Source organism: Aquarana catesbeiana, linkage group LG02 (genome assembly GCF_042186555.1).
Source record: "Aquarana catesbeiana isolate 2022-GZ linkage group LG02, ASM4218655v1, whole genome shotgun sequence".
Lineage (NCBI taxonomy): Eukaryota > Metazoa > Chordata > Amphibia > Anura > Ranidae > Aquarana > Aquarana catesbeiana.
In genome coordinates this window covers 191,765,515-191,909,693 of record NC_133325.1, presented here as the reverse complement: position 1 = coordinate 191,909,693, position 144,179 = coordinate 191,765,515, and the positions used below count along the sequence as shown (strand labels likewise).

The following is a 144,179-nucleotide window of genomic DNA, read 5'->3' as shown; positions in this document are numbered from 1 at the left end:
AGGGCTCATGGTGTGAACCAGGGCTAAAAGCTCATTCACCCCAGCCTGCACGCTAAAACAGGTGGGGGCTGATATCCGTTGCATAGGGGCGGCACTTTTCATTATTACAAAGGCACTTTTAAAAATAACTTTATTAAAATGTCACAAAATGAACTTTCATTCATTTTTGTGTACCACAGCAAAGCTGCGCTGCAGTGACATGCAGCAGTTTGAGGTGAGGTACAGTGCGTTATGAACATATGCAACATGTCTGCATTTTTAAACAATGCACCGCAACCCAACACAGTGATATGATAAGATTAGAAAACAACTGTTTTCTATGTGCCCTGGAGTTGAGACTGTGTTGGTCTGCATAGATTAATGCAGACTCAGCTGCAGGGCACATAGAAAACAACGGATGCTCAACTTATGTGTTGTGAATGAGCTCTAAGACTACATTCACACTGTAGCCGTGTTAGGGATAAAGTGCCGCTCGTTTTAGCGGCGCTTTAGCGCTGTTTGTATCGCTTTGCGGCCGCTAGTGGGGCGCTTTTAACCCCCAATAGCACCCCCAATAGCAGCCGAAGAAGGGGTTAAAAGTGACTGTGTTGGGGCGCTTTCCGAATCGCTTTTCAGGCGCTTCAGAAGCACTGCCCATGCATTACAGCTCTACTACACCACCCCAAAGATGCTTTTTTTTCCCATCCCGCAAGCGCACCACCCCAGTGTGAAAGCACTCCGGCTTTCACACTCAGGAGGCATGGGAGGCAGTTTTCAGGCACTTTACAGTCGCTATTTCTTTCGCTGAAATGTCTGAAAACTGCCTTCAGTGTGAAAGGGGCTTTAGTGTATTGGGGGTTTCATTGAAATGGAACTGCAACACTCCTTTCCCACTTGTGTGACTTGAAAGTCGCGCGATTTTGCCACGATATTTACCGCGATTTTTGCTGCGACTTTGACACAATTTTGATGGGACTTGAAGCAATGTCTATGTAATCTTAAGGTCTATGGACCTCAAGTCGCATCAAAGTCAAACCAAAGTCACACCAAAGTAGTGTAGGGACTACTTTGAATTTGCTGCGACTTGAAGACGCGCTGCTATGAATGGTACTCATTGGAAATCATGGGGTATGTGTAAGTGTGAAAGAGACCTTATATGGTGTGTTGAGGTTATTCATGTGTTGCTGCAACCCATGGGTGTGAACTCATCAAGCTTCTAATTTTTTAACTCTTTTCCTGGTGCCTTCTTGGCAGCATACACATGGGCAGAGCAACCAATCATGTATATTCTGCCATGGATAGGCAGCAAGAAAGGAAAATTACAGAAAGGTAAGTACTCAACTTTACATTTTCATCTGCATGACTACTAAAGGAATAAGTGCTGTGTAGAGCATTTGAGCTATGCATAGTGGTCAGTTTATACACAAACAGGGCTTATCTTAGTTCATGTGACAAGAGCCTGCAGTCCTGAGCAAAGGCCCTGTGTGAAGGCTGAGAAAATCTAAGCAGAGTTTACGACTGAAGTGTGGCAGCATTGTTTTCTGGATATCGGTTGTCCTTCACAAACTACCTAGTTTCTGTTTATATGTTTTATAGAGCAGCATGCCTTGCTTGACCCATGAGGAAAAGATCAATGTGCTAAGTGTAGTAACTGGTCATAGTCAATAATGAATAAGGATATCTAATTGTTTGCTTAAAGAGGAAGTAAAGCCTCTGAAAAAAAAAAATACACCCTGCAAGGCATAATGAGCTAGTATGCATAGCATGAATTACTTACCTGAGATCGAAGCCCCTGCATCGGCCCTCGTTCGCCTCCTCCGATGCCGCCATCTGTCCTGGAGTGACTTCCTGGTATCGCGGCTCCGGCGCTGTGACTGGCAGGAGCCACGATGACATCACTCCCGCGCTGGTGCCGCCACTAACGGAAAGATCGCCGTTAGAAATGGCATGCTCAGTGCGCCTGCGCCTGATGTCTACAGCACATGCGCCGTAGACATCGGTGCCACTATTTCTGCAAATATCTCCTAAACCTTTTAGGTTTAGGAGATATTACTTGCACCTACAGGTAAACCTTAATCTAGGCTTACCTGTAGGTTAAAGTGGTTGTAATGGGTTTACAATCACTTTAAGGCTGGGTTCACACTATCTTCGCATGCGGCTCACAGCAGGGGTCCGGTGCATCTCCGTTCACCGTTTCAGGTCTGATTTCAGCTGAAATGTTTGGCTGAATTCAGACCTGAAACGGACCAATAGATGCAAATTCGCACAAAGGCCACAGCAGAGATATGTGAACCGACCCCATAGAGAGTCGGTCAAAATCTACTGCTATTGCGAATTAAATACGAGGAACCAATAGTGTGAACCCAGGCTTAAGCAAATCTGTGCTGCACCCATACAGCATAAAGAAGTAGGTTTGCTTTAATGGTGGTTCTAAAGGAGGAAGGTTGTTAACTTAAAGTAGAACTATAGGCAAAACTTTTTTTTTCATTTTGGATAGAGTACGGGAGGGTTTAAAACCCCTGTCAGATTTTTTTTATTTGGCCATCTGTGTCCCATTGTAGAGATCTCCCTTCACTTCCTGTGTCATAGCCAAACAGGAAGTATGGAGAAATCCCTGCAAATTAAGGGAATTCCGTGGGGACCCCCAGGTCACCAGAACTAGTGTCCCCATTGGAAAATTTCCCCCCTATTACTTTTCTGGGGAAAAAAACAAAATTTGGGATTTTCTTTTACTTTCACTTTCAACAATGATCATGGTACACATGACAAATAGAGAGGGTGAAACTCCCCAACGGGGACACAGACAGCAATAAAAACTGACAAACGTTCTAATCCCTCCCCCCTCTAGCCAAAACTAAAGAAAAAGTTTTGCTCTTAGTTCTACTTTAATCAATCCTATGCATTAAGGTAAATAACCTTGTGCAGCTCTGACCCAGCTCCTCCTTATACTTATAGTTACATAGTTACATAGTAGGTGAGGTTGAAAAAAGACACAAGTCCATCAAGTCCAACCTATGTGTGTGATTATGTGTCAGTATTACATTACATATCCCTGTATATTGCGGTCATTCAGGTGATTATCTAATAGTTTCTTGAAGCTATCAATGCTCCCCGCTGAGACCACCGCCTGTGGAAGGGAATTCCACATCCTTGCCGCTCTTACAGTAAAGAACCCTCTACGTAGTTTAAGGTTAAACCTCTTTTCTTCTAATTGTAATGAGTGGCCACGAGTCTTATTAAACTCTCTTCTGCGAAAAAGTTTTATCCCTATTGTGGGGTCACCAGTACAGTATTTGTAAATTGAAATCATATCCCCTCTCAAGCGTCTCTTCTCCAGAGAGAATAAGTTCAGTGCAACCTTTCCTCATAACTAAGATCCTCCAGACCCTTTATTAGCTTTGTTGCCCTTCTTTGTACTCGCTCCATTTCCAGTACGTCCCTCCTGAGGACTGGTGCCCAGAACTGGACAGCATACTCCAGGTGCAGGCGGACCAGAGTCTTGTAGAGCGGGAGAATTATCGTTTTATCTCTGCAGTTGATCCCCCTTTTAATGCATGCCAATATTCGGTTTGCTTTATTAGCAGCAGCTTGGCATTGCATGCCATTGCTGAGCCTATCATCCACTAGGACCCCCAAGTCCTTTTCCATCCTAGATTCCCCCAGAGGTTCTCCCCCCAGTGTATAGATTGCATTCATATTTTTGCCACCCAAATGCATTATTTTACATTTTTCTACATTGAACCTCATTTGCCATGTAGTCGCCCACCCTATTAATTTGTTCAGGTCTTTTTGCAAGATTTCCACATCCTGCGGAGAAGTTATTGCCCTGCTTAGCTTAGTATCGTCTGCAAATACAGAGATTGAACTGTTTATCCCATCCTCCAGGTCGTTTATGAACAAATTAAATAGGATTGGTCCCAGCACAGAACCCTGGGGAACCCCACTACCCACCCCTGACCATTCTGAGTACTCCCCATTTATCACCACCCTCTGAACACGCCCTTGTAGCCAGTTTTCAATCCATGTACTCACCCTATGGTCCATGCCAACGCACCTTATTTTGTACAGTAAACGTTTATGGGGAACTGTGTCAAATGCTTTTGCAAAATCCAGATACACCACGTCTACGGGCCTTCCTTTATCTAGATGGCAACTCACCTCCTCATAGAAGGTTAATAGATTGGTTTGGCAAGAACGATTCTTCATGAATCCATGCTGATTACTGCTAATGATATCATTCTTATTACTAAAATCTTGTATATAGTCCCTTATCATCCCCTCCAAGAGTTTACATACTATTGATGTTAGGCTAACTGGTCTGTAATTCCCAGGGATGTTTTTTGGGCCCTTTTTAAATATTGGTGCTACATTGGCTTTTCTCCAATCAGCTGGTACCATTCCAGTCAATAGACTGTCTGTAAAAATTAGGAACAACGGTCTGGCAATCACCTGACTGAGTTCCCTAAGTACCCTCGTATGCATGCCATCTGGTCCCGGTGATTTATTAATGTTAAGTTTCTCAAGTCTAATTTTAATTCCGTCCTCTGTTAACCATGTAGGTGCTTCCTGTGTTGTGTCATGAGGATAAACACTGCAGTTTTGGTTACTGAAGCCCCCCGATTCACTCGTGAAGACTGAGGAGAAGAATAAATTCAATACCTTTGCCATCTCCCCATCCTTTGTAACCAGATGTCCTTCCTCATTCTTTATGGGGCCAATATGGTCTGTCCTCCCTTTTTTACTGTTTACTTACCTGAGCTAAATCTCGATCCAGCAATGTGCATGAGAGCATCGGCTCTTCCATGTCTCTTTTCCCTTATTGGCTCACACATTGCTGTCTCACAGCCAGTGAGCCAATGAGGAGACAGCGGGGGACAGGGCCAAGCCGCACCAAGCCACGCTCCATAAGCTTGCTGTGCATATTTTTTATTAGAACTTCCTGTGAAGGAGCCTTAGCTACAAGATACTATGGACATTGGTGTCAATAGCGGGGACCTATGGATGTTCCTGCCAGTTTAGTGCTCAGCTAATACATGTAGCCGAAAGAATGATATTGTACATAATGCACACCAACACTAAAGAAAAGCTTTTTTTTTGCCTTACATTGTGTCTAAAGTGGCTTCTCTGAACAGGGCCCCAGTTAGCAAACATCAAAAAGATGAGGGCAAATGCACTGTGAAGGTCATGCTCACCTGTCCTCATTCTGCTGAGATCATGGCCACCCTAGCACCACACAACTTCTCAAAATCCTCTCCAACAAACAAAAAAGAAATTAGTGCATACTCACAAAAGCCTGAGGCTAATAAGCAATGTAACCAGACCCAAGTGGCAGGATGTCCCCCATAAGGTGAAGGTGAAGCATCAATATACCCTGGCGTCACTGAGACTCAGCAGCTAATGCTTTTCCAGGGACGAACCCTCTTCATCAGACACACAGATTGATAACGCTGTCCTCTGTCTAGTTACCAGTCTGTCTCTGGCTTCACTGAGCACAATTGTGTTGATCTGCTGACCTCTACTGTCTGTATTTGTAAATGCCTAGGCTGCTGTAATGTTATGTATGCATTTCCTGTCTCTGGGTTGTTGGGCTGAAAACCCCAGCAGGATAAAGTGGAGAGAGAGAGAAAGTCTGAGACCATGTACTATATGTTCTGTCCATGAAAAAGCTGCTGCTAAATCCAAGCCAGAAAGGACTGAGGCCGTGTTCACATATGTGCAGCCGCGGGTTTGTGCCCTGGGTCCGGTGCGTTCTTGTTCACTGGTTCAGGTGCGATTCAGGTCTGAATTTTTGCCTAAATTCGCACCTGAACCAGACCCAAACATGCACCGGACCCTTTTTCAATCCAGACTGCAGCCACCCTCGGACATGTGTGAACCAGCTCCATTGAGAGCTGGTCACACTCGTATGTCATGCGAATCGGATGCAAGGAAACCCGACATGTGTGAACCCGGCCTAATAGGCGAGTGCTCCTATGTTTAATAGTTTACTATTTCTGCCCATATCTTATGGGTGTATATATATATATATATATATATATATATATATATATATATATATATACCCTCCTACATATGCACTAGGATTAGGTCAATTTAGTTCTGTCTCACTGTAGCCAGTGCAGTTTGTTGCTAGGTAATATTAGTTTTGGTTCATTGTAACCAGTGTGGCTGTTGTTTGGTCTGTTATGTTTCAGTAGTTACAGGATTAACTGCTTCTCCCTGATTAGTCCAGAAAGCTCTGGAAATTAGTGGGCAAGAAGAGACTAATCAGCAGCTAAATATTCATACAGCTCTGGCCAATCCCTGGGGAGAGTTGCTCAGATGGTAGCTGAGAACCTGTATACACACCTTGGGACAGAGAGCAGCTGGAGCTTTTTCCTTAGAAAGAGATCACAGCCTAAGGGGGGCTGCTTGCCCCCTTAGGCCATCCTGCCATGTGCCTGTGGGGTGTCCAAGCCTTAGGTGGGCTACCTGACTGAGGGATCGTCTTCTGAGGAATTAGTCTGGTATCACTGGGTGAAAATGTTGCAAGGATATTGGAAGGAAGCAACCAATTTTCCAAGGACATTTGTGAGTACAGACTGGAGGGAGAGAAATCCTAGAGACTTTGGACTGAGGTCATCCCTCATGTGCTAGAGTCAGCATAAAAGTGACATAGTGGAGTTGATTTACTAAAACTGGGTGCAAAATCTAGTGCAAATCTACATAGAAACCAATCAGCTTCCAGGTTGTTTATTTCAAGGTTTGATTGAACAAGCTGAAGTTAGAAGCTGACTGGCTACCCTGCACAACTGCACTAGATTTTGCACTCTCCAGTTTTAGTAAATCAACCCCGATGTCCAGTGTCCTGAAGAGTTTAGTCAATTTAATTCCTCGGGAAAGGACTTTGTTTGGACTGTTCACCAGAGGAAGATCAAGCTCCTCAGGTTTTCTACATGCTCATAGTTCTATAGAAGATAAGTGTCATCTTATTTGTACATTGTTTTGGAGTATCCCACTAATTTCCTTAAAGTGGACCTTCAGTCATTTTTTCAACATTCCATCTATTAAATCTTCTGCCCTTGTTGTTTTAACTTTGAGTAGTAAAACATTTTTTTTTCTGCCAGTAAATACCTTATACAGCTCACTTCCTGTTTCTTGTCTGGAAAAAAGCCTAGGCTTATGACATCATGCACAGCTCCCTCTCTCACTCTAGTGAGAGTTTGCCAGGAAGGGAGAGGGTGAGTAAGAAGAGGGCCAATCAGAGCTGCAGGGCTGCAGAGCTGGAGGTGTGCCTCTGTGTGTCTGTGTAAATCCAGGAAGTGAACAGGCAGCAGCTTCAGCTGCCCACAGTTTATATTTGCAGCCAGACTCAGTGGAGGGAGATTTCTGCAGCATATTTGACAAGTACAGAATCACAGTATATATAAAATAATATGCAAAGTGGTTGGAGGGAAGCTTCAGAATGGCAAAGATATTTTTATTACAAATTATGTGAGCAGACTGCAGTTCCTCTTCTTTAATCACATTCAAGTTACCCAAAAATAAAAACACCAAAAAGAAAACCCCTGGACTGTTCATTGAGTCAAAGAGTGACCGTGCGCCTGGCTGCAGAGCAACTATTGGGGAAATGATTCTGGGCAATCTACTTCGACGGGGGCAGTGCTACATATACATATCTCTAAAAACTGGTGACAAAAAGTCTCCTTGTTGTTATCTTACATGCACTATACCAGATGATTAAAGTGACCGTAAACAATCACCTTGTAAAACAACCCATTCAATTTCAAATGGAAATTAAAGGCAAAACATTTGTGTATAGATATAAATAACATTATAAATACTTTATCCCCTTTTTTATACGTGATCACATAACCTCTATTCTCAGCTGCATAAGAGCTGGGGAAAGAGAAACAGCAGAACACTGATCTTCCCCGTGAAAGGCTGTGCAGGGGGGTGTCAGGACAAGTCTGATCATTGGAGAAGAGCACACTGTTTTCATGGCACAGCTAGAGAACTGACCATGCTGTGTTATCCTGCCTAGTGTGGTCCATTTTTATTAGGAAATCAGAGGGACTGGCAGGATTACCAGGGGTCTCACACGGGTTACTTTTTTATACAAGTACATTGTACAGCAGGCACATATAAGGAATATGAAATGTTGGGTTTACACATGCTTTCAGTCTGCGATATTGTGTGCATATGTAGTTGGCACCTTGCTGTATGTTAGTAGGTGAACCTATTTATTGCAATAGGGTTTATGGCAATAGTGCACAGGCAAATAGACTGTGCACTTTACAAAGTGATGTTGCACTCTGCTCGTGCAGTTGCTCCAGAACTTAGTAAATGAGCAGAAGCTCTGCTGAGTACCATCATCCAATCACGTGCAAGCAAACATGCAGGTTTTTTCTTTAAATTTCCCTTGCATGTGGTCGGGTACTCTTTGCAAAGTGAAGCTTTAGCTCATTTACTAATCTCTGGAGCAACTGCACTTGCAGAGTGCAACTACACTTTGCAAAGTGCACAGTCTATTTGCCTTTAGTAACTCAACCCCTGTCTCTTCTGCACTTGGATTCTATAGCTAGTTTTAACTTAGAGCTCAACAACCAGCATAGGCTAGAGCCAGGATAGGCATCCAACTGCCACTTCTGGTAGTTAGAGCTCGGGTTGCATGTCAGATTAGACACTACTAGGAATTTAGGGGCAGGGTAGATAGATAGGCTGACTCTGAGTTCCAGTGCCACATGGATGCTGCATCATGATCATTCTCAGGGGCCCCTGTAACTGAACTTTGCTGCAACATTCATCTGGATGTATCTCTAATTTCAACTATATATATATATATATATATATATATATATATATATATATATATATATAGTGGGGCAAAAAAGTATTTAGTCAGCCACCAATTGTGCAAGTTCTCCCACTTAAAAAGATGAGAGAGGCCTGTAATTGTCATCATAGGTATACCTCAACTATGAGAGACAAAATGTGGAAACAAATCCAGACAGTCACATTGTCTGATTTTTGAAAGAATTTATTTGCAGATTATGGTGGAAAATAAGTATTTGATTACCTACAAACAAGCAAGATTTCTGGCTCTCACAGACCTGTATCTTCTTCTTTAAGCAGCTCTTCTGTCCTCCACTCATTACCTGTATTAATGGCAACTGTTTGAACTTGTTATCAGTATAAAAGACACCTGTCCACAACCTCAAACAGTCACACTCTAAACTCCACCATGGTGAAGACCAAAGAGCTGTCGAAGGACACCAGAAACAAAATTGTAGCCCTGCACCAGGTTGGGAAGACTGAATCTGCAATAGGCAAGCAGCTTGGTGTGAAGAAATCAACTGTAGGAGCAATAATTAGAAAATGGAAGACATACAAGACCACTGCTAATCTCCCTCGATCTGGGGCTCCACGCAAAGTCTCACCCCATGGGGTCAAAATGATCACAAGAACGGTGAGCAAAAATCCCAGAACCACACGAGTGAATGACCTGCAGAGAGCTGGGACCAACGTAACAAAGGCTACCATCAGTAACACACTACGCCGCCAGGGACTCAGATCCTGCAGTGCCAGACGTGTCCCCCTGCTTAAGCCAGTACATGTCCGGGCCGTCTGAGGTTTGCTAGAGAGCATTTGGATGATCCAGAAGAGGACTGGGAGAATGTCATATGGTTATATGGTCAGATGAAACCAAAGTAGAACTGTTTGGTAGAAACACAACTCGTCGTGTTTGGAGGAGAGAGAATGCCGAGTTGCAACCAAAGAACACCATACCTACTGTGAAGCATGGGGGTGGCAACATCATGCTTTGGGGCTGTTTCTCTGTAAAGGGAACAGGACGACTGATCCGTGTACATGAAAGAATGAATGGGGCCATGTATCGTGAGTAGAGGTCGACCGATATATCGGCCGATATTTGGTGTTTTTTACTTAATTGGCATCAGCCGATTGTGCTGATAAAAATGGCTGATATCAGCGGACTTGCAAATGACTTCTGTAATAGAAGTCAATACAAGTTGCCTGAAAACTTCTATGAAGAGACTTCTCCCCTCCTCTGGGCAGCCTGCCAAATCTGATAAAAAGAACCTGAAGGATACAATGTTTACACTTATGAATGAACTGAGCTTGTGTGTAGAAGCTCTCAGTTTAACCATTTAAAGACTAAATCTTTTCTGACATTTGTTGCTTACAAGTAAAAATCCTGTATTTTCTGCTAGAAAATCACTTAGAACCCCCAAACATTATATATATATTTTTTTTAGCAGAGACCCTAGGGAATAAAATAGCGGTTGTTGCAATATTTTATGTCACACTGTATTTGCGCAGCGGTCTTTCAAACGCAATATTTTTTGAAAAAATACACTAATAAATTAAAAAAAAAACTAAGCAGTAAAGTTAGCCCATTTTTTTTCATCCAAAAGTTTTGATTACCTGTTTTTGTGTATTTAATATTTAAGATATAGTTTTTTTAAATTTCTTTTTATCTAAATTCTACATACAAGTGAACTGATTGGAGGTTTGTTTTGTTTAATAAATGTTTTAATGTAAAAAATTTTCTGTATCATTTAAGGTTGCTTTCACACTGAAGCAGGCATGCGTTGACAGTAAAACGCTGCTAGTTTTAGCGGCGCTTTACCGTCATTTTAGCGACGCTATTTGGCTGCTAGCAGGGCGCTTATAACCCAGCTAGCAGCCGAGGAAGGGGTTAAATGCGCCGCTTTCCCGAAACGCTTTGCAGGCGCTTCGGCAGCGGTGCGCATTCATTTCAATGGGCAGGAGTGGTGGAGGAGCGGTATACACCGCTCCAAAGATGCCGCTTGCAGGACTTTTTTTTAACATCCTGCCAGCGCATCGCCTCAGTGTGAAAGCACTCGGGCTTTCACACTGAGACTGCAGGGGAGCCGTTTTACAGGCACTTTACAGGCGCTATTTTTAGCCCAAAAGCGCCTGAAAAACGCCCCAGTGTGAAAGGGGTCTAACTGTTAGATTTTATGAGATGAAGGGAAAAAAAAAAAATCGGCCTAATATATCGGCCCAAAAAAATCGGCATCACATATCGGCCATCGGCCACCACGATTTCTAAATATCGGCATCGGCCAGAGAAAAACCCATATCGGTCGACCTCTAATCGTGAGATTTTGAGTGCAAACCTCCTCCCATCAGCAAGGGCATAGAGGATGAAACGTGGCTGGGTCTTTCAGCATGACAATGATCCCAAACACACCGCCCGGGCAACGAAGAAGTGGTTTCGTAAGAAGCATTTCAAGGTCCTGGAGTGGCCTAGCCAGTCTCCAGATCTCAACCCCATAGAAAACCTTTGGATGGAGTTGAAAGTCTGTGCCCAGCGACAGCCCCAAAACATCACTGCTCTAGAGGAGATCTGCATGGAGGTATGGGCCAACATACCATCAACAGTGTGTGACAACCTTGTGAAGACTTACAGAAAACGTTTGACCTCTGTCATTGCCAACAAAGGATATATAACAAAGTATTGAGATGAACTTTTGATATTGACCAAATACTTATTTTCCACCACAGTTTGCAAATAAATTCTTTCAAAAATCAGACAATGTGATTGTCTGGATTTGTTTCCACATTTTGTCTCTCATAGTTGAGGTTTACCTATGATGACAATTACAGGCCTCTCTCATCTTTTTGAGTGGGAGAACTTGCACAATTGGTGGCTGACTAAATACCTTTTTGCCCCACTGTATATATATATATATATATATATATATATATATATATATATAGTTGAAATTAGAGATACATCCAGATGAATGTTGCAGCAAAGTCCAGAGATACCTCCAGATGTGCACAATTCGTTCGGAACTCCTGTTGGGCCCTTTGCTGATAATACCTGTTTGTACATTGGATTCATGTACTTTTAATAATCTTTTCTTATATAAGGCTTGTATTATTTCTTTCATTTATATACGTATGGCTAATTTTATATGCTGGTTGCAGTAGCTCTTTTGCTCCCAATTACTTTGATTAGATCACTGGTAATTTCCCAGGAAAGGAATCCCCTCTGTTCACAAAGGCCCTGCCCTGTGTGGAGTCACTGCCAACTTTATTATCAAACTCAGGGCTGATCCTAGGGTCACAGGCGCCTGGGTGCAGAACTATTTCTGGCGCCCCCACATAGGCGTGCTCATCTTACTAACTCCTCGCTTCAGCAGCCCTGCCCATTAATTTCAATGGCAGGGGCGCTTTAGGAGTGGTGTATACACCGCTCCTCTGTGGCGGTGCGTCCATTAAGGGCGCAAGGGTGCCGCCCCCTCTCTCCAGCCACCCCCCTCTGTGTATAATGGATAGAGTCATAAAAAAGGTAACCCCCTTGCTTGGGACTTTTAAGGCAACAACAACACAAGTATAGAGTAAAAAAGCATTTATTATTACACATAAAATTTGATCATACAAACATGTAATGATCAGTTAAAAACAGGACATAACAAAAAAACAAAGAACAAAAAGGTAACAAAAGTATAACAAAATTGCATAGCAAGCATAGAGTTGTATCATAAATACTCTCTGATTATTGAAAATCTCCGGTACCCGACGCGTTTCTGGTTCAAGCCCTTCGTCAGGGGTATTGGATAGGAGAATATGTAATCATAGCTTGTCATAAGATAAGCAGAAGCTGATTTGAAGGAGTATACTGTACTATGTGAACAGAAAAAGTTGATAAGACACTGCAGAAGAAGGCGTCACTGGAAGCCTATTGACACTGCCCTACGCAATCGAGTATCTTGTGGGAGCTCTCCATGAACTGGTTGCTCACAAATCAAGGTTGTATATGAAGTGCAGCGGAGGAGTTGTAAAACAGTATTCAATCTGATGATTGTTGAGTGATGCTATCCAAGCCTCAAATATTATTTATTTTTTCAGGTACTTATATAGCGCTGTCAATTTACGCAGCGCTTTACATATACATTGTACATTCACATCAGTCCCTACCCTCAAGGAGCTTACAATCTAAGGTCCCTAACTCACATTCATACATACTAGGGACAATTTAGACAGGATCCAATTAACCTACCAGCATGTCTTTGGAGTATTTGAAATATAGCCTTTCTTGGTTGGTTTGTAGCACACTCAGGGTCACTTGAAAAACCCCTCCCTGTAGTTAATGCTGCTTATCCGCATCCGACATTCATCTCTCCCAGCAGCATCTCTCAACAATCATCAGATTGAATACTGTTTTACAACTCCTCCACTGCACTTCATATACCACTAAGGATGAGCTTTCTGTTCGAGTTGAACATGAGTTCAACTCGAATATCGGCTGTTCGATCGTTCAATGAAAATCGAACATTATGGGGCATTCGCGCCAAATTCGAGAGGTGCGTCACGCCCTATATATATATATATATATATATATATATATATATATACTGTATCCAGTTTAGCTAGATCTCACTGCAGTCCGTTCCTGGCGTACTGTTTCTAATCTACTTCAGGCAGGTAGGTGATTCAGTTAGCAGTGTATTATATATATGTGTATATATATATATATATATATATATATATATATATATTTATATATCCACTGTATCCAGTTTAGCTAGTTCTCACTGCAGACCGTTCCTGGTGTACTGTTTCTAATACTTCAAGCAGGCAGTTGATTCAGTTAGCTGCAGTGTATTTAGTATATATATATATATATATATATATATATATATATATATATATATATATATATACATCCCGGCTTTATGTATATATAGATATATATATATATATCTATATATATATATATATATATCTATATATACACTGTATCCAGTTTAGCTAGATTTCACTGCAGACCGTTCCTGCTGTACTAATTCTAATATACTTCAGGAAGGCAGTTGATTCAGTTAGCTGTATATAGTATATATATATATATATATATATCCCGGCTTTGTGTATATATATATATATATATATACACTTTCAGGCAGGCAGGCAAGTGATTCAGTGATCTGCAGTGCATTAAATATATATACAGTCTCCAACATATATATCCACTGCATTCCAGTCTAGCCAAGCCTATATCTGACTGCAGGCCATTGCTGGTGTACGTTTTCAAATACACTTTCAGGCAGGCAAGTGATTCAGTGATCTGCAGTGCATTAAATATATACAGTCTCCAACATATATATATCCACTGCATTCCAGTCTAGCCAAGCCTATATCTGACTGCAGGATATTGCTGGTGTACATTTTCAAATACACTTTCAGGCAGGCAGGCAGGCAAGTGATTCAGTGATCTGCAGTGCATTAAATATATATACATACTCCAACATATATATCCACTGCATTCTAGTCTAGCCAAGCCTAAACCTGACTGCAGGCCATTGCTGGTGTACATTTTCAAATACACTTTCAGGCAGGCTGGCAAGTGATTCAGTGATCTGCAGTGCATTATATATACAGTCTCCAACATATATCCACTGCATTCCAGTCTAGCCAAGCCTATATCTGACTGCAGGCCATTGCTGGTGTACGTTTTCAAATACACTTTCAGGCAGGCAGGCAGGCAAGTGATTCAGTGATCTGCAGTGCATTAAATATATATACAGTCTCCAACATATATATATCCACTGCATTCCAGTCTAGCCAAGCCTATATCTGACTGCAGGCCATTGCTGGTGTACATTTTCAAATACACTTTCAGGCAGGCTGGCAAGTGATTCAGTGATCTGCAGTGCATTAAATATATATACACTCTCCAACATATATCCACTGCATTCCAGTCTAGCCAAGCCTATATCTGACTGCAGGCCATTGCTGGTGTACGTTTTCAAATACACTTTCAGGCAGGCAGGCAGGCAAGTGATTCAGTGATCTGCACTGCATTAAATATATATACTGTCTCCTACATATATATCCACTGCATTCTAATCTAGCCAAGCCTATACCTGACTGCAGGCCATTGCTGGTGTACATTTTAAAATACACTTTCAGGCAGGCTGGCAAGTGATTCAGTGATCTGCAGTGCATTAAATATATATACAGTCTCCAACATATATCCACTGCATTACAGTCTAGCCAAGCCTATATCTGACTGCAGGCCATTGCTGGTGTACATTTTCAAATACACTTTCAGGCAGGCAAGTGATTCAGTGATCTGCAGTGCATAAAGATATATATACAGTCTCCTACATATATATCCACTGCATTCTAGTCTAGCCAGCCTATACCTGACTACAGGCTATTCCTGGTGTACGTTTTCAATGACACATTCAGGCAGGCAGGTGATTTAGTGATTTGCAGTGCATAAAGATATATATATTCAGTCTCCTACATATATATCCACTGCATTCTAGTCTAGCAAGTCTATACCTGACTGCAGGCCATTCCTGGTGTACAGCGTTTTGAAGGCTCCAATGATGGTACCCAGGTTGAGGATGAAGGCAGTAACATGAGCTCAGAGAGAGGGGGAGCCCAAGAAGGACAAGAAACTGGCAGTCATGTTCCCCCAGCTGCAGCATACTGCCAGGTTTGCTCCAGTGGCGAGGAGGGAGGGGATGATGAGGTCACTGACTCTATGTGGGTGCCTGATAGAAGCGAGGAGGAGGTACATCTCCAACAAGGCAGGATGCCCTCGAGGGGCCAGCTTAAGGACAGCCAACCGACTGCATCACACAGCAGAGCTCCGCATGTGCAGGGTGCTGCTGACTCCATGCGCTTTTTTAAAAGCTCTTTGGTGTGTGCCTTTTTTGGGACGTACGCAGCAGATCATACCATTGCTGTTTGCAACATATGTCTGAAGCATATCAAGCGTGGCCAAAACAGCAGCTGCTTGGGCACCACATGCTTGACCAGACATATGTCGAGCTCCCATGCAGTCCGTTGGCAACAGTACTTAAAAGAACCACACCAAAGAACAAGGCGGACCACTCCTTGCTCCTCATCAGCTGGGATATTCAACCCCACTATACCTTCAGTCCCCTCAGAGACCTGAGCTGAGAGGAATGAAGGTGTACAATTAGGTGTCCCAAGCACTTGTGGGCAATCTGCTAGTGGAACACCTAAATCCAATTGTAGCAGGCAAATTTCCCTACCCCAGTTGCTAAACTGTCAAAAGAAATTCGGTTCCAGCCATCCACACGCTCAACGGCTGAATGCTAGTTTGGCTAAATTGCTAGCACTCCAACTGCTGCCTTTTCAGCTGGTAGACTCTGCCCCCTTTGGAGAATTTGTGGAATGTGCGGTACCTCAGTGGCAGGTTCCCAAGCGACATTTTTTTTCTCGGAAGGCCATTCCGGCTCTCTACCGGCATGTGGAAGGCAATGTCTTTGCCTCGTTGGACAGGGAGGTGCGGTAAAGTGCATACTACCGCTGACTCATGGTCCAGCAGGCATGGATAGGGACGTTAGTTTTCTTTCATGGCACACTGGGTAACCCTGCTGGCAGCTGGGAAGGATGCAGGACAGGGTTCAGTAATGTTGGAGCTTGTTCTGCCACCATGCCTCCAAAATGCTGGTAGTGGTGATTCTGCCACACCTCTCTCCTCCACCCCCTCCTCTTCTTCTTCCTCTATGACCTCTTCCTGTGCAGATTTGTCCTCAGAACCAGTGATGCTCCGTAGGCGTTCTAGGGGCTACGCAAGCACTCAGGCAAAAAGATGCCATGCGGTGCTTGAGTTGGTCTGCTTAGGGGACAGGAGCCACACTGGGGCAGAGATTCTGGCAGCTCTGCAGGGGGCAGGTTCAGAGGTGGTTGACGCCACGCCAGCTTCAGCCAGGAATGGTGGTTTGCGACAATGGCACCAAAGTCCTCTCTGCCCCCCGACAGGGACCTTTGACCTATGTTCCCTGTTTGGCTCACGTCCTTAATTTGGTGGCGCAGCGGTTCCTGTGCAGGTACCCGGGCTTACAGGATCTCCTGAGGCAGGCCAGGAAAGTCTGTGGGAATTTCCAACGGTCATATAATGCTAGTGCTTGGCTGGCTGACCTTCAAAAAGGAATGCAACCTGCCCAAGAACCGTGTCATCTGTGACATGCCCACCAGGTGGAACTCAACGTTGGCAATGCTGCAGTGGCTACAGCAGAGGGCCATCAATGAGTAACTGGGTGAGTATGGCACCAGAACAGGGTCAGGGGAGGTTGGCTTTTTTTCGCCACGCCAGTGGCTAATGACCAAGGATGCATGCACTGTCCTGTCACCATTTGAGGAGGCCACGAGGATGGTGAGCAGTGACAGTGCATGCATCAGTGATACTGTCCCTCTTGTCTTCCTGTTGGAGCACAAGTTGCGTGGAATAATGGACAGGGCACTTGAGGCAGAACAGAGGGAGGAGGAGGAGGACTTCCTCTCCTCTCAAGGCCCCCTTTATCCAGATAGTATTCCTGCAGACCCGCCTATCACACAGGAAGAGGAGGAGTAGGAGGAGGAGGAGGAATGTGTCAGCATGGAGGTGGAGCCTGGCACTCAACATCAGCAGCAGTCTTCAAGGGATCATTTTCAGTCCCCAGAAACCCATGGACTTGTACGTGGCTGGGAGGAGGTGGCTGCGATCATGTCGTCCTTATGACCCAGAGGACTCCGGACCGATTGCCTCAGCAAACCTACGCTGCATGGCCTCCCTGATCCTGCAAAGCCTGAGAAAGGACCATCGGATTCGTGGTATCAAGGAGAGGGATCAGTACTGGCTGGCAACCCTTCTTGATCCACGTTACAAGGGTAAGGTTGCGGAACTTATCCAGCCTTCGAAGAGGGAGCAGAGGATAAAACATTTTTGGGAGGCCTTGCAGAAAGGTTTGTGCAATGCGTTTCCAGAGCCTGGGAGGATGCAATTTCCTGGTCTTCCTGGACAACGTGTTGCTGAGGCTTTGGAAAGTCACAGAGGGAACGGTGCAGAAGGTAGCCATCTGACCGATGCGTTTAGACAATTTTTTAGTCCGCAGCCCCAAGGTCTGATTGGTTCCAGCAACCATCGCCAGCGTCTGATTTACATGGTGCAGGAATACCTTGGGGCAAGATCAGACTTGGAGACCTTTCCAACCGAAAATCCACTGGGTTACTGGGTCTTGAGGATGTATCACTGGCCAGAGCTTGCACAGTATGCAATTGAGCTACTGGCCTGTCCTGCATCCAGCGTTCTATCTGAATGCACATTCAGTGCTGCTGGAGGCTTTGTAACCGATCACAGAGTGCGCCTGTCCACAGACTCGGTTGATCGGCTCACCTTCAAAAAAATGAATCAGTCTTGGATCACCAGCTGCCAAGCACCTGATGCTGATGTAACCTATTAATTTTTTTATGAATGTGAGATCCCTTGAAGACTGCCTATGCTGATGCTGAGTGACTATCCTGTTATGCTAAGTGACTATCCTATTCCTCCTCAATGTTCATGTTGATAGCTTCTAAGAACATTTTTGGTTCTGGGAACCACCACCAGTGCCTAAAGCCCAATTTTTCCGCCCCTGCTTAACAGGGGCATGTAAGTACAATTTTTGCTGTAATATTTTACAGCAGGGCTCATTCCTGCGCTCATCTAGAGTATCTGTGAGGGGTTGCAGTGTTGTGGCACCAGCACTAGTTCCTAAGGCCCAATTTTTCTGCCCCTGTTTAACAGGGGCGTGTAATTACAATTTTTGCTGTAATATTTTGCAGCAGGGCTCATTCCTGCGCTCATCTAGAGTATCTGTGAGGGGTTGCAGTGTTGTGGCACCAGCACCAGTGCCTAAGACCCAATTTTTCTGCCCCTGTTTAACAGGGGCACGTAATTACAATTTTTGCTGTAATATTTTGCAGCAGGGCTCATTCCTGCGCTCAACTAGAGCATCTGTGAGGGGTTGCAGTGTTGTGGCACCCCCACCGCTGCCTAAGGCCCAATTTTTCTGCCCCTGTTTAACAGGGGCATGTACGTACAATTTTGCTGTTATATTTTGCAGCATGGCACGTTCCTGCACTCAACTAGAGCATCTGTGAGGGCTTACAGTGTTGTGGCACCACCACCACCAAAGGCCCAATTCATCTGCCCCTGTTCAACAGGGGCATGTAATTACAATTCTCGATATAATATTTCACAGCAGGGCCTGTTCCAGCGCTCACCAAGAGTAACTGTGAGGGCTTATAGTGTTCTGGTACCACCAACACCTAAGGCCCAAATTTCTGCAGAGTATATAGGGCAGGCCGTATAGCATATACAGGCGGTCCCCTACTTTCAAACATCTGACTTACAAACAACTCCTGCTTACAAACGGAGGGAGACAACAGGAAGTGAGAGGAAATCTACCCCTAGGAAGGGAAATTCTCTCCTGTAAGAGTTAATATGGGAAAAAGGTGTCTCCACTGATGCTTTATTATCACCAATCCTTGTTTCCCTAAAACCCCCAAATTTTCAAAATCCAATTGTCATTGGGACAGTAAGTGAGGTGAAATCTTCTGAACAGGGGCACAGACAGCAAAACATGTTACAGGGGTGATGGTAACCCTTCGCTATGTTATCCAAAAAGCTTAAAAATAGATTTTTTGGCTGGAGCTACACTTAAAAAATGTACCTGTTCCAAATTACAAACAGATTCAACTTAAGAACAAACCTACAGTCCCCCTCTTGTTTGGACCGCCTGTATACTGCCGTTCAGAGTAAACAGGGCCTGGGGGCCCCACGCCTTTTCTTTTTTTAATTTGGGTGCGGGGTTCCCCTTAATATCCATACAGAACCCAAAGGGCCTGGTAATGGGCTGGGGGGTTACCCATGCCGTTTTTCTCAATAATTTTCATTCATATTGCCAGGACCCGACATTACATTACAGCCGCAAGCAGTTTTAAATGACTTTTATTCCTTTAGAAATCTCATTTTGTGCAGGGATTGTTCTAAACATGGGAAAAGCGTGCCACTTTACAGGAATACTATAGACACCCCCCAGGTACGATATTTAAAGTAATATTTCACTTTTATTTTTTCACTTTAACCACTTCAGCCCCGGAAGGATTTACCCCCTTCCTGACCAGAGCACTTTTTCCAATTTGGCACTGCGTCGCTTTAACTGCTAATTGCGCGGTCATGCAATGCTGTACCCAAACTAAATTTGCGTCCTTTTCTTCCCACAAATAGAGCTTTCTTTTGATGGTATTTGATCACCTCTGCCGTTTTTATTTTTTGCGCTATACACGGAAAAAGACCGAAAATTTTGAAAAAAAATGATATTTTCTACTTTTTGTTCTAAAAAAAATCCAATAAACTCAATTTTAGTCATACATTTAGGCCAAAATGTATTTGGCCACATGTCTTTGGTAAAAAAATGTCAATAAGTGTATATTTATTGGTTTGCGCAAAAGTTATAGCGCCTACAAACTAGGGTACATTTTCTGGAATTTACACAGCCTTTAATTTATGACTGCCTATGTCGTTTCTTGAGGTGCTAAAATGGCAGGGCAGTACAAAACCCCCACAAATGACCCCATTTTGGAAAGTAGACACCCCAAGGAAATTTCTGAGAGGCATGTTGAGCCCATTGAATATTCATTTTTTTTGTCCCAAGTGATTGAATAATGAAAAAAAGAAAAAAAAAAAAAAATTACAAAAAGTTGTCACTAAATGATATATTGCTCACACAGGCCATGGGCATATGTGGAATTGCACCCCAAAATACATTTAGCTGCTTCTCCTGAGTATGGGGATACCACATGTGTGGGACTTTTTGGGAGCCTAGCCGCATACGGGGCCCCGAAAACCAATCACTGCCTTCAGGATTTCTAAGGGCGTACATTTTTGATTTTACTCCTCACTACCTATCACAGTTTTGAAGGCCATAAAATGCCCAGATGGCACAAACCCCCCCAAATGACCCCATTTTTGAAAGTAGACACCCCAAGCTATTTGCTGAGAGGCATGTTGAGTCCATGGAATATTTTATATTTTGACACAAGTTGCGGGAAAGTGACAATTTATTTATTTTTTTTTTTTTTTTTGCACAAAGTTGTCACTAAATGATATATTGCTCACACAGGTCATGGGCATATGTGGAATTGCACCCCAAAATACATTCTGCTGCTTCTCTTGAGTACGGGGATACCACATGTGTGGGACTTTTTAGGAGCCTAGCCGCGTACGGGGCCCCGAAAACCAATCACCGCCTTCAGGATTTCTAAGGGTGTACATTTTTGATTTCACTCTTCACTGCCTATCACAGTTTCGGAGGTCATGGATTGCCCAGGTGGCACAAACCCCCCCCAAATGACCCCATTTTGGAAAGTAGACACCCCAAGCTATTTGCTGAGAGGCATGGTGAGTATTTTGCAGCTCTCATTTGTTTTTGAAAATGAAGAAAGACAAAAAAAAAATTTTTTTTTTTCTTTTTTTAATTTTCAAAACTTTGTGACAAAAAGTGAGGTCTGCAAAATACTCACTATACCGCTCAGCAAATAGCTTTGGGTGTCTACTTTCCAAAATGGGGTCATTTGGGGGGGTTTTGTGCCACCTGGGCATTCCATGGCCTCCGAGACTGTGATAGGCAGTGAAGAGTGAAATCAAAAATTTACGCCCTTAGAAAGCCTGAAGGCTTGGTTTTTGGGGTCCCATACGCGGCTAGGCTCCCAAAAAGTCTCACACATGTGGTATCCCCGTACTCAGGAGAAGCAACAGAATGTATTTTGGGGTGTAATTTCACATATTCCCATGGCATGTTTGAGCAATATATCATTTAGTGACAACTTTGTGCAAAAAAAAAAAAAAAAATTTGTCTCTTTCCCGCAACTTGTGTCACAATATAAAATATTCCATGGACTCGACATGCCTCTCAGCAAATAGCTTGGGGTGTCTACTTTCCAAAATGGGGTCATTTGGGGGGGGTTTGAACTGTCCTGGCATTTTATGCACAACATTTAGAAGCTTATGTCACACATCACCCACTCTTCTAACCACTTGAAGACAAAGCCCTTTCTGACACTTTTTGATTACATGAAAAAATTATTTTTTTTTGCAAGAAAATTACTTTGAACCCCCACACATTATATATTTTTTTAAAGCAAATGCCCTACAGATTAAAATGGTGGGTGTTTCATTTTTTTTTTCACACAGTATTTGCGCAGCGATTTTTCAAACGCATTTTTTGGGGAAAAAACACACTTTTTTACATTTTAATGAACTAAAACACACTATATTGCCCAAATGTTTGATGAAATAAAAAAGATGATCTTAGGCCGAGTACATGGATACCAAACATGACATGCTTTACAATTGCACACAAACGTGCAGTGGCAACAAAATAAATACATTTTTAAAAGCCTTTAAAAGCCTTTACAGGTTACCACTTTAGATTTACTGAGGAGGTCTACTGCTAAAATTACTGCCCTCGATCTGACCGTCGCGGTGATACCTCACATGCATGGTGCAATTGCTGTTTACATTTGAAATAGCGCGAGAGCAGGGGGGACAGGGGTGCTTTCTTTTTTTTTTTTTTTTTTTTTCTTTATTATTTTTTTGCTTTTTTATCTTATTTTAAAACTGTTCCTTTCATTTTTTTTTTTTAAATCATTTTTATTGTTATCTCAGGGAATGTAAATATCCCCTATGATAGCAATAGGTAGTGACAGGTACTCTTTTTTGAAAAAATTGGGGTCTATTAGACCCTAGATTTCTCCTCTGCCCTCAAAGCATCTGACCACACCAAGATCGGTGTGATAAAATGCTTCCCCAATTTCCCAATGGCGCTATTTACATCCGGCGAAATCTAAGTCATAAAATGCTCGTAGCTTCCGGTTTCTTAGGCCATAGAGATGTTTGGAGCCACTCTGGTCTCTGATCAGCTCTATGGTCAGCTGGCTGAATCACCGGCTGCATTCTCAGGTTCCCTGTTGAGACAGGAGAGCCAGAGAAAAACACGGAAGACGGTGGGGGGGGGCATTCTCTCCCACTGCTTGTAAAAGCAGTCTAGAGGCTAATTAGCCGCTAGGATTGCTTTTACATGAAAGCCGACCGCTGGCTGAAAAGAATGATACCAAGATGATACCTAAACCTGCAAGCATCATTCTGGTATAACCACTCAAAGTCGTGAATGGTGTACCTGAAGACAAAAAAATGGTTAACAATAAAGCACAGTAAACGGTAAAGTATAAAAAATTGCATACCTGAAAAGCAAACATGATAAAACATAATAACAATAAAACATTGCAGAATAGAATACAGTAAAAAAGAGCAGAACAATAGAGAGAGAGAATAGAGAGAGAACAATAAAACGACAACTATTATATTTTATTTTATATTTTTGTTTGTGTTTTTTTTTTTACACTTTTTTTGTAACTGTAACTTTTATAACTGTAACCGGTTCCAGGTTCGGGTCTCTCAAAATGCGATGGCATCTTGGGAGACCCTGTGAAAGTGTGCCTAGTCTGTGCAATGCTGTACCCTACGCTAATACTCAACTAGTGAATGGTAGCGTTCAAAACATTCACCAATGCAAAGACCAGGATTGTCAGGACAGGAGGGACAATAATAGCGGGTGTCACGCCTATATCCGCGCTTGCTGCAGACACAACATCTTTTTTGGGGGGGTTCGTTGGGTAGGGGTACTCGGGAGGACATAAAAATGCCTCTCATGCAGCCGACTGCATTTGGTTGGGGATGTGAATGGGGGAAGTACGGGCGCTGCAGAAGTGGTGGGTTCCCAATTAGGATTGGCGAATGCAGCAGGAAGGGCATTATGGGCACGACGGGCCTGTGTTTGTCTTCCTTTTTGGTGGCAGCGGGACACTATTTGTGCTTGCCACCTCACCAGCTTGAACTGCACTTATGGGACTCGCCACGTCACCAAGTGTTACTGCAGTGCTGGTTTGACTACGACCGGGGTGTACTAGGCCGCTGGCGCTTGCCAGTTCACCAAAACGCTACCAAAAAAACTGTTAACGATCGCAGGGATCAGGCCTGACTCTGCGAACGCTGCAGTTATGCGTTTAGTGTTTTGTAAGTGACAGTGATCGATCGATACTGCACTTGGGTGGGCTGGGCTGGGCCGGGTGGAGGGGCAAAACGCAGGTGCTAGCAGGTATCTGGGCTGATCCCACTAACACTGCGTTTTTGGGAACCCTAAACTGCTGGGGACGCCAGTATAGATCTGATCGGATCAGATCAGATATTGATCAGTTCAGATACTATACCACTAAGGGAGGTATACGGTGCGTGCGTGGGTGTTAGCGCTACTGGCACTAACCTGACGCTGCCTGGGGCTGGTGCTTGCCAGTTCACCAAAACGCCTCCAAAAAAACTGTTAGCGATCGCAGGGATCAGGCCTGACTCTGCGAACGCTGCAGTTATGTGTTTAGTGTTTTGTAAGTGACAGTGATCGATCGATACTGCACTTGGGTGGGCTGGGCTGGGCCGGGCAGAGGGGCAAAACGCAGGTGATAGCAGGTATCTGGGCTGATCCCGCTAACACTGCGTTTTTGGGAACCCTAAACTGCTGGGGACGCTAGTATAGATCTGATCGGATCAGATATTGATCTGTTCAGATACTATACCACTAAGGGAGGCGTATGCTGCGTGCGTGGGTGTTAGCAGTACTGGCGCTAATCTGACGCTGCCTGGGGCGACGCATATCACCGCCGGGCAAACAGGGGGCTAAACCTTTATTCGGTAATAAACGGCGGGTGCCCTGACACTATAAAAAATAAACGAACTAACCAGCGTCACCCGTAACAGTTATACGGTGATCAGTGGTGAAAGGGTTAACTAGGGGGCAATCAAGGGGTTAAAACATTTATTAGGTAGTATATGGGGGTCCCTGTCGCTATAAAACGCTGACGGCGAACCTAAATATTTACGTCCCTAACTAGCGTCACCAGCGACACTAATACAGCGATCAGAAAAATGATCGCTTAGCGACACTGGTGACGGAGGGTGATCAAGGGGTTAAAACTTTATTAGGGGGGGTTAGGGGGGTATCCTAGACCTAAAGGGGGCTACCACTCACTGCCCTAACACTGTAACTGTCACAAACTGACACCAATACAGTAATCAGAAAAAAAAAAAAAAAACCTGCTTGGTGTCAGTTTGTGACGGGGGGGGGGGTGATTGGGGGGGGATTGGGGAGCGATCGGGGTGTTTTGTGTGCCTGGCATGTTCTACTGTGTGTGTGTGTTTGGTGCACTCACATTACAGTCTTCTCTCCTCGGCCCGGAACGGAAAATACCGAGCCGAGGAGAGATGACATCATTTCCTCTGCCTCTGTGTACAATACAGAGGCAGGGAAATGATCCCATTGGCTGAGAGCGTTCGCGAGGGGGGGGCCACGAATGGATGGCCTCCCCCTCACCACCGATCGCCGGGGGAGATTTGCCGACCGCCGCAGGCACCGGGGGGGGGGTCCGATCGGACCCCCCACCCGCGGGCAGGCAAGGACGTACATGTAAGTCCTTTTGCCTGCCCGTGCCGCTCTGTCGACGTACATCGTCGTGCGGCGGTCGGCAACTGGTTAAGCATCATTAAAATCACTGCTCCGAAAAAACGTCCATTTTTAAAACTTTATTTTGCATTGATACGTGTCCCCTGGGGCAGGACCCGGGTCCCCAATCCCTTTTTAGGACAATAACTTGCATAATAAGTCCCAAGCAAGGGGGTTTCCTTTTTTCCTATACAACAGGGATGTGGCAACAACACACCAATCTCTGATATGGTGAAGACTTATCTATATATAGTAGATAGATTCATGCATGAATCTATCCATAGCCACTGTAGCCAACCCCTGTTCAGGCGTTTGGTCCCTTTTCGGATGCCGGGCACCTGAATTCCAGCAAGGGGGGGTTGTTTTTAAAGCACCTGATTATTATTATTATTATTATTATTATACAGTATTTATATAGCGCCAACAGTTTACGTAGCGCTTTACAACTTGAGGGTAGACAGTACAAATACAATACAATTTGATACAGTAGGAATCAGAGGGCCCTGCTCCTTAGAGCTTACAATCTAAGAGGGAAGGTCAAGAGATACAAGAGGTAATAACTGTGGGTGATGTGCTGATTGAGAAGATAAATGTACAGTTGTTAGGTGGGGGCCAGATAGGCTTCTCTGAAGAGATGAGTTTTCAGGGATCGTCTGAAAGTGGATAAAGTAGGAGAAAATCGGACGGATTGGGGTAGAGCATTCCAGAGGATGGGGGAGGCTCTGGAGAAGTCCTGAAGGCGAGCATGGGATGAGGTGACAAGGGAGTTTGAGAGCAGGAGGTCTTGGGAGGAGCGAAGAGAACGATTAGGTTGGTATTTTGTGACTAGGTTAGAGATGTAGCTAGGGGCCAGGTTGTGGATGGCTTTGTAGGTTATAGTTAGTATCTTGAATTTAATTCGGTGACTGAGTGGCAGCCAATGGAGGGATTGGCAGAGGGGTGTAGCAGACGCTGAGCGGTTTGTGTGGTGGATGAGCCTGGCCGCAGCGTTCATGATGGACTGAAGTGGGGATAGCCTATTTAGAGGTAAACCAATGAGGAGGGAGTTGCAGTAGTCAAGGCGGGAGATGACCAAGGAGTGGATTAGAAGCTTTGTGGTGTCATTGGTTAGGAAGGGGCGTATCTTGGAGATGTTGCGAAGACAGAGGCGGCAAGCTTTGGATAGTGATAGAATGTGGGGTCGAAAGGTTAGTTCAGAGTCCAGGATTACACCTAGGACCTTGGCGTGGGGAGATGGGTTGATAGTTGAGCCGTTGATCTTGACAGGGAGATCAGGGGAAGTGGCACCTGAGGGAGGAAATATCATGAGCTCGGTTTTGGATAGGTTGAGTTTGAGAAAGTGATGTGACATCCAGGCTGATATGTCTGCTAGTAAGTTGGTAATGCGTGAGGAGACAGATGGAGAGAGCTGGGGGGTGGAGAGATAGATTTGGGTGTCATCAGTGTAGAGATGATATTTAAAGCCGTGGGAGGCAATCAACTGACCCAAGGAGGTGGTGTAGATTGAGAAAAGGAGAGGTCCGAGAACAGAACCTTGGGGGACCCCAACGGAAAAAGGAAGAGGAGAGGAGGAAGTAGAGTTGTAAGTGACACTGAAGGAGCGGTGGGATAGGTAGGATGAGAACCAGCGAAGAGTACAGTCACGGAGACCAAAGGAGTGGAGTTTTTTGAGGAGGAGGGGGTGGTCCACTGTGTCAAAGGCAGCAGAGAGATCCAGGAGAAGTAGTACAGAATAGTGTCCATTGGCTTTAGCCATTAGTAGGTCATTTGAGAGTTTAAGGAGAGCAGTTTCCGTGGAGTGTTGAGGGCGAAAACCGGACTGAAGGGGATCAAGAAGTTTATTCATGGTCAGATGGTTGCTTAGTCGGTTGTAGACCAGTCTTTCAAGAAGTTTGGAGGAGAAGGAGAGTAAGGAGATGGGACGGTTAGAGCCATAGGTTCCAATAGGCTTCAAAAAAGGTGAACTGTGAGCGCAAAGCATTGCACTCGCAGTTCACCCAGGTGTGTTAGAAAAGCTAATGAATATTCTCTTTCCTAACACTGAACCGCCTCTCAGCCAATCAGGTGCCTGGATCTGTTACCCGTCACCTGATTGGCTGAAATGACAGGTGCTACGATTGGACACCTATCGAGAGAAGGGAAGGAGATCACGGAGGACACAGGAGTCGCTGTGTGACCCGCTGCAAGGTCCCACCGCTCACCACCGTCACCCGTCACTATCGAGACAGGGTAAGTGCTGGGCAGACAGCGAGCAGCCAGGGGGGTCACAGTGGCACTATTTGATGAGCACAGTGACAGCATTTGATGTGACACTATTTGATGGGCACAGTGTCAGCATTTGATGGGCACAGTGGCAGCGTTTAATGGGGCACAGTGGCAGCGTTTGATGGGCACAGTGGTTGCATTTGATGGGCACAGTGGCTGTGTTTGATGGGCACAGTGGCTGCATTTGATGGCACAGTGGCTGCATTTGATGGGCACAGTGGCTGAGTTTTATGGCACAGTGGCTGAGTTTTATGGCACAGTGGCTGCGTTTGATGGCACAACTCACTTACAGGGTGAGGCCGAGGGTCAATTCTGAGCCTCCAGAACAGACACAGTGTCAGGCAGTGGCAGCCAGCAGGTGCTATGCTGGTGCAGTGCAGGTGGACAGCTGCTCAGCTCAGTCACTCACAGGCAGGTTCAGGCAGCTCTCTTCAGATGTGCTCCGCTCCCCTCCTTCTGGCTCTGAGCCACGCTGTCTGAAGAACATGGAACAGGTGGGTGGAGCTAGTTTACTAGGCGTGGAAGCGGCGTGCTCTGAAAGTTGGGGCGCCCACAGTGCGCTCTGAATGCTGGGGCGGCCGCAGCCTCTGACATCACTGGATGCTAGACACCGGGCGGCAGGCGATCCTAGCAACCAGTGCAGCGCGCAGAAGAGGCGGCCAGCCAGGGCAGGCATTGGAGTGTCAGTGTGGACAGGACGACTGGGTCTCGGGGCAGCGCCACTGCTGCTGCTAGGTCAAGTGAGTGCCACAGCTTTGGCGCCCCTCCTCTGCAGCAGCTTGCAGCCACCCAGGATCGGCCCTGATCAAACTCACTCTTCCACTAAGGCTCCGTTCACACCTTTGCCAGAATCGCAGCAAAATACGGAACGTGTTTGCGATGCCACTATCTCTTAATGGCACCCCAAACATGGGCCGATTTTTTTTTACTTGTAAAATTCTGTTTATTGAACAAATAAAGGAGATTACATACAGTATAAAGTCTTGACGTATATTACATTCAATATATAGAACTGAATATAAAAAGAAACTTTTCCCCTATTTTAGTATTTTTATGTAAGACATTCACATTGGTATCTTATACATTCTGCTATATTATATTTGACTCCATTTATCTATCATGAGCACATTTTGTAATATGATGTGGGAGAGGGACCCCGGCCGAGAACAGGAACACCGCGAGTGCATGGCCCTTAAGCCAGGGTGATTTAGATCTTGTCGATGCAGGTGTCTGGGGAACTGAGCCACCTCTCCCACACTTTTTCATACTTGGTGGGGCATCCTCTGTGGGAGTAAATTATTTTTTTATATGGCAAAGAATTATTTATTTCTAACACCCATTGTGAAAATTCTGGTGGTGTGGGTCTCATCCATACTTTGGCTATTACCTTGCGAGCCGAGAAAAGAGATTCATGTAAAAATATTTTGATAAATTCCTAAAAAGCACGATTTTGGTTGTAGCGTGATGGGTGAACCCATGGTATCGTACAAAAATGTTATAACCTGGGACCAGAACTGTTGGATCTTAGGGCAATGCCAGATTAAGTGGAAGAAGGTGCCCACGGCTTGGTTACACATTAGACAGGTAGCAGATTGGTTACTTTTGTATCTTGAAATCCTAAGTGGCGTAAGGTAGGATTTGTGTGTGATGAAAATCTGTGTGAGCCGGTCTGATATTTTAGGGGATACTAATTTACATGTATCTAGTGCATCACTCCATTCATCATCCTCAATAGGACCCACTTCATTCTCCCATCTAGTTTTCAAAGCGTAGGCTTGAACAGTTGCCTGTGGAATTGTTAACATGGCATAGAATTGAGAGATCATTTTTTTGGGGTCTGGGAATTTTATAGCAGCCATTAATGGGTTATCTTTTAGGGTAAGATCATCTGCGGGGTATTGTGTATGGAAAGCATGCCTTAGTTGTATGTACCTAAAAAACATGGAGTTAGGTAATGCAAATTCAGATTTTAGAGTTTCAAATGTTTTCAATTTTCCATTGTTTGTTATGTGCGTCAAGTATATTATTCCTCTAGAACTCCACACCTCGATGTCCTGCATGCGTCTAAACTCAGGGAGGGACTCATTATGCCATATGGGAGTATAAATGTTTGGTGATTCAATGTGAAGTTTTTTGGATGCTATATCCCAGATTTTCTTATATTGATATAGTAAAGACCTGCGGTCTGTCCCCAAGCCCCCTCCATCTCTCCCCCCCATCATTGATAGTAATGGGTCTAGAGTCTGTTGTATCCATTTTGGGCATACAAGAAATAAAAATCTTTTCCGGTCTGTTTTGTCAATATGAAAAATTTGTGAAAGTTGGGATGCGAGATAGTACATATTGAAGTCAGGGAGTGCCAGTCCAGCAAGGTCGGTGGGGTTCTTCAACTTATGCCAAGGGAGTTTGTGCCTAGTATTACCCCAGACAAATGGCTTAAGTAGAGTTTCCATTATTTTAAAGTGTCTGAGTATCAGGTATACAGGTGAGTGCCAAATCATGTACAAAATTTTTGGTAGTAGGACCATTTTTATTAGATTAATGCAGCCCGTCACTCCAAGTGGAAGGCACGCCCATATCTGGGTTTTCTGTTTAATCATATCGATCAGTGGTGTTATATTGAGTGTGATGTATTCTGATGAATCCCGAGTCGTTTGTACTCCTAGGTATTTTATTTTGTCTACTCTCTGCAAAGCGAGTGTGGCCCTATCTCTGTTTAGTGGGAAGTTGTCTAAAGGAAGTATTTGGGATTTATCCCAATTGATCCTTAGACCAGAGAATACTCCAAAGCGTTTTATTAGGTTCAAAGCTATTGGCAAGGATTCCCGTGAGTCATCTAGGTACAGCAGAGTATCGTCTGCATATGTGCTGATTTTTTCCACTACCTCACCCCTTCGAAGTCCCACTATACCCGGGTGTGCCCGTATCGCAATTGCCAATGGCTCCGCTGCCAGGGCATATAACAAAGGCGACAGAGGACACCCCTGTCGCGTACCTCTAGATAGGGGAAATTGATCAGATGGCCAGCCGTTTGCCACTACTCTTGCAACTGGGTTTTGATAGAGGAGTTGGACCCATTTTATAAATCTGGGACCAAGTCCAAATCGAGCTAGGCAGGTCCAGAGATATTTCCATTTGACAGAGTCGAACGCCTTGGCTGTATCCAAGGCCACAACTATTCTGGATCCTGGATTGTCATGTGTTGCTTGCAAATTGATAAACAGTCTACGGGGATTAAAAGATGTATTTCGCCCTGGCATAAAACCAGCCTGGTCTTCATGTATTAAAGACAAGATGATTGCATTTAGACGCATGGCTAGAATTTTTGCTATTATTTTTACATCCACCTGTAACAAAGAGATGGGGCGGTAGGACTCCGGAAGATGTGGGTCCTTACCAGGTTTGGGAATTAGTACTATTGTAGCCTCACGCATAGAAGCTGGCAATTCAGAGTCAGTAAAGATGGAGTTGTACAGTTTTAGTAGTCTAGGAGTAAATATTTCTAAGTGGGAGGAGTAGAACTCTACTGGTAGTCCATCGGAACCAGGGGCCTTAGCTTTGGGGAATTCCGCAATGGCTTTAGTGATTTCTTCTGCTGTCAATGGGGCCTCTTGGGTCTCTATTTGAGCTTCCGTTAGGTGGGGGATAGTAATATCGTCTAAGAAAGCTTCCATTAAAGTATTATCAGTTGGGGCCTTGGAAGTATATAGTGTAGTAAAGAAGTCTCGAAACATTGTTGTAACTTGGGCCGGTTCCGTCGTCAGAGTACCGTCAGAGGAGTAAAGCGAAATTACAACTGGGGGTCTGTCTTCGCTATCTAAAAGATAGGCTAGTAGTTTACCTGCTCTTTCCCCTTGCTCAAATAACCTTTGTTTTTGGAAAAAAAGTTTTCTTTTAGATTTTTCGTACAAGAGTTGATCAGTGGCCCTAGAACAAAGTTTGAGATTGTTTGCCTTCTCTGGAGTGGGGTCTTCTGTAAATGCCTTTTCTGCTGAAAGCAGACTCTCGGTGGCAGCAGTAATAGCTGCCCCAGAGGAACGCTTTAGTTTGTTGATGTGTGTGGTAAGTGTCATACGAGCGTGTTTCTTGAATGCTTCCCAGACTATCTGAGGGGACGCTGAGCCCTCATTGGTCTCAAAGAATTGTGTCCAATGTGAGGAGAGGTCATCCTCTGCTGGAAAAAGAGTCAGCCAAAAAGGGTTTAGTCTCCAAGTGAATGGTGGTCTATTATGATGGATGGAGAGTTTGACCCAATATGGGCAATGGTCAGATAATGATCTAGGAGAAAAACCTGCATCAATTAATCTGGGGAGGAGTGTTTTAGAGATTAATATTAAATCAATACGAGACATAGATTGGTGGGACGTAGAGAAACATGAATACACCCGAAGCGAGGGATTCCTGCATCTCCACGTGTCAACCAGATTAAAATCTAGCAACAGTCTTGCAAATCTTGTTTGATGTTGAGGGGCATTAGATAGGGAGGAGCTGGTCATTCTGTCTAGTGTGGGGTCCAAAACATTGTTGAAATCACCCAACCACATCGCTGGCACATTAGGGTGTAAGGCCATAAAATTAAACCCCTCTATTAGACTGGAAGTCTGAAATGGTGGAGGTACATAGAATGCCATTAATAAAATCATTTCACCATGCAGCTTTGCTTTTAAAAAAACATATCGACCTTGTGGATCTGATACGAAGCCATGGAGCTCAAACTGAGTGTGTTTGGCAATAAAAATTGAAACTCCTCTAAAATGTATGGTGTGCACAGAATGGTATGCCCACCCCAACCAAGGGCGTTTGAGCGCTCTTTGAACTGAGCCCTCTGCATGTGTCTCTACCAAAACCATTACGTCTGCTTGTTGCTGCTTAAGTAAAGTAAATACCGCCGACCTCTTAATTGGATCCCTCACTCCACGTACGTTCCACGTGAGAAATGTTAGAGCAGTCATGGGGTGAGGTATTTGGAATGTAGAGCTCCATGACTTCCACCCGCCACTAAATATTTTCTGAGAGTCAACATGGTCAAATAAACAATTGGGTGTATCATTGCATCTCCGACATCTTGATACCAAGTAATATTAGCATACTGAGCCAAATATAGGGATTTCGTCTTACAATATGATGTATGTTACATCCCCCCCTCCCTGCCCAACACAATTCCCAACCGGTGCGGGCTTTCCCCTGTAACTGCCAACGTGGCATGAACATCGTCCAACCTGCAAAAAGAGAATGGTGAACAAAAAAAGTAAGAAAAATTACTAGTGTTGCCAGGGCAGAGAGAGTAAACCTCATCTCCATGATGGCAACAGCTACACGCTGTATGTCGTCAAGTGCTGTAATCCATCTTGGGTTGGATATAATAGGGCGAAACTTCGCTGCGTAACAAAGCATAGTGTAGAACTGAGCCCACTTGCTGTAGTGAGCCCATTAGCCAATTGCTTCCCTCCGCCGGAAGGTATAGCTAAGAAGCGTGTAAGATCAGGTTTTCACACCAGACGTACTTTTTGTGGATCATGGCGGCCTACAAACTTCCTGTCCAGTTATGTCTCCGCAAAAAGGGAGTAGCATGTAGGCTTAACTGACCCTGGTCGCACCAATATCCATCCAAGCGGCGCACATACACAAAGGGCCTTACCGACACCTGATGTTCATGAATCGTGTGCTAAGTTTTAACCGCTCAGGGGCAAGTATAACAGAGAGCAATGTCTATATGCAGTCAATTACCCCATCTCGCTGACAAGAATTAGGCAGGGTCATCCTCCAAGTAAATGTGAGCAAAAACCATGACAACCAAAACGGAGAAAAAATAATAAAAGAAAAATGTGGGAGATTGAGTTTGGTATTTGAAAGTTAAGGGACTTATCTCTATGCATCTCTCCTCTCCAGCCACACAATGGCCGCTTCAGGATCCTCAAAGAAGTAAGCTCTGTCTTCTCCTTCCACTCGCAGGCGGGCTGGAAAAAGCATTGCATATTTGATATTTTTAATGCGTAGGCGACGCTTCGCTTCCGTGAAGGTCTTGCGCTTTCTTTGTACATCTGCAGAAAAATCTGGGAAGACAGCTATCATTTTATTGCCAAAGGGGATATTGCCTTTTTCACGGCTGAGACGTAGTATGGTGTCCCTGTCCCTGTAATTAAGGAATTTGGCGATGAAGGTACGAGGCGGTGCACCCACCGGTGGGGGTCTGCCTGACATTCGGTGTGCTCCTTCAACTGTAAATGTAGAGGAGAATGCTGCTCTGCCGTATGTGTCACATAATAAAGTTTCCAGGAACTCTGGGGGGTCCCTTCCCTCTCCCCCCTCTGGAAGGCCTATGAATCTGAGGTTGCACCTCCGAATTCTATTTTCCAGGTCATCTTGCTTTTGTAGGAGCTGGTTCACCTGTGCCTGCATGGCCTCGCTAGAATGGTGAAGAGGGGGGAGGGAGTCCTCCATCATGCTGATTCTAGTTTCTGTTTCTGTGACCCTCTCCCTAAGCTTCTGGAAGTCCTGCCTCACCAGTGAGATATCCACTTTAATCTCCTCTATTCTGGCTGTGAGGGTGGATTGGCACGCAGCAATAGCTTCCTGACAAGCAGTGATCGCTTCTAATACCTTAGTGGTGTCTGCATTTGCAGCCGTCTCCCCTCTCCTTGTGGCTCCGCCATCTTGGCCTGGGGAGTCCCGCTCCTGATGGCGATACTGGTCGAGCTTGGCTGTCGTGGTGGCCGTTTTTTTTGGCGGCGACATGATGCTAGCGATTGCCCTGTGTAGGGTGGTGTTTTTGGGGCGTCTGGAAGCAGTGATGCCGGCAGGATATGCAGGAAAGGATAGATGTCCGGCGGAGCTCAGCGTCTCAGCGTCCTATTCCATGCCGCTCCAGGCCACGCCCCCAACATGGGCCGATTTTACCACGATTATCGAGCGACAAATCATGACTGCAAACGCTCCTGACTCTGTGCCAAGATTTGATACATGAGCTTCTTTTTGATTTTTTTTTTTGGAGTAGAGGGAGGCCCATTCAAATGAATGGTGCTGCCCCAAAAACGCTCAGGTAAAAAACAAAAAAAAGCTAAAAAAATTGAGCGGCTGCAGCTATTGCTGCAGATCACTCAGGTGTGAACAGAGCCCTTAGGCCCATACACACGATCCGAAAATCAGACTAGTCTCATATAGAAAAGAGAGTTTACTAAAGTTATGAAAATTCTCAGTATAAATGTAACATGTGAATGTATCTAATTCTCTTAAATAAAAAAAACTTGTATCAACAAGTGTTCATAAATAAGTGTCCAAATAACAAGGTTCACTCAAGATAAAACAAAGTGTCCATATCTTCTTACAAACAAAAATAAACAAAGGTGCACTACTCCCACTATGTAGTGATAAACAAATTTGTAAAGCATCCGTGCTCCACCAGTGCTTATAAAAAAATGTGCCTCTTACCGGATCATCATAATCTCTATATTCTAGGAGATCATGAATAGCATCAGATCAAAGGGTTCCTTCTTTCACCTGAATCTCACAGACACGGCAGCACAAATCAGAAATGGATCATAGATCAACGATGGATGACCCAACCTCCACATATGTATGTCGGACCTCGCTGCAGAATTAAAAATGGGAAGTGATGTAATGAGCAGTGGTGGCTGGTGCTTAATAATTTTGGGGGGCGGCAGCGGCGGCAAACAAACCTGCCACACACCCCCCCCCGGGAGGAGACGGATGGGGGCGATCAGTTCCCCCCGCGGGAGACAGACAGTGGCGATCAGTGTCCGTTCCCCCCCCGGGGGAGGGACAGGGAGGTGATCAGTGGCCTTACCTTAGGAGGTCGATGTTGATGCTGCTCTTTGCTCCAGGGACCGTTGCTTCTCCTCCCGGCCAAATAGGAAGTGGGTCCTCCTGAGACACAACTGGCCAATCGGGTCTCAGAACCTGCTTCATGATTGACTGGGAGGAGAATCAAGAAGACAATACCGAATATGAATTTGCTATTGTCACACAACTGGGTGGGCACAGGGTGCAGTACTCTTCCCACCCTTTTTTAAGCAAATTAGAGCCTTAGGCTCTAATCAAGTGCTTAAAAAAAAACCCTATTGAAATCTATGCATATGGTGTCCTGCATGTAGATTAGGGGCCATGCGCATGGATTGGGGGGGGGGGTGTCATTGCGCCCCGTATGGACGGGCCACCACTGGTAACGAGCAGTGCCCTCTGATTCCTCCTGTATTGAATTGTATTGTAACTGTACTGTCTACCCTCATTTCCCATCGCCCCCCCCCCCCCCCCAAAATAGGGCTACACCGGCATGCAGCCAGTGATGTGAGAGGTTCCATCTGCTTAGTTCCTCCCAGCCAGTGACTTCCCATGACAGACAGACAGGAGAAGAAGTCAGACAGACAGGAGGAGAGTTCAGACAGACAGAAGAGGTCAGACAGACAGGAGAAGAGGCCAGACAGACAGACAGACAGACAGGAGGAGAGGTCAGACAGAGAGACAGGGGGAGAAGTCAGACAGACAGACAGGAGGAGAGGTCAGACAGACAGGAGGTGAGGTCAGACAGACAGGAGGTGAGGTCAGACAGACAGGAGGTGAGGTCAGACAGACATACAGAAGGAGAGGTCAGACAGACAGGAGAAGAGGCCAGACAGACAAACATGAGGAGAGGTCAGACAGACAGACAGGAGGAGAGGTCAGACAGACAGGAGGAGAGGTCAGACGGGAGGCGAGGCCAGACAGATAGGAGGAGAGCTCAGATAGATAGACAGACAGACAGGAGGAGAGGTCAGACAGAGAGACAGGAGAAGAGGTCAGACAGGAGGAGAGGTCAGACAGACAGGAGAAGAGGTCAGACAGACAGACAGGAGGAGAGGTCAGACAGACAGACAGAAGGAAAGGTCAGACAGACAGGAGGAGAGGTCACACAGACAGCAAAAGAGGTCAGACAGGAGGAGAGGTCAGACAGACAGACAGACAGGAGAAGAGGTCAGACAGACAGACAGGAGGAGAGGTCAGATAGATAGACAGACAGGAGGAGAGGTCAGATAGATAGACAGACAGACAGGAGGAGAGGTCAGACAGAGAGGCAGGAGAAGAGGTCAGACAGGAGGAGAGGTCAGACAGACAGGAGAAGAGGTCAGACAGACAGGCAGGAGGAGAGGTCAGACAGACAGACAGAAGGAGAGGTCACACAGACAGGAGGAGAGATCAGACAGACAGGAAAAGAGGTCAGACAGGAGGAGAGGTCAGACAGACAGACAGGAGAAGAGGTCAGACAGACAGGAGGAGAGGTCAGACAGACAGGAGGAAAGGTCAGACAGACAGACCGACAGGAGGAGAGGTCAGACAGACAGGAGGAGGAGAGGTCAGACAGACAGGAGGAGAGGTCAGACAGACAGACAGGAGAAGAGGTCATAAAGACAGGAGGAGAGGTCAGACAGACAGACAGGAGAAGAGGTCAGACAGACAGACAGGCAGGAGAATAGGTCAGACAGACAGACAGGAGGAGAGGTCAGACAGACAGACAGACAGGAGGAGAGGTCAGACAGACAGGAGGAGAGGTCAGACAGACAGACAGGAGAAGAGGTCAGACAGACAGGAGGAGAGGTCAGACAGACAGGAGAAGAGGTCAGACAGACAGACAGGAGAAGAGGTCAGACAGACAGACAGGCAGGAGAAGAGGTCAGACAGACAGGAGGAGAGGTCAGACAGATAGACAGGAGGAGAGGCCAGACAGACAGACAGGAGGAGAGGTCAGACAGACAGACAGGAGGAGAGGTCAGACAGACAGACAGGAGAGGTCAGACAGACAGACAGAAGAGGTCAGATAGACAGGAAGAGAGGTCAGACAGACAGACAGGAAGAGAGGTCAGATAGACAGACAGACATGAGGAGAGGTCAGATAGACAGACAGACAGACAGACAGAAGGAGAGGTCAGACAGACAGACAGGAGGAGAGGTCAGACAGACAGACAGGAGGAGAGGTCAGACAGACAGACAGGAGGAGAGGTCAGACAGACAGACAGACAGACAGGAGAATAGGTCAGACAGACAGACAGACAGGAGGAGAGGTCAGACAGACAGACAGGAGGAGAGGTCAGACAGACAGACAGGAGAAGAGGTCAGACAGACAGACAAGAGGAGAGGTCAGACAGACAGACAGACAGGAGAAGAGGTCAGACAGACAGACAGGAGGAGAGGTCAGACAGACAGACAGGAGGAGAGGTCAGATAGACAGACAGACAGGAGAAGAGGTCAGACAGACAGACAGGAGAAGAGGTCAGTCAGACAGACAGGAGGAGAGGTCAGACAGACAGACAAGAGAAGAGGTCAGACAGACAGACAGGAAGAGAGGTCAGACAGACAGACAGGAAGAGAGGTCAGATAGACAGACAGACATGAGGAGAGGTCAGATAGACAGACAGACAGACAGAAGGAGAGGTCAGACAGACAGACAGGAGGAGAGGTCAGACAGACAGACAGACAGGAGGAGAGGTCAGACAGACAGACAGGAGGAGAGGTCAGACAGACAGACAGGAGGAGAGGTCAGACAGACAGACAGGAGAGGTCAGACAGACAGACAGAAGAGGTCAGATAGACAGGAAGAGAGGTCAGACAGACAGACAGGAAGAGAGGTCAGATAGACAGACAGACATGAGGAGAGGTCAGATAGACAGACAGACAGACAGACAGAAGGAGAGGTCAGACAGACAGACAGGAGGAGAGGTCAGACAGACAGACAGGAGGAGAGGTCAGACAGACAGACAGGAGGAGAGGTCAGACAGACAGACAGACAGACAGGAGAATAGGTCAGACAGACAGACAGACAGGAGGAGAGGTCAGACAGACAGACAGGAGGAGAGGTCAGACAGACAGACAGGAGAAGAGGTCAGACAGACAGACAAGAGGAGAGGTCAGACAGACAGACAGACAGGAGAAGAGGTCAGACAGACAGACAGGAGGAGAGGTCAGACAGACAGACAGGAGGAGAGGTCAGATAGACAGACAGACAGGAGAAGAGGTCAGACAGACAGACAGGAGAAGAGGTCAGTCAGACAGACAGGAGGAGAGGTCAGACAGACAGACAAGAGAAGAGGTCAGACAGACAGACAGGAAGAGAGGTCAGACAGACAGACAGGAAGAGAGGTCAGATAGACAGACAGACATGAGGAGAGGTCAGATAGACAGACAGACAGACAGAAGGAGAGGTCAGACAGACAGACAGGAGGAGAGGTCAGACAGACAGACAGACAGGAGGAGAGGTCAGACAGACAGACAGGAGGAGAGGTCAGACAGACAGGAGGAGAGGTCAGACAGACAGACAGACAGGAGGAGAGGTCAGACAGACAGACAGACAGACAGGAGAATAGGTCAGACAGACAGACAGACAGGAGGAGAGGTCAGACAGACAGACAGGAGGAGAGGTCAGACAGACAGACAGGAGAAGAGGTCAGACAGACAGACAGGATGAGAGGTCAGACAGACAGGAGAAGAGGTCAGACAGACAGACAGGAGGAGAGGTCAGACAGACAGACAAGAGAAGAGGTCAGACAGACAGACAGGAGGAGAGGTCAGACAGACAGACAGGAGGAGAGGTCAGACAGACAGACAGGAGAAGAGGTCAGACAGACAGACAGGAGGAGAGGTCAGACAGACAGACAGACGGGAGGAGAGGTCAGACAGACAGACGGGAGGAGAGGTCAGACAGACAGACAGGAGGAGAGGTCAGACAGACAGACAGGATAAGAGGTCAGACAGACAGACAGGATAAGAGGTCAGACAGACAGACAGACAGAAGGAGAGGTCAGACAGACAGACAGACAGAAGGAGAGGTCAGACAGACAGACAGGAGGAGAGGTCAGACAGACAGACAGGAGGAGAGGTCAGACAGACAGACAGACAGACAGGAGAATAGGTCAGACAGACAGACAGACAGGAGGAGAGGTCAGACAGACAGACAGGAGGAGAGGTCAGACAGACAGACAGGAGAAGAGGTCAGACAGACAGACAGGAGGAGAGGTCAGACAGACAGGAGAAGAGGTCAGACAGACAGACAGGAGGAGAGGTCAGACAGACAGACAGGAGAAGAGGTCAGACAGACAGACAGGAGGAGAGGTCAGACAGACAGACAGGAGGAGAGGTCAGATAGACAGACAGACAGGAGAAGAGGTCAGACAGACAGACAGGAGAAGAGGTCAGTCAGACAGACAGGAGGAGAGGTCAGACAGACAGACAAGAGAAGAGGTAAGACAGACAGACAGGAAGAGAGGTCATACAGACAGACAGGAAGAGAGGTCAGATAGACAGACAGACATGAGGAGAGGTCAGATAGACAGACAGACAGACAGAAGGAGAGGTCAGACAGACAGACAGGAGGAGAGGTCAGACAGACAGACAGACAGGAGGAGAGGTCAGACAGACAGACAGGAGGAGAGGTCAGACAGACAGGAGGAGAGGTCAGACAGACAGACAGGAGGAGAGGTCAGACAGACAGACAGACAGACAGACAGGAGAATAGGTCAGACAGACAGACAGACAGGAGGAGAGGTCAGACAGACAGACAGGAGGAGAGGTCAGACAGACAGACAGGAGAAGAGGTCAGACAGACAGACAGGAGGAGAGGTCAGACAGACAGGAGAAGAGGTCAGACAGACAGACAGGAGGAGAGGTCAGACAGACAGACAAGAGAAGAGGTCAGACAGACAGACAGGAGGAGAGGTCAGACAGACAGACAGGAGGAGAGGTCAGACAGACAGACAGGAGAAGAGGTCAGACAGACAGACAGGAGGAGAGGTCAGACAGACAGACAGACAGGAGAAGAGGTCAGACAGACAGACGGGAGGAGAGGTCAGACAGACAGACAGGAGGAGAGGTCAGACAGACAGACAGGAGGAGAGGTCAGACAGACAGACAGAAGGAGAGGTCAGACAGACAGACAGAAGGAGAGGTCAGACAGACAGACAGACAGGAGGAGAGGTCAGACAGACAGACAGGAGAAGAGGTCAGACAGACAGACAGGAGGAGAGGTCAGACAGACAGACAGGAGAAGAGGTCAGACAGACAGACAGGAGAAGAGGTCAGACAGACAGACAGGAGGAGAGGTCAGACAGACAGACGGGAGGAGAGGTCAGACAGACAGACAGACAGGAGAAGAGGTCAGACAGACAGACGGGAGGAGAGGTCAGACAGACAGACAGACAGGAGAAGAGGTCAGACAGACAGACGGGAGGAGAGGTCAGACAGACAGACAGACAGGAGAAGAGGTCAGACAGACAGACGGGAGGAGAGGTCAGACAGACAGACAGGAGGAGAGGTCAGACAGACAGACAGGAGGAGAGGTCAGACAGACAGACAGAAGGAGAGGTCAGACAGACAGACAGGAGGAGAGGTCAGACAGACAGACAGGAGGAGAGGTCAGACAGACAGACAGACAGAAGGAGAGGTCAGACAGACAGACAGAAAGAGAGGTCAGACAGACAGGAGGAGAGGTCACACAGACAGCAAAAGAGGTCAGACAGGAGGAGAGGTCAGACAGACAGACAGACAGGAGAAGAGGTCAGACAGACAGACAGGAGGAGAGGTCAGATAGATAGACAGACAGACAGGAGGAGAGGTCAGATAGATAGACAGACAGACAGGAGGAGAGGTCAGACAGAGAGGCAGGAGAAGAGGTCAGACAGGAGGAGAGGTCAGACAGACAGTAGAAGAGGTCAGACAGACAGGCAGGAGGAGAGGTCAGACAGACAGACAGAAGGAGAGGTCACACAGACAGGAGGAGAGATCAGACAGACAGGAAAAGAGGTCAGACAGGAGGAGAGGTCAGACAGACAGACAGGAGAAGAGGTCAGACAGACAGGAGGAGAGGTCAGACAGACAGGAGGAAAGGTCAGACAGACAGACCGACAGGAGGAGAGGTCAGACAGACAGGAGGAGGAGAGGTCAGACAGACAGGAGGAGAGGTCAGACAGACAGACAGGAGAAGAGGTCATAAAGACAGGAGGAGAGGTCAGACAGACAGACAGGAGAAGAGGTCAGACAGACAGACAGGCAGGAGAATAGGTCAGACAGACAGACAGGAGGAGAGGTCAGACAGACAGACAGACAGGAGGAGAGGTCAGACAGACAGGAGGAGAGGTCAGACAGACAGACAGGAGAAGAGGTCAGACAGACAGGAGGAGAGGTCAGACAGACAGGAGAAGAGGTCAGACAGACAGACAGGAGAAGAGGTCAGACAGACAGACAGGCAGGAGAAGAGGTCAGACAGACAGGAGGAGAGGTCAGACAGATAGACAGGAGGAGAGGCCAGACAGACAGACAGGAGGAGAGGTCAGACAGACAGACAGGAGGAGAGGTCAGACAGACAGACAGGAGAGGTCAGACAGACAGACAGAAGAGGTCAGATAGACAGGAAGAGAGGTCAGACAGACAGACAGGAAGAGAGGTCAGATAGACAGACAGACATGAGGAGAGGTCAGATAGACAGACAGACAGACAGACAGAAGGAGAGGTCAGACAGACAGACAGGAGGAGAGGTCAGACAGACAGACAGGAGGAGAGGTCAGACAGACAGACAGGAGGAGAGGTCAGACAGACAGACAGACAGACAGGAGAATAGGTCAGACAGACAGACAGACAGGAGGAGAGGTCAGACAGACAGACAGGAGGAGAGGTCAGACAGACAGACAGGAGAAGAGGTCAGACAGACAGACAGGAGGAGAGGTCAGACAGACAGACAGGAGAAGAGGTCAGACAGACAGACAGGAGGAGAGGTCAGACAGACAGACAGGAGGAGAGGTCAGATAGACAGACAGACAGGAGAAGAGGTCAGACAGACAGACAGGAGAAGAGGTCAGTCAGACAGACAGGAGGAGAGGTCAGACAGACAGACAAGAGAAGAGGTCAGACAGACAGACAGGAAGAGAGGTCAGACAGACAGACAGGAAGAGAGGTCAGATAGACAGACAGACATGAGGAGAGGTCAGATAGACAGACAGACAGACAGAAGGAGAGGTCAGACAGACAGACAGGAGGAGAGGTCAGACAGACAGACAGACAGGAGGAGAGGTCAGACAGACAGACAGGAGGAGAGGTCAGACAGACAGGAGGAGAGGTCAGACAGACAGACAGACAGGAGGAGAGGTCAGACAGACAGACAGACAGACAGGAGAATAGGTCAGACAGACAGACAGGAGGAGAGGTCAGACAGACAGACAGGAGGAGAGGTCAGACAGACAGACAGGAGAAGAGGTCAGACAGACAGACAGGAGGAGAGGTCAGACAGACAGGAGAAGAGGTCAGACAGACAGACAGGAGGAGAGGTCAGACAGACAGACAAGAGAAGAGGTCAGACAGACAGACAGGAGGAGAGGTCAGACAGACAGACAGGAGGAGAGGTCAGACAGACAGACAGGAGAAGAGGTCAGACAGACAGACAGGAGGAGAGGTCAGACAGACAGACAGACAGGAGAAGAGGTCAGACAGACAGACGGGAGGAGAGGTCAGACAGACAGACAGGAGGAGAGGTCAGACAGACAGACAGGATAAGAGGTCAGACAGACAGACAGGATAAGAGGTCAGACAGACAGACAGAAGGAGAGGTCAGACAGACAGACAGAAGGAGAGGTCAGACAGACAGACAGGAGGAGAGGTCAGACAGACAGACAGGAGGAGAGGTCAGACAGACAGACAGGAGGAGAGGTCAGACAGACAGACAGACAGACAGGAGAATAGGTCAGACAGACAGACAGACAGGAGGAGAGGTCAGACAGACAGACAGGAGGAGAGGTCAGACAGACAGACAGGAGAAGAGGTCAGACAGACAGACAGGAGGAGAGGTCAGACAGACAGGAGAAGAGGTCAGACAGACAGACAGGAGGAGAGGTCAGACAGACAGACAGGAGAAGAGGTCAGACAGACAGACAGGAGGAGAGGTCAGACAGACAGACAGGAGGAGAGGTCAGATAGACAGACAGACAGGAGAAGAGGTCAGACAGACAGACAGGAGGAGAGGTCAGACAGACAGACAGAAGGAGAGGTCAGACAGACAGACAGGAGGAGAGGTCAGACAGACAGACAGGAGGAGAGGTCAGACAGACAGACAGGAGGAGAGGTCAGACAGACAGACAGACAGACAGGAGAATAGGTCAGACAGACAGACAGACAGGAGGAGAGGTCAGACAGACAGACAGGAGGAGAGGTCAGACAGACAGACAGGAGAAGAGGTCAGACAGACAGACAGGAGGAGAGGTCAGACAGACAGGAGAAGAGGTCAGACAGACAGACAGGAGGAGAGGTCAGACAGACAGACAGGAGAAGAGGTCAGACAGACAGACAGGAGGAGAGGTCAGACAGACAGACAGGAGGAGAGGTCAGATAGACAGACAGACAGGAGAAGAGGTCAGACAGACAGACAGGAGAAGAGGTCAGTCAGACAGACAGGAGGAGAGGTCAGACAGACAGACAGAAGGAGAGGTCACACAGACAGGAGGAGAGATCAGACAGACAGGAAAAGAGGTCAGACAGGAGGAGAGGTCAGACAGACAGACAGGAGAAGAGGTCAGACAGACAGGAGGAGAGGTCAGACAGACAGGAGGAAAGGTCAGACAGACAGACAGGAGGAGAGGTCAGACAGACAGACAGACAGAAGGAGAGGTCAGACAGACAGACAGGAGGAGAGGTCAGACAGACAGGAGGAGAGGTCAGACAGACAGACAGGAGGAGAGGTCAGACAGACAGACAGACAGACAGGAGAATAGGTCAGACAGACAGACAGACAGGAGGAGAGGTCAGACAGACAGACAGGAGGAGAGGTCAGACAGACAGACAGGAGAAGAGGTCAGACAGACAGACAGGAGGAGAGGTCAGACAGACAGGAGAAGAGGTCAGACAGACAGACAGGAGGAGAGGTCAGACAGACAGACAAGAGAAGAGGTCAGACAGACAGACAGGAGGAGAGGTCAGACAGACAGACAGGAGGAGAGGTCAGACAGACAGACAGGAGAAGAGGTCAGACAGACAGACAGGAGGAGAGGTCAGACAGACAGACAGACAGACAGGAGAAGAGGTCAGACAGACAGACGGGAGGAGAGGTCAGACAGACAGACAGGAGGAGAGGTCAGACAGACAGACAGGATAAGAGGTCAGACAGACAGACAGAAGGAGAGGTCAGACAGACAGAAGGAGCGGTCAGACAGACAGACAGGAGGAGAGGTCAGACAGACAGACAGGAGAAGAGGTCAGACAGACAGACAGGAGGAGAGGTCAGACAGACAGACAGGAGAAGAGGTCAGACAGACAGACAGGAGAAGAGGTCAGACAGACAGACAGGAGGAGAGGTCAGACAGACAGACGGGAGGAGAGGTCAGACAGACAGACAGACAGGAGAAGAGGTCAGACAGACAGACGGGAGGAGAGGTCAGACAGACAGACAGACAGGAGAAGAGGTCAGACAGACAGACGGGAGGAGAGGTCAGACAGACAGACAGACAGGAGAAGAGGTCAGACAGACAGACGGGAGGAGAGGTCAGACAGACAGACAGGAGGAGAGGTCAGACAGACAGACAGGAGGAGAGGTCAGACAGACAGACAGAAGGAGAGGTCAGACAGACAGACAGGAGGAGAGGTCAGACAGACAGACAGGAGGAGAGGTCAGACAGACAGAAGGAGAGGTCAGACAGACAGACAGAAGGAGAGGTCAGACAGACAGACAGGAGGAGAGGTCAGACAGACAGACAAGAGAAGAGGTAAGACAGACAGACAGGAAGAGAGGTCAGACAGACAGACAGGAAGAGAGGTCAGATAGACAGACAGACATGAGGAGAGGTCAGATAGACAGACAGACAGACAGAAGGAGAGGTCAGACAGACAGACAGGAGGAGAGGTCAGACAGACAGACAGACAGGAGGAGAGGTCAGACAGACAGACAGGAGGAGAGGTCAGACAGACAGGAGGAGAGGTCAGACAGACAGACAGGAGGAGAGGTCAGACAGACAGACAGACAGACAGGAGAATAGGTCAGACAGACAGACAGACAGGAGGAGAGGTCAGACAGACAGACAGGAGGAGAGGTCAGACAGACAGACAGGAGAAGAGGTCAGACAGACAGACAGGAGGAGAGGTCAGACAGACAGGAGAAGAGGTCAGACAGACAGACAGGAGGAGAGGTCAGACAGACAGACAAGAGAAGAGGTCAGACAGACAGACAGGAGGAGAGGTCAGACAGACAGACAGGAGGAGAGGTCAGACAGACAGACAGGAGAAGAGGTCAGACAGACAGACAGGAGGAGAGGTCAGACAGACAGACAGACAGACAGGAGAAGAGGTCAGACAGACAGACGGGAGGAGAGGTCAGACAGACAGACAGGAGGAGAGGTCAGACAGACAGACAGGATAAGAGGTCAGACAGACAGACAGAAGGAGAGGTCAGACAGACAGACAGAAGGAGCGGTCAGACAGACAGACAGGAGGAGAGGTCAGACAGACAGACAGGAGAAGAGGTCAGACAGACAGACAGGAGGAGAGGTCAGACAGACAGACAGGAGAAGAGGTCAGACAGACAGACAGGAGAAGAGGTCAGACAGACAGACAGGAGGAGAGGTCAGACAGACAGACGGGAGGAGAGGTCAGACAGACAGACAGACAGGAGAAGAGGTCAGACAGACAGACGGGAGGAGAGGTCAGACAGACAGACAGACAGGAGAAGAGGTCAGACAGACAGACGGGAGGAGAGGTCAGACAGACAGACAGACAGGAGAAGAGGTCAGACAGACAGACGGGAGGAGAGGTCAGACAGACAGACAGGAGGAGAGGTCAGACAGACAGACAGAAGGAGAGGTCAGACAGACAGACAGGAGGAGAGGTCAGACAGACAGACAGGAGGAGAGGTCAGACAGACAGAAGGAGAGGTCAGACAGACAGACAGAAGGAGAGGTCAGACAGACAGACAGGAGGAGAGGTCAGACAGACAGACAGGAGGAGAGGTCAGACAGACAGACAGGATAAGAGGTCAGACAGACAGACAGGATAAGAGGTCAGACAGACAGACAGAAGGAGAGGTCAGACAGACAGGAGAGGTCAGGCTTCCTATGTGATGATCTCCCCAGGCTCTCTATATGGAGTAGATCTGCCCTGTACTGTCACTTCCAATGTGATCGGTGACATGAGATCAGATTGGGGGCCGATCTTCCTGTGTGGGGGCTGTTGGGTTCAGGAAAGGAAAACATATCGGGCTGCTCTGTATTTAGCTGTGTTCGTGCTGGGCGATCCTATAAATACTATGTGCCCCCATTGTTGTCTATGGAGCGTGTGACACAAAAGGCATGAGAGCTATTTTGGTCTTTTCTTGTGTGCGGCTAATTTTAGCTCATTGATGCAGATAGAGGGATTCCACTGACGTCAATGGGACTGGGTGCTGACGTCACGGGCCCTCCTCCCCCGGCCAGCAGAGGGAAGAAGCTGGCAGAGAGAATGCGAGCGGAGCTCAGACACGCCGAGGAGTCAGGTTTCCCTGTCTGTCTCCCCCGGCCCGGGCTATGGGCTGCCTTCTACAGAGGAGGAGGAGGAGGAGGAGGAGGAGGGCTGCCAGTGACCTCGGGATCCCAGCTCATCACACACAGCAGGTGGAGGGAACCTGATCACAGCACTGAGGACTCCACACAGTGCCCCATGTGTAAGTACACAGACTGCTCTTCTGCATGGCTTTCCTCTCACCCTCTCTACTCCATTTTACTGATTTACTTCTTACTCTCATTTCCCAAAAATCTTCTGTGTGTCACATGCCTTGTCCTGACCTTTATATTAGACCCATGATTGTCTATAGAGAGGTGGCTTCATCCCATCATAGAGCTACAGCTGGGGTCATAGCATTTCACAAGGGTGGGCAACTTTCTTCATATAAGGGGCCCCTCACAACTCCAAAGGGCCACCAATAACAGGCAGTGAATAAAATAGTACAGAAAGCTGCCAGGCATTACAGATATGGAGCAGGAGATGGTCAGATACTGCAGGTTTGCTACAGGTTACATAGTTACATAGTTACATAGTAGGTGAGGTTGAAAAAAGACACAAGTCCATCAAGTCCAACCTATGTGTGTGATTATGTGTCAGTATTACATTATATATCCCTGTATGTTGCGGTCATTCAGGTGATTATCTAATAGTTTCTTGAAGCTATCAATGCTCCCCGCTGAGACCACCGCCTGTGGAAGGGAATTCCACATCCTTGCCGCTCTTACAGTAAAGAACCCTCTACGTAGTTTAAGGTTAAACTTCTTTTCTTCTAATTGTAATGTGTGGCCACGAGTCTTATTAAACTCTCTTCTGCAAAAAAGTTTTATCCCTATTGTGGGGTCACCAGTACGGTATTTGTAAATTGAAATCATATCCCCTCTCAAGCGTCTCTTCTCCAGAGAGAATAAGTTCAGTGCTCGCAACCTTTCCTCATAACTAAGATCCTCCAGACCCTTTATTAGCTTTGTTGCCCTTCTTTGTACTCGCTCCATTTCCAGTACGTCCCTCCTGAGGACTGGTGCCCAGAACTGGACAGCATACTCCAGGTGCGGCCAGACCGGAGTCTTGTAGAGCGGGAGAATTATCGTTTTATCTCTGCATTTGATCCCCCTTTTAATGCATGCTAATATTCTGTTTGCTTTATTAGCAGCAGCTTGGCATTGCATGCCATTGCTGAGCCTATCATCTACTAGGACCCCCAGGTCCTTTTCCATCCTAGATTCCCCCAGAGGTTCTCCCCCCAGTGTATAGATTGCATTCATATTTTTGCCACCCAAATGCATTATTTTACATTTTTCTACATTGAACCTCATTTGCCATGTAGTTGCCCACCCCATTAATTTGTTCAGATCTTTTTGCAAGGTTTCCACATCCTGCGGAGAAGTTATTGCCCTGCTTAGCTTAGTATCGTCTGCAAATACAGAGATTGAACTGTTTATCCCATCCTCCAGATCGTTTATAAACAAATTAAATAGGATTGGTCCCAGCACAGAACCCTGGGGGACCCCACTACCCACCCCTGACCATTCTGAGTACTCCCCATTTATCACCACCCTCTGAACTCGCCCTTGTAGCCAGTTTTCAATCCATGTACTCACCCTATGGTCCATGCCAATGGACCTTATTTTGAACAGTAAACGTTTATGGGGAACTGTGTCAAATGCTTCTGCAAAATCCAGATATACCACGTCTACGGGCCTTCCTTTATCTAGATGGCAACTCACCTCCTCATAGAAGCTTAATAGATTGGTTTGGCAAGAACGATTCTTCATGAATCCATGCTGATTACTGCTAATGATACCGTTCTTATTACTAAAATCTTGTATATAGTCCCTTATCATCCCCTCCAAGAGTTTACAACTGAGGGTTGATGACTACGGGCATGCTACAAGTAGGGTTGCCACCTCATCCCTTTAGGCTGGATTCACATCTATGCATTTTTTGTGCATTTTGCAGATTTGCACCACAGAACGTGTTCCATAGGAAACCATGTTATATGGACTGTAGTGCAAATCTGCAAAATGCACTAAAAGTGCATAGGTGTGAATCCAGTCTTAAACCCGAACACATATGAATTACACAGGTTCTGAGGATAATTAAATGCAGATAAGGCAACAAGTGAGTTTAATTACCACCTTAATAAGCCACATAACCTGTGTAATTAATATCTGTTCAGGTTTAAAGGGATGAGGTGGCAACTCTAGCTACAAGTGAGGGTCAGAGACTGTGGGTTTGCTACAGGTGAGGGTCGGTGACTATGGGCATGCTACAGGTGAGGGTCAGTGACTACGGGCATGCTACAGGTGAGGGTCGGTGACTACAGGCATGCTACAGGTGAGGGTCGGTGACTACAGGCATGCTACAGGTGAGGGTCGGTGACTACGGGCATGCTACAGGTGAGGGTCGGTGACTACGGGCATGCTACAGGTGAGGGTCGGTGACTACGGGCATGCTACAGGTGAGGGTCGGTGACTACGGGCATGCTACAGGTGAGGGTCGGTGACTACGGGCATGCTACAGGTGAGGGTCGGTGACTACGGGCATGCTACAGGTGAGGGTCGGTGACTACGGGCATGCTACAGGTGAGGGTCGGTGACTACGGGCATGCTACAGGTGAGGGTCGGTGACTACGGGCATGCTACAGGTGAGGGGCGGTGACTACGGGCATGCTACAGGTGAGGGGCGGTGACTACGGGCATGCTACAGGTGAGGGTCGGTGACCACGGGCATGCTACAGGTGAGGGTCGGTGACCACGGACATGCTACAGGTGAGGGTCGGTGACCACGGGCATGCTACAGGTGAGGGTCGGTGACCACGGGCATGCTACAGGTGAGGGTCGGTGACCACGGGCATGCTACAGGTGAGGGTCGGTGACCACGGGCATGCTACAGGTGAGGGTCGGTGACCACGGGCATGCTACAGGTGAGGGTCGGTGACCACGGGCATGCTACAGGTGAGGGTCGGTGACCACGGGCATGCTACAGGTGAGGGTCGGTGGCCACGGGCATGCTACAGGTGAGGGTCGGTGGCCACGGGCATGCTACAGGTGAGGGTCGGTGGCCACGGGCATGCTACAGGTGAGGGTCGGTGGCCACGGGCATGCTACAGGTGAGGGTCGGTGGCCACGGGCATGCTACAGGTGAGGGTCGGTGGCCACGGGCATGCTACAGGTGAAGGTCGGTGGCCACGGGCATGCTACAGGTAAAGTTTCAAAGAAGGTCAGAGACAACTGGCATGGCACACTTGTAGCATGCCCTTAGTCTCTGACCATGACATGGATCATGACTGTAGTTTCTAAACATCACAATTAATGGTCAGAGACTATGGGCATGCTACAAGTGTTGGTCAGAGACTGGTGATACACAGAGACAAAACAAATCCTCCTACATAAGTTGTACCTGTTTATCTGCAGCTGTTTCTTTAACCTATTATAAAAGGTAGGACAATAGAATGGAACTAAAGTCTCAAATTAAAAAACTGTGAGCAGGCAGCGCTTTATTGCAGAAGAGACCCGCACCCAAACCTACCCTCCTGCTGTGTCTTCTTTAAATTGTACATTGAGCTGCGCATGCGCTTTACATTCCGGCACAGTGCCAGTGTGTTGGGATGATTGAACTCCTGTACGTGCGCAGGAGTGACGTCATCCCGCGCTGGCCAATCAAGATGGCTGCAGCCTGGCACCTGGAAGAAGCCAGGTAGAAGATGCTGGTGAGCAACCTCAGACCTCTGAAGCAGAGGTAAGTATTGCAGACTTTAAGTCTGGTTTTAATGACACTGAAAAGTTTTAGCGCACCAATAAACCCAAGTTTTACCAATGTATTCAGGATTTGCCAATGAGTAATGCTATAAAGCTCTTCTATAGGATAATATATATTTATATTAAGTATCTCTTTTGATAATATGCTTGGGCTTTGAGAGCGATAGACGCACGCAAGCTGCACTTTACTTGCAGAGAGATTACTAATGGGTGATCTCATCTCTAAAGAAAAGAGGGAAGTCTTTTCCCTGTACATGGGCCAGTGTTTAGACAGATGGGTTGTAACAGGGGAAAAGAGTTGGACCCCTTTCACAAGGGGCAGACTCCGATTAGATTAGCAGGGGATCTGAGCGGGGTGGATGGCAAGTCCGTGTCCGCTCAGTTTATGTAGAGTGGATACAGACGAAGCCTGCTCTATGGACCAGTGAGTACACACATACCGCTGTCCGTTTACACCCAACTGCCCTCTGATCCAACCTGCCAAGATGAAGGGGGTGGATCCCCTTCCATTTTTCTTTTTTTTTTGGACCGGCGGGTATAAATGGATCAGTGAGTGTACACGCATACCGCTGTCCGTTTACACCCAACTTCCCTCTGATCCACCTATACGGAGGGGGACGGATCCCTTGAACCGCATCAGATTGGAGGTAGGCAGGTGTAAATGGACACAAGTCAGATTACACCCGTCTGTCCATAGGGGTGAATGGAGGGTCTGATCTGGTCCGCCTGAAAAAATTGACCCTTGATGTGAAAGGGGACTTATGTCATCCATAGACATGCAGATCTCATAGGTTGCAACATGTCCTGAAAGATTGCAGAGTACCGTGCCCTGTCAGTTCTCTGCATCTGATTGGATGCAGCCGTTTTTAAACCAACAAGTTTTTAAATGATTTTTCAGTCGAAAGATGTCAGGCTGGAGAATGGTGTTCGGGCCACCCACAGAGCAAAATCCCATTATCGTATGGCCAGCTTTATTCTCTAACAATTGAAGCAGAGATACAGTAGAGCTTGTAATGTGAAAGAGCCACAGTGTTTGTCCTTAAATTGGTTGTAAACTATCTTTAGCATTTTCAGGCAATCATCTGTGTTAGATAATGCTATGTCTCCACTGTATGTGCTTTATTAAAAAAAATGCCTCTGTATACAGCACCTTATTTCCTCAGCGCTCACGTGACCGACCGACGTTCCCTCTCCCGATCTGATAGCCACAGCGGGAGGGGCTGAGAATCCCCCACTGACGTCATTAAGAAGGAGGAGAGAGGCGGCCGGTCATGTGACTGCCGAGTGGCGCTCGGAAATAAGGTACTGTATACAGGGGCATTTTTTTAAAGAAAGCACATACAGTGGACATTGCATCTAACACAGGGGAATGCATGAAAATGCTAAAGTTATTTCAGCAGCAGGAGGGAGCGGCAGGAGGCACAAGCTGACAGGCAGGGAGGGAGGGGGGGGGGTGGACACAGGAGAGCTGCAAATGACGGAGGCATGTAAACTGACCATGGTGTCGGGGTTAAGCAGCCATGATAAACCATGGTCAGTTTACAGGGGGGGGTGGGCAGCACCAGGCAGGATCAGCCAGGTATTTTAGGTGATAGAGGGCGTCAAATCACAAAGCACAATTCATGCTTTAAAGGGACAGGATCAATTTTTTTTTTTTTTTGTAGGGTAACAAACACTTTAAACCGGCCATACGTGGATCGAAATTTGTCCCGTTAAGCAGGGACCAGCTGAGATTTGATCCATGTATGGGCAAGCTGATTGTACCAAAGTCAATTGAGGGATTGAAAAGAAAAAGCCTCTCAGATTTTTTTATATTCGATTGCAGTAGGGGCTATAGTCGCTAGCAGTAATCATTGTGTTCTGCCAGCTAGGAAGGCTCCTCGCACCCCCCCTACTGACAGAACACAGGGGAGGGATTCCCTCATCGACACTGTGACTGTGTTGATAGGGCAATCAAGTGTTTCTCTTTCTATCCACCAGTGGTGGAGGAAAGAAAATGTAATCATCTATTCCTGGAGTCTCCAAACTATGGCCCTCCAGTTGTTCAGGAACTACAATTCCCATCATGACATGCCTAGTCATGTCTGTAAATGTCAGAGTTTTACAATGCCTCATGGGATATGCGGTGCCGCAACAGCTGGAGGGCTGTAGTTTGGAGATCCCTGATATGGGCTGCCCTACAGTTTTTTTTGATGACATGTATATTACTTGACCAGTTTCATGACACCGGTATAGTTAAAATTTTGGGGGAATTCATAAAGGGTGCCAATAGGCGGTAATTCTTTAAGAAGCTGTAGCTGTCATAGTGACAGGTTCTTAAAGTGACAGTAGTAAGAACTGCCTGAATTTGTCACGTCTGTCGGTAATGTTACCAAAACTGGCACAAATGCTTGTCTGAATTTGGTGAAGGTAGTGCCATCAAAGCTGAACACAAAAACTTTCATTTTATTATATCACTCAATAGCCACAAAAGGATGTAAATCCACTTTGTGTGCACCAAATGACTTTGCAAACCCAGATATTACCTTGTAAAAGTAGCAGTGACATCATCATTGTGCGCTACATGGCCTGTGCAGAGAGGTGAGCCATGGGTGGGCCCAGCAGCTCTGCTCATCATAGGCTGAGTGTAAACTATTACAGGAAGTGGCGGAGACGAGACCAGTTACCCTGCACAAGGAGGGAGAACAGCAGTGACTGGTCTTTGTTAAAGGAAGCACCTGCACAGACAAAAATTTTCACACTGGATTACTGCACATTTGGATCTGGAAGAACTACACAAGGCACAAAAAGATTTAACTAAGAATACACAACTCTTGTATGGTTTTTATTTTACATATACTTACTGTTCCATGGAGTCCAGCGTTTGTTTTGCCTCCAACCCAAAGCTCTCCTTTGCCCATCTTGTGTCTCTATCATAGAGGGACAGGGACAGCCACAGTGCATCCTCAATGCTTGGGCAGGCACACCACTGGTCTCTGCCAGTCTATGTGGTGGTCCGCACATGCACAGGAGAACTTGTACTGAAATACTACCTCCTGGAATGTGACAACGACATCCCAGGAGGTAGCGGGTGGATGAACCATGGGCATCATGGGCAAGGACACAGGAAGTGAATCAATCCCCAAAAAAAAGTTTTTTTAAAGCAGAACTAAACCCCCAAAATACACACCTCCACCTTTCAACAATGTTTACATTGCGCATAGCTCAGTGTACATTCAGTAGAAAACTTTGGGCAGTCAGGTAAGTTTCTGTTGAGTAGGTCTCCTGTGCAATAAAAATTTGCCTGCTTGCAGTTTTCGAAAATTTAGGTTTAGTTCCAGTTTAAAAAAAAAAAAACTTCAATTTTTGGGAACAGGGAGGATGAGAGAGGAACTGGTCGTTTGGTTTTCTCTCCTGAAAGCCTTTTACTCATGGTAGGAAAAAGTGCCTAAAGGCATGCAAAGCGTTTGAGCGTTTATGGATTCTATTGGCCTGAATATTGATTTATTCTGGCCATTGGAATAAATGAACGCTCAAACTTTAAAACGCATCTAGCTTTTAGGTTCATTTAGACAATTCTTCATGCGTCAAGTATTTTTTCTGCCCAAATGCTCCTCCCCTGGATATGCTGGTGATGGGGTTTTTTTCAGTTAGTAAACGTTCCTCTTCTAATACAATTCTAAACTCCTATGTGTGCATGGACACATAAGGGTGGATTTACTAAAGGCAGTAATGATATGCATGAGAGCAGTGGCTCTCCCAGGTCTCTCGCTCCTCATTGACTCAGCTATTGAATGGACACACAGAGCATAGCTAAATTGCCCCCACAGAAAGAGGCTTGCTTTTGGGGACACTCGGCAGGGGGGAGGAGCAAGGACCGCCTGCAGAGGATCCAAAATGAAGAGGATTGGAGCTGCTGTGTGCAAAACAATTCCACAGAGCAGGTACGTATAACATGTTTGTGTTTTTTTTTTTTTTTTTTTTTTTTAATGTGGTAAAGCTCTGCTGATGTCCATCATACAAACATGTGCAAGCAAAAAATTTTTTTTTTTTTTTTTTTTTCTTGAACCTCATTGGGTATTCTTTAAAAAGTGATGCTTTACCACATTTACTAAGCTCTGGGGGGAGTTATTGCAATTGCAAAGTACACAGTCTATTTGACTTTAGTAAATCCTTCCCAATGGCTAACATAGAGGTGCTTTTAATCTCCCTGGTGGTTTTCCCGAGTGTGGCTCGGGGTTAAATTTCAGTACCATTAGCGGTAATCCCGAGCCACACTCGGGATTGCATTGCAGGATCCTGGTGCTGTGTACTTACCTTGTCCCCAGGATCCTGTGATGTTCTCCTGCTGTGTCTGCGGGCTCTGTCCTCTGCCTCTGTGTGCCGGGCTACGTTCCCTGCGAGCGTCGTGACGCATGGGGGTGGAGCCCGGCGGCAAATTAAAAAAAAAGAAAATTCATAACACATACAGTACACTGTAAACTTACAGAATACATTACTGTATGAAATCATTTCACATCCCTTTTGTCCCCATTGCCTTGCCCAATGCCCTGCATGCAGTTTTATATTATATATACTGTTCTTTCTGCCTGGAAACTTGAGATTGTCCATAGCAACCAAAAAGTGTCCCTTTATGTCAAAAGTGTTTTTAGACCAGCTAGAAAACAGCAATAGTAAATTAGAACACTTGCAGAATTGAGCGATAGTGAATTGTGGGGAAATTCATTTTATTATTATATTATTATTTTTTATAATTAGTTATTTATTATATTATAATTTATGATTTCGTGTTTCAAACTTTATCATACCTTTGATATCTACTAGACTCTTGTTTGGACAGATTTAGTGTGTTATTGCTAAGAATTACAGGCCTACAATATAAAACGCCAAATTTCTATGCAGAAAAATTGTACCGCTTTGAGACGCAAAAATCTGACATAATCATACCGCCAGGGAGGCTACAGACTGAAAAAAAAGTCAAACACCCACGAAAGAGGAGTTTTTTTTGTTTTTTGTTTTTTTTTTTGTTAAGCCTTGTGCGTATGAGCTTTTTAATTTGCTTGTTATGCCTGGTACACACAGGACGAGATTATCAGTCGTATGATCGAAAAATCTCGTACGACAGAATAAAAATTCAGAAGTGATGTAATGTGTTGTAGTGTATTTGCATTGTATTTTTTTCGAATGACAGCTGTACTGATTAACCACTTCCCGTCCGCCATATATTAAAATGACAGAGGGCAGGATTCACTCTTGTTCTGGGACAGTGACATATGCCGGTGCCCCAGAAGCGCTGCTCTCATGCACCTGTGGCGCGACCCTGATCTTGATAAAGAGCCCATGACATGGCTCTTTACCCATGTGATCGGCTGTGTCCATTCACAGCCGATCACATGTTACCCATGTGACCGGCTGTGTCCATTCACAGCCGATCACATGTAAACACGGACGTGCCGTTTATCGTCTCTCCTCGACTCACATTGACAGAGTGCGAGGGGAAGAGGAGCCAATCAGCGGCACCTCCTCGCAGGGGAGACCTGTACAGGTAATCAGGGCACTGATCATCAGTGCCCTGATTACAGTACAGCCCCATCAGTGCCCATCAGTGACACCAATCGGTGCCCATTAGTAGAGCTCATCAGTGCCTGCTCATCAGTGCCACCTATCAGTGTGACATATTAGTGCCACCTCATCAGTGCAGCCAATTAATGCCCATCAGTGCTGCCTCATCAGCACACACTAGTGAAGGAAAAGAATGACTTATTTACAAAATGTAATGACAGAAACTAAGAAAAACGTTTTTTTTTTTTTTCATTTTCGATTTTTAGCAAAAAATAAAAAAAACAGCAGTGATCAAATAACACCAAAAGAAAGCTCTATTTGTGTGAAAAAATGTATATAAATTTCATTTGGGTACAGTGTTGCAAGACCGCGCAATTGTCATTCAAAATGTGACAGCGCTGAAAATTAGCCTGGGCAGGAAGGGGGTGAAAGTGCCGTTAGGCAAGTGGTTGAACAAAAATCATACGATCTGGTATTGTACATGAAAAATGTTCGTGCTTGTCCCATCGGATAATAGTGGGTGAACTGTGGTGATTGGCTCTCGAAAGCTGTGTACTAACGATCAGATTATCATATGATCGATTCGAAATCGGTATTTTCCATGCGATTTTCTGATCGCGTGTAAGGGCCATTAGAGTGTAAGTACATTATGAAACTTTACACAGTAACGTTTTCATAAAACAGAACTAAAAAGTAGCAATTTATATTACAGAGAGAGTTGTCTTTTCTATAAACCTTGCATGTAACAATAGCTGAAGGGTAAAATATACAGACCATGTTTGCCAGCTTCTAAATTCTTTATGGGTCTTGGCAGTCTGGCATGCTCTCACTTTAATATAGTGCCCTTCTCTTGCCCTAGACTAGGGAACTTCTGTAAACCAGTATCTTTACCAGAAAGTAGTAACACAAGGGGAACTGAACAAAGTACGCTAAGTGCATCCTTAGAAAACCTGAATCTAATCCCAGAGACTTTTTTTTGTGCCCCCCTTCGAACACTGGAGCAAAGAAAAGTTTTTTTTTGTTTTTTTTTGGTTTTTTGGGGGTTTTTTTTCCCATGGCAACCAACTGAATGTTTCATTTCTTTTCTAATTGCAAGATACAGTGACTGGGATCTGGTTGTTGTGGTCAACAGAGATATTTTTACTCAAACCAGGCATGGTGATTAAATTAAACATAATACATAGTAAAATTGTTAGAAAATTTCCATTATATTCATAAAGTACACAAATATCTTTGTAACATACTGTCCAGATCTAGATGTTTACTGAAACCAGAAGTGAAATAAATTCATTTCCAAATGTCAGTAGACATTTCATCCCACACAAGCTGGAATGAATAAACCACATTTGTATTTCTTTTATATAAAGGGGTTATTATGCAAACCAAATAGATTTTTTATTTATTTTTTTTGCTTTACATATTAAAGTAGAACAAAACGCAAAAGAAAAAACTGACCTCTGAGCTGTATTTGGCATTGCTCGGTATTCTCCCAGTTTTTAGTTCTTCAGACAGAGTAATGAAGTCACAGCATACTGGTCTGATCTCCTCCGTGTCCTCACTGGGGTAGATCCTCTCGCCTCCTGTTCCAGTGACACCCTGATACACTTAAAGTGGTGTTCCGGCCGAAATTTACTTTTTAATTAAAAATACCCCTATAATACACAAGCTTAATGTATTCTAGTAAAGTTAGTCTGTAAACTGAGGTCTGTTTTGTTAGTTTATAGCAGTAGTTTGTTATTTTATAAACTTACAGCAGGCCGTGGCCATCTTAAGTGTGGGCATCTGAAGCCAGACTGTATTTCTTCCTGGATCTCATCCTTGCAGATCTCGCACATGCTCAGTGCAGCACAACCAGTGTTATAGGTTTCAGGTCAGGTTTCCATAGCAACAGCAGTTTCAGAGGAAGTTGCCGCCCCTTCCCAGAAGGCATTGCAAACAGGAAATGATACGATGGGCCCCGGCCAGGGAATAGGAAGTGAAAAATGAATACAGCAGATATACAGTAGGTGCTGAGAAAAAAAATTAAAAAATATCCAATTTGTTTACAGTGCACAGTTTAGTGACGGATGCTGAAGAGTTGTAAAAGTGGGTGGAACTCCACTTTAATGATGCCAAGACAGGAAGTGAGCAAAAATCTCAAATGTTTGGGCAGAGAAAGCCCTGGCAAAGGTTCTAAAGCTTTACCACTCCATTTAGAACTATTGTTTTAAATAGAGTTAGGCTGGGTTCACACTGAATTCGGATGCGGCTCACAGCAGGGGGTACGGTGCGTCCCTGTTTTCCGTTTCGGGGACGAATCGGGCACGAATTTTTGCCTGAATTTGGACCTGAAAGGAGCCAAAGATGCACAGGACCCCTGTACAATCCGTTCCGCAGCTGCCCCAGAGATGTGTGAACCAGCTCCATAAAGAGCCGGTCACAGTCACCTGTCATGAGAATTGGATGCGGGTTTCTCCAGCATCCAATTCAATCCGCTCCACAGCTGCCCCAGAGGTGTGTGAAACAGCTCCATAGAGAGCCGGTCACAGTCTCCTGTCATGCGAATTGGATGCAGAGAAATCCGCATAAGTGTGAACCCAGCCTTAGGATTTATGGAAATGTATGTAATGGCAACATCATATGCTGGCAAATATGGTCATTAGCATTATGTACTATTGTGCACCCTGCTTGGGATCTGATTTAGCATTAAAAGAAAATCTAATCTTTGGAGGCTGGGCCCAAAAAAGCAAGTAGAGGGTAAAGGACAAGTCCCCAATATTGCCTGTGCTCTCCCATTAGCTGATCTTTTCCCCAGTGCTGACTTGTGTGCCTCTATGTATAGGCGACCGTTTTGGTGGAGACAGAGTTTTGCTTTTCCAAGAAAGATGTAGCTGGCAACTCCAGAATCCCATGAAAATCTTTATTTGCTACATAAAGGTCAAGATTAAAAACAGCTGACACATTTTCGGCATACAGCCTTGTTTTGCTTTTGCAAGCCAGAGTTGCCCCTCCAATGACTGGTGATGGAATATTCAAGAAGAAGTGGTGAAAGAAGCACATACTTGATAAAACAGAACACTACAAACAGCCCCTAAGAAGAGTCAATACACCATATCCAATATACAACATATGTAATATACACATTCCCAGACAAAATATAGAGATATAATATATAAAAACATAACCGATTATGCACCCATAATGACTATTGGTAGTCGGCGAGGGTTACTTGTTTGCTTATTCTGTGTGGTAAGGAATGAGGGTAAACATTAAGGCCCCTTTCACATGGGGTCTACCTGTTCAGTGGGGAATCTGTCCGCTGAGGAGGCGGATGGCTTGTTCATGTCCACTCCGCTTATCCAGAGTGGACACAGAAAACGTCCGCTCTCCGCTATGGATGGTTGTATGTGAAAAGATAGCCTGTTTGTTTACACCCGACGGCCATCTGATCCGATCTGCCAGATGGATGGGGAACGTATCCCCCATCTGTCTGTTTTTAGGGGATAGGATCAGATGTTGGCCGGTGATAACAGACACATGACCGTTGACACCTGCTGCTCCATAGCAGGCAATGAATGATCTGATCCGAGCTGCCAAAAAAAACTGACAGGCAGATCCAATCTGTCCGCCCACATAAAATAGGCCTATCCTGCATTCTTCCTCCCCACCATGTGATCAGTTGCTCTGAAGCCGCTTCCTTTTGCTGCTCATCTGAAAAGACCAGCAACTCTGCACGAAACCTGGAAGCTCAGAGGTTACTGTAGTAGCGCCTACTACGATAATTTCCAGCTTCCTTTGGGATCCACAGGTATAGTATATGCATAGTTACTTTGATCCAAGCTGAATCAATGTTACTATGTAAACTTATCTATACCTAGAATTCTCCTTTAAGTAATGGAAGCTTGTCTATTTCCTTCTCCTTTGCTCCAGCAACATGGCCTGGTTTGGTAAGGCAATCAACCGTGAAACGGCTTACTTCAATTTTGTCTTTGTATTTTGATGGTTTTTGTTACATGATAATCTAGTGACCCTGATTGTAGAACAGTTTGTGTTTTTTGCGCAGTGATGGAAGTCTAGAGAGACTCAACAATAGTACCTGATTAGATAATGATGTACTTACAACACTTCTCACTCAAGTTGTGATATTATGGAGGACATAATATGCAAACTTCACTACTGTATGTGGCACAGGGTGTACACTAATGGGGAATGAGCATTCAATTACAGAAACCCTAGTGATGGTTCTAACATAGATCATAGCTAGTATATACAATTATACAAACAGGAGAGTACTGTGCAGAGTTTACTGCTACCCAAAATGTTTATCCAAATCTAAAAGACTAGTTTGGGGGGTTACCCTTAGCATGATTCATCTGGAAGCTTCTTGTGTCTCTTGGGCACAATGGTGAATTGTACTGCCTTAATCTGAACCTCCACACCATCCTACATGGCCAAAACAATGGCATTACTCTCTTGCAGCTGGGCTGTGATAAAAGTCATAAGTCCTTATCTGGATCCACATCATAGCTTGGTGACTTGAAATAGAAGAAGTCCTGCATGGCAGCCTCCTTGTTTCTCTTAGAGTTTTTTTTTTTTTTTCTAGTTGGAACTCAAACCAAACCATTTTTTTTAGTTCTAAATATTGTTGGGAAGAATTGGAAACTCAGTCAAGTGTTCTATTGTCTTTGTGCCTTTTGTAATTTCCCCTCACTTCCTGTCTCTCTGATCACACAGGAAGAGAGGGAGAATCTTACCAGTGGGCACACAGACAGCTATAAAAGCATGACCATTTCCCACTCTACTGAAAACAAGTACTTCAAGGCCTGGCACCCCAGAAACTGTTGACCCAAGGGCCACGCAGCAGCATCTAAGAGGGAGACTAATCTTTCAATCCTTCTGCAGTAATCTTAAACTGGTATACACATTCTGAAAATCTTACAGATTTCTTGAGATGGGTCAAGTTCAGTTAAAATCAATTTTTAAAAGTTGCGAAGATTCGCTTATTAAAATAATGGCCTAGCTCCCTACGACACATATTCACTGCATTTTTGCACAGTATTTACCTATAAAATCCCTGCTCAGCTATCAAAAAGGAAAAAAAAAAATAACACCTGGCTTATGTTCATAAGCAGCTCCCTGTAGTCTTCCTTTGCCTTCAAATTTTGAACTCATAGTTGTACTGCTAATGACAAAATTATTTAATGTATCATATGATCATTAATGACTTATACTTGCCATTAGCAGCAATACAAATAAAAGTGCAAAAATTTAATTGGTACATACACATAACTGTTACACACCTCTGATGAGCCCCGGCGCCCGCAGCCCAGGCCTCTGATGAGCCCCGGCGCCCGCAGCCCAGGCCTCTGATGAGCCCCAGCGCCCGCAGCCCAGGCCTCTGATGAGCCCCGGCGCCCGCAGCCCAGGCCTCTGATGAGCCCCGGCGCCCGCAGCCCAGGCCTCTCAGGAGCCCCGGCGCCCACAGCCCAGGCCTCTCAGGAGCCCCGGCGCCCACAGCCCAGGCCTCTAATGAAACCCGGCGCCTGCAACCCAGTCCTCTAATGAGCCCCGCAGCCCAGGCCTCTGATGAGCCACAGCCCAGGCCTCTGATGAGCCCTGGCGCCCGCAGCCCAGGCCTCTGATGATCCCCGGCGCCCGCAGCCCAGGCCTCTGAGCCCCAGCACCCTCAGCCCAGGCCTCTGATGAGCCCCGGCTCCCGCAGCCCAGGCCTTTGATGAGCCACAGGCCAGGCCTCTTGATGAGCCTCGGCGCCCGCAGCCCAGGCCTCTGATGAGCCCCGGCGCCCGCAGCCCAGGCCTCTGATGAGCCCCGGCGCCCGCAGCCCAGGCCTCTCAGGAGCCCCGGCGCCCACAGCCCAGGCCTCTCAGGAGCCCCGGCGCCCACAGCCCAGGCCTCTAATGAAACCCGGCGCCTGCAACCCAGTCCTCTAATGAGCCCCGCAGCCCAGGCCTCTGATGAGCCACAGCCCAGGCCTCTGATGAGCCCTGGCGCCCGCAGCCCAGGCCTCTGATGATCCCCGGCGCCCGCAGCCCAGGCCTCTGAGCCCCAGCACCCTCAGCCCAGGCCTCTGATGAGCCCCGGCTCCCGCAGCCCAGGCCTCTGATGAGCCACAGCCCAGGCCTCTGATGATCCCTGGTGCCCGCAGCCCTGGCCTCTGATGATCCCCGGCGCCCGCAGCCCTGGCCTCTGATGATCCCCGCGCCCGCAGCCCTCTGATGATCCCCGGCGCCCGCAGCCCTGGCCTCTGATGATCCCCGGCGCCCGCAGCCCTGGCCTCTGATGATCCCCGACACCCGCAGCCCTGGCCTCTGATGATCCCCGGCTCCCGCAGCCCTGGCCTCTGAGCCCCAAATCCCACCACCCAGGCCATTTGTTAGAAAATGGCTTTTTTTTTTTTTTCAGAATGTGCATTTGATTTTCCACATGTTAGTGGGGGACAGTTCAGTGATCATTTTCGACTGTAGTGTCAAAAAAAAGGCAAATTTATGTTTTTTTGTTTTTGTTTTTGTTTTTTTCAATAAATTAACAAAATTCTAAATGTGAATGTGGTTTCAATTTGGGCAAAGCATACATTGTGGTGTGTGCACGCTAGGTAATATTTTGATCTGGAGGTAAAACTTAAACATTCATTCATTTATATATGATATACAGTATATGGTATGTGTAGGTTCACAGGCATGAACATTATGTCACTTCCATGTAACCAAAATTCGAACATTAAAAATAAACTGTTGGCATGTCAGTCAATTAAAAATTTTAAGGGATTTGCTAACTTTTTTTTGTCAATTCACCGATGGTAATATCCCCATGCTCTGATAATTGATTTTTTCAGATTTTTGGAACACACGGTCAAAGGACATTATATCCGTCTATGGCTAGCTTAACACGCTGTTGGGAACTTGTCTGGAACTGATTGTTCTTCATAGGCAAACTGCTAGCTCACAGCCTCTAATTTGGAGGCCTCTGTCAAATCTAACCTCTAATGAATGAAAAGTAGCATCTTCTGAAACTTGCAGGAGGTGGTAGAATAGACTTCTGGGCTTGTTGAAGGCACCAGAAAAGGAGCGAAGCTTATTTAATAAGGATGTCTGGAGCTATAATGCCTTCAGCTCTATTATTAATCCAGCCCTGCTTTGGCCATATATTCTTCATTACACTTATCGGAGTTGTTCACTGTTCAGTTTTATAAAATAATAATTGAAAATGTTCAGTGCTTCTGTCCAACAGGAATCATCCTTTCATTATTTCTGAACAAAGCATAGATTTTATCAAGTGGAAAACACAGCAGCATGAGCACAGTTTAGGAAGAGATATTCGGCATTCAGGGAGAAGTGTCACCATCTGCTTCATTGTCATGGAAACTGTATATGAGAACAGGGACTGCTTCATGTGATTACCCATACCGAACTCACAGACACAGAAAAACACACCTAGACTTGTTACAGACACCTTACATCAATTTAGCACATTTTCTTTTTACTGTTCCCACTAGTGTGGAATAAAAGATTTTTGAAAAAAAATTTAACCACTTCCGGATCACCGCACGCCGATATACGTCCTAATTTTGAAGAGGAATATCGTTGTTATGGCAGCAACTAGCTGCCATACCCCGGTATCCTCTTCTTCAGCTGGCGGTCCAGTTTCCGATAATAGTGGTTTCTGCGGCGGATTCGCCGCAAGATAACTTTTATTGGTGGCGGGAGAGGGCCCCCCCGCCGCTCTCCGGTGCCCTCCGCCGCTTACTGGGGCCATCGGTAGCAGCAGAGGCGATCGGATCCTTCTCGGTGTTAGGTATGGAGACGAGTGAGGGGAAGGTGGCCTCCAAACGTCTCCATACCATTGCAGGGGGGAAGTGACGTCAAAACGTCACTTCCGCCCATAACTCTTAAAGGGCCTTTTTTTTTTAAATGACAACTTAAATTTTTTTTTTTTTATTGCATTTTAGTGTTAATATGACATCTGAGGTCTTTTCGACCCCCAGATCTCATATTTAAGAGGTCCTGTCATGCTTTTTTTCTATTACAAGGGATGTCTACATCCCTTGTAATAGGAATAAAAGTGACACTTTTATTTTTCCACTGTTCTTTTGAAAAAAAAAAAAGGTAAAATAAACTATTTTTTTATTTTTTTTTAAACACGCCCCGTCCCACCGTGTGCAGAAGCGAACGCATATGTGAGTAGTGCCCACATATGAAAACGGTGTTCAAACTATACAGGTGAGGTATCCCTGTGATCGGTAGAGTGAGAGCAATAATTCTAGCCCTAGATCTCCTCTAACTCAAAACATGCAACCTGTTTAATTTTTTTAAACGTCGCCTATGGAGATTTTTAAGAGTAAAAATTTGTCACCATTCCACGAGCGGGCGCAATTTTGAAGCTTGACATGTTGCGTATCAATTTACTCGGTGTAACATTATCTTTGCAATGTAAAAAAAAAATTGGGCTAACTTTACTGTTGTCTTATTTTTTAATTTAAAAAAGTGTATTTCTTAAAAAAAAAGTGTGCTTGTAAGACCGCTGCGCAAATACGGTGTGACAGAAAGTATTACAACATCCGCCATTTTATTCTCTAGGAAAAAAATGTATAATGTGTGGGGGTTCTAAGTAATTTTCTAGCGAAAAAAAACAAAAAACTGTTTTTAACTTGTAAACAACAAATCTCAAAAAGAGGCTTGGTCCTTAAGTCGTAATTTCCCTAAATAAGTTTTGTAGGTGATGGATTCAATAATAGTATTTTTTCCTGTAGAATGTCATTCATATTGGAAGTTAGAGGTCTTTTAGATTTTGTATGAGAACTACCTTTTGTTCTTCTACATCTACTACCTAGCATACATTCAACCCATAGTAAAAGTAAGGGCCCTTTCACACAGGCGTTGACAATAGGCCGTTGGGTCACCATTTTTAACACTTCCCGTACCCCTATCAATGGCACACAGAATTATTGCAATTGGGAACATTTCACACTACGCGTTAGCATTGCTTCGCATTATGGCGAGGCAAAAATAATGTTGTCTGTAGATTTTGGCAGGCGTTGACGCTTTGCAACTACCTTGATCCTCTTCTATTGAAATGCACCTTAAACGCACTGTAAATGCACCTATGGCATTTAGAGCGCTTTCACAGTGCGGTTGCAAAGCGTTAAAAGTTAAAAAAAAAAACACACACACACACACAGAGTGTTTAGAAGTGTTGCCTGACACAACATGAACACCCGTACAACACACCCTAAATGCTCATTAACACTATAGGTGCATTTAATTAGGCTAAATTTAAATTTTCTAGTGTGAAAGAGCCCTTGGCCTGGAATTTTATATATAAATACAAAGTGTATAGACGGAGCAGATGTTGAGGATTAAAGAAGAGGGGACATTTTTTCTGGGTTCCCAACCCTCTTAGAACCTTTTGGTGACTCCAAGGATGTATTGGGGAGTGTAATAAAAACTGGCAATAAGATGAAGGTTCCCTCCAGTGCCTGCTTATACCTCTTTAAAAATGGATACCTAGAGAGCAATTAGCCATTAAGAATATAGACATCGCTATGAAGAATGGCATGGAATTTTCTTCTTTGGTGGTTATCACTTTGCTGCATCTTAGCTTTTGAAGAGACTTTCCGTAAAATTCATAGTGTTGTAGATACTCATTAGAACTAGAGGTGCACCGAATGGAAATTTTGGTGCCGAAACCGAAAATAGTAAGGTGCGCATAAATCTGTTGCAGGTTGTCTTAGATGAATGTTGTCTCAATCAGGACTTTCTTACTTATCTACCTTCACTTTTTCTTATCACCGATATGGCAGTATTTCTTTATTAATTTGCGGCGGTCACAGCATCAGAATGTAAAACGCTTCAAACATAAAACTACCTGAATCAGTTGCAAACAGCAAAAAAAAAAAAACTTGTTGCACAGCTTTCAGAATTGTTCGTTTTCTGAACTCTCTAATGCAGCCATAACGCTGCATTGAATCATTTCCTTGGTCTCTAGAACAAAAACAAAAAATCCTCTAGTCAAAAGTAAGCACGGGAACCTAGATGTGACTGCACAGAACTCCAATGGCTTTGAGAAGCCTCCAGATATGGCAAAATGTTGGTTCATTCAAGCTGGAAAATAAGACACTTGCGAGTAGTGTTGGCGCTTTCCACTAAATCCGTCACATTCCTTTTGGCTCATTCTGTTTGTCAGGCTTACTGGCTCATAGGAATGTGCAGGAGGCAGGATGGATGGCAAGCTTTTTAGTAGGAGGAATTGCTGGGCTTTGCCTGTCAGAATGGTCTGGTATTCAGCCTACAGAACTTATGAGGAGGCTGCAGGGAATTGTAAGCACCTTAATGACCTGTAGCAATTTGTTTAGGTACTATTATTATTATTATACGGGATTTGTATAGCGCCAACAGTTTACACAGTGCTTTATACTATAGATGTTTTCTTTAAAGATCAGAACTCCAGCCAAAAATAACAAGATAAAATTAAAATAAAATGATTATTTTATTATTATTATTATTCAGGATTTATATAGCGCCAACAGTTTACAGAGCGCTTTACAATATAAAAGGGAGACAATACAGTTATAATACAATACAATAGGATTAAGAGGGCCCTGCTCAGAAGAGCTTACAATCTAATAGGGTGGGGCAGGTGGTACAAAAGGTTGTAACTGTGGGGAATGAGCTGGTGGAAGTGGTAGGAGATTAGTTGGAGACGTGATAGGCTTTCCTGAAGAGATGAGTTTTCAGGGATTGCCTGAAGGTAGCAAGAGTACGGGATAGCCGGATAGATGTAGGTAGCGAGTTCCAGAGGATGGGAGAGGCTCTGGAGAAATCCTGGAGACGAGCATGGGAGGAGGAGATGAGAGAGCTTGAAAGCAGGAGGTCTTGAGAAGAGCGGAGAGGTCGATTTGGGTGATATTTGGAGACAAGATTAGTGATGTAGCTTGGGGCAGAGTTGTGAATGGCTTTGTATGTTGTGGTTAGAATTTTGAATTTAATTCGCTGGGTGATTGGGAGCCAGTGTAGGGATTGAAGTAGAGGGTTGGCAGACACTGAGCGGTTGGTAAGGTGGATAAGTCTGGCAGCAGCATTCATGATAGACTGAAGAGGGGATAGCCTATGGAGCGGTAGGCCAATGAGAAGGGAGTTGCAATAGTCAAGGCGAGAGATAACAAGGGAGTGAATGAGGAGCTTGGTGGTTTCATTTGTTAAAAAAAGGGCGAATTTTAGAGATGTTACGGAGGTGAATTCTACAAACTTTTGACAGCGATTGGATTTGAGGCTGAAATGACAAGTCAGAGTCTAGGATTACACCTAGTACCCTGGCGTGAGGGGAGGGACTGATGGTTGCATTGTTGATTTTGATGGAAAAGTCATGGAGGGGGGCACGGGCGGGGGGGAATATTAATAGCTCAGTTTTAGAGAGATTTAGTTTAAGGAAGTGGTGCGACATCCATGCTGATATGTCAGTTAGTAAGTTAGTAATGCGAGAGGAGACTGAAGGAGTGAGGTGAGGAGTAGACAGATAGATTTGGGTGTCATCAGCGTATAAGTGGTATTGGAAGCCATGGGCAGTTATTAGGTGACCAAGGGAGGAGGTGTAGATAGAGAAGAGAAGGGGTCCAAGAACCGAGCCTTGGGGGACCCCCACAGAAAGGGGCAATGGAGAGGAGGAGACAGAGTTGTAGGTGACACTGAAGGAGCGCTGTGATAAATAGCCAGAGAACCAGGATAGAGCAGAATCTCGGAGGCCAAGGGAATGTAGTTTATTGAGAAGGAGCGGGTGGTCAACAGTATCAAAGGCCGCAGAGAGGTCAAGTAGTAAGAGTATGGAGTACTGGCTGTTGGTTTTAGCAGTTAGTAAATCGTTAGTGAGTTTTAGTAAGGTAGTTTCCGTGGAGTGCTGCGAGCGAAAGCCAGACTGTAAGGGGTCAAGAAGGTTATTTTCATTGAGGTAGGAGCTAAGACGGTTGTAGACTAAGCATTCTAGAAGTTTAGAGGTGAATGGGAGTAGTGAGATGGGTCTTAAGTTGTTCAGGTCGGTAGGGTCCAGTGAGGGTTTTAGAGGGGAGGGGAAAATGCCACTAGAAAGGGAGAGATTGAAGATGTGGGTGAGGGAGCATAGGATAGAAGAAGAGGGTGACCGTAGTAGTTGTGAGGGAACAGGTTCCAAGGGACAATTGGTTAGGTGGGCATCCGAGAAAATTTTTGTAACCTCTTCCGTAGTAGCCAATTCAAAAGAGGAGAGTTGAATGTGCTGCTGGGCAAGGTATGATGGGTGGGGAAGACGAACGCACAGTGGAGATGTCCTCACGAATTGCATCGATCTTGTCTTTGAAGTGATTGGCAATCTCTTGGGCAGTGATAATAAAACCAGCTTTTGCTGCAGTGCTCACCTTCAATCACAATCCAGAGTTTTCCTGCACAGTAGTGGCTATTTATTTATTTTTTGCCACTAGATGTTCTCCGTCTTATGACCAGCATCATTCAACCCACTTCTACAGAGTCCAGGTCATCCTGTGACTAAACAGTGCAAGGAGAAGCAGCACAGTGATGAGTGATGGGCTAATCATGCCAATATGACTTTTTGCAAAACTTTAGCTGAGATTTTAAACCATGCATAATTTCACCAGTAAAATCATTTATGGTTATACAAAGCTCTTAATCGGGGCTTATAAACAACATAAGAGAATTTGTTTGTTGGCAGTCAGTGCCAGTCACATTCACATTAAGAAATGGCAAGTCTCCAATTAATTGCTGTCTGTGACAGTTGCCACGGGCAGTGAGGCCATAGCAACTAATTAAGTTAGGGGAAAATGTGACTGCTTTTTTCTGTCGTTTCTGTTGTAGATATTGCATTGGAAATAAATACGTTATAAATTGACAGCATAGGGCCATACATTCCAGATGAAATGTATGAGCCATTTGTCATTGTGTAAGCACAAATGGAGGAATTTTCTTGTCTTACTGTTCATGTCATTGTTTGTTGCACGTTTAATCAGACCTTTCATATGTTAAAGCTTGCTCACATAAAGGCAGACGCTCAGTGCATCATGTAGGCGGTCAAACTGTGTAACCCTTGACCCCAAGCCCTGTGGATTTGCTAGGGGGTTTCTTGTGATTTATCATTTATGGTTACATAAAGTTAAAGTAAATATCTATGAATTTGAATTATGGGAAACCACAGAACAGGGACTAAAAACAAAACAAAGCCCAAATGGAGAAGTTGTGTTGGCTTTGCTCTTTAGTTGTAAGAAGGGTAGGACTGAACCTGAAGTTCCCAAAGCTGTATGTGGAATCCCCTTAGTTGTGCATTTTTCAATAATCCACACCACAGTTCTTCCCCTCTGAAATGGAACAGTACCCTAGTGGTTTTTCCAGTTTTGTGTGGAGTTGGCCCCGTTGGATCTCTCAGGCTTTATGATATTGGTGAGGAAGTTTTTTTCCCTTTGACTTGCATAGAAGGGACAGCCGAAAGATCTGTTGTGACATGAACTTCCTGGTTATGCTGTCTGGACGGCACTTTTACTATGTATCCATATGGAGAATGGGGCCATGGACATGTCATGTTAGCAGATTCCATACAGGAATATATGGAGATTTCATTCTGGAGACAGGAACCAGACATTTCCCAGCAGACCCCTCCATGCCATGTTAGTCCACTAAGAGGTCAGGCTGATATGCAGTAGTAAAGACACAACAGGAGAGCGAACCATGCCTCTTTACTTATAAAACTGAAAGAAACACATTGGGTAGAGTTCCTCTTTAAACTGTTTATCAGTTAAGCTGTTATAACTTATTTTACATTCATAGGTTAGTCATATATAGCCTGATTTACCAGTGGTTTGACCAATCAGAGAATCTTTAGCAGTAATTAGGACTAGCAGGAGCAGGGTCACCATTAGGGGGTACAGCCATTACAACTGTAAGGGACCCCCTGGGGCCCGCTCGGGCCAGAAGAAGGCAGGACAGGTGAAGGGGAGCTGTGCTGTGCATTACAGAAACGATCTCACAGCATGTGCTCTCTGTGGCATTGAGCTCAGGCATCAAGCTCTTTACTGCCACCTCTGGCTACTATGTGCATGTGCACCCCTCGTATACTGGGCTTTTCTGTGTCAGCAACATGTCAGCTTTGTGAAAACGAGGAAGAAATTCTTTACAAGTAGGGACTGTGAAGGAAAGGGAGGGGGGCTGTTTGTGTACAGGGAGGGGCCAAAGCCTTGTGTGTTTACAGATTTGTGTGTGCGTGGGGCTGATATATATATACTGGTGTGTGTGTGGGGGTCTGGCATATATTCAGGCCATTGGCGATGCATCCATTAAGGGCGCACGGGCGCCGCCCCCTTTCTCCAGACACCCACCTCTATGTATCATGGATAGATTCATGCATTGCATTGCATGGATCTATCACTGGCCGCCGCGGCCACGCCCTGTTCAGGCGTCCGGCCTCTTTTTGGATGCTGGGCGTGCGTGTATTTTTGAAGCAAAAAAGTGAACTGCGAGTGCAGAGCATTGCGCTCGTAGTTCACCCAGGTGTGTTAGAACAGCGAATGAATATTTGCTTTTCTAACACTGAACCATCTCTCTGCCAATCAGGAAGCGTGGGTGTGTTACCCGTCACCTGATTGGCTAAAGCGACAGGCACTGTGATTGGACGCCTATTAGGAGGAGGAGAGGAGATGCATGGAAGACACAGCTCGCTGCTGTCACCCGCTGCCCCACCGAGATGGGGTAAGTGCCAGGCGGACAGCGAGCGGGGGGGGGTCACAGTGTTAACTATTAAATGGGCACAGTGGCTCCTTTTGATGGACACAGTGGTGGCATTTGATGGGGGTTTTTTTCTGAATTTTTCAGTTTGCCCCCCCCCCCCGAAAATTTTTGAGCACCAGCCGCCACTGTCTACAGGGGTGTGTGTGTGTGTGTGTGTGTGTGACATATGCACAGGCGTGAGGAAGGCTGACATATATACAGGATTGAGGGGGGCTGAGTGCGTACAGGCTGGGTGGCTGGTGTGCAGCTTCGGTAGAATGGCCAGTGGGCAAGCCCTGGGGAATGTTGGTGGTCAGGCTCCGGGGGGGGGGGGGGGAATCAGGCTTAAAGCTGTGTAAGGGGCCCAAAAATTTCTGATGGCTGCCCTGAGCAGAAGTTAAAAAGTGTTTGTGAGCTTCACAAGTACACATTGGGTGCAATTGATGGGCACAGTGGCGGCGTTTGATGTGTTTTCAGACTTTTTCAGTTTGCGCCCCCCCCCCCCTGAATTTTTGAGCATCAGCCGCCACTGTCTACAGGTGGGGGGTCTGGCATTTAAACAGGTATGTGAGGGGGGGTTTACATATATATAGGTGTGAGGAAGGCTAACATATATACAGGATTGAGGGGGGCTGAGTGCGTACAGGTTGGGTGGCTGGTGTGCGAATTCGGTAGGATGGCCAGTAAGCAAGCCCTGGGGAATATTGGTGGTCAGGCTCCGGGGGGGGGGGGGGGGGATCAGGTCTAAAGCTGTGTAAGGGGCTCAAAAATTTCTGATGGCTGCCCTGAGCAGGAGTTAAAAAGTTTTCGTGAGCTTCACAAGTACTTGCCAGTGGACGAGATTTTCAAGTTATCTAGGCTGGGAGGGTGGGACAGGAAACTAATATTCTGTTTTTTTTCTATGTGGTTGAAGCTGGTAGAACTACAAAGGTTAGTTTATAATGTTGATTTCATTGTAGGGCAGGACAACGACCTACTGTATTGTCGCTTTGTCAATAAAGAATCAAACACAGTGGGGTTGATTTACTAAAATGGGAGAGTGCAAGCTTTGATAAAAAAAAAAAACCCTAAAAGCTGATTTTGCGCTCTCCAGTTTTAGTAAATCAACCTCATTGTGTTCAATAATTCAGCAAGATTTGTTGTAACTTAGTGACATGGAGAAATGTATAGTGGCAGATAGTCTGACAGTCACAGCATGCTTTTTACAATAAATTACATTAAAAAAAAAAAAAAAAAAAAAAAAAACAGCGTGGTATCAAAATCCATTAAGACTACTGGGAAGTTTTTGACAAGCTGTACAGCCTATTCCTCACTTGATTGGGAAAAAGCAAATACATAAGTGGTGGGGAGGCACTACAACAGAGGTTTACAGTGCCAACAAGCACTGTACAAACCTGCATCGGGTGAACCTACATGCTTTTTCCTGTGGAGAAAGCCAAGGGGTGTTCTTTTTGATATCACTAATATTGGCTTATTTTGGGGAATCTACCGTCATAGCGATCAAATGGGAAAAATCCAACGTGGCCTGTAGACTGCTTGGTGAGGGTGTCTGACGTAAAAATGTTTCCTGATCCAATCATAAACAAAATCACTAATGTCTGTAGGTGCCTAAAGCTTCTTTAAAGTGCCTTAAAGCATCGTTATGCTGGTACATAGCAATCCAAATGTGTTATTTTTCTAATGCAGGTTTGATTGTACAAAAAAAAAAAAAAAAAAAAAATTTTTTTTTTTTGGGTACCAGAAAATGAAAGGAAGCATGGAGTCGATTGCTATGAGAAACCCTATGGTTCCAAACTACTTGGTAAGTCATGCTCATGTAATAACCTGTAATAACCTGCTCATGTAATTAAACCTGTTAATATATGTTGTTGTTCTCAAATTATGTCATAACTGTCATATCAGCTTACTGTTACATGACATAAAACTAAATCACTACATTCTGCAATAAATCATGTAGTAAAAATAAATCCTTTAACTGGCCACAAATATGCCCAAGTTACGACCCTCTACCATCTTTCTGTAGCAACAGACATCAGAATGTATTCGAGAAAATTGTGTTGAAAGATATTTAATTAAGTGCTAAGTAGTCGGGATTGGTGGCACTAGAACTTTAGTAACTTGGCACCAACTGAGATATCTTTTTATAGAATACGGCGTTAAATTAGACCTGGTGTGTCTTTACATCCTATATGTATCACATCACTTTGATTACACTTACAGCTCTTGGGTTCCTTCTATTCTTTACCACTGGGAAATATTTAATATATTATCCCTACATAGTAAACAGAAAAAATAGAACTATTAGAAATCTAAAGCTGTTTCACATATCTTGTAGGCATTAGGACATATGGTGCTTCTCCCCTCAATGCGAGGTGAAGTAGTACTTGCAAAAAGCATTGTACTGTATATTGGATGATGCTGGCTTCTGATTTGCCACTGCTGGCTGTGGAGGAAGCTTTGGCACCAACTGTTTGGCCAACCCATCACAAGTCAGACATATCCATGTTTCTGGCGATGAGAATGGTGGGTTGGTGACTATTGCAGAGCTGGTGTAGAAGGATGCCAACTGCAAATGCTATAATGAACTTTAAAACTAAAATCCAGGCAGATACGAAAAACCCATATCATTCCGTTATTTGTTCATGATCATAAAATGTACTTTTACAAAGAACAAACTTAACCAATTGAAGACCAGCATGTTAAACACCCTTCCTGTCCAGACCATTTTTCAGTACTGTCATACTTTGTCAATTACACAGTCACGCAACATTGTACCCAAATTAATTTTATATAATTTTTAGCGATATAGAGATTTCTTTTGGTGGTATTTAATTACCACTGATTCTTTTATTTAATATTTATTATTATATAAAGGAAAAAAGAATGAATATTAAAAAAACAAAAACAAATGTTTCTGTTCTAAATAATCTTTTATCATAAATGTATGATAAAATGTATTCTGCTACACTTCTTTGGTTTAAAAAAATCAAATAAGTATATATCATTTAGTCTGTGTGGAATTTATAGACTTTACGAACCATGGTACAAATTGATCAACCCTGATATTCCAATTACTGGTCTCATTTCTTAAGGCCCTAAAATGTCAGGATGGTACAAACATCCCCAAATGACCTCTTTTTGTAGACAGGATAGAGGTATGGTGAGTTTTCTGAAGTTGTAATTTTTTTCCACAATTTTTGGAAAATGAAGGAAGCAAATAAAGTGTTTTTTTTGTTGTTGTTGTTTGGGGGGGGGGGGGGGGGGGGGGCACAAGTTTTGGAAAATTCTGAAAATAAACATAAATGTTTTTATTTTGTTTTTACATACATTTTGGAAATTTAATAAGATATTTGTAATCCACAGCATAGACACCCCAAAATGCACTTTACTGCTCCTCCCCATGTATGAGACTTTTTCACAGCCTAGCCATGTGGGGGGCCCAAAATATAAGGAGCACCTTCAGGCTTTTTAGAGGCTTTAAATTACACATCCAAATTCTTTACTATCAGATTTTTAGAGGCCCTGGAGCACCAGGACAGTAGAAACACTAACAAAATGACCACATTTTGGAGAGTAAACACTCCAAGGTATTTTTAAGAGGCATAGTGAGTCTTTTGATCATTTACATTTCTTTTTTTGCAGAAAGAAAATAACAGTCAATTTAATATATTGTTTAACCCAAAGTATAATATACACTATATTGCCAAAAGTATTGGGAAGCCTGCCTTTACATGCACGTGAGCTTTAATGGCATCCCAGTCTTAAGCCTCGTACACACGATCAGATTGTTGGCAGGGGATTGTCTGTTGACAGACTGTTGTCCTAAAATCTTACTGTTAGTACGCTCCTTCTGACAATTGTTGTCCAACTTTCGGCCAACAAATGTTGGATGGCAGGCTAGTAAATTTTCGGTGGACAACGGTCTGTCTGATTTTTGTATTGTCAGTACACAAGTCCGTCACACAAAAGTCGAAAGTACAAACATGCATGCTCGGAATCAATGCTCACCAAACACGAAATTTGCAGAAGGAGCCCAGTGGGTGGCACTCGAGCTGAAATTCCTTGTAGTACGTCACTACGTTCGTGTTTGTTGGCTGACAATTGTATACCGTTAGTATGCAAGACAAGTTCCTGGCACACACCCTTTGGACAAAAATCAGATGCTCGGTTGGCCAACAAACGGATCGTGTGTACGAGGCTTTAGTCTATACGGTTTAATATTGAGTTGGGCCACTCTTTGCAGCTATAACAGCTTCAACTCTTCTGGGAAGGCTGTCCACAAGGTTTAGGAGTGTGTCTATGGGAATGTTTGGCAATTCTTCCAGAAGCGCATTTGTGAGGTCAGGCACTGATGTTGGATGAGAAGGCCTGGCTTGCAGTCTCCGCTCTAATTAAACCCAAAGGTGTTTTATCGGATTGCAATCAGGACTCTGTTTAGACCAGTCAAGTTCCTCCACCCCAAACTCATGAACCTTGCTTTGTGCACTGGTGCACAGTGGTGTTGAAACTGGAAGTGGCCAACCCAAACTGTTCCCACAAAGTTGGGAGCATGAAATTGTCCAAAATGTCTTTGTTTACTTACGCCTTAAGAGTTCCCTTCACTGGAACTAAGGGGCCAAGCTCAACTCCTGAAAAACAACCCCACAACACAATTCCCCCTCCACCAAATGATTTGGACCAGTGCACAAAACAAGGTCCATAATGACATGGATGAGTGAATTTGGGGTGGAGTAACTTGTCTGGCCTGCAAAGAATCCTGAACCAATAGAACACCTTTGGGATGAATTAGAGTGGAGACTGTGAACCAGGCCTTCTCATCCAACATCAGTGCCTGACCTCACAAATGCGCTTCTGGAAGAATTTTCAAACATTTCTATAGACACACTCCTAAACCTTGTGGAGAGCCTTCCCAGAAGAATTGAAGCTGTTATAACTGCAGCGTGTGGGCCAACTCAATATTGAACCCTACGGACTAAGGCTGGGATGCCATTAAAGTTCTTGTGCATGTAAAGACAGGCGCCCCAATACATTTGGCAATACATTGTACTCAGAATTGTACTCTAAAGCACATTCTGCTACTCCTCCAGAGACTAAGACTATGGTAGCATGTGTTCAGTAAATGTTTCAGTATGTGTATTGCTCCCCCACCCCCTTTATACTTACCTGAGCCCAATATCGATCCAGTGCTGTGCCTGTCTGCAGCAACTGTCTCCTCCTCCCTGATTTCACAGGCTTTGTTGAGCGCCACTGACTCTTGCTGCTGTCAGTCAAATCGAGTCAAAGACGAGGGAGCAGGGGGTGGGGCTGAGCCTCGCTGTCTGTGTCTATAGACACAGGCAGTGCAGCTTTGGCTGGAGCCGCAGATGTGACACCATAGGAAGCTGCTTCCTTTGGTGGCACACCAAGTAAAGGAGGAACAAGGAGCACTGGCGAGGGACCCCTGAAGAGGAGGATCGGGGCCATTTTTTGCAATACCATTGCCTGGAGCAGGTAAGTATAAGGCCCCTTTCACGCGAACGGACCGTTCAGGTCCGCCTGTCAGTTTTTTAGGAGGACCTGAACGGACGCTCCATACAGTTCTATGGAGCGACGGATGTCAGCGGTTACCATGTTTGTTATTTTAAAAGAAAAAAAATGGACTTTACAAACGTTTTAAGGGTTTGTTCACACTAGACAGGAATACTGACTGCACAGCCACTAGTGTACGCTTCAAGCAACAGTATTGATGCGTGGCACACTCCACTATTTTTTTTTTTTTCTTGCCCTTTATTAAAACATCAAAGTGACATTTCAGCATTGTGATACGGTAGTCTGCATTGCAACCTGCTAGGCTGAAGAAAAGTGATGCATATAATATTTATTTTTCCAGCGCACACCACTGCAGCGCGGACGCTATAGCAAACAAAGCTCTTAGTCATTACTAATAAAGGATAAACAGGAAAAGTTTATAGTTTAAAAAAAAAAAAAAAAATTCAAAAATGTAAAAAATTCCATTTTGGGAGGGACTTTAGGCATTTAGGCTTTTTGTCTTCCCCCCACGCACGGGATTTTTCTAATCTCTGTTCCACTCTCCTTGCTTCCTTTTTTTGCTGTTTGGTTGTAGCTTATGGAAGGAATGTACAGAATCTCCTTCTATTATCACTGGGGTTAGGGAAAACACCGCCGCTTGTAAATTGTTGCAGGCAGGGGCCTCTCCACATCTTGTTTCTGTCAGTGTGTTGCTTAACTACTATTTTCCACTGTACTACAACACAAGAAAAATAAAAGATCCCTGCTATTTCTTATAAGGAAATTTGTGTAGCATTACTCCATTCACCACATAGTGGTATTTGACGACATTAAAAGCCCTTTTTTAGTAAGAAACTGCTGTATTAGAATGATTCTGTTCTCTTTCCTAACTTTGCATGCATTTATATTCTGTATAAAGCTACTATTTTAAGAAGACCTATAGTTTTTTCATATTTAAAGGTACACATGTGAAAAAAGATCAATTAAATGTAATTCTATTAAAGTGTATTACTAGTTTAAAAACCTTGTATTTTTCCTTATTTGTAACAATATATTTACACACCGGGCTGCCATAATTACACAATACATAAACAGGCTCTTTTTTTCCTTACCCTCTTATCTTATAAAGTCAGATCGAAAGCAGTATTTCGTCTCTAATATTGTAAAACATCCACAATGCGCTTGGGAATCCATATACCTGATTGGAATCTGGATAGTAGACATTGAAACATGGTTCCTTTATGTTCACAGTTCCACAATTCCCAGCCTACTTGGGCAGCCAAAATACTTCAACTTTTGGCTAGCTGAGACAGTAGGCATGCCCCATGCTTTCACCGCTTGAGTGCCTGTGCACCCTATTGCCAGATATTAGCACTGTCATGCGATGGGATAGGCAATGCCAAAGCTTTTGGAAACCGTAGTCTTTAAAGTGTTTATTGGAATAGGAACTTGGCAGCAGTTTAGCAGCACCGTAAAGGGGAAAGCCCGCAAACAAAAAGGTACTACCTGACATCTTGGTGGTGGCTACTATATATTTTTTTAGGATGGCGTTTAGCTTGACAGGTTTATTCTTAATTTGAAAAAGGCTAGGTTCACATTACTGCATAAATTCTCTGCTCGTTAGCAAACGCATGGGGGTGCCAATAATTCATAATGGCACCCTTACACAAAGGCAAATCAGAGCACCATGCCCTGTTCGGTGTGGCATGATTTAAAAAAAAAAAAAAAATCTAGGACGGACTGACTCTTTTCCCTGTGTATCGCGCAGGTAAGGCAGCCCATTGCAAAGAATGGACAGCCCTACACACAGGCGCATGGATGTGAACTGAGGCTTACTCTAATATTGGTAACTATTGGATCAAAATGACCCATTGCTGTTGTATTCTTATTCTACCAGTAAATATGTTGTTAACGTACATATTTGTGTGCAGGGGTGTTGCTAGGTCTACAAAAGATCTGGGGCTAGAGCCCATAGCAGCGTAGTAAAGAAAGTCATACACTTGGGCGGGCATACACATGTATATACAGCAATATATGTGTGTGTGTGTATATATTCCCAGAGAGCCCCCCCTTACATCAGGGTCCCCAGAGAGCCTCCCCTCCCCTTGGGGACCCCTGCAGAGACTCGGGGCTATGGGCCCCAGATTCTGGGCTATAGCCCCAAAAGCTGCCCCCTAGCGACGCCACTGTTTGTGTGTTTGCTCAAAAGTGAATCCGTGTATTGATTTTCTGACAGGTGAAACAAGTGGCTTTGGTATAAATACTTGGTAATTATAGAATGTACTTTAACGGATTCATTTATTATTCGGGGCTAGGTTAATACCAAGGCTAGATCAAGGATTAGGGGGTTGAAGTGAACATGTGCTTTACCCATGAGTAATTCTCACAGGTGAAGGGAGGAATGGGTTTATTGATGAGAAGTAAGCCCCGGTTCACACAGGGGCGGCACGACTTGCAGGTCGCCTCACTGAGGCGACCTGCACACGACTTCCACGGCGACTTGCAAAACGACTTCTGTATAGAGGTCTATGCAAGTCGCCCCCAAAGTAGTACAGGAACCTTTTTCTAAGTCGGAGCGACTTGCGTCGCTCCTATTAGAACGGTTCCGTAGTACAGAACGGGAGGCGACTTGTCAGGCGGCTAGGTCGCCTGACAAGTCGCCCCTGTGTGAACCGGCAGTAAGGGTGAGTAGGACAGGGGGCAACCTAAAGTAAAGCTATTTTTTACCTATCTTAGATAAATCCAGGTTCACTTTAAAGTGACTCCTTCATTTTAGAAAAGTTTGCCAGTAAAGGCATTCCTTTAAAAGAAGACTTTATATATTTACCATTCCTGTTTCTAGTGCTGTTGATTGCCGCTTTAATCCTGAAAAGAGAAACCGCCGATTCTGGGAGTGACAATCTTCTAGTTACCCCGCAGTGTCCACTGATTTCCTGCTGACCACCTTATCACCCCTCACCTCCAGGGATGTGGAGGTCAGCAGTAGGAACCAGAATGAGTTGCGAGGGGCCCAGGGGATCAACAAGTAAACTTCCTAGCAAACTTCAGGAGCCCATTTCTTAGGATGGGTAAAAGCCGTGGCAAAGGTGAATATTTAAATTTTTCTTAAAATGATGCCTTCACTTGGAAAGTTTTCGATAGCAACATGGTTGCTTGAAGGATCTTGTCATGTCGTCAGCAACATTATGTGTATTCATGTCCATATGTAGGGATAGCTGGCATAGCACATCATCACCATTATTACACAGAAAATGAAAAGATCATCAACCACAGATTAATTATATGCAGCAATAACAATTTTTCATGAAATAATACAATTTCTCCTATTCTGAGATGCCATCTGTGCAGATTATAATATTCTTTAACTTATTGATGCATGATTAATACACACATTTTAAATTGTTCTTTAGGCTGTGGCTGGGATCCCAGAAGTTGCTGGCATAGCAGTCCATAATAATAACCACCATCACATTCCGAAAAAGCAGCAGCAGCTCTGGGCCTTTTTCCAAGAATCCAACGCAAACATGCCGTAAAGTTGTATTAATTACGCATGTGTGTGGAGCTGCTTAACTGAGCCCAGAGAGAACTCCAAAAATAGACTTTAACAATAGGAAAAGTGTACAACCTATTTCTGTTTGCACTTCTCATTGCATTGGTGGATAGCCAGATCTTCTTTATCTATTGCCAGCAGTACCCAGCATCCCACTATGTATTATTTGCAGAGCTGTCTACTTATCTACAGTAGTATCCTGTATGCAAACAGGTGCTTTGTTAGTAAGGTACAGTATTTAACATCAAAACACAGAAAATATCATTGATCAAAGGATCTAGCGATTGTTCACAGGCCCCACATGTTGGCCACATGTAGAGGTTTACATTTAATGTAATAGAGAAATATGTGCAACAGTATTGTCAGGTACATTATGCACAGTCATTTTTTAATTGGTCTGGAGAAATTTTTAATGACCTAAAAAAAAGTGAATATTAGTGGAGCAGGGATCTCCAAACTACGGCCCTCCAGCTGTTGTGGAACTACACGTCCCATGAGGCATTGTAAAACTCTGACATTCACAGACATGACTAGTCATGATGGGAATTGTAGTTCCTGAACAACTGGAGAGCCAGAGTTTGAAGACCCCTGATCTAAAGGATGGGACAAGCAGATATAGTTTAATATTTTATTATATCTTTTCATGTGACAACACTGAAGATATGACACTTTGCTACAATGTAAAGTAGTGAGTGTACAGCTTGTATAACAGTGTAAATTTGTTGTCCCCTCAAAATAACAACACACAGCCATTAATGTCTAAACCGCTGGCAACAAAAGTGAGTACACCCCTGAGGGAAAATGGCCCAATTAGCCACTTCCTTTCCCGGTGTCATGTGACTCATTAGTGTTACAAGGTCGCAGGTGTGTTTAAATTTGGTGTTTTCGCTCTCACTCTCTCATACTGGTCACTGGAAGTTCAACATGGCACCTCATGGCAAATAACTCTCTGAGGATCTGAAAAAAAGTATTGTTGCTCTACATAAAGATGGCCTAGGCTGTAAGAAGATTACCAAGACCCTGAAACTGAGCTGTGATTCAGTAGTAGGACAGAAGAGCATGGGGATACGGCGGTGGAGCAGATGAGTAGGGAGGTACAGCGGTGGGGAAAGTGAGAAAAGTGGTACATTGATGGGGCAGATGTGCAGGAGGTACAGTGGTGGGAGGGATGAGAAGGGGGTTCAGCGGTGGGACAGATGTGAAAGGAGGTGCATTGATGGGACAGATGAGCAGAGGGTTACAGTGGTTAGGCAGAACAGCAGGGGGTTCAGATGTGGGGCAGATGTACAGGGGGGGTACAGTGACAGGGAAGAGGAGAAAGGAGGTACATTAGTGGGACCGATGAGCAGGGTGTTACAGCGGTGGGGCAGAGGAGCAGGGGGGTACAGAGGTGGGGCAGATGTGCAGAGGAGAAAGGAGATACATTGGTGGAACACATGAGCAGGGGGTTGCAGTGGTGGGGCAGAAGAGCAGGAGTAACAGAGGTGGGACAGATGTGGAGGAGGTACAGTGGTGGGGCAGATGAGAAAGGGGGTTACAGTGGTGAGGCAGATGAGCAGATAAGTTCAGTGTTACGACAGATGAGAAGATGGTTCAGCAGTGAGACATAAGAGCATGGGGGTATGGCGGTGGAGCAGATGTGCAGGGGAGGCTACAGTGGTGGGGCAGATGTGCAAGGGGGGGGCTACAGTGGTGGGGCAGATGTGCAGGGGGGGCTACAGTGGTGGGGCAGATGTGCAGGGGGGGCTACAGTGGTGGGGCAGATGTGCAGGGGGGGCTACAGTGGTGGGGCAGATGTGCAGGGGGGGCTACAGTGGTGGGGCAGATGTGCAGGGGAGTACAGTAGTGGGGCAGATGTGCAGGGGGCTACAGTGGTGGGGCAGATGTGCAGGGGGCTACAGTGGTGGGGCAGATGTGCAGGGGAGTACAGTGGTGGGGCAGATGTGCAGGGGGCTACAGTGGTGGGGTAGATGTGCAGGTGGCTACAGTGGTGGGGCAGATGTGTATGTGCAGTGGTAGGAGAAGGTGTGCAGGGGATTACAGTGATCTGAGGTGTGAAGGTGCATGAATTGGGGCTGATCTCAGGCTTGAGTGCAGGATGTTAATTTTTCACTACTCAAGTCGTTTACAGCATTTACTTAATGAACGTATGAGCACCGATCTCTCTCTCTCTCCTCCTAGACAGTCCCGTCCCCCCACAGTTAGAACACAGTGAGGGAACTTGGTTAACCCCTTGATCGCCTCCTACTGTTAACCCCTTCCCTACCAGTGACATTTATACAGTAATCAGTGCATTTTTATAGCACTGATCACTGTATAATTGTCAATGGTCCCAAAAATTGTCAAAAGTGTCCAATTTGTCCCCCGCAATATCACGGTCCTGATAAAAATCGCAGACCGCTGCCATTACTAGTAAAAAAAATAAAATGATAAAAATGCCATGAATCTATCCCCTATTTTGTATACGCTATAACTTTTTTGTCCAAACCAATCAGTATACGCTTATTGGGATTTTTACCAAAAATATGTAGAAGAATACATATTGGCCTAAACTGAGGAAAAAATGTGGGATATTTATTATTGCAAAAAGTTAAAGATATTGTGTTTTTTTTTCAAAATTGTCGGTCTTCTTTTGTTTATAGCACAAAAAATTAAAACCGCAGAGGTGATCAAATATCACCAAAAGAAAGCTCTATTTGTGGGGAAAAAAAGGACATCAATTTTGTTTGGGTACAGCATTGCACGACCGCGCAATTGTCAGTTAAAGCAACGCAATGCCGTATCGCAAAAAATGGCTTGAGCAGCCAAATCTTCCTGAGCTGAAGTGGTTAAAGAATTCAAAAACAGAACAGAAAAAAAACAAGTCAGTCTGGATGATCAATGTACATTGCAAGGACTTGAACAACCTTGCTGCAGATTCCTACCTGTTTCTGCTCTGACAAAAATGCTGTTTGTTCCACTTTGTGTCTTTGAATACTGACTTTGAAAGGGAATGACGCTTTCATTACTAATCAGCTGATGCACTTACATTGTTCTAATGAGGAAAGTTGGGGGTCTGAATCCCTTTAGAAGTAATTAACCTTTTGTGGGAGTCTTACCAAAAATTATTTTATTTTTTTTGTAGAGGATCCCTAAAATCTGACTTGTATCTCAGTGCAAAGTTCTGGGAAAATCAGTGAGCCAATCACCCAAGCAGGAAATGACAAGCCGTGTACAGAAAGCCTCCAAGTTGACATATTTCATTGAATTTTACAGAAAATTACAATGCTGCAGGTTTAAAAGGAAAGCTAATTTTTAATAACATTCTGTTACAGTATGGCTTGTGGAGCAATTTTATATGCTATGATTTTTAATTTTCTATTTTTTTTCCCCATGAAAGTGGAGTTGCACTTTAAAGCAAGAAAAAAAAAAACAAACAAAAAAAAACAATCCTTTAGTATATGCACCCAATAGATAGTATCTAATAAAGATAAAGACTCAACATCAAAAATGCACTATGAGAAGGGAAGCTACACATTCGCTTGGGCATCATAGATATAAACACCCATCTAGGAAAGACGTAGTCTGTCTTCTCTGATGGTTTCTGGTTATCAGACCCCCAGCTGCCTCTCACTTCCTGTATCGCCCCTCCTAAAACTTTCCAGCCACTGGTAAAATACAGAATAATCCTACTACTACTACTAAAAGTAACACAGCGTGGGTATTTTCTGTTTGTTCTAACCTAACCTTGTTTTGATCACAGGGTTTCGATCACTGACAAGTGAACAATGGAGGGGAACCACGTTTTTAAGGCTAGTGTAGCATATGACATATACCACATTCATACGTATGCGTGTGTCCTTATCATACATTAATAAACAATGCGTGAAACCAATATTTGAACTGCTAATTCTGCGGCTTGGCTAAAGCCAGAAAATCAACTTGGCTGCAACCTCCCCTTTCTCTGTGTAAAACATCAGAATCAGATGTATTGTTTATATATATATATATATATTATTATATACAGTATTTTTGTAAATATTTTATTATATATTTTCATGTGACAACACTGAAGAAAAGGAATGACACTGCTACAATGTAAAGTAGTGAGTGTACAGCTTGTATAACAGTGTACATTTGCTGTCCCCCTCAAAATAACTCAACACACAGCCATTAGTGTCAAACTGCTGGAAACAAGTGAGTATGCCCAAATTGAGCCCAATTAGCCATTTTTCCTCCGCGGTGTCATGTGACTCGTTAGTGTTACGAGGTCTCAGGTGTGAATGGGGAACAGGTGTGTAAAATTTGGTGTTATCGCTCTTACTTTCTCATACTGGTCACTGGAGGTTCAATATGGCACCTCATGGCAAAAAAAATTCTGAGGAACTGAAAAAAAAGAATTGTTGCTCTACATAAAGATGGCCTAGACTATACGATTACCAAGACCCTAAAACTGAGCTGCAGCACAGTGGCCAAGACCATACAGTGGTTTAACAGGACAGGTTTCACTCAGAACAGGCCTTGCCATGGTCGACCAAAGAAGTTGAGTGCACATTCTCAGCATCATATCCAGAGGCTGTCTTTGGAAAATAGACATATATGAGTGCTGCCAGCATTGCTGCAGAGGTTGAAGGTTGGGGGGTCAGCCTGTCAGCGCTCAGACCATACACCGCATGCACACTGCATCAAATTGGTCTGTGTGGCTGTCGTCCCAGAAGGGATGAAGATGAGAAAGAAAGCCCACAAACAGTTTGCTGAAGACGCAGACTAAGGACATGGATTACTGGAACCATGCATGTCCTGTGGTCTGATGAGACCAAGATAAACTTATTTGGTTCAGATGGTGTCAAGCATGTGTGGTGGCAAACAGGTGAGGAGTACAAAGAATAGTGTGTCTTGCCTACAGTCAAGCACGGTGGTGGGAGTGTCATGGTCTCTGGCTGCATGAGTGCTGCTGGCACTGGGGAGCTACAGTTCATTGGGGGGAACCATGAATGCCATCATGTACTGTGACATACTGAAACAGAGCATGATCCTCCTCCCCTCGAAAACTGGGCCGCAGGGCAGTATTCCAACATAACGACCCCAAACACACCTCCAAGACCACCACTGCCTTGCTAAAGAAGCTGAGAGTAAAGGTGATGGACTGGCCAAGCATATCTCCAGACCTAAACCCTATTGAGCATCTGTGGGGCATCCTCAGACAGGAGGTGGAGGAGCGCAAGGTCCTCCATGTCATCATGGAGGAATGGAAGAGGACTCCAGTGGCAACCTGGGAAGCTCTGGTGAACTCCATGCCCAAGAGGGTTAAGGCAGTACTGGGAAATAATGGTGGCCACACAAAATATTGACACTTTGGGCCCAATTTTGACATTTTCACTTAGGGGTGTACTCACTTTTGTTGCCAGCGGTTTAGACATTAATGGCTGTGTGTTGAGTTATTTTGAGGGGGCAGCAAATTTACACTGTTATACAAGCTGTACACTCATTACTTTACATTGTAGCAAAGTGTAATTTCTTCAGTGTTGTCACATGAAAAGATATAATAAAATATTTACAAAAATGTGAGGGGTGTACTCACTTTTGTGAGATACTGTGTGTATATGTATGTGTGTGTGTGTGTGTGTATATATATATATATATATATATATATATATATATATATATATATATATATATATATATATATATATATATAGTATGTGCAGCCCTACAAATGCATGTATACCCAAAAATTGAACATATACAATAGCAGTTCAATTGTAATGTTTTCAAGAAAACAAAACGTTCATTAATCTTTCAATTCAGAAATTCTTTCAATTATTAATGGTAACCTATATACAAATAACACCTAAGAATCAAGTGACTTCATATAAACAAAATAGGAAATAAAATGAAAAAAAATATATGAATGATAATGACAATATATAAAAATAAAGTGTGACGTCAGTAGACGTCATTTAAATCTCGGTACATATCAGCACAATATGAAGTCCATCAATAATGAGTATCATGTTGTACTCCTTCTGAATAGCCCATGATGACATGAAAATCAAATGGATCTCAAAACACACTGATGGTAAAGTTCCGATATTTCAAAATCACCCAGGGCTGTGTTCCACCACCAAAGGAAGGGGTAGGTACTCTTACCATAAGATGTGGACACACATGCCAGCGGCGGTGCATCAAACAGGCATGTATGAAAACCTGGAACTCGGCTACGATCTCCAATAGTTGAAAAGATACTCTCAGCAATGGAATAAACAGGCAAAACTGGAAGCAGGCAGGTGACCACGATCTCCTGATCTGTATGATATCTTTAAGAATTTCCTCCAGCAGTGGGTAAAAGGTGATCATAAAAGAGAAAAGGAAGGCTTTCACATGGCATAGATCAAACAATGTAGGATTTAATGATATATAAAAAGTACAGACATCATTCAAGATGTGTACATATAAAATGTGATCACAAAAACTTCATAAAACATAGAACCTGACACGTTTCGTCCTAAGGGACTTCAACCAGTGTGGTTGTAGAGTGTATGCCAACCCTTGCTCTGAAACATACCAACCACCCAGCCCCCCAGGCTAATCAAGTACAGACAAAAAGCTTGCTTGGGGATGAGCTGATATTTATCTGCCCTCTGTATTTAGAAGATTAATCCCTTATAACCAGAAGATATCTTCCTTTTCATAGGCAGCCATGATGTAATGAAAAAAATTTAAGCGTCTGTCCATAAATCCTAGCTTTTAAGCAGATCATGAGAATTGGGGTGGGTAGCTCTGTTCTCTAGGATTTGAGATCACAAAGGCAACTGTAGCAAAATATCTCCTACCAGAGTGCAGTTCTGATGAGCTTTGTTTGTGAGTGTTATTTTGTATTCAATCTTCATTTTCTGCTGCTTTTAGTGGGAAAGGCAATTAAAATGTTGGCATAGAGCATGGGTGCTTAACCTGTGGCCCTCCAGCTGTTGTTTAACTACGATTCCCATCATGCCTCTGCGAGTCATACTCGTAACGGTCAGCCATGCTTATTTGTGTGTTTTACATGATACCAAAACAGTGATTTGGGGCTCATGTTAAGAGAACCACAGTAAGACTGTAATTACCATAATGGAACATGTGGTAGGTCAGTGCCAATCCTGTAGGATAAGTGGGGGAGCGCCTGCCGCAAAGTGTACAAACTGAGATTATTTTGTTTTTAGTTTCTCCCTCTATTGTGTAAGAGCCCTTTCACACTGCAACCGCCCGGGTGTCGGCAGTAAAGCTTTTAACCTTGCTAGCGGCTGAATAAAATGTTAAAAGCGCCCGCAAATCGCCGCTGCAGAGGCGCTGCCCATTGATTTCATACAACGCTCCTAAAGCGCCTCAAAGAAGTTGCGTGCAGGACTTTTTTTGTCGTCCTGCCAGCGCAGCGCCCCAGTGTGAAAGCTTTTTTTTTTTTTTTTTTTAGGCGCTTTATAGGCGCTATTTTTAGTGCTAAAGCGCCTCAAAGACGCATCCAGTGTGAAAGGGGTCTTAATGTCTGTGTCAAAATTCAGCCTACAAACTTTAGGGAAAGTTTATGCTTAGTACAAGAAACCTGAAACCATCTTTTTCTTCTGTTTTTGAAGGTTCTGTATAAGCAGTAATTAAACCCAAATGCAAACTTTTATTATATTACAGCTTACCAATTCTTAGATGTGTTGGTTGCATGAGTTTTCTTTTTAGGCTTTCTTCTATTTTCACCAGGAAATCTGGCCAAGAAGTGTGTTGTTTTTCAACAGAACAAGCTCACTTGCAGATGTGGAAGTGGCAGGGATGAGACAAACCATTTAACACTAACAGGGGTGCGTACAATGGTCAGCTTTTATTTATATAAAACTTTTATCCCAAAATAGGAAAAAAAATGTTTGTAACTGTAAAGTGAGAGCTGGAGTTTGACTTCTTCTGACACTCATCTCCCCCTAGATTAACAATGCTGGTGTCCAAAAGTGCCCCTGTGCTCCTTCATCCAGAGTGGAGGCACTCTAATGCCCCGTACACACGGTCGGACTTTGTTCGGACATTCCGACAACAAAATCCTAGGATTTTTTCCGACGGATGTTGGCTCAAACTTGTCTTGCATACACACGGTCACACAAAGTTGTCGGAAAATCCGATCGTTCTGAACGCGGTGACGTAAAATACGTACGTCGGGACTATAAACGGGGCAGTGGCCAATAGCTTTCATCTCTTTATTTATTCTGAGCATGCGTGGCACTTTGTGCGTCGGATTTGTGTACACACGATCGGAAATTCCAACAACGGATTTTGTTGTCGGAAAATTTTATCTCCTGCTCTCCAACTTTGTGTGTCGGAAAATCCGATGGAAAATGTCCGATGGAGCCCACACACGGTCGGAATTTCCGACAACACGCTCCGATCGGACATTTTCCATCGGAAAATCCGACCGTGTGTACGGAGCATAATACTGGAGGTGTGTTACTGGCCAGATCACCAGGTGAAAGCAGAGGGGGAAAAAGCTGAAAAGAAATGCAGCCACCACATCTCTAGGATTACAGTTTTGGTTTTGGCTTTAAAGAGGAAGTAAACCCTGATGGGTGTTACTTCCTTTTTGTTTCCCTGCAAAGGTAAAGCATAATGGACTACTATGCATTGCATAGCAGCCCATTATGTGACACTTACCTGCAGGAGAAGCCCGCGATGTCCCCGTCTTCCTCGCTAGTAGCGAGCGTGTATTCTTCACCCCTCTTCCTTCTGGGGCCGCAAACTCCGGCTCTGTGGCTGGCCGGAGTCGCGTGACGGCGCGTGACATCACTCCCGCACATGCCTTTAACAGCATGACCCCAGCTAGAAATGACACAGCGTGCCCTTTCTAACTCTGGCGCATGTGCAGAAGAAATCGCACTATGGCGATTTGCAAATATCTCCTAGACCGTGCAGGTCTGGGAGATATTTCAAGCACCTACAGGTGTAGGTTAAAGTGGTTGTAAAGGGTTTACAACCACTTTAATACCACTTTCAAAGTAGCCATAGATATAAAGCAAATTGCATGTTTCCACCAATAGCCCATTCTAGTATGTGTACTAAAATGATCACGTGATATTAAAGGTATAACGCATACAAATGGACGCCACTATTCAGATATGCCAAGGACAGCATGATAAATAATAATTATCCTTTACGTACTGCATATTTATAAATGATTTTTTTTTTTCACCTGCAGTACAGTTTTTTTAATTATGGGAGCTGACATTTCTGACTTTTGTACTTTCATTTTAAAATAAAGCTCCAGGTGGACATCCTTATATTTTCATCTCTACCTGATGAATCGCTTACATGCAACAATGTGTGTGTATAACAGTTTTTTCCCAACACTTCACTGTCAACATGCTTATTCTGGATCATGACAGTCTAAAATAAGTCCACATATTTTTATCCTGACAGGTTCCCTTTTAAATTGGGTAACACTGGTCACCAGAACAGGAAGTGAGAGAAATCCTCCCACTGGGGTCACATAACATTAAAATAGCTGGCAGGTGTTGTAATCCGTCCTGATTTCATCCACAACAAAGAGCAATATGCTTGGATGGGTGCCATTTGCTCTTCTTAATCATGCCACCTCAATACCTAATAACTGTCAATGGAATAAAAGTATTGTAAGGGCTCAGACAGCGACATCACATCTCTGTATCTCTTACCCAAGTCATGATTTCCTACTGACGCAAGTGGAATGTTATCTTTATTGATTACTAACTTTAATGCTCGACTGCTTTACCATATGCAGTATAGAGAGTATTTACTAAGTGCGATATGGATTTTTCTTTATGCTGACTAATGACCCATAAACCACAATGTGGAATAAGAGGGCCATGAAGTAATTATACATACATAAATACACATTTAACTTTTTTTCTATTCTTTCCAATGAAGGCATGAAAACGCCTATTGCTACTGTCGGGCCAGGTTAACATTACAAGTATTTCCAAAAATGTGTGATTTTCCTTTTTTTTTTTCAAGCTCTTGACAAATTGCTTAGACTTAAGGCTCATTGTGTTCAATAGGGCTTGTTCACATGAAGGAGTTGCGACAAAGACTGTTGCAAAAATATTCCAGCAGGCGACATTTTTACAGCATCTACGGAACCACATGCAAAACGCGCTCAGGTTGTTAACCACTTTGGGACCAAGCCTCTTTCTGAGATTTGTTGTTTACAAGTTAAAGTTTTTTTGCTAGAAAATTACTTAGAACCCCCAAACATTATATATTTTTTTTAACACACTAGAGAATAAAATGTCGGTCGTTGCGATACTTTCTGTCACACCATATTTGGGCAGCGGTCTTACAAGCGCACTTTTTTTGGAAAAAATACACTTTTTTGAATTAAAAAATAAGACAACAGTAAAGTTAACCCAATTTTTTTTTTTTATAATGTGAAAGATAATGTTACGCTGAGTAAATTGATACCCAACATATCACGCTTCAAAATTGCTCCCGCTCGTGGAATGGTGACAAACTTTTACCCTTAAAAATCTCCATAGGTGATGTTTAAAATATTCTCCAGGTTGCATGTTTTAAGTTAGAGGAGGTCTAGGGCTAGAATTATTGTTCTCGCTCTACCGATCGCGGCGATACTTCACATGTGTGGTTTGAACACCGTTTTCATATGCGGCCGCCACTCAAGTATGTGTTCACTTCTGCACGCGAGCTTGTCAGGACGGGGTGTGTTTTTTTAAAAAAATTTTTCTTCTTATTTTATCTTTTAATTTTTTTATTTTTACACTGTTTTTAAAAAAAAAAATGTCACTTTTTTCATATTACAAGGAATGTGAACATCCCTTGTAGTAGAAAAAAAAAGACAGGACCTCTTAAATGTAAGATCTGGGGTCAAAAAGACCTCAGATTTACACTAAAAATAAATGAAAAAAAAAAAATGGCCCTTTTAAGAACTATGGGCGGAAGTGACGTTTTGACGTCGCTTCCACACTGCAATGATATGGAGATGGATGGGGGCCATCTTCCCCTCACTAGTCTCCATGTCGGGCCACAAGAAGGATACGATCACCTCCGCCGCTGCCGTTGGCTCCGGTAAGTGGCGGAGGGCACCAGAGCGCAGCAGGGGGAGGGGGGGATTCCTACCTTTTTGTTATTCTGAAGAAATCTCTGTGTGTCTGTGTCTATGTGGGAAAGAGAATCTAATGGGAGTGGTTTCATAATTATCAATTAGCTGCAGCAACTGCAGGGCTCTAACGAGGAAAGCTGCTGGGCCAGCATCCCTTTAAACTTGATTTCCTATTGGGAATATCTCACCAAAAATTACCTTTTTGGTGCAAGGGATGCCTGAAATCTGACTTGTATCTTGGTGTAGACTTCTGGGAAAATCGGTGAGCCAATCATATAAGCTGGAAATGATGTTTCTGGGGGGTGTTCTGTACACATTCTGTGTACAGAACACCTCCAGGTAGCCTTATTGTGTTTTCAGAAAATAACAGCAGCTGCAGATTAAAAAGGAAAGGTAATTTTTAATAACATTCAATTACATTATGACTTGTGTCGCAATTGTATACGCTATATTATTTTTCCTTTTATTTGCTATTTTTTTTCCCCACGAAAGTGGAGCTGCTTGTACAATTCTGCAAGGGGCGGGTTTAGGGGCGGATGCATACAGAAGATGCGCCCATCAACACTGAACTACCCGCCCTTATTAGCTCTGCCCATCATTGTAAAACTGCAAAGACATGTAGTTTACACGCTTCTCAATATTACATCCGCCCCTTTGAGAAATCCTCCCCCATCGTATGAGCTTTGGCCATCTTCTGTATGCATCCGCCCATACACCCGCCCCTTGCAGAGTTGCACGAGCATCGGGAGCGTGTGGCACAATGTAGTGTTAATTGCGCACGCACCGTGTACAGCTGATGAACAGCTGTTCATGTTCGGAGATTTTCGACGTCTCCTTTGTCCTCCGTACTGCGCAAGCGCTGTGCCTGTGCAGTAAAGGGTGGACACTATCCAATGGGGGACCTTTCTCGGCAGAACACCGGCACCAACTGAATCGGTGCAACGCCCACTTTTCGGCGCCACCACACTGATTACCAAAAGTAGTTCCTGTACTACTTTTGGTGACTTCAGGGTGCGATTTGTATAGACATCTGTGCAGCAACCCGCACAGATGTCTCTGAAATCACCCCCGAAGTCAGACTGACATGTGGGTATGAAATCATGGGAGTTCAGCTGAACTTGCACGATTTCAAACCCGCATCAGTGTGAACCTAGGTTTAAAGGGGTTGTAAACCCTCTTGTTTTTTTCACCTTAATGCATCCTATGCATTAGGGTGAAAACTTCTGACAGTGACCCCAACCCCCCCATTTTACTCACCTGAATTACCTGGGGCCCTGTAATTCCCACGGTGGAGATGCGCTGCTCTTCTGTCCGGGGTTCTCAGCTCTTGATTGGATAGATAGCAGCGCAGCCATCATCAATTATGCGGGCGCCAGAGGGGCGCGGCCGAGTCCAGCATTCTGCGTCTATGGACGTAAATGCTGGACTTGGGAGCGCACCCGCAAGGTAACCCCACAGGAGAGCACTTCTCCTAGGGGGTTATACCCCCCAGAAGAGGATGATCTGGGGCACTCTGTGCAAAACAAACTTTACAGCAGAGGTAAGTATGACATGTTTTTCATACTTAAAAGGAAGCTTTTCAATCACTTTAATGTAAAAAACCTTCCACTGTTTTGTAGTTGGTTGCAAACTCTGATCAAATGTTGTTTTCCCACGCAAGACGGCTCGACAAAAGCCAGTCGTTAGTCACATTGATAATTAGGCTACTGTGTTTAGATGTGGCTAAACGCCTGGATACATTAAAGGATAAGTTGGGAACATGTTACATCGATTTTTAGGGTGGAACATGCAACATGTTCCCCACTCCCTGATCCCCCTCATCCGCTGTCACTATTTAAAGAGTGTGTCCATGCAGAGCTACGCCCACACGGCTGCATCATTAATTCACAGAGTTCTTTGAATGAATGGACTACAAGTACCGGCAGCCTTTGCAGCTGAAAGCTTGTACTTCTCATTGAACTACCAGGGCGCAGTTGAGTTGAGGGCTCTAGGTAGTTCATTGATTCTCCCTGTCATTGTGTAACTGCCTACCCGTACAAGGTACGAGCAGACTGCTTACACTGGCAGTCTGCAGGAGCCCTGCAATGCTTTTCAGGCTCCTAAAAAAAAAAATAGAAAACTTGTTAAGTGAACTTATCCCTTAACACTCTGCAATAGGGCCCCATACACATTAGACGACAAGTCATTAAATGCAATTAGAACCTCTGACCAGCATCATCTGGCTACATACAAACTGCTTTGAGTGTGATGCTGTTGGAGAATAGCGATGGTCCAGTTTGGAGCCTGAGAGGTGCATTTAACCTTTGAAGGGGCAAAAGCACAATAAGACCATCTTATATTTAAGAGGTTTAACCCAAAAGGTGACAGTACACTTGAGGTGTTGGAATACACAAAGTGGCACAACTGATTGCATGAAGTGGATACACAGGTGGGGATTGCAGTAGTAGAGACTAGAAGCATGACAGGAGTAACAAACTTGTTCTGTGTGATAATAAAAATGATATTTGAATGCACTGACTGCACTATAGAACATTGGATGGAGTGAATATATGGAGTGTATATAGAAATTTACCATTAGTGCTGCACTCTTTGGAAAAGTGAATAAGATGCACATTAAAAAAAACAAATACAGCGCTTTTAACCCCTACTAATAAATTTAAGTGCTGGGGTCAGTTGAATGCTAAGAATTTTTAAGTAGTTTAAAGTATATGTGAATGCAGAAGTGTACAGATACATGCTAATGAAGGTCATATTATATATTGACAATACTATTTAACCACTTGTGGGCTGTGCTATAGCCAAATGGCGGCTACAGCACGGCCGTCTAGTTCTGGGATGCCCTCATATGATGGCGTCCACAGAGCATGCCAGCAGCCGGAACAATCATGGATCGCGGTGTCCGACAGACAATACTGATCACATATTGAGGTAAAGAGCCAATCAGCGTCTCTACCACGTGATCAGCTGTGTCCAATCACAAATGTCAACAGAAGCCGGTTATCGGTACTCTTTTGAGAAGAGAGCCGATAACTGGCTTCTCTAAAAGGGACATCTACACTGATAATTAGGGCACTGATTATCAGTGCAGTCCCAACAGTGCTGCCAATCTGTGTCCATCAGTTTCACCTATCAGTGCCGCATACCAGTGCCCATCAGTGAAGGAGAAAAATTACCTGTTTGCAAACTTTTATAACAAACTATAAAAGTTTTTTTTTATCAAACGTTTAAGTCTTTATCTAGCAAAAAATAAAAAAACCCAGTGGCGATTAAATACCACCAAAAGAAAGCTCTATTTGTGTGGAAAAAAAAAGTGATAAAAACTTCATATGGGTACAGTGTTGCATGACTACGCAATTGTCTTTCACAGTGTGACAGCGCTGAAAGCTGAAAATTGGCCTGGGAAAGGAAGGGGGTTAAAGTGCCCAGTAGGCAAGTGATCAATTTATTTATTTTTCTGGCTAGCAGGGGGGATATCGCTCATTAGGCCACTCACAGATGAATAATATGTTTCCTGTCTGTTTATGCTGCATTCCAAAAAGGCTATGCAGGTCCAATGTAATGCATATTGACAGCGAGTCTCCAGCTTGGATTTGCTGTCAATGAAGACAGTTGTGGCAGGTAAACAGACTATGAAAGATACAGGCACGCCGCATGTAAGATAACATACACATTATATGAGTGGGTTCTAGGTTTTGAGTGCTGGGGATAAATGATACTTGTGGAGCATGGCTACTTACAGTAAAATTTTAGATTTGTGTGGACTCCTAAATGTCTATACCAAAGAGTTATTTCCCATTGCTCTGTGATAATATGTAATAACACCAATTTATATTTAGTGGAAGTATGTTAAAACAAAGAACCTGTAGTTTGCTCCTTCTTTTCGTAGCAGCCTATTTTACAACTCTGCTCTCCCCTTCTTGGAGGCTGTCATGGTAACAAGCGTGAGCACGTTTCTAAAAAAGCCTGGGTCAATAGTTACCGGCAGGGTAGGTTGCTGTAGTGCTATGTTAGAGGCCTCCAGAAAGCTGGCTGATATCACTTTGATGCACAAGCAGGTTTAAAGCAAAGTGTATGCACTGTGTTTTCATAGAATATTTTACAGACTTCAGCACATTAAGAAAAAAATTCTCAGGATAGCAGTGGCGTCAGTTAAGAACAAAACCAGTTTCCAGGTAGGATGACATCAAGGTGGATTTAGTAAAAATCAAAGGAGATGCATTTTTTTGCCCATGGCAAGATATCAGATTCCAGCTGTCATCTTCTTAGTACAGGTCAGAAAATGAAAGCAGTATCTGATCAGTATGCAAACTACATACATTTTTTTTTAATTTTCAGAAATCTTGATATATCTCTATTTTTTTTTTTTTTTAAACTCTGGCACGTGTGTGATGGGTATACCTGCATAAATACAGAATCGTTGCCATTACTCTGTGTGTGTTATTTTTATATATATATAACTTACTTTGCATTCGTATCGTGTCCTAATCATTGCCATTCCTTGTATCCCCCATGTCGTGTGTTCAGTTCTCACCACAGAACTTACTAATCATTCATACGCAGTTGCCCCCCCCCCCCCCCCCCCCCCCCGTTTCTTGCCAAATCAAGTTATTTTGTGTGCGTCACTGTCGCAGGTAGGATTCGTTACCGTGTCTTGTCATGTCAATTCAGCTCATTTGAGACCCTTGCAAAACGCAATATCGTCTCTGCAACCTCTCACTCGTCATATAAAAAAGTGTGTGTGTGTGTATATATGTGTGTGTATGTGTGTGTGTATATATATATATATATATATATATATAATACACATTTTCACACACCCTTTGCCACCACGAATTGCAACCACACAATATTGTCTCAAGACAAACCCTATACTCATCGAGTCCCTTGCGACTTCACAATATCGTCTCAGCAGCCTGACACTCATCAAGACCTTTGTGACCACGCAGTCTCGCCCCAGCAACCTGACATTCATTTAGACCCTTGCAGCCAGACAAACCGTCTTAGCAGCCTGACACTCTTGTTGAGACGCTTGCAAACGCAATATCTCTCAGCAGCCTCACACTCGAGACACTTGCAACCACACAATATCATCTCAAAACAAACCTCATACTCATCGAGACCCTTGCAAAACATGCAATATCATCTCAGCAGCCTGACCCTCATTGAGACTCTTGCAACCACACAAATTTGCCTCAGCAACCGGACACTCATTGAGACCCTTGCAACCATGCAAAATCTTCTCAAGCAACCTGACACTTGTTGAGACCTATGCAACCGCAATATCGTCTCAGCAACCACACATTTGTCGAGAGCCTTGCCACCACGCAATCATCCCAGAAACCCGACACTCGTTGAGATCCTCACAACCACGCAATATCATCTCAGCAACCTGACCTCAGTTGAGATCCTTGCAACCACGCAATTTAATCTCCAGTAGCATAAAACATTTCACAGCATGCACCTATGTGCAAACCCGCATACACACCTCAGTGGCACACAATCGGCCACGCAAAGAGGTAGCCGCAACCAGTTGGCCATTTATCTCCAGTGGCATGTGGGCCACTTATTTTCTCTTTCTCCCTTAGGTCAGTCCTGTACAGGTTTCCATCCTGCACTAAGTTGGACATTATCTCCCGAAAAAAAAACAAAAAGAAAGGGTGAAGTACATCTTGACCAGGGTCAGTCCCATGACAGGGGTGGGCCAGTTCATTTCAGGTAAAGGGAGCATACATGTTACACTTATCTTACCCTTGCCACAGGTTTCCAGTCGACCCAGTCTCAAGCCATGCCAGAGCCTCGCTACTAAGGCACCAGTCAGGTGTGTAGTCCACGGGTCTTTTTCTTAAATGCGTTTCTGTGCCCTACTTCGCTCTCTATCCACTGCTACATCTCTTCATAACACTTGCACATCAACCTGTTTCCGACTAACAATGCCGGGTGCCCAGTGACGGTACTCGACCGGCTACTGTCCCATCTACCCAGCCAATCTGATGTTAGCCCGTTGCTACCCTTTCTGACCAGCCTCCTGAGTGGCAGCCAGTTTATCAGGCATGTCAGGATCCTCCTAAGCAACTTGGGCTTCAACCACAGTCAGTTATCTGGACTTTCCTTCTGAACTGGAGCAGCTTTAGCTGCATCCCAGCATTAAGTACCAAACCACGTAATTAAGAAACTAGGCTGATGGAAGTCCGCTTGCTTTGCCACATACATCCCAAATCTTCAGGCGGAAAGGGCACAAGCTTTCACCAAGCTTGCTCAATAAACCACAAGAATCAATAGTTATTCCCCTGAGTCTTTTGCCCCCTTTTCTTGGCAGACCGTCCAGACCACAAAGGCACACTTCAGGTCTATTTATGTTGTAAGTCTTGTCGCGTGTTTATGTGATCCATATCTGGCTCAGTCATAAGGCCACAACCATAAATATATCTATTTCCACACACATGGCTTTTTTATTTTCAGCGGGAACGCAGTTCCAGCACTGAATGTATGTAATGTTAAGAGGTGTTGAGATGTGTTGGAAGGCCTATTGATGCTGGCTGCTGGCATATCTATTGTTCCTGGAGGGGATCTGTTTTTGCATGGCGGAGGTCTATTATTGTTGCTGGTGGGGTGGGACTTATGTTGCTGGAGGGATCTACTGTTGAGGAATAGCTCTAATGTTGCTGGCTTTTTGGGATCTATTGTTGCTGGCAGGTCTATTGTTGTTGGATGGACTTATGTTGCTGGGGGATCAACGGTTGCTGGAAGGGATCTACGGTTGAGAAAGTGGTCTATTGTTGCTGACTGCTTGAGAGTCTATTGATGCTGGGAAATCTGTTGTTGCTGCCGAGGTCCATTGTTGTTGGGGAGTCTGTTGCTGCTGGCTGCAGGGATCTATTTTTTTACTGCTTATCTTATTCTAATTCCACACAAATTACTTATCACCACAAAATGACAGTTCGTTCTGTATTCTCTAAAAGGGGCAATACTGGGAGATGGGTAGGAAGTAGAACCAAGGAGTCACCCATGTACAGATTAGGCCACCAAACCCAACTGAACCTTACCCTGTTTCACCCAAACAGTAAAGCTAACTCTAGGATAAGCCAATAATATCTAAATATAAGAGGCATGTGTATTTTTACATGCACCTTGGTGTGTTTCCTGTATTTCTTAATCATACATCACAAGACACATGAGAATTAAAATTCATGACTACTTGGATTATGCTGCAGACATAAAGAAAAGACTGCACCACTTCAAGACCCGAGCAAATTCCTCCAGGCCCCCTCTGCTCTGGGTGCTTGCATTAGGAGCTCACCCTGCTTGGCACACATGGCAAATACAAAAGGACAAAGCAACACTTCCCCCTAAATTTACACCATGAAGTTTAATCAAAGTAGTTGACTTATTTTATTTAGGTTATACAGCTACCTTCAGGTGAATGGACACTGGCTAAAAAAGGCAGGAATCCCAGCTCAACTAAGCCTCACTTTTTATATAGTGTCCTTGGGTGATGGATGTGCCTCTTTGTGTCTTTCTGAAGATCTTTTGTGGCTTTGAATCCTATATATCCTGGCCCGTTCCTGGCACCCCTGATGGGAGGAGGTAGACTTTATCCAGATCAGTTGCTATGGCCAGCAGGTCAAGAGGGACTGTACCCAGGCCCTGTACACAAGTGGGTCAGTGCTGGATCTTGCAGGCAGCAATCTTCAGGGTACAATGTGTAAATTGAACTGACTGGGAGGGTGCTCTACAGGTCTAGGGAAGTTCTCACCCTGGTGGGGAGTTAAGTCCCTGAAGATTCTGTGGAGCACACTTGCTGTGGTGGGTGAAGATTGGGCCTAGTGAGTGATTCCAAATTTTGGAACAATGTGGGCATCCCCACCCCCTTCCTTAAAGGTGTTCCCTGTGCTTTGGGACATTCACGTGGAGTGCAAAAGGGGCAGTCTGACGCATGTGTGTGGTCATCATCACATGCACACGTGACATTTTTAGCTGGTTGCAATATGCATTTATTGTAGCTTCTGAGCCCACACAGCATGGGATACTGGTCACACTGCGGTGAAAGCAGCCTGCCTTTTCTGCCTCCAGACCTGCACAGCAAGTACTGAGACATTGTCTAGTGGGCGGCAACCGCCTATACATGGATCAGCATTTGGCCAGTTCAGTAGGGACCCCCTTGTCAACTGGATGACCAATTCCCTCTGGGGTCACAGGCCATTTTTAACCCTTAGCATGCCATGGCTTCACACGGCTGAGAGGTAGAGGGCTCCAAATTCCTCTGTCAGGTAGGGAAGATACTCTGCAAAGGGTAAGATTAGCTTTGAATCCCTGCCCTTTTTTTTTTAAGAGATATTTCCACGTGCCAGGGGCACAATCCTCCACCTTCTTTGCTTTAAGTGAGAAATTTTCTCCGGCCATATCTGGGCTGCATGACGAGCCCTGAGGGTTTCTCATTAGCTTAGAACATGTGGCATGCAAATGTAGGTGCTCTTTTCTCTACTTCCCTTTGAGAGAGGAGGCATTGGAGGAAAATCGTCAGGATGAGAAAGAGGTAGACACCTTTGAGGATCAGGAATAAGCAGTAGACAAGTCCTCCCAGAGGAATCTCAGGGAGTTCAGGGCGGTCTCAGACACAGAACACCTCAGTGGGCTTCCTGCTGGATGTGGTATGCACTCATCTTAAGCTATCTGTGTGGCAAACGCTTCCGCTAAAGTCACTGGTTTTGGGTCCTGGTAGCCGCCAGAAAATCCCAATTCTTTTCCAGTGCACCCTTACTGACAAGAAGTGATGTATGCAAATTTTGCTCAACCAGAGATGGTAGCATGTCAGAAAGCTGCTACGCCTTTGAAAGCCAATAATAGTCCTTTTCCATACTTTGTGTCCTGTGATGTACTAAAAAAAAAATGTAAAAAAAAAAATAGAGGCAAATCAAAATGCCTAATTTCTTCCAAAAACATGCACAAATCCAGTGTGAAAATCTGCCTCTGGCTTCCTGTAATAAAGACTGGTCACTGCTGCTCTCTCTCCTTGTGGAAGGTGACTAGTCTTGTATCCGCCCCTCCTGTAGTTTTCTGCAGGCAGCCTATAGTGGGTGGATCTGTTGGGTCACCTTACACCTGCAGCTTTAATAGGACATTTGAAGAAACACATAGTGTAATGTGAACAGGTGACTATAAGCAGTATTGTCTAATTCTGCCATTGAAGAGAACTAAAAGAGGTTTTGCTCTGGCAGTACAAACTGCCACGTTAAAAAAAAAAAAGTACCTCAACTCCCTTTATGCCAAAGTGCTTGTTTATGCATTGTTTAATTTGGCACTGAACATTATATATAGTTTTCATGTAGTCTAAAAAAAGAGGAATTTAGATCTTCAGATACCTGGATTATTAATAGAGGTGTTACGGGGAGAGTGTAGGCGGTACAACTTTGTGCTAGACATTGAGGAGGCAGAGGTGGTAAATGGAACTATGTATTTGAGTCTGTAATCTCCTGTCACAAACTGAGTGACTAATTGCTAGGTTATAATTCTGCTAGTAATGGAAAGGTTCACACAAGCCAGAGGTCGACAAACCCTAATTCTACTGCCCCTGTTCAAAAGCCACAATATATCCTGCTGGCAAGAGCCTGGGGACGCTACAAGTCCTATCACCCAGCCACAGAGCAGGTTGATTTTTATCAGGCACACCACATGTACAGTACTTTGCACTGTACCATGTTAGCCATCGATGTAATGCAGAAAGTTTGGCGTTTAAACAGTCTTATCTAAAAATGTGCAGTGTGAATATTTCAGCGTTCGTACACAAGTTCAGAATAATGCCAATAATGTTTTTAACATGTGTGAAATGTGTTTCAACTTTTTGCCTTTCGCAGGGAGATTGTAACTTTTTCCTTAAAATTTGATCCTAAGAGAAAATAGCCCCAAGAACATTTGACCAGAAGAGTTAAAAAAAAAAAATGAAAAAACGTCCTGAACTAAATGGAGATATCTGAATGATGCCTGCAGCTGCAGATGGTCCCTGGCAGTCTCTTTGACCTTCGGAGGCCCGGGCGCAAAGTTATGACGTTTAACACCCTTGCGATCCGATTCTGGTGTGGACCAAAAAAGGTCCAAACCAGAATTCCTATCTGCATACCGATCTGGGGTGTCAGTGTGAATTGCCAGTGATTCAGGTGCGATGCGGAGACCCGCACTGGATTTGCAGGGTTTCCCGCATCGCACCAGTGTGAACCGAGCCTGAAGAATAGGTCTAAGTTATCCTGAAACCTTACATCTTTAACAACTTGTAGGGGAACTATGGCTAGTTTAAAAAAAAAAAAAAATTAAACGTCAACAGCTCTGTCTTGTGAACTATCCCTCAGTGACGCTTCACACTTATGTAATGCGGGAACCTTTGCAAAACCACTGTGGGTTCCCACATCACACCCAACTCGCAAGGCAGTTCACACTGACATATGCGAACTGTGGAGTGTGTCAATACAATGTTAATGATACCCCCATTTCAGCTCGCATATCGCACTGCGAACTGACAGTTCGGACATGAATCGGAACGCATGGGTGTAAAAACCCATGTGATCCGATTCTGGTGCAGACCAAAAAAAGGGTCCTGTGCAAGTTTGGTCCCAATGTGATGCAAATTCATCCATACAATATGTATGGCTGAAATCGCATCGCACGTGATTTGCAGTGTCCTCATGCCTAATACAGGGCTATGAGCCAAGTTTTGTACTTTATTATATCAGAGGACATGTGACCACTAAAGTGTAGGGCAGAAGAGATGGCGGGAGCCTTAGGGACCATGTAAGTAAAATGGGTTTCCAATCCTTTAGACCTAAATAAGCGTTTAACCATTACAGTGCCTGGGGCAGCCCCACTCCTAGGGAGGACTTTTGTTTTTCCCGGAGTTTGGCTTTAAGTGTCTTAACCCATAGCAGCCAATCAGCCTTACTTCAGAAAGATAAGCGCGTGCTCACATTGGGTATGGTTGAACTGAACCATGCCCAGTTCGACTGTCCCCCCCTCTCTCGCTGATCTGTGCACACTGTGCTTTAAAAGAAGTGTTTCTGGATACATTTATATCATCCAGACGACAGTAATCCAATCCCTGCTTGTGAGCTCAAGCATAGTTTGCACTCGCACTGAGCAAACCATACTGGACCACCTCTTCCAAGGTGCCCTGGTAACTGTTCGGAGCACTCACACTACACAAACTAACCAAGGAGGTGAGCCATCCCTGAGCACAGTTAAAACTGCCAGTGTGGGTCTATCCTAAATTCTGATCTGTGTGTAAAAGAGAAGTGTGGCCAAAGCTTTTTTGGCCATACTTCTCTTGTGCTCTTACAGCTGCTCCCTTGTGACCTAGTGTCAGTTTATAGCCTGCCTGATCCTGACCATATTGACATGGCAGAGCTGCGCCAGCTTCTGAAAGGATCCTGACCATATTGTCAAGATCCACTCAGCTGCCTGATTGACAGCTGACGCTAGCCTCTCCATGCGCATTGCAGGGGCAGAGCGGTGACTGACAGTTACTTCTTTCAGCTACGAGAAGTCTGAGAACTGAGCGATCGGTGGTCCTATGATCACTCTCGGAGCCGATGTGGAACAGCTGCAGCATTGAAGGGAGTATGTGTATATATATAGATCTACCCCATACGTGTCCTTTATGCCTCTTGCAAACTGCAGCTTGAAAAAGCTCAGTACAGCTTATTTTTTTTTTTTTTTTATAAACACAGAAAAGTGACAGCAGAAAAAGACTGATTAATCCATCATCGAGTCTGCGCATTTTTTTTTTTTTTTCCTGTTAAGCTTTTTGTCTGAGTATAGATCTATGTTTGTCCCAAGCATGTTTGAAGACCTTTACTGTTGAATGTCCCACTACCTCTGCAGGAAGTTTATTCCAAGCATCAACTACCCTTTCAGGCTGGGTTCACACCGCAGTACGGAGCGACTCATGGCAGGGGTCCGGTGCGTCCCTGTTTATCATTTCAGGTCTGATTTTGGTCAGAATTTTTGGCTGAATTTGGACCAGAAGGCCCACAGACCTCTGTGCAATTTGCTCCGGAGATGTGTGAACTGGCTCCATTATAATCTCCTGACATGTGAATTGGATGCAGGGAAATCCGCATCCAATTTGCAATTGTGTGAACTCAGCCTCGGGCCCCTTTCACACTTGTGCGACTTGGGACTGCAAAGTCACGTGACAAGTCATACCCCATGGTTTCCCATGAGTACCACTCATATCTGTGCGATTTCAAAGTAGTCCCTGTACTACTTTGGTCCGACTTTGATGCGAGTTGCGGTCCATAGACCTCAAGTCTACAAGGCATTCCCTGAAATCAAGGCCGCGATATTATCGCAATGCGAAAGGGCCCTCAGTAAAATAACTTTGTAAAATGAGTTTTGAACTTTCCTCCTGTTTGAGGTCACGTCCCTGTGTTCTTGCTTTTGGTTTCATATTGGAAAAAAACTGCCCTCCTGAACCTTATTCACCCCCTTGATGTATTTAAAAATTTTCAATCATGTCTTCCCTTTCCTCCAGACTGTACATATTAAAGGGGTTGTAAACCCTCATGGTCTTTCACCTTAATTAAGGTAAAAAACCTTCTGGTGCTGCAGCCCCCCCCCCCAGGCTGCCGTTTTACTTACCTCACCCCGATCTTTCTCCGGCCGGGGACGAGTACACCAGCTCTAGCATGTTCTAATTGGATAGATTGATAGCAGCACAGCCATTGGCTCCCGCTGCTGTCAATCAAAGCCAATGATGCAGGCGTGGGGGGTGCAGGGCCAAGTCATACATTCGGCAGCTATGGGCACCGAATGATGGACTTGAGAGCGCGCCCGCAAGGTAACCCCCCCCAGGAGAGCGCTTCTCCTAGGGGTTATCTGATGTAGGGAGGAGCCGCAAGAGTCACCAAAGGACCCCAGAAGATGGTGTTTGGTGCCACACTGTGCAAAACAAGCTGCACAGTGGAGGTAAGTATGACATATTTAAAAAAAAAAAAAAAAAATGAACCCTTACAATCACTTTAAGTTCCTGAAGTCGCTCTAGATCAGGGGTCCTCAAACTTTTTAAACAGGGGGCCAGTCCACTGTCCCTCAGATTGTTGGGGGGCCGGATCAATGCAGCCTCACCAGTGCCCAACAATGCAGCCTCACCAGTGCCCAGCCAGACCGACCAGTGCCCAGCAGCACAGCCAGCCTCTCCAGTGCCCAGTAGTGCGGCCTGACCAGTGCCCAGCGATGCAGCCAGCCTCTCCAGTGCCCAGCGATGCAGCCTGACCAGTGCCCAGTAATGTAGCCTAACCTGCGCCCAGTAATGCATACAGCCTCTCCAGTGCCCAGTAATGCATACAGCCTCTCCAGTGCCCAGTAATGCAGCCTGACCTGTGCCCAGTAATGCAGTCTAAACCAGTGCCCAGTAGGGCAGCCTGTCCTGTGCACAGTAAGGCAGTCAGACTCTTCAATGCCCAGTAATGCAGCCAACCTCTCCAGTGCCTAGTAATGCAGCTTGAGCTGTGCCCAGTAATGCAGCTTGAGCTGTGCCCAGTAATGCAGACTGAGCTGTGCCCAGTAATGCAGCCAGCTTGTCCAGTGCACGGGGATTAGTGAGAGGAGCGCTGCGGGACTTACCGCTATGAACAGGCAGCCGCGAGGAGAATCCTTGTGAAGCTTTCCCGCGCTGGAGCGGGCTCTCTGTGTCTCCGCCCCCACTCTGGACAGTGCCTGAGATTGGTACCATTTCCCCCTATGAAGCAGGATCCACAGGGAAAGCATCTCTCCGGGCGGACCGTTGTGTGGGCTCGAGTGCCCAAAAGGCCGGGACGGCAAGGTAAAAGACCTTGGCGGGCCTTAGTTTGAGGTCCCCTGCTCTAGAGTGATTTATCCCCCAGAATTTTCACAATTTTTGTTACCTGTCTCTGGACTCGTTCTATCTCATATCTTTTTGTAAGTGAGGACTCCAGAACCGGACACAGTATTCTAAATGAGGTCTCACTAAGGCAACTTTCACACTGGGGATTCCAAGCATTAGCGCTAAAGGGCAGCTCGCTTTTGCAGTGCTTTTAACCATCGCTAGCGGCCTAAGGGGTTAAAAGTGCCTGTGTTTTGCAGCGCTTCCTAAGCTCCTTTCAGGCGCTTTGGAAGCTCTGCCCATTCATTTCAATGGGCAGGGCGATTTGGGAGCACTGTATACAGCACTCCCAAACTGCCCCAAATATGCTGCTTGCAGGACTTTTCCCAACGTCCCACAAGCCCACCACCCCAGTGTTAAAAGTCACACTGAAATGAATGGGAGGCAGTTTTCAGGCGTTATTTAGAGGCTATTTCTAGTGCTAAAATGCCTGAAAACTGTGTGTGAAAGCAGCCTAAACATCCATATAGGGGATTTTGCTGATCTAAAATGCAGCCCATTGTTTACAATGTGCCTGTACACACAGGTGTGTAAACAAGTGCCACATATTCTTCAGTAAAAAAAAAAAAAATCAAAATAGAGAAATTTGCATTCCCGGTCAATATTTTGCGCTGGTATGCGCAAATATGTGTATAACAAGCATAAAAATGTATTTTCCCTAGGAATGTATTGTGTGTGCGAATGCGCAAAAACGTATGCAATGTTTATAATTTTAGGCCTCGTGCACACTGGACATTTGGCCATCGCTCCTAGATGCCTTTTTCAGCAATAAAACAATGCTTGTAAGCATTTGCGTGTAACATGCTTAGGAGCGTCAAGCACTTGGGCGTTATTCATTTAATTGGCCAGAATATTAATTCTGGCCGTTGAAATTAATACTCAAGTCCTAAATGCGCCTAATGTTAACAGGCATTTGGATGCATCAAGCGTTTTTTTTCTGCCAAAATTCAGCTATTCCTGGATGCGCTGCTTTTTTTTTTTTGTTAATCTGTCTCTAAATGCCTATATATGCATGGGCACATGTCAAGTGGTTTTTCTGCCAAAATGCTGCTGCTCCTGGACGCACTTGTTCGGCCTCAAGCACACTGCACGTTTTTGATACTGCTCCAAGAGCATATTTTTTTCTTCTCCTCCCTTGAAATGCCCCTGCATGTTGGCCATTTAGGTCTGGTTCACACCTATGCATTTTTAGTGCGTTTTCAGTTTTGCAGAAACACACTACAGTCCATTTAATATGGTTTCCTATGGGTCACATTCACATCTGTGCATTTAATGGAAAGGGCCAGGGAGTTTTTTCTGATTTTTGGTTCAATGGATCAAAAACGTGTATTGAAAAAAAATGCAAAATGCACTTGGAATATGCAAACTGCAACCTGCATAGGTGTGAATCAGGCCTTAGAGGCACAAGAAAAAAAAACCCAGTGCCAATGTGTCCAGAAGCTGCAGTTTTGGCAGGAAAAAAAATGCTTGGTGCTTGTAATGCATTTTACCACTAGGCATTCAATTATTCTGGCCAATGAAATTAATTAATGCCCAATCGTTCGAGGTGCCTAAGGCTGTTTACACTTGAGCGTGGTGCAACTGCTGCTGCACCGCATTTTTTTTTTTTTTAGCTTTTTTGTGGAGCATTTTTTGGCGTTTATTTGAAAGGGCCTCTCTGTGCTCCAAGGAAGCTCGTGTAGAAAATCTTGGCACAGAGCCAGGAGCGTTTGGCATTGCGATTTTAGCGCCTCGTGTTCCTCGACAATCGCAGTTAAATTGCACCACATTTGGGGTGCCATTAGGAAATAATGGTTTTGCAAGAGCGTTTCATGTTTTGCTGCGATTCTGAAATTGCATGCAGAAACCAGCGATCCCAGTACGCTCAGGTTTGAATGGAGCCTGAATTCTTCTAGCGTTTTTTCTGTCTGGAGGAAAGTCCATCTAGGAGAGATGACCAATATGCATGAGGCCTCAAAGGTGACGTAGTCCGCAGTAACCCATGGTAACAGCACCATCTAGCTCACAGGTGCTGATTTAAGAGGCAGTCTGGTTAGTTGGAGGTCTCTAGGGGTTATTTACGAAGACTGAAGCATACAAAATCTGGGGCAGCTCTGCATACAAACCAATCAGCTTCCAGGTTTTATTAGCAAAGCTTAACTGAACAAGTTGAAGTTAAAAGGTGATTGGCTACCATGCAGAGCTGCATCAGATTTTGAGTGCACCAGTTTTAGTAAATCTCCCCCATGGTGCCCTTCATGAAGCAGATCTCTGTCCATGTATGACCATGGCAGGCAGACCTTTATCCTCCGATCACCATGTGATCTATGGCTGCTCTACCGTCATGGAATCCCATATAAGCGGCGTCTGATGGAACCTTCCCCGTGTGTATGTGTGACATCACGGACACATGACAGGCTGGCTTCACTTTCCCCGTCTGATCCGTATAAACACTCTGCCTATGGAATCCGTCCAGCCGTAAATATGCCGAGAATCCCAGGGAAGCCTCCCGGCCGAGATATATCCGACGTGTGATGACGTCTATTCGGGGTCTTCCCTCCCCTGGCTGCTATTTCAGGGCCGTGTCCCTCCAGCCGCGGCGTCTAATAATAGCAGGCGGGCTATTAATAGATCAAACAATGCGGCCTGCGTCATAGGAAACAGCGTGCGTCACGGCATACATTCCAGGCTACGCTGAGCCGGAAAAACCACGCCCCCTCCAGCCTTGTATGGAGAGCGGAGCAGAATCACCCTCCTGCGTCAATACAACCCCTGTGTCAGAACCACGCCCCCAAGTGCGTCACAGAGGCTTTAATAGAATGTGGATGGAGAAGTAGGAGCTCAGTAAGCTGTGCAAGCTCCGGGGAGACCAGAGAAGAAGAGCTGGCAGTGCCTGGGCATCATCGCACTGCAACACCCCGCGGAGAACCCGCACCGGGGACATCCAGCACACACAACTGGTATGTCACCATCTGTCACTCGCCTGTAGGATGGGCAGAGGGCAGCATCGGCGGTGCACACAACATAGCGGATTATTTCTATGCATTCACCTCCGTGCTCAGCGGGCATAGGCAGAGCAACAGGTGCACATCTATAGAGGCATGCCCTGCAACACCCATCCTCACTTGGCTTGTGTAATGATCACTGATGGGTATATGCTGCATGGCAAGTGATCGCCATTTACTAAGGATCCCTAAGCTGGGCTAGTTTGTGCATAGGGTCTGCTGCTGGGCTAACCATGGGGTCTGCTAGCTTTAGGAATCTGGTATCTTTGGGGTCTGGTGCTGGGCTAACCACGGGGTCTGCTAGCTTTGGGGTCTGATGCTAGGCTAGTGCATGGGGTCTGCTAACTTTAGGGGTCTGGTATCTTTGGGGTCTGATGCTAGGCTAGTGCATGGGGTCTGCTAACTTTAGGGGTCTGGTATCTTTGGGGTCTGATGCTAGGCTAGTGCATGGGGTCTGCTAGCTTTGGTGTCTGCTGCTGGGCTTGCTTTGGGGTCTGCTATCTTTAGGGGTCTGGTGCTGGGCTAGCCATGGGGTCTGCTATCTTTAGGGGTCTGGTGCTGGGCTAGCTTTAGGGTGTCTGCCAGCGTTTGGGTCCACTGCTGGGCTAGTGAAGCTTTTGTTCTTCTCTTCCACCTGCAGCAGCAGTATAGACCTCCTTCTCCAGGCTTCCAGATCTCACTGGCTTTATTATTTCACATAATTGTCCTATTGCACTCTGTTCACACTTTTTTTTTTTTTTTTTTAAGATTTGGAGGAAGGATTTGAACTTTTTTTTTTTTTTTTTTTTTTCTTTTTGGTAGGACTCTTCCTCCCTAGGGCATCAGAGCCATGTCCTTCATATGGTAAATCAGCAGTGAACACTGTAAAAGGCAGTGCCTAATGACTTCACACGCTGCTCTGGTAATGTGTGCACTTTTTGGGAGTGAGGTGCATGGTGTTGGAGCTATAAGGAGATGACCTGTACACCAACATGTAATTTACTGAGAGATCTGCAGGTATTCTTTCTGGCTTTCCTCTGAAATGCTAGCTGCTTGGCTGTCATTGGCGTTCAATACTTTGAGTCTCTGGATCAAATATTCAGCCAATGAAGTCAGAGTACAGTGAGTACTCCTGATTTGCATGCTTCTTCCAGGTCAAGGGCTCCTAAAGTATTTGAAGGATTAGCATCACAGCCATACAGTTAGCATTTTCAAAAAGAGACGTTCGTGTTGGCAGCTTTCCTCTGGGATAGTTTTGCATTGTGAATGGTGTAGCCTATTGAAATAAATGACACTTGTATATTGCTAGAGAAAAGTTCTGAGTTCCGCATTATAAAAGGTGGGCTTGTGCCCAGTGTTTTTTCTCTTTTATAAGGAAAGGCTAAGATGCATTATAGAGAGGTCTGACCTATCAGGAGCCAATCTTCTTCTGCTCCTCTTTTGTCTTTCTGTGCAAAGTGCTTTCTTGGCTCAGCACAACCTCCTCCATGCTTCTGGCATTTCCTCCAGGGAAAAGTCTAACCTATAAGGCTTATAAAACCGTTTTATTGTGCTGGGTTACAGTGTTTGTCAGCTGCTAAACCACAAAAGTAGCGGTTCTCCTAGCAGTGCAGCCAGACATTCGATTTAAGGGTTTCTTTAAACCGAGGCTACTTTGCCTTTGTTTTTATTCATGGCATGGAATTTTCTTATGATGCCACAACAAGGTCTGTAATATTGCAGCCAGTGTTTTTAGCTTGATGGTAAATAGCCATTTCGATACAGATTGCCTCTGCTAGTTAACTACATAGACCAGAGTGCAGTGAATTGTACAGCTGCTGCAGAGCCTCTTGGACATGCAGCAGTTGCTGTTCTGCATGATGACATCCAACAGCTTAGCAGTGTATGATGTAAAGACATTGAAGCCTTTATTAACAACTCTTCTTCCCAAGTATTTGTGGAGCAGCTGAGATGCCATTGTTAAGTCCAGTGATCCTGGCATATCCCAATGCGCTCTATAAATACAGCGAGAATACCATAGGCTAAACTATGACCTAATAACTGGCTAGTTAAAACCTCTTTAGTCTTCAGTGTAGTCAATGTTTATAATTTTATTGTGATTTTTTTTTTTTTTTTTTTTTATCCTACCTGATCAAGAAATGTTTCTTTTAGAAGAATTGGCATGTTTGCAGTATAACTGTTTCCAAATGGTTGCACAGTTGTGACCATCAAAAGGCAGTTTTCTTCATTTTCTTTGACTAAAGTTACAATTTAATAGCTGACCTGCTACAAGCTTTATATTTTTATAGTAGACTCAAAACTTAACCTACATTTGCTGGGCTGCAGTAACACTACATTATTGGTTTCCATTTAAACCAGTAAATATATTTTTTAGGTACTAAAGTGTGCAGCAAGACCCTCCTATTTATTACTTGGTCAGACAGCTTTACTCTTTATATAATGAAAAATTAGGCGTTTTTATGTACATTTTTTTTTTCTTCCATGCTACCATAGCTATATGAATGATCTAAAATCCAATATTCCTGAATTTTGTTAAACCTGCATCCACAGGTGCTTGAAGATAGTTCAGATCAAATAGCAATTTGTAAATTAGACATGCTGTCTTTTAGCTTTAAATGTAAAACAGTAGTTTCTGTGAGTTCCTGTACTTTTCAGTTTGTGTTTTTGACAACAATCTTGAGCTCTATATAGCTTCAGCTTAGGAACTCCGTGATGACAGCTAAATTTATGACAACTTGTGCCTAAAAAAAGAACTCACTGATGCTCTACGATGTTAGAAGAAAGGTTGCATAGGACATTTTGCTGCAAAAACAGGGTACTTGTTCTCTACCAAAGTGAATTCTGAACCGGTAGCAGTAATGCCTACTGCTTGTTTTTTCTTTAACTAATTCTAGGCTAAGTTATAGGGTCATCCTTTTTTTCTTTTTTTGTGCTTTTATGGGGCCATTCTGATCTCTACAAGAAATTCCAAATGTTTATCACATTAGCCAAGAGTATCTTTTCTCCAATAATTCTATAAAAATGCAGATGAGGGTCCAACTCTTGGGATCTTAATGGAAAGCGTACCCCTTTCACGCATCTTAGAACATCACTGTAAAGCAGGTCAGTGCTGATTCATAGGAGTCTGATCACTCGATCAGTTCAACTAATTTCAACAAACTTCTACGAAAGTATGTTGAGGACCATCGTTCCGCATTCAATAAAATAAATAAAGCCTATATACCTATAATGCACTTTTGGCTTGTGGATTTTATGGAATCAGCCAATGAAAAGCTTACTACATAAGGCCTGCTTTATATTACATGCATTTGTAAATATCCCTATTGCATCTGTCACAGGCCACGCTGCCCTTCTCTCTTGTAATAACTGTGTAAATTTGATAGTAGCATTTTTTTCCAGTTCAAAGGGCAAAAAGTGCTACCCCACAGCAACCATTCAGACTGTACTACCAAAGTCAGAGAAGTACTAAATGTATTCTGACTACACTTCACATTCTATGGTTTCTTCCTTGCACTATAGTGAATTGGCTCAGGTCTGCTACGGGGCTTTGTTGTCTGGCAAATGCAGAAAATACGTATCCTGGAAAACATAGTTGAAATTCCACTACAACTGCAAATCCATATATCGATTCAGTTTGCTTTAACTCAACCTGTTTGTTTTTGCAAATTTGGAATTTGCTCAATCGCTAACTGTTTTTTTGTTTTTTTTCTCTGTTTCAGAAATGCCCTGTATTCAAGCCCAGTATGGAAGTCTGTCCCAGTGTGCAGGCACCAGTGACCATTATGTACCAGACTTCTTAAACTCAGAGTTTGGTAAATTCACCATGGACCTTGTTAACAGTGAAATTGCAGCTTCCACGTCTTTGCCTAGTTTCAGCACCTTCATGGACGGTTACACTGGAGAGTTTGATGCTTTTCTTTATCCTGTTTCAAATCCACAATCTTCACTGAAGGTTGAGGAGTTTCAAGTGTTCGGCTGTTATCCTGGTTCTTTTACTAACCAGTTGGATGAAACCATGTCATCGAGTGGCTCGGATTATTACGGTAGCCCATGCTCTATCCCATCTCCTTCTACACCAGGTTTCCAGAATCCTCAAGTACCCGCATGGGATAGTTCTTATGGTGCCTACTCTCCAACTCAAAGCTATGACAATATGCGACCATGGACAGAGCAGCAGAAAACCGGCATTCCTCAGCCATCTTTTTTCTCCTTTGGGACACCAGCTCATAGCCCAAACATGGCTCCTAATACATTAAAGATGAGTCAAGTGCCACACAGACTTGAGCAGCAGGTTGTGGATCCAGATGTGTTTGCAATGGCACAAAACTCTCCAGTAGGATTTCCATCTATCCCCATTGGTCAGGGGCCTGTGATACTGGACAACTCTGTTTTATTGGACAACCCATTATCTCCATCCAAAGCTCGTAGCCCTAGCTCAAATGAGGGGCGTTGCGCTGTCTGTGGAGATAATGCTTCTTGTCAGCACTATGGTGTACGAACCTGTGAAGGATGCAAAGGGTTTTTTAAGGTAAGTGCTGAATATAACTTTAATTTGCAATGGTTTGTCTGTCGTTACTTAGACTTGGCCTTGATTGCCTCACCTGTTGGTCTCCCTGGGTGCTGGATGCCCTGCAGACTTGGCAGGCAGTCCTGGCACAAACTCTTGGTTCTCAGCCACCCAGTCTTTGCACTTAAGCTGATACGCGTTCCTGTGGATGAAGAAAGGGGGCTCGTCCCAAAACCGCTCTGGTGTTAAAAAGCAGCTGTCCTCCCCTGTGTACAGTTTCTTGGCTTGCTTCTACAGCAGTTGATCATTTCTGCTGCCTTTCCCTAACATCAACTGGAAGGATTGAGCATGGGCAAACTCTGTATAAGATGAGGAACCAAACACCAATTAGACAGCGGTTAGGGAACCAGAAGTTTCCATTAGGCAGCAGGTGCTAGAATGGTGTGATATAAACTGCAATCTTAACCCCTGCAGAACAGAGGTCATAAATCACTTGAGCTGGAGGCCCTTAAATAGTTGTTCTTTATTCGTTTGTGTTTCATTACTACATTTTGTGTAGCTGCACATTCCATTGTGCTTTTCTATTGCTAGGTGTTAAACCTGTTGCAACAAATACCCATAGTTATTGCACTTCCACAGCATGTGTGTATTCTACTAAAATCTGCTCTCTGCATTGGAACTTTTTCTGTTGTAATAGGTTATTTTGGCACTGATCACAGGAGGTCATGTTATCTAGGTAGAGGTACAGGTGTGTCAATAAGCTGTTTGAAAGCAACTAATTGATCCAGCTAGGAGTCTAAAGACAAGTGAAAATCATGCACTTTCAGTGTGTGTGGGTTTTGTTTCAGTTTTTTTTAAACACCGGTTTTTAAATCGGATAAAGCAGAAGAGATTTCATTGAGAAAATGAATAGCTTTGGTTTGTTTTTATTCTTTTAGACTAAGGCCCGGCCATACACGGTGCAACTTTATTTCCATGGGTTGCAGGAAAGAAATTTGCACGATTCCCCAATCAACACAAAGTGCTGACAGGGAATCGGCAATTTGGGGCCCAGAGGTTGCTGTCACCGCCAGGAGAAGACAGCGATAATCGCACGAGAATCTGGCAGGCTGGTTGTACCCAAGTTGATCACTCTGCTGAACCGGCCAAGATTTGAACCTTATATGGCCGACCTTAATTCAGTGGGATAGGTGTTATCATTAAAGACAAGAACCATAAAGTTCTGTTTGGCTAATTGAAAATGATGACTATTTCATCGACCCTTTGCAGTGTTGCGCACTTCCTTTTAAAGAACTTGTGGTTTCAGAATCCTTACTAACCTAGCACTATAATTAGAATCATTTCTTTATAAATTGATATACAATACTTTTGATGTAGTCCTATGTTTTCCTTGCATTTTGCATACAAAGGTAAACAGACTATCTCCAAATTTGATCATGTTTACCACCAGAATTGTTTTGGCCATTACCCTATAAATTTGCAGTCACTTGCCTTAATTCCCAGTATAAGGCCACTGTCTACAGTTTCAGCCCGCCCACAAAATAATTTGTTTTACATTTTCTTGATCTGAATTTGTGTGCGTTATAGGCAAATCGGGTACTTTAGAAGAGATGCTCGGCTAATTAAGATAGGTGAATTGCTCTTTTTTGCTTTGAGCCAAATGTCAACTTGATATTAGGAACAGTCCGACACTAGAGAAATGTTACAAAAATAAATAGAACAGACAGGGCTTTGTGTCGGTCTGGCATCTTGCGTCCCCTGACAATTGTTCCTTTTTCTCCCCACAGAGGACTGTACAGAAAAATGCCAAGTACATCTGCTTGGCTAACAAGGACTGTCCCGTGGACAAAAGGCGCCGGAATCGCTGCCAGTTCTGTCGGTTTCAAAAATGCTTAGCAGTGGGGATGGTAAAAGAAGGTATGTGTTTAACAGTATATCTTGAAAGTCATTTATTATCTGCCTAGAGGAAAGACTGTTGCATATGTTTTGATAAATAAGCGTGTGTGTGTGTGTGTGTATGCAACTATTCTGCAACCATGCATACCAGCTGTTTGATTGGTATTCCCAGTTGGGTACAGAAAAGGGGGCTTTCAGTAAGATGGGAGATAAGGTAACTTCCAAAAATTATTTAGAATGAAGACAAAACTTTGAAGCGCTTTTTTGGTATAGAATCAAATTGTTAACACTTAAGTTAGTGTATTTATATATATTTTTTTCTCTTTCTCAGTTGTACGCACAGACAGCTTAAAGGGCCGACGGGGTCGCCTCCCATCAAAACCAAGGCAAGCTTCCGATTCTTCTCCCGTTAGTCTTATTAATTCACTGGTACGAGCTCACATCGACACCATCCCCAATTCTAGTAACCTGGATTACTCACAAGTAAGTTGACCCATCACTGTAGACCGGAAAAACTGTGCCATCGAATGACTAGGTGTCCAGAAATTAAATATATTTAAAAGTAACACCTTTTAGGAAGTAATGCATTCTGGAACTAAATTAAATTTGATATGGATGTTCAAATATACTATGTTAAGTACACAACCACTTAGTTTAAAAGCTTTCATTTAAAACGTCAGACCTCATTTATATGGGTTTTGGTAAATCTAAACACTTTTTCAATTTGTATGCAGTCAGACAGGCCCTTGCAATACATAGTTGAAGGTCTAACAACAAAAGTTGTTTGTTGTGTAGCTTTTATATCGGTGTTTCTCAACTCCGGTCCTGAAGTACCAGGTCATGTTTTCAGGATTTCCCTCAGACGAAACGACTGGGGGGGGGGGGATGTACTTGAGGACTGGAGTTGAGAAACATTGGTTTACATGGATTTATAGACTCTCTGGGGTTGATTTACTAAAACTGAAGAGTGCAAAATCTGGGGCAGCTGTGCTTGGTAGCCAGTTGGCTTGTAACTTCAGCTTGTTCACTTAAGCTTTGACCAGGAAAGAAAACTGGAAGCTGATTGGTTTCTATGCAGAGCTGCACCAGACTTTGCACTCCAATTTTAGTAAATCAACCCCCCCTGTATAATGGTGCTGATTGGCCCAGCGCTGCAAAATGCCATGAGTCACTCGCACCCCCATACCCAGCATTTCCTGTGTTTCCTTGGGCTTCTAGAGCAAAGAAAAATAAAGTTTTATATTGTAAGGAGGTTGGTGGAGGATCAAAGCAAACCTATTTCTTTGCCTTGAATGAACAAAGCACAGTTTGTTTTTTTTTGTTAGGACATTTTATTTTTAATTTAGCCTTTAGTTTGAGTTTGGGAAGTTTTTGTTTGGTAGCTCTAGCACTCTGTAAGCTCTGATTTTTATTTATTTATTTATTTTTTGTCAATGACAGTACCAGGAAAATGGTCCCATCCTGCTAGAGAAGGAGAATCCAGTTGACGTACAGCAGTTCTATGACCTTCTGTCAAGTTCTCTGGAAGTGATCCGCAAATGGGCAGAGAAAATCCAGGGCTTCCTAGAGCTTCCCAAAGAAGACCAGGACCTTCTGCTGGAGTCTTCTTTCTTGGAGCTTTTCATCCTGAGATTGGCTTACAGGTAAACCAGCTGTCACTGTCTGGGGCACTATCTCATTTTGGGCTGCTAATCCTGTTCTGAACACTGGACAGGACACACAGTAATGTAGGAGCAAGAGGACTTTAACTGCTTTATTGGAGAAATTGGATTCTCCCATTGGAGAGAGAGCCAAAACAAACAGGAGTCAAAATAAAGGCCTATATTTAGCACAGACTTTAAGCTCATGATCCTAAGTGATTTTCTGAGTTAAAGGGGACCTGACCCAGAACTGTTATGGTTAGGAACATTTACAAAGATTTCATATTTTTTTATAAAGTGTTACAGCATTTGTTCTTTATCGGTGTACTGGCCGAAGTAAATATGGAAGCAGTAGTTGCTGGCTTCTTTCATAGCTATAGTTTCCTGGCCTTATTAGAAGTAAGCATGAAGATTGGAAATTCTCATCTGAATTACCTATCTGTCTAGTGACACATGTTATGAAAACCATTGAGCAAGAACTGGCAGACAAATGGCATTTTCAGAAGTGATCAGCAAAGGCAACCTGTGTATTCTTGAAACCAGGTTTGGGAAGGTATAGCTTATATTTAGCGAACGCATATTTGTTTTTAGTAGTTAGCTATTACATTTAAAATGACTGCGAAGTAGCAGTAATTCAGAACCAATGTGCGCCACTGCAAGACAAAAAGCTGAGCCTGCATATATGGTATGCAAATATGGCTTCCCATTGTACACTTAAAATTACAAACTACACATAGAATGGAGGCTTTTAAAACCCACATTATGTAAGATTTACATCAAGAATGTTTTTAAATGTTCATAAAAGAAGAAAAAAATTCAAATTTTATTTTTTTATTTTTTTTATTTTTATTATTATTATTATTTCTTTTTTATAAGCTTTCCCTCTGAAAACTGCAGCTATTTTGATGAAAAACAAAAGCTTTCTTTAGATCAGTACAAGTTGTTGTCTCCCTTTCTGAAGCTGAAAGAGCTGACAATTAGAATGATTAGGTTGCTGCACTTCCCTTAACTGTAAGTTCATAGGAGCTAATAGTAGCCATGGTTTTTCTCTGCCCACCCCTACCATTAACAGTTATATGCTGAGACAACATACATACAATGCCTTTTAAACTCCTCAGAATTTGTATACCTATTAGTGATTTATAAAATCCAATGCCAAAAAAGTGTTTTTTTTATCTTGTGATAATGTATATAGTGTTAATATAACCCCAATATATTGAAAAAAATTGTAATCTAATCAGTTAATATGTAAATGGTGCCTAACGGAGGTCTTCAAGTATAACCTGGTGTGTGCGTTTTTATAAATCTTTCATACATGAATATTTTGCTTATATTTTTGCCTTGGATGTGGCACTTATGAAAGATGTTTGACTAAGCGAACAGTATCTTAGTTTTAAATTTTTTTTTTTTTGTTTTTTTTTTTGTTTATGGCTGGCTAGGAAACTAAAGCAAACATCTATGTTATTGCTAGGCTGGTGATCAGCCTCTCTGCATTTCACTTCCTCTAAGCTTATACACACCCATGCACTTATGTGGGGCAGCATTTTTCTAGTTAATAGTAATTTTTAGGGAGGTTAACGCTAGTGAATTTAGTTATGAGCTTAAGGTATTTTTTGTATCTGACATTTATTTTACTTTCTTTTCAAAAAGTTCGAAGCCTGAGGAAGGGAAGCTGGTTTTCTGTAATGGAGTGGTGCTTCACCGTATGCAGTGTGTTCGAGGCTTTGGAGAGTGGATAGACTCAATCATTGAATTTTCGCACAGTCTTCAACGTATGAACATTGATGTCCCATCTTTTTCCTGCCTCTCTGCCCTCGTCATCATCACAGGTAAATCATAAACCTTTGGAAAATGAGTTGATCAGTTTTCATTATGTGTTCCTGTAAATTTTCCACCATATGAAATTTTTAGATTCATTGAAAGTTGTAGTCATGTACTCATAGGCTGCTAAAAATGCAAAACTCACTCGGGAGCTTTTTTTTTTTTTTTTTTTTTTTTTTTTTTGCTTATAGTGTGGATGTGTCTCGCTCATTTATTTCAGTATAATTCTGTAATCGAGTTGAGTATCCACACTAACAGTTCACAGTAAAACCTGTTTGCACACACCGAATCCTTCAGTTGTGCCCTTCCTACCCCAGTGCCACCCAGTGAGCTCCTACATTGTCACCATTGACATACATTTTGTTGAGGCTATTCTGGTTACAGAATGGCATTTCAGCAATGCAGTGTCTAGTTATTACATAATTTCCAAATTGTATGTTATTTTTAAATGGGAACCTCTTGGTGTATGTGTGTAAGACTGAAACATAATGCAGTCCCTGTTCAAAAAAAGGGGCTTTAAGGGAATTACATTTTCATAGTGTTGTGTATCATTGTTTTTAAATACAGCTTGGTTTTTGGACATGGTAATCTGTTATATATTTTTTTTTTTTTAGTTTTTTTTTTTCTTTATCATTGGAAAATGTATTAAATTTAGCTACTTCTGTTTTCAATGCAGATAGACACGGATTGAAAGAACCTAAAAAAGTTGAGGAACTTCAAAGCCGGATTATTCATTGCCTTAAAGAGCATGTGCCGTCCACATTAAGTGAGCCCAGCCGATCTAACTGTCTGTCCAAGTTATTGGGCAAGCTGCCTGAGCTGCGCACCCTCTGCACGCAGGGCCTTCAGCGCATTTTTTACCTGAAACTGGAAGACCTTGTTCCGCCACCACCTATTGTAGAGAAGATCTTCATGGACACACTGCCCTTTTAAAACATTGCACTTTTCTTCTAAGTTCAGAGAAAGGGACACCCAAACTCGCACAGAAAGTGGAGTATCTTGTTACAAACTTTTGGAACCCTTTCCTTTGACATTAGGTGCCTAACCAGTAGATTGTTCCTCACTGGAATCTTCTGGGTCTTATATGAAGACTTTAATTTTATTCTAGAAAAATCCAGTTGTGCCTTTGGCTAAAAACAGACTTTGTCTTTTTTTTGTTTCACTTTTTAAGTATTTTTTTTAATACTTCTGAATTCACGTGGTTCCTATACTGCCTTTCCTACAGCACTCCAAGATTGGACCGGACCTTTTAGAGCAGACTCAAAAGCTTTAGGAGATGGGCAGAGTATAGCCTGCCTTTTTTCCCCCAACTGTCTTTCAAAGGGGCTGAAGGGGACGGACCCAATTTCATTCACAGCCAGTTTGTAAAGTCTTGTACATAAATGAAGAACGAACTGTATATAGTATTAAAAAGGTTTAAAAAAAAAAAAAGTAAAGCTACTCCTTGTATTGGTCACTATGGATCCCACAGTGTTCTGGGCTGTGTGTATATATGTGTAATTTTTGAAAAGAAACATTTATATTTGTGTACCTTACTGGATTTACAGTATGTGTTTTTTCTGATTAATATATATTTAATATATTAAATAAAAAAATGCTGTAATAGCAAACAGTGGATCATTGGCAATAGTCTTCCTGTTCTCTACCAGTAAATAGTGGTGGTCTTGTTCAGACAATGCAGACGCTGTTTTGTTGGTGTCCAGTTTGTGTTGGTGTAGATACAATATTACATAAAAAATATCTCTGGGCAAAAAAAAGAAATCTTTGCGTATAGTACTGACTTTATTCCCCTGCCTGTCTATCCTTTTTTTGAATTTACCTGTTTATCCTGCCAGTTTCTTTTAGTGCACTAGATTTCCAGTGGCATGCCAACAATGCTTTTTAGCCGATACTGACCTTTCCTGTGCATTGTCATCCCTCTGTTACGCTTCTGCCTAACAGCACCACATTATGTTGTGGCTTTATTGGAGCCTCCTATGACATGATGGGGGAAGCTCTGACACATACAAGGGCAGACCAGCCACTACCTTACTTCGGCTTGCAGAAACAGCGGGGCTCTGTTGGAGACTTACTGCTGTGACATCTGTCCCCATCAGACATACACATAGGAGCGGAGTTGAAAATCTTCACTCAGTCTCACTAATGTGACGTGAAGATTCACTTTAAAGTAGAGGTCCAGTTAAATCTTCTCTAAATTTAAACCTGCCCCCACCCCCATTTATGTCATCTCCCAGTGGCTAGCTTCAGCAATGAGGAAAGATCGCAGGCAACGACTGCAATGCCTATGCGGTGACATCAACCATAGACTTACAATGGGCCATCTATTGTTGGCTGTCCCTCCTCTGCCCTGAAGCTGGTATTGAGAGCCGTTCACATGACCCTTCTCTGTACTTTATCTGCATGTGATTGGTTATTCAATGCACCGTTGCATTGAGATTCGTAATTCCATTGATAAATTAACCTTGCTGTCTTATAGGAAACATGCACAGTGACAAACATGGAGGCTGCCATTTGCTGATCTTTTTATAATCAAACAAATTGCCTGGCTATCTCCAGTTTTGATACTTTCAGTCACTAACAGAAAAAAAGGTGTAGATTAGAAAAACAGAAGTCTGAATTCCTTATCTGCATACGTATTTTTTATTTTATTTTATTTTTTTGCTCCATGGCACAGCATGTATTACAGCTTCTGGATCGGCATCACCCCAGGATTGGAAGGAGAGGTCGGCAAGGGCAGCCTTCATTTTTTTTTTTTTTTTTCTTCCCTATACAGATTTCCTTTTTTAGATGGGACCAAAAAAATGTTTTAGAGTTGATGGCTGTGATGGCAGGCTGTCTGTCAAGTTAGTTACCTTTACAGCCCTGCTATTTATATCCAGCACCAAAGGGTTCCATCATAGATTTTTCTTCTAGCTGCTACTGTTTCCAGCTGCCAGAATTGTGTCAAGGTATTGATTCCAATTGCGGAATCCTCCAATGCAGACAGGTGAGAGCATCTGAAGCCTGCATCTAAAAACACAATGCTGTAAAGGTTATTTCTTTATTTGCAACAAAAATCTGCTCCATTAATCTATCAAATTATTTTAATAGCTGGAAGTTTTTTAAAACTAGCAGAAAGACAGTACTTTACCATGAGGCACTTATATTCTATAAAATTGCTAATGTAGCGAAAAAGTGTGTGTGTGTGTATATATAGGAATTCTAACATCCACCCAAAAGTTCAAAAATCTTTAATATTGAATGACTGTTAAATCCAATAAACCTCTTGATCTTTATTACAATATTTATTGCCATTAATGTGAAAAACAATGAATGACATAAAGCAATACTGCTTCACTAAATTTTTCATTAAATTAGATGAACCTTTTGAGATTCATGAACACAAATCCCAGAGTAAAAATCATTCATAAAGCATCGCTATGAACAAGTGGTGTAAAACTGCTATCCAATTAAAGTGTATGTGTGAGTAAAATAAAATTTAAAAAAAAATGCTGTATTATTCCATATACAAGTAGATCTCAATGCATGCCAATTTCCCCACGTTTTGTCTTTGATAATGCAAGTACAGAAACAGATGCACCTGTGTCCCAGAGGAATGAGCTGCCTCCACCATACCTGCCCTTGTATATTTATTATTTTACTGGCTAGCTGGTGAGTGTGCTCAAATACATTTTGCATTGGTTTAAAATAAAGGGGAATAAAAAATAACAATGCAGCTAACACATCCAAGGACTGGTATGTTGCAATATATTTTTGGTTCTTGGTATCAGATACACATTAAATTCCTTTTCACACTTGTTTGTTTTCTTGCAGTAAAACCTGAATTTTACTAAATAAAATGCATTTTGTGTATATAGCTCAATATTTTTATGAGTGCTGCAGTTTACTGTGTTTTTTAAAAGGAATGTACAAGGGTCAAATCATACCTGTGAGCATTAATGTATATGTTGCAACACAAGTGCATAGATGTGAATGGGCTTCTAATTGGTTTGACTACTCTAAGGCCCTACACAGGGGGTGTCCAAACTGTGGCCTAAGACGGCTATGAATGCGGCCCAACATAATCACAAAATTGTGGGTTTTTTAAGCAAACACATGCGGCCGAAGAAAATTTTGACAGTCTCTTTACTGGACCCTTTTTATAAGTTTTATCTCTCCAAAGAAAAATATCCCCTTTAAATCGTGCCTTATTCAGGTCATCAGTGTTTGGCAGCACCTATGCTTGTGGGCAACTATTTTCAAGGATGAAGCACCGGAAGGGAAAAAGTAGAACCAAAATATGAGTACATATGCTACTCTATCCATCGAACCAGATATTAATGTGTTCGTTTATCAAAAACTGTGTCAAAGAGCACACTAGTTTTATGTGGCCTCTTTTACCCCTTTATAATAAAAAAAAAAAATATTCATCTCATTGACCTTCATATCTTTATTTGTGATCACTTGTGATCTACCTGGCTTTTTCTGCTCTTTGGCTATCCTTCTTGTTGGTGTGTTTTATGTGAGGCCCAAGACAATTCTTCCTCTTCAAATGTTGCCCAGGAATGTCAGATGGCTGGACACCCCTGGGCTACACAGCCTCAGTGGTTTACACACCAGTTTGCTGCATGTTAAACATTCAGCCTGAAATCCTATCTGAACCCAGAAACACAAATATACTGTGTATATATAATAATCGGGGGGGGAAAAAAAAAAAAACTGTGTTCTGCAATGAAATATAGTTACCCACTTGTTCCCAGTCGCACTGAGCTGCGCAAGTGCAGATCGATTTACATTCTGGCACTGTGCCTGTGTTCTGGAATGGCTATATTCCTGCGCATGCACAGGCGTGGTGACATCCATACCTCCTGGAAGAATGTTTGTTTTTTTTTTTGTTTTTTTTAATTATCTAAGGATGGGGGGGTCTCATTAGAAGGCACCAACCTTCCCCATAATAGAAAGAAATTAGGTGTGGTGCTGTTCTAGTTTTATGGCAAAGTGTTATTACACTGTGATAGCATATTAAGGTCACCTCTGAAGGGTGGGTGAAAATGTGAAATTGTTGTTTAATAAAGGTTTAAAAAACTTTATTCCCAAAAAAACAGAGTAATACCCAAAAATGGTTCGCATAAAAGTAAACAATAATAATGTGGATATGATTTGTTTCAAACAGTGCATGGTCCTGTGCAGCTCACTGTTTACCATGTGATGCTATTATATCAAATTGCTATTATATCAAAATATATAACATTGGTCAGGCCACGCCCAACGCGAGCTCCCGTAGACGTCCAATGACGAAACGTGTAGGCGTGGCCTGACCAACGTCGTTTGTCATCTCCCAATGAACACAGGATTTGTTTTGATGGTTAAATTCAGATGTTTTATGCTTGAATTGAACTTTTATAATGTGAGTACCAATCTGTTACTTTTGGAATAAAGGTTTTAAACGTTTTTACGCTATGGGCACCCTTTCTCTTTTATGCTAATACAATGCGATCCGGGATTGCCAGGAACTGCCAGACAGTGGCACAAACTGACCGCGCAATACCCCTGCAGGGATGAAAGCATCCGGTGAGTGTTTGCACAGTAAGAGCACGAATTTAAGCACTGTCACCAAATGAACACTGGAATAAGAAGATTGTTTTGAGCAATATTATCAAGAGGAACAAACTTTTAAAAACAACTATCACTTGTGCACTACAATTAAGACTACTTAAAGCAACATTGTTTTTCTGATTGTTTTGAGCACAAGTCACTTTATCATCGTTTGGTTTTTTTCCCTCCCCCCCCTTCCTTCCATTTTCCTCTCCTTCCCCCCTCCCATCCCCTTTCTCTTCCCCTCCCCCTTCCCCTACACTATAGTACTTTACATCAATGTATGGTATCAATACACGAGCACATTTTGATATAATAGCATCACATGGTAAACAGTGAGCTGCACAGGACCAGGCACTGTTTAAAACAAATCATATCCACATTATTATTGTTTACTTTTATGCAAAACCATTTTTGGGTATTACAATTTCACATTTTCACCCACCCTTCAGAGGTGACCATAATATGCTGTCACAGTGTAATAACACTTTGCCATAAAACTAGAACAGCGCCGCACCCACACCTAATTTCTTTCCAGTTCAGCTCTTCCCACTTCGGTGGTGATTGCATTTGTGGAGGCAGCAGTTCTGAACCATTTTTTTTACCTACCCCCATTGCGCGGATTTAACTTTCTTTTCCATTCCCCATAATAGATTAATAGATCAATTAAAACAAAATCAAAATTTTCAAGATTTTTTTTTAAATGTTAAAATCCACATATGAAAATTCATACGACTGTGGTACATGGTATTTTCAGCTCTACTTGTTTTGTCATTAGCATGGCTTCCTCATGCGCTTATTATAAACCTTGAGTACAATATCACTATAAAGAGACAGAGAAAGAAGCATTAAGTATATTCAATCAACATAAGATACATAATTTATTTTATTATTATATATATTACAGAATCCTTACTGAATCGATAAGTGTCAAGAAAGACTATACATGTGGACAAGGCTAAATGTAAGGCTCTAAATTATCTAAAAACTCAGCCTATAGAGATGTCAAAAAAGTCATGTATATATGTAAATTATAGATCAATATGAGGAAGAATAGATAATAAAGAAATGGGAAAAGAGAGGGGGGGGGAATTAAAAATCAGAAATAAAGCAATTCAGGTCAAATTCAACATTATGACCCATAGGCGTAAAAGTCTACATCTCGTAAATCCAACGAGACTCAGATTTACTCTGATTAATAATTTTATTACTCCCTCTCCAATGAGGTTTGAACTTCTCTATACCCAAAAAAATCAAGGATGAAGGATCTTTGTTGTGGCATTCAGCATAATGCTTGGAAATGCCATGTTTTGGATAGCCTTTCTGTATATTTTGGATATGCTCCCTTAAATGTTTCCATAGCGGCCTTTTTGTTCTTCCTGTAGATTGAAGGCGACACGGACATTCCAAAGCATATACAGCCCCCTCAGTCTTGCAGGATATAAAATCTCTAATGTCCCATTTCTTTCCTGTTGAGGTGGATTGAAATTCTTATCTCTTTTTCTTACTTTGTTTAGTAGGTCGGCATGCAAAGCAGTTCTTATAAGGAAAAAATCCTTTTCCTTCAAAAAAGGTAAAGGATTTCTTAGGTTGATCTATCATATTTTTAGCTATAAGATCTGAGTGTTGGAGCTCTCCTATACGTGAACCTCGGGATATTGGGTAGCAGTGGTGTAAGGAGTCGATCCGCTGTCAGGATTCTCCAGTGTTTCTTGATGATACTCTCTACATTTTTTATGCTTGATATTGTAGTCAAAAATGAATGGGCCTTATGATAGGATGCTTCTCTGCCTTTTATCAATTAGCAAAGCTTCCCTCTCAATGTCACCAACTTCATTTATTTTCTGTTGTATAAAAGATCACTTATACCCTTTCTCAATGAATCTAGCTTCCATTAGTTTGGCCTGCTGCTCATAGTCTTCTTTCTCTGTACAATTTCTCCTAAGTCTTATTAGTTGACCTTTAGGTATATTGATCAGCCATGGTTTATGGTGCCAACTATTCATGGGGAGATAGCTGTTCCTATCTACAGGTTTAAAATGTGTTTTTGCCTTCAATACTCCTACCTGATCTCCAAATCTAGGAACTTGATTCTACTTTCATCTATCTCCCATGACAAACTCTTTTTTTTTTTTTCAATTGGTATTAAGATTCTGCCTGAAATGTAATAGGCTGTCTGTAGCTCCAGCCCATACAATAATGATGTTGTCAATATATCTTCTGTAATTGATCTGGTCTGTTGTTATGAATTGCTTCCTACTGAATTTATGCCATTTACAATTGATCTCCCAGTCTGTATGATTGTTCTGCTTCAATTGCTCTGACGCGTATACAACAATTTTCTTAATGAAACTTAGAACTGACAGATGGAAAATGAAAGCCGTCCTACTTAAGGAGTAGCTATAATCAAACTACACTTCACATCATGCTTTGGGAATTGCAGCAAATGTGGGCGGGTACACTAGGCCTGAACATGTTAAATGTGAACAAGCCCACTTCATCATAAATCATGCCCCTCATTCTGCAGCCAGCCAGCCAGCCATACTACTCAGTAACACAAAGCAGGATAGGTTGGTTACAGCCTTATAAATGCAAAGCATGTTTTGTGGTCTCCCCCTCCAGCCACAACAGGAGATAAACATACTGCCCTTACTTGCTTTATGTAATCTTTGCTGAACTGTAGACACATGCCCATAATTATATAATATACACACTGTACTCTGCTGTAATTCATTATTAGAAATATTCATCCTCATGCTGTAGCTTTGAGATCTTTCTAACAGCAATCAGTGCTTGCATGGTGTATGTGAGAACATCCCAAGCTGCAACACAGAAAGAAAGAGCCAGGACATGCTGCTTTACATCGGCATGCGGCACAAGTAAATATTGGCATGAGAAAAAAACAAAAAAGTGCAGCACTAACTTACTAATCAATAACACAATAATGGTGGAACCCTCTAATGTATGGAAATCTCAATGAACTTATATATTACCACAATACCGGTCTCTTATATGTAACTTCACATAGAATACACATCAAACTGAGAAAAAACCCCATAAAAATATGACTGTAAACTTTGCAAGGATGGTGGAAACCCCTCCTACAGATATTTGGCAGTGGACAGTGTCAGTAAAGCAGTGGACTGCTCATCAGTGCAGCCTATCAGTTCAGTCTTATTAGTGCAGTTTATCATTGCGTCATAAGTGTAGTCTCTTCAGTGTCCATATGTGCACTGAGAGATGACGGGTGGGGGCGGTGCCTGCGTGCTGGCAGGGAACAGAGGGAAAGGAGGAGGACACCACCTTCATGGGCAGTACAGGTCAACCCCTCGCCCACTATAGCAAGCAGGGCGGAAGTACAAGTCCCTGTTAGCTGTAGAGAACTACAAATAGGAAGTGCCAAGACTGATGGCTGGATTTACAGGAGGAATAGCAGCCACCGGTCTTACAAACAGGAAACCACAGGGCAGTAACGGTTTTACTTCAAAATCAGCAGGCTATTACAGAGGAACTACAGAGCTCAGAAGTAAATGGATGGCATAGTTGGTGAAGGAAGGAGATCAGCAACAAGGACATGGAAAAAGTTTTTGCCCGGAGTTCTGCTTTAAGTATTATAAATCATCTGTATGCTGTTTACTTACAACTTTCCAACTACAATTAAATGACTAAACTTTGCAAGGATGGTGGAAACCCCTCCTAAAGATATTTGGCAGTGGACAGTTTCCACTGCTTATCAGTGCAGCCTATCAGTGCCCATAAGTGTAGCCCCATCAGTGCAGCCTTATCAGTGCCCATAAGTGCAGCATATCAAAAAGGGTGCCCACCCAGTTGTGTGACATTAGGGAACTAATATTCGCTAATGTCTTCCTGTTTCTCCTCCTGGCCAATCAGGAAGAGAGTCCTAAGATCTGATTGGCCGGCAGGAGAATTGTCCGCCTGGACTCGGGAGGAGACACAGGAAGGGAAGCCGCCAAAGCCGTAACCTGGATGGCGTCAGTGTGGGGCTGGAGGGTAACAGGCGAGCGAAGCAGTGGGGGGGGTTGGCAGGATGGGGGGGGGTAAGATGTCGCTGGTTGGGTTAGGGCCGTGGGTCGCCCCCCCCAAGAAAATTGAGCACCAGCCGCCACTGCTCTCCACATTATGCTTCTTTTATCACTGTCCTCTGGCTTTTCTAACACTGGGAATCTTCGAAAGCTAGTATATAATGACCTGAGTTATTGTCACTCCTAAATACTCCAATATCTTTAGGGCTGGACCTATGTCGTGTACCTGTTAAAACATGGTAAATCTTATTGACCCTTTTCCAATCTGGTGTCCTCTAAGTGCCCTTATGTACAGATGTATGAAGAAATGGTGTTCCTCATCACATTATTATCAAAAGCAAGTACCACTAGATGAGTGCAATTATCATTTGTTTCTTCGGGTATATTTGCTTTTCCAACATTGGGAAAGGGTAGGTTGTTGCCAATTTTGGTGTATTTTAATTTTTTTTCCAACTTAGACCATGAGATCCCCTATTATTATCTTACAACTCAACTTTTTTGAAATCATGTGGATAATCCTTCATGCACTTAAGCCTGTTTGACATGTTAATTATGTAAATATCTATTTTTTCATGTGCAGGATGTAGGCAGCATACATCTTTGCATTTATTAATATTAAGAAAGGTGTATGTATGGCGTGTGATGTCTTCCATGAGACACTCATTCATCTCTTGAATGGAATGTTAGCCTCCTGTGACACCTCCTGCAAGCAGTATAGCGATAATGTGGAGAAGGGAAGGCTGTGGCCCCAAACTAGGCAACTATGGGTAGGAGACAGAAGCAGAAGCCTGCTAAAAGTAAATATGCTCTATTGCTCATTATGTATCTTGTGCTACAAAAAAAAGTTATTTGCCATTTTTCTTTTTCTTTGGGTTTTTAGTTGCATATTTTGTTGGAAAAAAAATTATTTCATATAGCAACTTGAAAAATAGTTAAAACGGTATTGTACTAATTCTCTTTTTTTAATAGTTAAGAAACATTAAATGGCATTAAAATACACCAGAATTGGTAATCACACACCCACACAACCACATACCCCCAAAAACAAATGAACACCTCGAGCATAAACAAAGGAAACCTGCAACTTATCAAAGCCCTTTAAAAGCCTTAAAACAATATTAAACGCTATTTGAAAAACAAAGACAATAGTGTGCTGGTGCACCCTCAGTGACCACATCCAGTGAGAATTGAAAGAAGGGGTGAAAGCCAGCAAAAAAAAGTTTGTGTTCTATGAGGTTCCTCAAGAGCACAATGGATATTGGACCGCAAGTTTAACCATTTTAACTTGGTCTGAATCATGTGTTTAAAAAGATCCTAATGATATATAGTTCTAATAATAGTTTAGCCTGTTTTTGTATACAGAAAAATGTATTTTCATGTAATGGAATTTCATAAGGAACATGAGGGTACAGCCTAATAACTGGTCTGTCCCTATGCCCAATATGTTACAAAACCAACCTCACATTCTGTATATGAAAATCTAAAAAACCATGCTAAGATGGTAGCCATCGATCAAAATCAAATTCCAAAATTTGAAAAACTTTGGCATCCTTGGATAAAACAACAGTTCCTGTCAAACTTCAATGACTCTGTCCTGTTGCCATGGTAACAGATTAAATGACTTACAGAGACACCCATTCTAAGGCTTCAAAGAGAACTAAAAAGAATAATAAACTGACGAGCGGGACAACCTTGTGAACCATACCTCTACCTTTCTACCCTTTTTCTTCTTTCTCTTTCCTTTTCTCCACCTTACGATTAAAGCTCATTATCAGAATTTATTTGACCTATATACACTCTACCTGTAAACAATGTGTATAGTAGGTATAAATCATTTAAATACCTACAAAAGTAACTAAGGAAATGATATATATCTTTAATTTAGGTTTACGTGAACCCAATGTTTAATATTTGAAATTTCATGATATTTACCTATATAAACCCTACTGTAAAACAATGAGCTTACTTTATAGATCCTTGTAAACTTATTTTATGTATCTTTATAATATTGTATACTCAATAAACTTCTTTTGACAAGGAAAATCTAAAAAACTCCACTCAATCTTTCAACCCATCTTCACTGTTAGCATTCTAATTCTGTTCTCTTACTGCAAATCTTAAGTAATGTACAGGAAAGAATGTGCAGGCTTCTGTTTGTATTTTTTTTTTTTTTTACAGAAAATCTGAAACTTTTGAAAGGGAAAATCTATTTTATATGTGGTGTCACATCATTATTCAAATTTATTCCATACAGCGGGTGGCATTGAGCCTACCTGATATGTCTGCATGGTTGATTTTCTTTTATAATGTGTGGCTCACCACACTATATATACACCATATTATCAAGAGTATTAGGACGCCTGCCTATACACGCACATGAACTTTAATGACATCCCAGTCTTAGTCCGTAGGGTTCAATATTGGGTTGGCCCACCCTTTGCAGCTAGAAAAGCTTCAACTCTTTCGGAAAGGCTGTCCACAAGGTTAAGGAGTGTGTCTATGGGAATGTTTGACCATTCTTCCAGAAGCGCATTTGTGAGGTCAGCCACTGATATTGGATGAGAAGCCTGGTTCAGCCCAAAGGAGGGGGGGAATATGGTGTGGGGTTGTTTTTCAGGGGTTGGGTTGGCCCCTTAGTTCCAGTGAAGGGAACTCTTAAGACGTCAGTATACCAAGACATTTTGGACAATTTCATGCTCCCAACTTTGTGGGAACAGTTTGGGGATGGCCCCTTCCTGTTCCAACATAACTGCGCACCAGTGCACAAAGCAAGGTCCATAAAGACATGGATGATTGAGTTTGGGGTGGAGGAACTTGACTGGCCTGCACAGAGTCCTAACCTCAACCCGACAGAACACCTTTGGGATGAATTAGAGCAGAGACTGTGAGACTGCCTTACCAGAAGATTTGAAGCTGTTATAGTTGCAAATGGTTGGCCAACTCAATATTGAACCCCATGGACTGAGACTAGGATGCCATTAAAGTTCATGTGCGTGTAAAGGCAGGTGTCCCAATACTTTTGGCAATATAGTGTGTGTGTGTGTGTGTGTGTGTGTGTGTGTGTGTGTGTGTGTGTGTGTGTGTGTGTGTGTGTATATATATATATATATATGAGAGAGAGAAGATATAGATATATGTAGAGAAGAGATTGATGTCAGTAGGGCAGTGGACAGTGTCAGTAGTTTTTTATTTGTATTATTTTTTACAATATTTTTTTAGCCGCCCTTTAGTGAAATATCTTAACAGACACCTGATGTCTCACTTTTGAGACCGAGAAAGTGACTGTGGACAAAGATTCCCCAATCCCTTTCTCTGCAGCCTCAGTTGCACTGCACAGTGAACGAATAGGAAGTGTTATGCTGAGTGGCTTCCTATTCATTCACACAATGAAGCATAGTAAAGATAGTTTACTATGCTTCAGTTATGCATGAACACAGGAGCGATTGGTACAGATCATGCACTGTGTTTACTTAGAAAAGGGGATGATAAATGAAATATTTACCGTCCCCTTTCCCCGCTCTCCATTCTGAAACATCCTACGCAGCAGCCGGAGGGAGAGGAGAAGAGGGAGGCTGGCAGCATTGCAAGGGGGAGACAAGGGGCGCCACAAAGTAGGGGATATCTTAATTGAACAAGCCTACACTCTGTGCACACGCATATATATATATATATATATATATATATATATATATATATATATATATATATATATATATATATACAGTGGGGACGGAAAGTATTCAGACCCCCTTAAATGTTTCACTCTTTGTTATATTGCAGCCATTTGATAAAATTATTTAAGTTCATTTTTTTTCCTCAATGTACACACAGCACCCCATATTGACAGAAAAACACAGAATTGTTGACATTTTTGCAGATTTATTAAAAAAGGTAAACTGAACTATCACATGGTCCTAAGTATTCAGACCCTTGGCTCAGTATTTAGTAGAAGCACCCTTTTGATCTAATACAACCATGAGTTATTTTGGGAAAGATGCAACAAGTTTTTCACACCTGGATTTGGGGATCCTCTGCCATTCCTCCTTGCAGATCCTCTCCAGTTCTGTCAGGTTGGATGGTAAACGTTGGTGGACAGCCATTTTTAGGTCTCTCCAGAGATGCTCAATTGGGTTTAAGTCAGGGCTCTGGTTGGGCCAGTCAATAACAGTCACGGAGTTGAAGCCACTTCTTCGTTATTTTAGCTGCGTGCTTAGGGTCATTGTCTTGTTGGAAGGTAAACCTTCGGCCCAGTCTGAGGTCCTGAGCACTCTGGAGAAGGTTTTTGTCCAGGATATCCCTGTACTTGGCCGCATTCATCTTTCCCTCGATTGCAACCAGTCATCCTGTCCCTGCAGCTGAAAAACACCCCCACAGCATGATGCTGCCACCACCATGCTTCACTGTTGGGACTGTATTGGACAGGTGATGAGCAGTGCCTGGTTATCTCCACACATACCGCTTAGAATTAAGGCCAAAACGTTCTATCTTGGTCTCATCAGACCAAAGAATCTAATTTCTCACCATCTTGGAGTCCTTCAGGTGTTTTTTTTAGCAAACTCCATGCAGGCTTTCATGTGTCTTGCACTGAGAGGCTTCGTCGGGCCACTCTGCCATAAAACCCCAACTGGTGGAGGGCTGCAGTGATGGTTGACTTTCTACAACTTTCTCCCATCTCCCGACTGCATCTCTGGAGCTCAGCCACAGTGATCTTTGGGTTCTTCTTTACCTCTCTCACTAAGGCTCTTCTCCCCCAATAGCTCAGTTTGGCCGGGCGGCCAGCTCTAGGAAGGGTTCTGGTCGTCCCAAACGTCTTCCATTTAAGGATTATGGAGGCCATTGTGCTCCTCGGAACCTTAAGTGCAGCAGAAATGTTTTTGTAACCTTGGCCAGATCTGTGCCCTGCCACAATTCTGTCTCTGAGCTCTTCAGGCAGTTCCTTTGACCTCATGATTCTCATTTGCTCTGACATGCACTGTGAGCTGTATGGTCTTATATAGACAGGTGTGTGGCTTTCCTAATCAAGTCCAATCAGTATAATCAAACACAGCTGGACTCAAATGAAGGTGTAGAACCATCTCAAGGATGATCAGAAGAAATGGACAGCACCTGAGTAAATTATATGAGTGTCACAGCAAAGGGTCTGAATACTTAGGATCATGTGATATTTTAGTTTTTCTTTTTTAATAAATCTGCAAAAATGTCAACAATTCTGTGTTTTTCTGTCAATATGGGGTGCTATGTGTACATTAATGAGGAAAAAATTAACTTAAATGATTTTAGCAAATGGATGCAATATAACAAAGAGAGAAAATTCTAAGGGGGGGTCGGAATACTTTTAGTCCCCACTGTATATATATATATATATATATATATATATATATATATATATATATATATATAGATAGATAGATAGATAGATAGATAGAGATATTTCTTTCTCTCTCTCTCTCTCTCTCTCTCTCTCTCTCTATATATATATATATATATATATATATATATATATACAGTATCTCACAAAAGTGAGTACACCCCTTACAGTTTTGTAAATATGTTATTATATCTTTTCATGTGACAACACTGAAGAAATTACACTTTGCTACAATGTAAAGTAGTGAGTGTACAGCTTGTATAACAGTGTAAATTTGCTGTCCCCTCAAAATAACTCAACGCACAGCCATTAATGTCTAAATCGCTGGCAACAAAAGTGAGTACACCCCTAAGTGAAAGTGTCCAAATTGGGGCCAAAGTGTCAATATTTGTGGTCATCATTATTTTCCAGCACTGCCCTAACCCTCTTGGGCATGGAGTTCACCAGAGCTTCACAGGTTGCCACTGGAGTTCTCTTCCACTCCTCCATGATGACATCACAGAGCTGGTGGATGTTAGAGACCTTGTACTCCTCCACCTTCCATTTCAGGATGCCCCACAGTTGCTCAATAGGGTTTAGATCTGGAGACATGCTTGGCCAGTCCATCACCTTTACCCTCAGCTTCTTTAGCAAGGCAGTGGTCATCTTGGAGGTGTGTTTGGGGTCGTTATCATGTTGGAATACTGCCCTTGGGCCCAGTCTCTGAAGGGAGGGGATCATGCTCTGCTTCAGTATGTCACAGTACATGTTGGCATTCATGGTTCCCTCAATGAATTGTAGCTCTCCAGTGCCTGCAGCACTCATGCAGCCCCAGACCATGACACTCCCACCACCATGCCTAAATGTAGGCAAGACACACTTGTCTTTGTACTCCTCACCTGGTTGCCGCCACACATGCTTGACACCATCTGAACCAAATACGCTTATCTTTGTCTCATCAGACCACAGGACATGGTTCCAGTATTCCATGTCCCTAGTCTGCTTGTCTTCAGCAAACTGTTTGCAGGCTTTCTTTTGCATCATCTTTAGAAGAAGCTTCCTTCTGGGATGACAGCCATGCAGACCAATTTGATGCAGTGTGCGGCGTATAGTCTGAGCACTGACAGGCTGACCCCCCCACCCCTTCAACCTCTGCAGCAATGCTGGCAGCACTCATATGTCTATTTCCCAAAGACAACCTCTGAATATGACGCTGAGCACGTGCATTCAACTTTTTTGATTGAAAATGGAGAGGTCTGTTCTGAGTGGAACCTGTCCTGTTAAACCACTGTATGGTCTTGGCCACCGTGCTGCAGCTCAGTTTCAGGGTCTTGGCAATCTTCTTATAGCCTAGGCCATCTTTATAAAGAGCCACTATTCTTTTTTTCAGATCCTCAGAGAGTTCTTTGCCATGAGGTACCATGTTGAACTTCCAGTGACCAGTATGAGAGAGTGAGAGCGATAACACCAAATTTAACACACCTGTTCCTCATTCACACCTGAGACCTTGTAACACTAACGAGTCACATGGCACCGGGGAGGGAAAATGGCTAATTGGGCTCAATTTGGACATTTTCACTTAGGGGTGTACTCACTTTTGTTGCCAGCGGTTTAGACATTAATGGCTGTGTGTTGAGTTATTTGAGGGGACAGCTAATTTACACTGTTATACAAGCTGTACACTCACTACTTTACATTGTAGCAAAGTGTCATTTCTTCAGTGTTGTCACAGGAAAAGATATAATAAAATATTTACAAAAACGTGAGGGGTCATATATATATATATATATATATATATATATATATATATATGGATATATGAAAAATTGATGTATATGGGAATGATCTGAACAGAAGACAGAAGTCTAATCAGATGTAAACTGATCAGTTTACATCTGTATTCCATTTTTCATAATGGTGCAGATCATGCCCATGCACTTAAGTGTTACAGACCTTCACAGTATACAAGCCCTCAAACCAATCTTATAGGTTTAAATAGCAGAGCCTATTAAACCATTGACATAAATGTTGTTAATGTACATGTTAGACACTGTGGGGTTTATTTACTAAAGGCAAATCCACTTTGCACTACAAGTGCACTGCAAGTGCACTTGAAAGTGCACTAAAAGTGCATTTGGAAGTGCAGTCGCTGTAGATCTAAGAGGGACATGCAAAGAAAATAAAAAACAGCATTTTAGCTTGCACATGATTCGATGATAAAATCAGCAGAGCTTCCCCTCATTTCAGATCTTCCTCTCAGATCTACAGCGAATGCACTTCCAAGTGCACTTGTAGTGCAGAGTGTATTTGCCTTTAGTAAATCAACCCCAACGTGTAAAGAAGCAGTTATGTTGTAAAGAAGCAGTGGAATGCCTGTGTAGCCCATGGTGTGCAAAGGTTAAAATGATCCAGTTTCTATGTAGAAAACATGATCTTCCAATAGCAAATTTATCAAACTCTGTGTCCTATGTCTGACAGTAATAGGTTGCAAATGCTCCTGTAGAGAATAGAGAACAGCTGCTCTGTTCCAGTGCAGAGACAGACCTGACCTGAGGAAGGGATACATTCCTGCCAGACCACTAACCACTGGTAGTGACATCTATTTTGACCTTAACATGTCTCCTCACACCACTCTTAAAGATTTGTAGAACAGGGCTTGCTTAGCTTAAATAGCATACTTTGAACTAGAGAACTTCCAAGTCTGAAACTTAATACAAAAGTTACATATGGCGGAAGTTGTTCTGTTCACATTAACAGATGCACTGCCTAAAACTTTTTCAACTAGCTATTAGGATTGTGCAGTCTGATCTTAATATTGCATTTTTTTAAATGTTTCTTTTATTACTTTTTTTTTATTTGCACATACTGTATGCCAACTTGATAAGTGCTTATACTAGAAAATAAAAGTCACAAATCTGGAAGATCCCTATAGATGACATGAGGATGGTCAAAGTTCCTCATTCCAATATCTTGGTCTTGCAAAAGAATCCTCATCATCAGCAACACCAAAGGACATCTAGGAACCCAGACCTACTCCAGATTTGTAGAGCATAAACACACACTTGACTTCTTGTCTCTGTATTAAAATGCGTACTTGCCAATTGTCCAACATATGACATATATGGAAGCTTTGGGCAGAGCTCAGCACATACAAATATACTGTATTATCTATTCGATGATTACAAGTTCAAGAATAATTGAATGTTGTTGTGATGGAGGAGGTGTGTAGCACTCTGTGGAGTCACCCTATTTCTGCAAGATAGTTCTTGTTGGAAGGCTGCCCCCAACTGACTACTCACTCATGTGAAAGGAAAATTAAAACTAAAGGTGAAACGCACTAGATGCAGGAGTTAAATTGGCAATGCAATTGCATCTATGTATTCTGTATATCTTATGTTGTTTCACGTTTTGATTGTTTTACGTTATGCTGGCCTGTGGCCATTTTTAACTACACATCATTTTCTATATTTCCTCTACTTTTGTATGATGTAATTTTCTTCTCCTTCCTCATTTTTGAGTTCCTGTATTGTTCCTACAAGATGCACATTGAGGCTAGGAAAAAAATATTATTTTTCATCAATTAAACACTACAGTGCCAACATCTACGACATTTAATTTTTTCCCTTAACCCTCTGCTTGCAATAAAGATATCTGTGAATACCAAGTGTTTGGTGAGTTCAGCTATCTGATGACGTCTGCCTGCAGTGATCGTCTTCGCTGCATTCAGGGTAGGCATAGAGGTCTCAGGAAAGGATAAGTCACTATTACAACAACTGGAGTCACATAGTGTTACCCTTCCTTTCTAAATAGCTTTTCTTCTTCTTAAAGATACAGTACCCATTGTCTATCTGTCAGACCAATGGGACAGAACTGCAAACCGCATTTTAGCGGTTTTACATCATAACAATTAAGCAGCAGAACTAAGAGACTCCTCTCTAAGAAAATTGTCTATCTGTCACCTATGAACGTTATCAGCAGCTGTTTGTAAAACTTACCGCCATCTTAAGGGACATTAATATAGTGAATCTTTAGCAGAACTATTTAACACTGAAGCTTTGAATCAACAAAGAGATCTGTTAGTGCAAGGAGCTAAGGAGATGGCGGAACTCTGCATTGTTCATCTGCAGGGGACCAGATCTCATAGATCCCCTTTATCTTAGCTCACAGCACAATCTTCTGCAGTGGCGGCTGGTGGTTTTTTCTTTTGGGGGGTGGAAAACAGCCCCCCCCGGTCGGTCGGCGCCGGCACCCATCCCCCTTGGGAGGACAGCCGGGATATCAAAGCCCCTCACTTACCCCATCTAGAAAGTGGGCGGGCAGCATGTCTGGCGGCTTTCTTCCTCCTCCTATGGTGTGGATCATGGTGCCTTCTGCTGTACATCCCTCTCATTCTCCTCCTAGGCATCCAATAGGATTGCCTGACTGCCTGGCTCTAATCAGGTGCTTCAAAAGAACACCCCCGCCGCTGTAAATCATGCACCTGGTGTCCTGAAAGGGGGGTGGCCACCGCGGCCGTGAATTATCCTGAGCCCCCCATAAGATTTCACACTGATTTGCTGCCGTTTACCTGCACCTGTGGCTTTCCTGCGGGGTAGCTGCAATAAGCCATAGACTTCTATTACATTTTGCAGGTGTGGTGCACTTTTTGAAAGTGCACCAAAACTCCTGCATTCAGGAGTTTTGGTGTGCTTTCAGAAGGCGCAACAAACCCACAGGATATAATAAAAGTCTACGGTTCAGTGTAGCTAACCCACAGGAAAGTTGCAGGTGCACTGCACTGCACTGCACTTGCGGATCAGTGTGAAAGCAGCCTAATAATCCTTTTTTATAAGTGCTAATATGCCCATTGCAAAACTATGTGATGTTTATCTTAATTTATTTATTTCAGGTACTTATATAGCGCTGTCAATTTACGCAGCGCTTTACACATACATTGTATATTCACATCAGTCCCTACTCTCAAGGAGCTTACACTCTAAGGTCCCTAACTCACATTCATACATACTAGGGACAATTTAGACAGGACCTAATTAACCTACCAGCATGTCTTTGGAGTGTGGGAGGAAACTGGAGTACCTGGAGGAAACCCACACAGGCACAGGGAGAACATGCAAACTCCAAGCAGGTAGTGTCATGGTTGGGATTTGAACCAGCAACCTTTTTACTGCTAGGCAAAAGTGCTATCCACACGGATGCTCTTATCTGATCTCTGGAAGCAGATATTGCCTTTATTCAGGAAACCCATTTCAAGCATGACAAGTTTCCGTTGCTTAAAAATAGATACTTCCCAGTAGCATATCACTCCACCAATCCCACGGCCAAAACTAAAGGAGTATCTATACTAATTTCGAGCAAGCTCCCCTGGCAATGCCAAGCAGTGCTCAAAGACCCAGAAGGACGTTTCGTGTTTTTAAGAGGGCTAGTCGGCAACACCACACTCACCTTGGCGTCGATTTACTCCCCTAATGAACATCAGGACACTTTTATTACAAACATTTTGGACAAACTGGGGGAGTTTACGGCTGGCCAGCTGATCCTAGGGGGGGACTTTAATGTCCCTCTCACCCCTTCCTCGGATACGTCTTGTGGACATTCCTCGGTACCTCCGACACATAGAAAGCGTATAGCTAACTCCCTGCACAAAGCGCAATTGGTTGATGTGTGGCGACTTCAACATTCGGGAGAGCGGGACTATACTTTCTACTCGCAAACACACAAACTTTACACCAGAATAGACTATTTTCTGATACCTCATAACCAACTGCACTCTGTTGTGGACTCATCCATAGGTCTCATCACATGGTCAGACCATGCCCCTATCACCCTCACGTACACTCTCACCGGGTCATCCGCGGCTAGGTCGAGGATATGGCGGCTAAACGAAAGCCTTCTCCAGATTCCCGAAGTTTTAGCTGATGCAACACAAACAATGACCCTTTACTTTCGGGAAAACGATCACCAAGACTGCGACCCTGGCGTCTTGTGGGAAGCCCATAAGACAGTCCTTAGAGGCCTGCTGATCAGACACGGAGCGCGCATAAAAAGGGAAAGAAATGAACAGTTAACAAAACTCCTCAACGCCCTTTCTATGGTGGAAGCACGCCATAAACATGCCCCATCCCAGACCTCAGAGATAGAACTAGGAAAGCTACGTAAACAAATTTCTGACTTATTACACTATAAGGCCAAAGCAGCGTTGCAACGATGCCGACAAATTAGCTACGAGTCCAGTGACAAATGTGGGAAGATTCTGGCCAGAGCAGTCCGGGAACAAAAACAAGCAGCCTACATACCACACATAGTGGGCCCAGATTCACAGAGAGTCACACTTCCGGAACAGATATCGAATGTTTTCAGAGACTTCTATGCCAAACTTTATAACCTATCGCACAATCCACTCTCCAAAACGGCTATCAATGACTACGTGCAGTCTTCTCAGATTCCCGCTCTCACCGCGGAAATAAGAGAGGAACTAGACTCACCAATCACCCTAGAGGAACTCCAAAATGCCATCGGTGCCATGAAACCAGGAAAAGCCCCGGGTCCTAATGGGTACACCACTCAATATTACAAAACTTTCCTGCCCCTTATAGGCCCACGTATGGTAGCATTCTTCAATACAGTTGGAGCAAAGGCAACATTTCCCAGGGACACACTAAAGGCCCACATATCGCTAATACCTAAAGAAGGTAAAGACTCGACTTCATGTGGGAGCTACAGACTCATTTCTTTGCTGAACATTGACTTAAAATTATTTTCCAAAATTCTAGCAACCCGTTTGTCCCAACATCTACAGTCCTTAATCCATTTGGATCAGGTGGGCTTTATACCCACCAGAGAGGCTCGTGATAACACTATAAAAGTCTTAAATCTCCTCCATGTGGTGAACGCTAAAGACTCCCCATGTGTATTCTTGAGCACAGACGCTGAAAAAGCGTTTGATAGGGTCAACTGGAACTTTATGTTCACAGTACTTCGCCACATAGGTTCAGGAGATAGGATGATTAGATGGATAAGTAAGATATATTCCAATCCCACGGCGCAAGTGAAGGCAAACGGAATACTTTCATCCCCTTTCCCCACCACAAATGGTACAAGGCAGGGGTGCCCATTCTCACCCCTTCTCTTCGCGCTTTCCCTGGAACCATTCCTATGTAAAATAAGACAAAATCAAGACGTCCAAGGGCTTTCTATAGGTGATACTCAATGTAAAATCTCAGCATATGCGGATGATCTGCTTTTCTCACTGACTAACCGCACGATTTCTCTGCCAAACCTTCTGAAAGAATTTGACACATATGGTGCCCTCTCAAATCTAAAAATAATTTTTACCAAATCAGCTGCCATTGCAATCGCCCCCTTTACCATGCAGTCTATGCAAGCTAGCTTTCGTTTTAAATGGACGACAGTGGCTTTAAATTACTTTTATCATTCCAATTGATATTAGACGCACATATGAACTGAACTTCCCCCCTATTCTAACTAAAGCTCGTTTTCTTCTTGAGAATTGGAGCAGAGGACTACATATTCCTGGTTCGGCAGATGTAACATCATAAAAATGTGCATCTTACCCAAATTTTTATATCTGCTACAAGCTCTTCCCATACACATACCGCAATCATTTTTTAAACAGGTACACGCTCTATTCACCAGATTTATTTGGGCCAACAAAAACCCCTGCATCCGTCGGACAATGCTTTCACTTCCCAAACAGTATGGAGGTCTGGCGCTCCCAGATCTCAGACAATACTATCTGGCCACCCATTTGGGTCGTATTTTGGACTGGAGACGCAACGCGACGACTAAGCTCTGGGTACGGATAGAGCAAGCTCAAACTGACATACCTTTGAAAAGCGCTCTCTGGTGTTATGACCTCCTTCCCTCGGGATTGAAAACACACCCCTTATTGGGTACCACATTAAGATACAGTAGCCAAGGGGCCATTCAATCCTCCCTCACCTCAAGCAATTCCCCTTTATACCCGATCTTGGGAAACCCAAATTTTGCGCCGGGCATCCAATCCATTGAGTTTGATTCTCTGAGAAAATTGGGCTTTGAGCATGCTGCTAAATTTGTAAGGGATGGACGCTGGCCGACGTTAACAGAACTTACGAACGCGACGGGCATGTACCAACTTCCTTTTTGGAAAACAGTGCAATTACACCACTACCTACACTCGATCCCTAACCCTCAAGACTTTCCCAGACAACTGACGACCTTTGAAGAGTATTGCGCAGGAAATGAACCGCTAGCGAAGACCCTCTCCAAAATGTACATACTACTCAACACACCCTCCACACAACCACAGCTTCCCTGTTTAGCTAGTTGGGAAAGGGACCTTAACCGCAACTTTTCGGAGATACAAAAACAAAAAATCATTAACCCTGCCCTCAAATCATCACTGTGCACCAAAATTCAGGAGACGAACTATAAAATCATAGCAAGGTGGTACCTCACCCCCTCCAGACTACACAAATGCTTCCCGGCCACCTCAGATCGTTGCTGGCTGTGTGGGGAGGGAGAAGGCTCATTGCTTCACATTTTTTGGTCCTGCCCTAACCTACAGAATTTCTGGAGGGAAGTTCGTTGCATCACACAGAAATTCACTGAATATGTAGTTCCTGATGACGCGGCGTTCTTCCTTTTACATTTATCAACAATCCCGATTAGGAGATATAAAAAATCCCTATTACGCCACTTACTGAATGCCGCCAAGGCATGTATACCACTCCATTGGAAGCAACAGTGTTCACCATCCATTGCGGAATGGCTACATAAGGTGGAAGATCTGAATAAAATGGAGGACCTTGTCCTCACAGCTCAACATAAACATGAAAAATACTCAGACACCTGGGCCATTTGGAATGTTTTTATTTACTCAGAAGAAGGATTTCTCTCCTGGGCTCATAGATTATTCTGCTTGCACTACGGAATACAGATTGTTTCTTTGGGCCTACCCTCGCTCTGTCTGCCTCAACCCCCCCCCCTCCTCCTTTCCTCCTCTCATCTTTCTTCTCACATCTCTTCTGTATATCTCTTCTTCATTTCCTTCATTTCTCTTTTTATGGAAAAAGGGAAAAGGCAGAGAGGAGGTCCGTCTGCTACTGGATACACGTGGAATAAATGTTATACTTTAACCCATATGATATTCAAAACCTTCACCTGTATACCTGCACATGCAGTATATCACAATTGCCTAAACTTTATCACACTGTTATAGGGCGTACACACGGTCGGACTTTGTTCGGACATTCCGACAACAAAATCCTAGGATTTTTTCCGACGGATGTTGGCTCAAACTTGTCTTGCATACACACGGTCACACAAAGTTGTCGGAAAATCCAATCATTCTGAAAGCGGTGACGTAAAACACGTACGTCGTGACTATAAACGGGGCAGTGGCCAATAGCTTTCATCTCTTTATTTATTCTGAGCATGCGTGGCACTTTGTGCGTCGGATTTGTGTACACACGATCGGAATTTCCGACAACGGATTTTGTTGTCGGAAAATTTTATATCCTGCTCTCAAACTTTGTGTGTCGGAAAATCCGATGGAAAATGTCCGATGGAGCCCACACACGGTCGGAATTTCCGACAACACGCTCCGATCGGACATTTTCCATCGGAAAATCCGACCGTGTGTACGGGGCATTAGTGTTATGTGAAATATATATTGTATTTTTCTAGATGTATGTAACATTGGGACTTCTCCCTTCGTTGAAGTTAAATAAAGCTTATATTTGAAAAAAAAAAAAAGTGCTATCCACTACACCACTGTGCCGCCCGCATATAATGACTTTTCTTCTTCCAGCTTCTTCTGGCATTGCTTTCCAGGCTGCTAGAAAGGTCCAGGCAAAGTGCACTTGGTATCACTCTGCCTGAGACAGCAGCCGGCGCTATAGAGGAAGCATTACGTCTCCTGCTCCCTCTGTGGCCGCTTGGGATGGCAGGTCGGCGCTCTCTTCTTTCTCCTGAAGCCAGAAGCATGGGAGATCACGTGACCAGACTGAAGTGCTCCAAAATTAGTTAAGTATTAGCAACTTCTTTCTACAGGGTAGTTAGTATAGAACTAGAGTTAGAAGGAGGGTGGGAGCAGTTTTAAGCTTAGTTAGTTGGAGCCTGAAATTCTACTTTAACTAGTTGCAATCTTTGGGTATGCTGCACATGCCCAAAAAAAGGTCATCACTGTACACAGGGCATGTGTAGCATGTCTAGTCTTTGTTTGGGTACAGTGTTGTATGACCGAGCAATTGTCATTCAAATTGCAACAGCGCTGAAAGCTGAAAATTGGTCTGGGCGAGAAGGTGTTTAAGTGCCTGGTATTGAAGTGGTTAGAGTGGATGTAAACCCACTCTCATCCTTTCTAAACTACTGCCATAGTGCTTATCTATAAGGATATACACGCCTCCTGCATGTATCCTTACCTGTCAAATGTCTCCCCTCTGTCCGTTATGAGACCCGAAAAACTGCAGATTCCCTGGGCGTGTCTGTTGTCCAGAGCTTGGTGGGTGGATGCCAATAGACTCCCCGCCCACCTCTACACTCCTCTTGTCAACATGCATTTCCTCCTGTGTATTTCTTACACTGAACTTCTGCTATGATCACTAACATCTAGTCAAAACCTAGAAAACTCACCACATGACTTCAGCCCAATCATGCTGAGGTGTGGAGCAGCCAATCCTGGGAGAGCTGGAGAAGAAAGGAGGAGGGGATCTGAAGTACACTGAATGTCTCTCTCAGCCGTTCACACCAGACATCCTACCAATATGTTTGAGCTGAAGCAGTTTTGTAAAGAGTAATGGTCAAAAATTCCTCCTGAACATTGTTCAGCTTTTAAAAAAGCTTGCTTGAAGTCATTGCTGCCAAAGTAATTTTGAGAAGCTATTACCTACAAGGGTTCACTTGCTTTTTTCTCCAGCACTGTGAATGTTTAATTAGAGTTGTCTGTGTGTCATCAGCTTAAAGGAGTTGTAAAGGCAGAAGGTGCTATGCATTAAGATAAAAAACCTTTTGCGTGTAGCAGCCTCCCCAGCACCCCCTAATTACTTACCTGAGCCCCATCTCTCTCCAGCAATGTCCACGAATGCCTAAGCCATCCGGGACACTCCTCCTGATTGGCTGAGACACAGCAGCGGCGCCATTGGCTCCTGTGGCTGTCAATCAAAGTCAGTCAGCCAATCAGGGGAGGGAGCGGCCGGGTTGGGGCTCTGTGTCTGAATGGACACATGG

At 44.0% G+C, this 144,179-nt stretch overlaps 1 protein-coding gene across 3 annotated transcripts; it reads left to right on the top strand.

Annotated features, from left to right (window-relative positions):
- Positions 1–47,092: 47,092 nt before the first annotated feature.
- Positions 47,093–119,601, top strand: NR4A1 (nuclear receptor subfamily 4 group A member 1). Of its 3 annotated transcripts, XM_073614107.1 has the most exons (8): positions 47,093–47,262; positions 72,875–72,934; positions 111,842–112,650; positions 114,417–114,546; positions 114,857–115,008; positions 115,966–116,168; positions 117,816–117,994; positions 118,663–119,601. In XM_073614107.1, exons 3-8 carry the CDS (start codon positions 111,844–111,846, stop codon positions 118,917–118,919), a joined length of 1,728 nt encoding a protein of 575 aa, XP_073470208.1. In that variant the 5' UTR covers positions 47,093–47,262; positions 72,875–72,934; positions 111,842–111,843; the 3' UTR covers positions 118,920–119,601. The 3 variants fall into 3 exon arrangements, with proteins under 3 accessions (XP_073470208.1, XP_073470209.1, XP_073470207.1); XM_073614108.1 differs by lacking the exon at positions 72,875–72,934; XM_073614106.1 differs by lacking the exons at positions 47,093–47,262; positions 72,875–72,934 and adding an exon at positions 107,943–108,098.
- Positions 119,602–144,179: the final 24,578 nt, after the last annotated feature.

Coding starts and splice junctions, on each gene's coding strand:
- NR4A1 (XM_073614108.1), top strand. CDS start 111,844: ATGCCCTGTATTCAAGCCCAGTATGGAAGTCTGTCCCAGTGTGCAGGC. Junction 116,169..117,815: donor ATCCTGAGATTGGCTTACAG/GTAAACCAGCTG, acceptor CTTTTCAAAAAG/TTCGAAGCCTGAGGAAGGGA. Junction 117,995..118,662: donor TGCCCTCGTCATCATCACAG/GTAAATCATAAA, acceptor TTTTCAATGCAG/ATAGACACGGATTGAAAGAA.